Consider the following 144,179-nt stretch of genomic DNA (forward strand, 5'->3'; position numbering starts at 1 on the left):
ACGCTTGCTTAGAGAGCGCCGAGAGAAGGATGTAACGAATAATAGTCGCAGTCGGAAACCCACGGGTATCATCCAGCAGACGCCACCGGGTCCAGTACTTGCAAAGGGCAGACCGGACTCCAACCCGGCACCACAATGGACACAAACTGCTTGCAACTTCAATAGCAGAGGACTCTACTGTCCATCTTGCCGAAGTAGCTGTTAACGAGCCATGTTCACGGCTGCGACCTACACTCGATCCCGCCAAACTCGCAGTGAGCAAAAGCACCACTCTTACCAGCGGGCCACTGCAGACGCTTGGCCACGACAACGCGCCGCCTCACTTGCACTCCTCGTCGCCCGTGTCACACCCCAGATCACGTGATCTGGGGTCACACTCTCCTCTTCTCCCGATCGCTGCAGCCCTTAACTACCTTCTCCTCCGACCTCCCCCCTACCGGCGACAGTAACGCTCCATGCGCTCTTGTGGCCAGAGGGATTCCAAATCGGCGGGAATTACACGAAATTAAACGCAGGCACACGGCACAAATATACTCTTCCACCTGTCCGTTCTCTTCCGTGCAACAGTGGAATTCTCATTGCACTGTTATTATTACTACCTTTACTTTTAATTCTACCAAAGGTTATTCTTATATTTCTGTGTGCTGAGTCAGTCCTTCCGACCATCAGTTTTTTTCGATTTGTTCAAATTTTTCGTGTGGCCACTTTTCCTTAGCTCCCCCGCACTTCTTATTTATTTCATCCGGGAGTTACTTGTATTTCTGCATTCCTGAATTTCCCTGAACGTTTATGTACTTCCTTCTGTCGTCTATCAGCTGAAGTATTTTTTCTGTGACGCATGATTTCTTGGCATTTGCCTTCCTGGTACCTATGTTTTTCTTTCCAGCATCTATGATTGTCTTTTTTTTACAGATGTCCGCTCCTTCTCAACTGATCTGCCTACTGGGCTACTCATTATCGCAGTTGCTATAGTCTCAGAGGACGACAAGCCTTTCACTTCATTCCTTCCCAATTCTTGCGCATTGGTTCTTCCTGTCTAGTCTCTTAAAATTCAGCCTACTCTTCATCATTACTAAATTGCGATCTGAGTCTATATCTGCTCCTATGTATCCCTTACAATCCAATATCCGATTTCGTAATCTCTGCCTCAACACGATTTAATAGAACTAAAATCTTCGTATATCTCCCGGCATTTTCTGAGCATTCATTCTCCTCTTGCGATTTTTGAACTGAGTATTTGATATTCCTCGCTGAAGTTTCTTGCACAACTCAGTTAAATTTTCTCCTCTCTCATTCCTAGTACCAAGCCCATATTATCCTGTAACCTTACCTTCTACTCCTTCCTCTATAACTACATTAAAATCACTCATGACTCTCCTTCTACATACTGAAGTACCCGTTCAGTGTCCTCATATACTTTCTCTATCTCTTCATCTTCTGCAAAAAAAAAAAAAAAAAGTTCAAATGTATGTGAAATCTAATGGGACTTAACTGCTAAGCTCATCAGTCTCTAAGCTTACACACTACTTAACCTAAATTATCCTAACGACAAACACACACACCCATGCCCGATGGAGGACTCGAACCTCCGCCGGGACCAGCCGGGCAGTCCATGACTGCAGCGCCACAGACCGCTCGGCTAATCCCACGCGGCTCATCTTCTGCTTGCTTCATTTGCACGTATACCTGAACTACTGTTGTCAGTGTTGGTTTACTGTCGATTCTGAGGAGAACAACCGTAGCACTGAACTATTCTCAGTAACTCACTCTTTGTCTTGATTTTCTATTCACAATGAAGCCTGCTCCCGTCACACCATTTTATGCTGCTGCTGATATTACCCTATACTCGTCCGACTAGAAATTCCTTGTCTTCTTTTCATTTCACTTTACTGACCTCCACCATATCTAGACTGAGCCTTTGCATTTCCTTTTCAGATTTTCTAGCTTCCCTAAGACGTTAAAGCTTCTGACATTTTGAGTAGATATCATCTTTCAGACGTAGAAAAACTAAGTTTCTTCTACGTTGCACAAATCCTTACTGTTGTTGCGATTTTTTTCCGTCAGTGTGTAATGAAGTAATTTTAATCAGCCTGTCCTACAGAGATGGAAATACTGAAGAACCATGTATGAAGCTTTTGATCAAAGTGTTTATGGTGTAACAGTGCCAACATCCCGCACTGAAAGAATATTATTTCTGGATCGACTATGCGACAGCAGTGGGTTTGGGCTAGACAACGTCTATTTGGCAAGGTCTTAACAAGCGAAGGGGAGGAACACGCACCGTTTGCTAACATCATAGACGGAAATCATACTGGTACAATACAAATTCAGAATCCGTGTAATGCCAAGTCGGTGCTGGCGAGTTACCAATACAGCTAGGGAGTAATACAACAGGAAATCTCCATGGCTGAGTTGATCGCAAAAGCAGACGGTGGTAGAGTCAGTCAGGTGGAACCAACAACATCTTCCGGAGGCCAGCGCCGTCGCCACGCTGAAAATGGTGCACAAGCGTGTATGTGTGTGTGTGTGTGTGTGTGTGTGTGTGTGGTAAGGTCTTATGGGACCAAACTGCGGAGGTCATCGGTCCCTAAGCCTACACGACACTTAATCTATTAAACTAACTTACGCTAAGAACAATACACACACCCATGCCCGAGGGAGGACTCGAACCTCCGACGGAGGCAGCCGCACGGACCGTGACAAGACGCCCCAGACCGCGCGGCTATCCCGCGCGGCGGAGCAGAAGCCTACGTTACGTCGCTAGGGGCCAGACTGCTGCGGCCAAGGTGTCCGTAACAGCAGGCTGATCATGCAGGTGTTGGGAGAGTAGTCAGTCGCAGCACGGAGACGAATAAACGTGTTCTGGGAAGAGCCAAGAGCGAGACCCTCGAGAAGCTGCTGCATTACGAACGGTCAGATGAACAATATCCCTACAGTCAGCACGGGGCTTGACCACTATGTGGACACAATAGCCTGGTACAGCGGCAGGTGTACTTCTACCACCGGACGGACAGCAGTTGCAATGGATGTGGATACAGAGGCTTCTGTAGATCAAGAGGTGCGCTACCTGAGTGCTTTATCAGCTGACGGCTGTACCCTGGTGGCTTCACGGTACATACAGTGTACTGTGTTGTGTACGAGAGGTGCACTGATGTATTCATTAGTAGCAACATTCTGCGTGAAAGTCCGTGGTTGTCGTGTGAAAAATTGAGGTTGTTCCTTGATGGCCTACGGCCCGTGTAAGTGAGTGTGCTGTGAGCGAGAGCAGTGAAATTTGATGAACTATAAGAATGACTGAGAGTGATTTTGTTTGAAATACGCTGTGAGTATAGCTCAATTGTTGACACAGTTTGTAGTAGTAATTCAGTTTGTTATTTTTTCCACGTAAATGATAAATTGTATATGTCATTGAATGGAAAGTTATTAATAATTTATTAAGATACATTTATCAACCAGAACATTATGACTGCCGATCTACTATCGATATAAACCCGTCCAGGCAATAGCAATCCAGGCAACAGCAGCGTCACATGTCGAGGAATCACTGCTCTTCAGACACACGCACGGTGCATATAGTACCAGTGAGAGCGCTGTCCGAGTGTGGAATGGGGAAGACGCGCGATCCACGTGAGTTTGACCGAGGGAAGACTGTGATGGCCCGAAGCCTCGGAAGGTGCATTTTGGAAACTGCACGACTTGTCGGTTGTGCGACTAGTGCTGTGGTGAGTGTCTTCAACATGTGACGAAACCAAGGTGAAACCATGTCCCTACGTCGTGGGATTAGGCGGCCACCGCTCATTACAAATGTTGGACGTTATAGGCTAAGCAGACTAGTAAAACTGGGCAGACGGCGAACTGTGGTGGAACTAACATCAGACTTTAATTCTGGGCAGAGTACAAGTGTGTCTGAACACACAGTGCACCGAACACTCCCAGCTGGCGACCCAGTCATGTGTCAATGTTAACGCGATGACATTGGCAACTACTCCTGAAATGGGCACCTGACCATCTGCACTGGGCGCTGGTGCAATGGCGGAGCATTGCATGATCCGATGGATACCGATACCTTCTTCATCACACCGACGGGGGGATGCGAATTCGTTGCTTTCTAGGGGAACAGCTCCTTCACACCTATACTGCAGGACGGAGACAAGCTGGCGACTACTTCATTGTACTCTGGGAAACATTCACGTGGGCACCCATGAGTCCAGTGGATCTCGGGAAGGGCACCATCATGATGATCGAGGAGTATTGTACACTGGTTGCAGACGACGTGTACCCTTCATGACGATCATGTTTCCCGACGCCTGTGGCATTTTTCACCAAGATAATGCGCCATGTCACGAGGTGGGAAGTGTGATGCAGTGGTTCGAAGAACACAGTGGCGAGTTCCAATTGATGTCCTGGATCCCCAACTCTCCAGAACTGAACCCGATCGAACACGTCTGAGATGGTGCTGAACGTGGCGTCAGAGCTCACTGCCGCCTCTCAGGAGCTTACGGAAATTAGGTAACATATATGTGCAGACGTGGTGCAAAGTTCCTCCAGCGACGTACGAAGGCCTCATTGCTTCCATGCCGCGACGTATCGCCGCTGTTATCCGTACCACAGGTGGACATGCCGGATGTTAGGTATAATTAGGTAGATATTGTTCTGGCTGATCAGTGTTTATGCGTAGGTAGTTTATTACAGTGTTGTGGGTAGCATGTTGTACTAGCCGGCTGGTGACAGTAGTAGTAGTAGACCTATGTATAGCTATGTTTTATGTAACTGATCCTAGACAATTCTAAGAGTTGTTTTGGCTTCTTGTTTTTGAATGCTGAAGATTACAGCGTACGGCTATTCATTGTAAATTATTAATGTTGTACCCGGGTTATGTATCTTGGAGCAAAGATTGAATTTCAATTCTATTTACTACGCGGAAGAAATTTTGTTGTGCTGATTGTCTTGAGCTTATCCAAAGTATTTTTATGCTTCATAAATTAATATTTAAATTGAGCAACACGTCTGCACAGCCTCCAGCCTGAACCCCACTCCATTTAAATCCTACTCAAGATTTGGTAGAAGAGCGCCGTTGTGTGTTGTGCCATTTGAGATGTAGCCTGCCACTGTTAGAACATAGAGAAAAGGTTGTATCTTTCTTTCCTGTGTGGTATTTCAGTCATGTCTGTGAAGGACATGGCGGGCCTGGCGTGGTTTAGGAAAGAAGAGCTCGCTTATGAGGTGACAGTGCAGGGCCAGGGTCCTGTGAGTATGGATGCAGAGCTATCTCAGCAGCTTCGGCAGGTCAGAAGTGAACCATTGCGGCTGACGGAGGTGCAGTGCAAGAATGTGAGTAAGGCTGTCTGTGTCATTAGTTCACCACTCGCAGAGTTGGAAATAGTGGTTCAATTCTTTCTACGTGAGTCACTTTCACAGGGATAGGTGCGTAAGCGTGAACTATGCATTAAAAGAAAAGAACTGGTGAACTGTAACGAATACTTGGGGAAGAGAATAGTTTCATATTAGATATGTTGTACGAAAGGTCGTCAAGGGCAGGTGTAATTATACCTGAATTTTTAATAGGGTTTCAGTCAAGATAGCCAGACTAACTTGAACATAGTGTGGAACATGAGGTTACACAACATGAAGTGATTAAGTTACCGACAAACATGATAGTGTTAAGCTACCGATAAGGAAAGACAAAGTGCAGGAGATGCAGTTTTCTAGGGTTTCCCACCTGTTAGCCGTAACGTTCAATAATAAAGAATTCTCTGTTGATTCCGTAACTGATACTGTGAAGGGCTTGAATAAGATGGTTTCATTGACAGACCACAAGGACGTATTTGGTCTACAGGACGTGGACGTTTTGCAGCTAACGAATCCATATTCTAGGCGTTGTTTGGCAAGTAGGATAGGGGATACTATCCTTCAACAAAGACTATGTAAGAAAGCAGTTCCTGCGTGGGCAATGTGGACGTTAACTGAGTTAAATCACAGATGGGAAAAGGCTATAAATCAGTAGTTGATAGAGAAAATTAAGGGGATTTGCACAGCCGTGCGCATATTTCGTATTCTAGCCATAGAGACGGAGGTGGCGGCTAACACAGAGACAATATTAGAACAACAGACTGGTCCTGGGTGTCGTTCGCCCAGTCCCTTTGTTCATTCACTGGTTTAGAAGATCTAGAGTATCAGATTGAATAGTTTAGGTATGAGGATCAAGGTAGAGAGTGTGAACCTCAAATGAGCGCCCAGAAAAATATTTTGGCTGCCCATGAACAAGGGGCTCAAATTCACAATAAGTTAAGATATCCAAATCCATTGAGGGTAGTGGATCAGGTACACCTTAGAAATTTCGACAACTTGAGCAGGGGTCAGGTTGACAGAAAAGCTCCTGACACACTTTAGCGCCCTTTCGAGATTATTATATTGTGACTCTATTCTCTGTATTAATTAAAGATGTGTCGACAGCTAAGGAATCCAGAACGCGCGTTTCCCATCTCAAATAATGACCAGTGAGTTGTTATTGTGTATTTGTGGCCTTGGTTATCGCTGCCGTGGAAGAAGGCAAGAGATTCGAGAAGGAGGATTGTGCCGTTTCGAGTTTTGTTTTCATCGTCACAAGAGGAGAATCAGCAACATCATCCAGAAGCCAGCGCCATCACTGAGGTGGACGAGCCTGCAGCACGTCACCAGGAGGGCCAGATTGTCGCAACTGGGCAAGTGTTCGTGGGGCCTGAAGGTGTTGGAATAGTCAGCAGCTGTAGGAGACGAACAACCGAGTTCTGAGTGGAGCTAAAAGCGAGGCCCTCGAGAAGCTGGAGCATTATAGATGGCCAGCCAGACGTTACTACAGCCAGCTCGGAGGAGCAGTTTGTGCCCTTTCCTGGCCGGATGGATAGCAGACCCAGTGGTGTTGGAGAGAGTGGCTTCTGCTTGCTAAGACGTGCACTACCAGACGGGTTTCCAGGCTGACCATTGCAGCCTAGTGGTTTTGTGGTTGTTACAGTGCACAGGTTATCCAACCCTGGTCTACGGGTAGCGTCTTTGATCAGTAATCAAAACGTCCTAGGTACCAGGTTCGAACCTGAGTCCTGGAATCATGATGTTAGAAACTATTAGATATTACTGATTTGGTGATTGTTGAACGTAGGATCAATGCCCGCCAGTGTGTGACGACAATGGTAAATCGTCTTGACATACCCTTCCTGAAAGAGCACGAAATGCTATATTTCATCAGAATAACGCGAGCTGCCACTCTGTACTTCATATCTCAAACGCTTTGAGGAATGTACGGATTCACCACTGACCTTTGCGGTCCCTGATTTATCACTCATAAAGCATATCGAGTATGTAATGTAAAGACGTACAAAGTCATACCAGCCTGCAGCCTTAAGTCTTAATTAACTTAACATGACATTTTAAAGCCGTTTAACTCCATTCCACAACGAATAAAAATGTATTTGTGCCTATAGGAGTCACATCTCATACCGCTCTGATGGCGGACCTGTTGCAAATGGATGAAAGTTAAATCAATCTATACATGCTATGTGATGAATATTTTCAAAAGGGTTGATAAATATCGGACTGGTGTTTCATGGTGTAACGCTTTCCATTTATGTCGGCGTATTTTTATGAAGTCGCAGATACGAGGGAGGCTTTGCAGGTTGGCGTTTGCAGGCTTGCAATGCCGCTCCAGGTTCTACCGGTACGGCGCTATCTCCGTGGCGAGCACGGGTTCCGGACAGTAGCGTGTCGCTCGTCCTTCCCCCCAGGCCTCCCACGGTGACTTGCTACAGATCCCTTTAAGTGGCTGGGCAAACAACGGCCATTCTCGCGTGTGTTTGCAGGACAATTTGTCCGCCGCCGGTTCCCCGCCTCTGCCCACGAGGATAGGGGGACGGCACCCCACCCTACGTGCTCGTGTGCGCGTGTGCTGCTCTCCCATTCACGCAGGCCATGCATACGAGACCCCACATTAGCGGAGAAAGCGCACCGCTGCCCCCCCTCCACTCCCCCTGAGGTTCTCTCCAGACCTACAATCTTGGCAGCAACGTCTCGAATCCATCTCACGCAGGCTCCGAGTGGCCACTCGTATCTTTCTGCAATGGCAGGAGAAAGTCATGTAATGTGCTGTACGGTACGGTACGGTATCGTAGTACAGGGTGTTCAAAAAGCGAGTTGCAGCCAAAAGTGGTCGACCTAAATCGCTTACACTAGACAAGTTTATAGCCATACAAGCATCGTTTCATTGAATGCCACGAAGCCTGTGCGACGTCTGTATAACCAGTCTAGTCTCTCTCTTGGTTCTGAATTTAGTAAAGTCCGAAGCGACTGGAAGAAACACAGGTGACTCTTGTATATAAGAAGGGTAAAAGAACTGACCTGCGAAATCATAGACCTATATTCTTGCATAGGTTTTCTGCAGAATTCTTGAATGTATTCGCAGTTCAAATGGAATAAATTTCCGTGATGTCGGAAAGCTTCTGTTCACAAATCAGCATAGATTTAACGAGCATCGCTTGTGCGAAACTCAGCTTGCGCTTTTCTAATATACTGCGAACTGTGGATGAAGGGTAACAGACAAATTCCATATTGCCAGATTTCCGGAAAACTTTTGACACAGTGCCCCACTGGAGACTGTTAACGAATGTGAGGGCATACGGAATTCATTTCAGATATGTGAGTTGCTTAAAGACTTCTTAACTTACAGAAACCATTATGTTGTTCTCGACAGCGAATGTTCATCAGAGACAAGGGTATCATCAGGAGAGCCCCAGGGAAGTGTCATAGGACCGCTCTTAGTCTCTATATACCTTAATGATCTGACGGACAGGGTGAGCAGCAGTCTGTGACTGTCAGCTGACGACGCTGTGATGTACGGGAAAGTGTCGTCATTGAGCGACTATAGGAGGATACAGGATGATTTAGACAAAATTTCTAGTTGGTGTGAATGGTAGCTTGCTCTAAATCTAGAAAAATGTGAATGAATACAGCTGAGTAGGAGAAACAATCCCGTGATGTTCGAATACAGCGTTAGTAGTGCGCTGCTTGGCACAGATACGTCGATTAAATATATAGGCATAACGTTTCAAAGCAATGTGAAATGGGACGAGCACGTAAGGACTGTAGTGGGAAGGGCGAGTGGTCGACTTTGGTTTACTGAGAGACTTTTGAAAAAGTGTGGTTCATCTGTAAAGAAGAGCGCTTATAGAACACTAGTGCTGCTCATTCTTGAGTACTGCTCGATTTTCGGATTAAAGGAAGACATAGGTCATAGAATCAATTCAGAGGTGGGCTACTAAATTTGTTATAGGTAGGTTCGATCAACAAGCAAGTATTACAGCGATGTTTCGTAAAGTCCAATGGAAACCCCTGAAGGGAATACGACGTTATTTCGCGAAACAGTGTTAAGAAGCTGTCTACAGAACAATTCTACTGCCCCCCCCCCCCCCCCAAGCGTACTTTACGACTAAGGAATACGAAGATAAGAGAAATTAGGGTTCCTACCGAGGCATATAAACAGTCGTTTTTCCCTCGCGCTATTTGCGACTGGAACAGGAAAGGAAATGCCTATTAATGGTCCTAGATACCCCCCGCCATGCGCCATACCGTTGCCTGCTGAGTATCGAGGTAGATCTAATGAGGCATCCAAGCGACATTAGTGAGTAGTTATCTGAAGACAGTGGACTTTTTTCAGTAGTCCATGTCATCTTTAGTGCCAAATAGTGAAAAACTCTATAATTAGTTTTATTCTTGTGAGTCACGATTACAACTTGATGGATATGTAAATAACAAAATTCATGCACTTGAGATATGGAAAATTGACTGCTCGACATCAGCTGCACTGTCCTTCGTGGTGTAGGGTGTCGAGATGGCAACTGTTTACAAGAATGCAGCAGTCTGAGGCTCTTCTTTGAGCGAAAAATGCCGGTGTGGCAGCTGGCGCTGCGTGGGGTGTATCTGGCCAGAGAGAGCAGGCGGATTTCAACAAAGACGAGGTGCGTTATTTACTCGATGGATCCGCTACATAATGGGAGTACCTCACCTCCATCCTCCCCCTCCCTCTCTTTGTGTTCAAGAGTGAAGTGGAAATTTTGAATCAACAGAGAAACTGTGGAAAGACACTATGACACGAAACAGCGAATCTTAAATTATCAATTATTTTCGCAGTTAGCGATGTGAAGTAAAAAGAAGTTTCAAAAATAAAAAGACTCCTACTAAAGGGAGTTTCGTACACAATGTAATCGGTATAAGTATAGATATTTTTATTGATGACTGAGGACGATACACTGAACATTACTTCAGTATTTACTTAATTTGCAGACTAATAATTGCAGATATTAGAAGCAGCATCTTTCTAGGTTGGTTAGTACCTCCAAGCACCTGTGGGAAGAATAAGCCATGAATGCTTATATTCCCCTCGGCAGCAGGTTTGGTATTGGAGTGTGCACGTATTGCTGCAAAACGGTTAGTCTATACTGACAGGCGTAGTCCACTTAGGGCGCAGTTCGGACTGTGCAGGAAACATCAGGTCATTATTTGTGGGACGTGTTAGCGGGAAGATTGTTAGATACAGAGAGAAAACAACTAACATGCTGAAGTGGGTGCTTATTAATGTACCAAAGACCACAGTATCTGCACTTATTCTGATAACACCCTGTATTTTACGAATATTGTGCAGTAAGTCGGCTGTGGTGGCCTGCCATGTAGAGAGACTCCAGGTCTGGGAACCCCGTTTGGTCTCGTAAAGGAGTAAGGAATTTTCCTCTTTTCACGGTTTAAGTGTCATAGCCTATATTTTACATAACAAGTCAGTATTTGCAACAAGGGTAGGTGGATTTCCTTGTGGTACGGAATCTGGTGAACGCCAACTGGATCACTACAAAATGGTACACTTAAGTGTGATGATGACCCCAGCCCGACCTCATTCTCGGCTGCGATCTGACAGCAGGAATACGTGCTCCGGGTGCTACATGAGGTTGTCTTAGTACAGCCGAGGCTGAGTAAAAATTACTTAGAACTGTGACAGCACACAAAGGTAAGAATCTAGGATTTGTGGTGTAACAGTCTGCTGCTGTTTATTTACTAGTTTCGTTATATCTAAGATGTTTTGTGTTGTAGTAAATTTATTTATATCGGCGCTAATAATAAAAATGTAAAACCGTCGCATCTGTTTGTCTGTTTGAACGTGATAATCTCCAAATCTGCTGGACAAATTTTCATGGGATTTTCACAGGCGGTTTGAACGTAGCTTGGGACGACGTACGGGCTTTGTTTCATCAAAACGAGATCACCAAAAGGAAAAAGATATTGTGATTTAAAGTTTTACATAAATCCATCGCGTCTGTCTGTTTGAACGCAATAATTTCCAAACCCGCTAAACAAATTTTCGTAGGGTTTCCACAGGTAACTTGAGCGTAGCTTGGGGAAACATGTACGCTTTATTTCATCAAAACCAGACCACGAAAAAAAAGGTATCGTAATTGAGCCCAAGAACATTAAAGGGGGGGGGCATGTTACATTGTTACTAAACCATCATAAATTTGACTTCTCTATATTTTACTCAAAGAAAGTCATAATTTAAAGTTTATGCAGGAGTTAATTACAAAGCATAAGGTCTGCAGTGGTATGTCACATACAAAATAAGTTCAAAATGTTTGTTTTACGCCCTGTACTGACAATACCAGATTGGAGAGAATTGCGAATTGGTACCAACTCGAATCGTAAATTTTACGAGGGTCTAGTGATTTAGGATTAAATTTTAGGAGTCTGCTTAGCTTAGTAGTTCGGATGTTTACCTTAGTGACGGCGTAGTACACCAAAGAATCAATTGATGGCGCTGTTAGTTTCGTAGTACAACAAAAATGGTTCAAATGGCTCTGAGCACTATGCGACTTAACTTCTGAGGTCATCAGTCGCCTAGAACTTAGAACTAATTAAACCTAATTAACCTAAGGACATCACACACATCCGTGCCCGAGGCAGGATTCGAATCTGCGACCGTAGCGGTCGCTCGGTTCCAGACTGTAGCGCCTAGAACCGCACGACCATTCCGGCCGGCCGTAGTACAACAAAGACCCGATTATGGCGCTGTTAGCTTTAATGTGTTTACCTTACAACGTGTTACGATACAACATGTGCTGCAGACCATGTAACACCGTATTCAATTACGTGAATTGCATATGGAGGCAGCTTTGACCGATTTTTGTACCATAGTCAATATCTCATAACGTTGCGTTAGCGTCTGATCATCCCGTGCCAAGTATCTGAATGGCTCTTGTAGAGCGACAGAGAACTGTTTTCAGATTTTATTGAATCAATTACACATGCAGACCAGCATCGCTTGAGTCATAGACAGTCTGAATGTTACTTCATAGATGAATGGAACGGAAAATTGATTGCAGATTAGGTGAGGACGAGGGGAACTCTAGGAATAGTTTTCGAACTTTATTTAACAATAGATGTCATATTAAGGAGACACAGGGAATCATACAACTCATTGATAGTTTTAGAGAAGGATTTTGATAATTTGGAAGGGAATAAAATGTTTTTCATTCTTAGACAGTGTGGTACCTATTACAGGAGCAGAATGGTAATTCCTTCTATTTGTGCGAAGTAGGCAGAACAAGAAAGAATGTAAGGCAGGGTAGTTCATTGTCACCACTGATAATTAGTATACTATGGTGGCAATGAGTAAAGCATAGGACTATAACGACATCGGAGTTGTTTGTCACGGGCAGAAGATCATCGTTATATAGTTTACTGACGAAGTGAACAGTAACTGACTCGGATGCAAAACGAAATGAATCAAATGTTGTCTCACGGCTTAAATGAGCAAATAAATAAAAAGGAAAATGGAAGTAATGGTGCGCGCAGTAAATAAATGGCTGGATGGCTATATCTGAACAATTCACTCAGGATGAGAATTTTGCACTGTATGACATGACATTCCCAGGCTCAAGACGCTGCCCCAATTTGTGCCTTCCAGGAACCTCCAGCAACAGACTGCTCTGTAACAAACAGCACTGGGGGTGCCGTACTTTCACTGTTCGGACAGCACACTCTTCTTGTCGGCTATCGACTGTACCACAGCTGCCAAAGCGTCTGGCCAAATCCGACCTATTCGGCTATTCGGTGGTACTCCATGGTTGCCTCTCATGTTACTCGCTAGGTTGTACTCCCATTTCTGCCCGATGTAGCCGTCTGGTCTTGCACATCGACTCGTGCCTGTGTTGGCGTCGCGGTGCCTTCGCTGACAGCAATCTAATGCAGTCGCCCTTTAGCAGACCACAACTCTTTTTGCATGGCTTTTCAAACTGCTGCTGCTGAGTGACGTCTTGTGAGGCATAATTGTCACTGACGTTTTTGAGGCAACTGGGTGACTTATGTCTCTGCGTGATCAATTTGGACTCCAGGCGCCCGTTATAAACAACGGTACAAACCGTGTAGCAGCTTGGTTCACGGCGAATGCAATTAATGGCAGGCGTGAAATGGAGCGAGGATCTGTGGCGTACTTTTCTTTTATTGAAGAGTTAAGCGTTTGTCTGATCGTCGTAGAAGAGCGTGGAAGTTGCCAGGGGAAATGACAAAGGCATGGTGTCCCACAGGTTCAACAGTGATGTGGTTTCGTCATGTTTTGGGCCACTACCATGTGTGGACAACGGACGCCTTTCATCACTATCGAGGGTAATTTACGGATAGGATCCTTCAGTCAATTGACCTGCCCTATGGTCAATCTACCTGCCATTGGTTCATTTTTCAATACGATAATGCACGAGCTCACTTTGTCCATCTCGTGAACACCGTCCTTCAAGAGGCAGGAAACAACCATATGAAATGTTCTGCAGTATGTACTGATAAGAACCAGTTGAAACTTGCAATATATCTGTGTACCTCACTGGACAACCTTGAAATGTTGGAACAGGGCTTGAGCAACAAGGTCTCGACCGCATCATGGACATCATGTCCAGGAGCATCGAATATTTTACACAACATGGGTTGGTGCAACACGGTACTAAATGTCATGCAGCAGTAAATTATTATTTAAAAAATGTGACACTTTCGGAGTGGCTGCGTCTGTTTTGGTTTATTTTATGTTCACTCCACAGCAAAGTATCCTTTCAGTTGCAAAAGACTTATTCTTTCATTTCTTACACCCTTTGAATTTCATCCCATTCACACACATGCAAATGGCGCAAAACATTTTTTGATCAGTTTACAATTGTAAATTAATGAATTGTAAGCTAATGAAAACTTCCCGAAGCGACGTATAAACCCAATCCTATTCGTTGAAATAGACAAGGAAAGTTAGAGTAGTACTGGACACTGGATTGTATCGTGCAACAGTTGTTTCTAAGCTCAAGCGACAGTGGGAGCACTTGTTACGCTATTTGTTCATGAACTATGAAGGAACAAAGGCAATTATGAATCAAAATAATGTTGCATTTTGGAGTGGTAACAATTTACCTGTTCCTAGTGAGTTTTTCGATGCACAAACTTAAATTTGGAGTGTTGTGTTGTGTGCTATTTATATTGGATGTGACAATGTCCAGCCAAAAAAATAACAATGGTGTGCCATAAGTTTTTTGGAAATTTCCATTTCTCCTCCTACATACTTAGCACTCTGCCAATCAAACACAAATCTCTGCTTTTCGTTGGGAAGGGTGCCCGGCGCTTCCCGTTATGAAATTCCTCAGAGGTCAGCTCGTTTGTGACCCCGTGCATTTCTTCACAAATAAAGAGATGTCTTTTCGCCTTGTTCCGTCCCCCAATGCTCTTTCTCGAGGTACGCTATCCCAAAATTTGTTTGTCTCACCAGAATTCAAACTCTCATCCACACTGTTTGTACTACGGGGTTTCCGCAGCCTCCACTGTTGTAACCGCAGCTTCCTCAGTCTGCTCTCTCTCAGGGCAGTAAATTTCATCCCTGTATAACAATTCTCTTCCCACTCTCTCTTTACCCGATAGTAGCTTCTGAGGAATGCATAGCACGCATCACCATTTCAGTCAGTGCTCAGTTCTAATTAACTCGCATACATGTAGTACTACTGACATTGTTAGTACGTGGTGCCAGCCAGCATCAGCCACTGATTAACAATCCAAGTGTGCATTGTAAACATTGAAATATATACAACATATGTGGATATATATAAATCGAAAAGAATTTATGGAATATTAAATATCTATGGCAAAATCTTGCCGCTTTACAATGAACTGAATGCAGCCAGTTGCTGGATGGCCAGGAACGAAGAAGTGGCTGCAGAGCCAGGTACAGGAAACCTCTACAAGCTGGTAAGCTGCGTAGCTGTGGATGGGACACCACAAACAGTCAGGGTTGAGTGTGGCCGCCGTGTGGACACAACCGCCTGGTGGAATGGATGGTGTATTTTCCCTGGGGAGTGGACAGTGATTCCAGTCGAGGTGCAGAAAGGGGCACTACCCACATGCTTTGGTAGCTGACAGTTGCACCCTACTGTTAAGCCTTATCAAACAGCGCTCCATGAGCGTGAGCGCTCGACATGCGCTGATGCCTAGCACTCCAAGTGCAGCGTCAAGTGGGGCCGAGGGTCAAGGAGGGAGAGGAAAATAAAGGCTGCTGTCGGACACCATTAGACAAAAGCATTCGCCATGTCAGCAGTTTGCTAACCAACCTGCATTAAATTAGATTTAATTTCTGCATTAGTAGTTCTATGCACTTGTCCAAAAAAGAAAAAAATAGAGAAGCCACTCCTTCAATGCCAGATGGGAGCAACCTTACTTTTCGTGTCGTTTAAGGGCCAAGAAAGAGGTTTAATATGCCACCGCACTATTGTGAGCTGGAAAAACATATATTGGCAAGTCACTGCAACACGTCACAAATATGATACGATCCACTTTTTTTCTGATTAACAATGGTGAATGCTGGTCAATTGAAGGTGGCCATGAGTGAATAAAACTGAGTTCAGCTTAAGTAGATTGGTGACAAAATCTTTTATTCTCAACATCACATGTTATTTGATTTCTTTAAGTGTTTTAATGAAAGGGAAGAATGATTTGTTAACAGATGTGGTGGACTAGGCTGATGCTATCAAACAAAACTTAATCCTATGGAAAAAAATCAGCTTCACGTTCATGACATGAAACATTTCCGATAACTCAAGGCAGTCATTTGTGAACTACACATGACTGAGTACATTTAAGTAACAGAAACATTCCATAAAGAGTTCTCAGTGAAATTGCATGACATTGCATGACTGAAGATTAATTTCGATTTGTCAGACGATTTTCGTTTTTCACTGCTAATGTACCACATTATTCCGACTTGAGGTGATAAATTTACAGTGGAGCACCCAGCTCAACGACCTGTTTGTCCATTCCAGGAATTCACAAGGAATTCACCAAGCGCAATAACCTCGATTGCACAGACAAAATTTTTGTTCTCTTATGAAACTTGAAAGGTCGAAAGCCACTCTCTCACTTTAACTACTCTGTCTGTCAGATTAATATTTATTTTAGGTCATAATCTCTGTGTTCCCCAATATTACATTTGGTGTGTATGGCTTATGACTTTGTTACATGAGAAGATTGTGAGCAGAATGTTCTTATAACTGCACGTATAGCCTGTAGGGAACTTGTACCTGAGGGGCCATAGTGATGTGGGCCATTAATGTTGTGTCCAGCCTGTGCGCGTGATTCGGGGAAGCAGCGCTCTGTGAATTGTACCTGGAGAGGGACCTAGGGCTGTGGCACCTCACTCTTCCCGCTTAGGGTCAGAGCAGGAGGCTGCCGGCTCGGGAAGCGCTTTGCCTGGGCCAGGCGACAAGTGGCATAAATTGGGTGGAGGAAGCCATATAAGAGAGAATGCTGCAGTCGGAGCCTTTGTGCAAGCAGTGGGACGGTCATAAAACTATAAGCATTCTCATGTTAGAATCTGGGACGATACAATCAGAGCGGCTGATGCACGTGTTTAGTGGAGGCAGGACTGTAATTCCCCTGACGTCAGGAATTCGCCTATCTATCTATATATATATATATATATATATATATATATATATATATATATATATATATATATATATATATGTATGTATGTATTCAAAGGCATGACTGTCTGGGCAGCGTAATGGCCTTCTTTCATAAATTGGAAATAGTTGGCCCGGAAAGATTAAATCTCTTCGTAAATGAAGGACTGTGGTCTCGTTTTTTGCTGAAACATGGCCATGCTTACCGCGAGAATGACGCCACCCTAGTCTAAAACTTTCTTCTTTCACAAGCTGTGACATGGTCTCGAATTGATGAGTGACCCAAATATAGAATAAATTTCCTTTACTTCACGACTATGGTCACAAATTTTTTGTGATCGAACTACTGGTTTAGATCTATAATGACCATTCTCAGATCTGTTTTATAAAAACATGTCCTAGTATACTGGATCCATAGAATTTGACAATGCCTCTATGGCTCCAGTATATCAAGATAACTTTTATAAAACAGATCATTATAGACGGAAACCGGTAGTCTAATGACAAAAAATGTCTGATCATAGACGTGAAGTGAAGGAAATTTACTTCTTTTTTCGGACAAGAGAGATTTTGAGTCGCTGATGGGCTCCCCTCAACATGTGCAATGCAGAGGATTACTTCCCCAGTGTGGGAACCCCGGTGCTGTGTCTGGATTGACTACCACGCCAGCAGAACAGTCAAGAGGGGAGATTCAATGAGGGGAGGATAGTTCGATTGCTTTGTACAGCTTGGAGGCGGTTTTTTTCCACCATTTGGCTCCTGTGAGAGGCTTGGTGGAAACTGATTGTGATTCTTTGCTTCTTCAGCTTCTGGTCCTCCCCGAGTGGAGAACCACAGGTCACCCTAGTGTGTGACACTTGTGGTATGCAACTTGTGGTGGACTAAGAGCCAGTGGCAATTTCCAGATGCACCGACAATGGAACTGCAAATCATCTCTGACGTATCGTGTGTCACAAGGGTGAACTTAATCGTCCTGAGTTGGTCGTCTGACGTTTGACAATTCCAGCATGCGCCATCGTACCTGTTAATCATACTGGTTGGCCAGACCAACAAATGGGTGCACCTCACACTGAAATCTGCCGGGATTTCAGGGCTCTGAGAGGGAAGTTCCCCGCGTTCTAATAACGAGAACATCTGTCCGCGTAGTCTGCAAGTTTTCGTGGACGCGCCAGAACACCACAGCTGCTGCCGCGCTCCGACCCTCGCCCACAGCGTGCCTTTTCCTGCTGCCTCTAGAGTCAAACTGAAAGGGTGAAGTATTGCTGCACCGGTGTAGGGTTGTTCAGTGATGTTCACAGCTTCCTGTTCTCTGTGAATCATGGTTTGTGGTGTGACTGATCGTAGTTGATTCCATTTGAATAGAATTTGGCCTCACAGGGATTCATGTAAACAAAGTCTGATTGCGTCGCAGAGGTGATTAATTCAGGGGAGAACTTGTATACCCAATGAATGATTTGCCGATCAAGCACCGTTCCTTTCCTGATTTATGTTTGTCATTTTTTTGTAAGATTTATAAGCTCAAATTAGAATTATATATTAATATCTTCAGCTGCTGACGGGCATCGATATACATCAACGGGGATAGGGGAAAATGTGTGCTCCGACCGGGACTCGAACCCGGGATCTCCTGCTTACATGGCAGACGCTCTATCCATCTGAGCCACCGAGGGCAAGAGGATAGCGCGACTGCAGGGACTATCTCGCGCACGCCTCCCGCGAGACCCACATTCTCACCTACTATGTCCACACACTACGTTCGTAGTGTCCCACCCCAACACATTCATTACTCGTGGAAGATATCCTTACCAAGTCCCATAAGAGTTCGGGGAATATGTGTGCATCCGCACAGAAGAAGGTCATGGCCGGTATTGCCAGAACTATATACTTATATGGGTAGGATGAACAAAAACTTCTCATTATTTTTGCAAACTTAAATATACCACTGTTCTCATTCATACTACCCCATACATTCACTGTTTTTATTTTATTGCGGTGATTAATGGATACACCAGCAATTCAGAATGCAGTCGTACTAAATTAGTTAATCTGATGATTAATTTGAGTTCTGAAAGTGATCGCAGACTAAGGCAACAAAAGTGCCATGAGTAAGTTCACTAATTTCATATATAAAAATTAAGGGTGTAGCCCACGATTTGAAGATTGTAAAGAAGACAATACTGTTCTATATGTAAAGATAATAACATTTAGCATCAATTGGTCATATATTAATGATAAATCAAGTGATCTCTTCCAAACTGACGAAGTTCCGCCAGGTTTCAATTTTAACAAATTGTAATGCGTGTAACTCCATATGTTTGCCGGCCGGTGTGGCCGAGTGGTTCTAGGCGCTTCAGTCTGGAACCGCGCGACCGCTACGGTCGTTGGTTCGAATCCTGCCTCGGGCATGGATGTGTGTGATGTCCTTAGGTTAGTTAGGTTTAAGTAGTTCTAATTTCTAGGGGACTGATGACCTCAGATGTTAAGTCCCATAGTGCTCAGAGCCATTTGAACCAACTCCATATGTTTGACTGTCTCATGAAGCACAGTTCCAAAATTATTACATATTCTAACATCGACATATGTATCAGTTTATAAACATCAGAATGTAATGTGAGATGCCTGTATATAATATTTTTTGCAGTTCTGTTCACCATATTAGCACCATATAATGTACTTATTTAATAAAATAATGGAAGTTAAAATAAATCCACGTGAGAAACATCTGCTCATAAAGGTAAGTTGCAATATTCTTCTCTTAGAAGTAGGTGCACTGTGTTGCCAACATGTATTCCTAATCTTCCCACGTGTGCAGCCTTTGGCATACAGGCGTCTCACTCAGACACCTGCTTGTATTAGGGCAGTGGAGTGTTGAGCAGACTCGACTGCACTCTCAGAGCGTGAACGCGCTCCAGCGACGCAAATGTTGGCCAAGTCTGTGTTAAGCGATTCACTAGAGTATGCAGCGTTGACTACAAGCAGTCCGTTGAATGTACTGGTTAGCAAGCAAGGAATAACGCACATGGAGGTCCAAGGCTATTCTATGACAAGTACTGCTTGTTGATGGCGCAATGTGCATGCAAGTGTGTGTGTTCCGAATTTTGATTTTGCTAACAAACACACTGTGAGCATGATTATTGTATTATACAGGAAGTGGTGATGTTTGATTTAAGCTGTGAGTGAGCCTGAGTTGTTAAGTCACCTTGTTATTTTCTGCATACCAATGTTCAATTTCAATGTTTTAGTGTACAGGAGTTTATTGAGGTATATGCGTAGGTAATTTTGTAAAGAGTTGGTTATGGGTTGTCATAGTAGCTAGTTGGTGATGGTAGTAATAGAAGACCAATATTTAGTTACGTGCTATCTTAATTAGGCGTAAGAGTTGTTTTAGTGCCTTATGGTTAAATGCAGGAGTTACATGCATTGTATTTCCCATCTGTGACCAAACGGCCTTATGTAGTAATTGTTACTGTTGTTGCCTGATTCGGTGTGCTGTGACAATAGTTTGACTTTAAGTATCTTTATTTGTATTCTTTGTTTGAGCCTTGCTTTCAGAAACTATAATAAGAATATTATGTTCAATAAATTAATTGTTAAACTGTGTTCACACATACGCAACCCCCCAGCCTAAATCCGATTCCACTGAAATCCTGCCTTACAATAGGAAGGTTAAAGTATCACAGTGGTACGTTCTGTTTATGTCGGACCTAGAATTCAGGTTGTACCGGACAAAATAAATACTATGATAACATAAATTTTTACTATTCATTTTCTTTAACAGAAGAGGGTGCAGAAGTCAGGACACAAATGGGATGAAAATAACACGAAGGAAGCTGTAGGAAAGTGCAGACGCTTTGATATAACAAACAGAGAAGGGGTGAGAAATATTTAGTTCCAAGAAGTAAATTAGTTCATAGAGATACGGAAAAACAATGAGGTGTATTTGAAAGCGTGATTAGAAAATAATGTTATTCTCAGAAAATACGGTGCTATACCAGAAACAGTACTGTACGATCACACAGAAACTTGAGTTAGCCAGCTTACACATATTAGTTCTTAAATTTTGTGTATTAAATGTACAGAGAAACAGAAAATAAAATTGGGCAGGTATGAGTGGGACTCGCGCACTGAAGGTTCCGTACAAATTTAATTATGTATGTAGACGGTTCATCCATTCCAGAAATCGAGAATCTCGGCGATTTTTGCTGTTATCGACATTGATACTGGCAAGATATTTGTTCCAGGGATTCCAAGACTTTCGAGAATGTTTTAATTTGAAGTTCTACGTCAAGGGGAAGTACCCTATAGGTTTTAACGAGTGAGTTTGCGAGTATAAAAATATGTGACATAAATGACCATCTGTTTTGACTGAATTGACTTAGAAGCTTCATATTTTTACATCTCCAAGGGACCGTAGACCTTAATACGTGACATAAATTTCAACTTCGTGCGTTTACTGGTTCCTGAGAAACAGGGTTCTCAACAGTCGGACACTCAGACAGACTGTCAGACAGAGGGATAACATACTGATCCTATAAGGGTTCCGTTTTCAAGGATTGAGGTACGCAACCGTAAAAACTAAAGCGTGAAAAGAGTGCCACACTGGTTTTATGAAAATATGTAAGGCTTAAGGCTGAGGGCAATTGAATCCACGAGTTTGCAGCAAGCAGCATGTTTCAGGAAGGAACAGTTTGACATAATATTTAACAAATTAAGCGAACCGATGAACAAGTTCAAGTTTATGACCGTTTACGTTCTAATTAAAACTTTTTTGTAACAAAAGTGATTTTTTTGCTCATTACACATTCACATGCTGTGAATTTCAACGACCAAATTGCAAATGGTGAAAAAATATTTAAAAGATTTATGTGTGGCTAGTTCTGGTCCGCGCCATAGATTTTTCGCGAAAACTTCGAATTAAAATCGTACGAAGTGTTTCGTACTAAAATTTAATTTAATTATCTATCTTTATAATAAAATAGTGACACAGAGTAGTAAAATTATTAAAGAATACATAAACCATAAGTTTGGTGTACGCCCGATTTGCCAGCTACGTAATCTCTTTTCGCAATTTTTTCGTTTCTTTTCCGACACTGCCATAGCTCTATAATTCGCTCGGCACTGTCCTTCTAAGGCTTTCTGGTTTCATTTCGACGCGAGCCTTCTTGTGACCTGTTTTATGTATTTGTCATTTGAGACAACATCTATTATTATGTTGAAATTTTTAGTTCAAAATGGTTCAAATGGCTCTGAGCGCTATGGGACTTAACATCTACTGCACTCGCATTCGGAAGGATGACGGTTCAATCCCGCGTCCGGCCATCCTGATTTAGGTTTTCCGTGATTTCCCTAAATCGCTCCAGGCAGATGCCGGAATGGTTCCTTTGAAAGGCCACGGGCGACTTCCATCCCCGTCCTTACAAATCCGATGAGATCGATGACCTCGCTGTTTGGTCTCTTCCCCCAACCAACCAACCAACCAACGTAACGTCTGAGGTCATCTGTCGCCTAGAATTAGAACTACTTAAACCTAACTAACCTAAGGACGGCACACACATCCATGCCCGAGGGAGGATTCGAACCGGCGACCGTAGCAGCAGCGCGGTTCCGGATTGAAGCGCCTAGAACTGCTCGGCCACAGCGGCCGGCCAACTTATTGGTTAAAATATCGTTTTTCATTTATATTCCAACGAATACATTTAGTGTCTCACTTTGGGACCTAGTATTACTCCGCAAGCTCTTTACAGCAGATGATGACGATGATGTTTGGTTTGTGCGGCGCTCAATTGCGAGGTCATCAGCACCCGTACAAAGTCCCAGTTGTTGTCCAATTTTTACACAATCCAATCTAGCCACTGTCACGAATGATGATGATGATGATGAAATGATGAGGACAACACAAACACCCAGTCCCCGGGCAGAGAAAATTCCCCACCCGTCCAGGAATGGAACCCAGGAAATCGTGATCCAGAGGCAGCAACACTAGCCACTAGCTAAAAACGTTTCCACGGTACACCAATTTATTATAACGTTTTACAAAGATAATTCGTAACAATGATGTCGCAGGCACAATAAAAACTGCTCGCCAAACACGTACACACTGGAGCCATATGTTATGGGCTCAACCTTTGTTTACGTAGGCCTATTATTATTCCAGTATATATTACCAGTTCAGGACTGACTCTATTTTATCAACAAAGAAAGTTTGTTCGACGAACGAAAAGCCGTTTTCACGTCAGAATCGACGAACTTATATTCTTATGACATGGAGCTTTATAATTCTGTTAAGTAATGTTACATGATATTTTTAGTGCAAGTATAACCTTCATAAAATATTACATTTTCGTAAAAGCTTAAGTGTTCGATACTATCCGAAATTTCCCTAGCTGAAGAATCGCATGCGACAAGAGACGGGAGTTGGATGTGCTTATGAGAAGCAGCATGGCTTTAGGAGCTACAAACAGGTCGCGAAAGCGAGTAGATTAATAAGTAAATTAATACGCGGCTGCATTATCTGAGCTCCGCGTGGCGGAAGCCCATGCTTGGGAGGCTGCAGGGTGGCAGTTAGCGGGACCGCAGCCATTCAGTCGCCCTCTTTCTCAGGCTCCCCCCTCCCTCTCTAACCCCCCCCCTCCCCCCCCCCCCCCCCCCCCCGGCCTGCCAGCCTCTTTCCAGACCTGCAATTACACGCAGTGCGCACGCGACGCCGCCTCAATGCCGGAGACGTATCGTATCTTCTTCCCATTGAGGGCCATCGCTGCGGGCACGCGACCCGCCGCATCCTCCAATCGGCTGCCTCACACTCGACCGCAGCTCTAACGAGCCTCGCCTCCCTGGCTCATACCCGTGATTCCTTACATTTCGCCTATGAAATTATGTGCTGTCACCTTACACCTGAGTCGCTACGAAAACTCCAGTGGCATACTGAGAATGTAGCTTCACCCCACACGTCTAATTGGTGGCTGATGCTAAAAGTAAAAAACATTTTGATCTAACAGTTCTCCTCCCCCCCCCCCCTCCCCCCCGCTCCACATCCCCCCACCCTCCCTGCCATCAGGACGCCGAATAGACTAATCGTTGGCGCCAATATTGATGAAGAACGCTCGTTTGCTGTTTACGAGGTGCATTCCAATTGTCAGGTGGGTACGCAAGTTCGTAGTGTTTTTTCCATAATTTTAATGAAGACAACACATACACAAAACAGAGACATTAGTCATCAAAGATATCCTTTACTACACTACTGGCCATTAAAATTGCTGCACGAAGAGGAAAATGGTTCAAATGGCTCTGAGCACTATGGGACTTAACTTCTGAGGTAATAAGTCGCCTAGAACTTAGAACTACTTAAACCTAACTAACCTAAGGACATCACACACATCAATGCCGGAGGCAGGATTCGAACCTGCGACCGTAGCGATCGCGCGGTTCCAGACTGTAGCGCCTAGAACCGCTCGGCCACTCAGGCCGGCACACCAAGAAGAAATGCAAATGATAAACGGGTATTCATTGTACATATATATTATACTAGAACTGACATGTGGTTACATTTTCACTCAATTTGGGTGCATAGATCCTGAGAAAGCAGTACCCACAACAACCACCTCTGGCCGTAATAGCGGCCTTGAAACGCCTGGGCATTGAGTCAAACAGAGCTTGGATAGAGTGTACCGGTACAACTGCCCATGCAGCTTCAACACGATACCACAGTTCACCAAGAGTAGTGACTGGCATATTGTGACGAGCCAGTTGCTCGGCTACCATTGACCAGACGTTTTCAATTGGTGGGAGATCTGGAGAATGTGCTGGCCAGGGCAGCAGTCGAACATTTTCTGTATCCAGAAAGGCCCGTGCAGGACCTGCATTATGCGGTCGTTCATTATCCTGCTGAAATGTAGGGTTTCGCAGGGATCGAATGAAGGGTAGAGCCACGGGTCGTAACACATCTGAAATGTAACGTCCACTGTTCAAAGTGCCGTCAATGCGAACAAGAGGCGACCGAGACGTGTAACCAGTGGCACCCCATACCATCACGCTGGGTAATATGCCAGTATGGCGATGACGAATACACGCTTCCAATGTGCGTTCACCGCGATGTCGCCAAACACGGATGCGACCATCATGATGCTGTAAATAGAACCTGGATTCATACGAAAAAACGACGTTTTGTCATTTGTGCACCCAGGTTCGTCATTGAGCATACCATCGCAGGCGCTCCTGTCTGTGATGCAGCGTCAAGGGTAACCGCAGCCATGGTCTCCGAGCTGATAGTCCATGCTGCTGCAAACGTCGTCGAACTGTTCGTTCAGACGGTTGTTGTCTTGCAAACGTCCCCATCTGTTGACTCAGGAATCGAGACGTGGCTGCACGATCCGTTACAGCCATGTGGATAAGATGCCTGACATCTCGACTGCTAGTGATACGAGGCCGTTGGGATCCAGCACAGCGTTCCGTATTACCCTCCTGAACCCACCGATTCCATATTCTGCTGACAGTCATTGGATCTCGAACAACGCGAGCAGCAATGTCACGATACGATAAAGCGCAATCGCGATAGGCTACAATCCGACCTTTATCAAAGTCGGAAACGTGATGGTACGCATTTCTACTCCTTACACGAGGCAGCACAACAACGTTTCACCAGGCAACGCCGGTCAACTGCTATTTGTGTATGAGAAATCGGTTGGAAATTTTCTTTCCTCATGTCAGCACGTTGTAGGTGTCACCACCGGCGCCAACCTTGTATGAATGCTCTGAATGCTAATCATTTGAATATCACAGCATCTTCTTCCCGTCGGTTAAATTTCGCGTGTGTAGCACGTTATCTACGTGGTGTAGCAATTTTAATGGCCAGTAATGTATTTACAGCAGTCTGCCAACACTGGGATAATTTTTCGATTCCGCGACGGCAGAAATCACTTGGTTTTGAGGCAAAGAACTCGCCGAGCCACGTTCAGAGCGGAATTTCTTCCGGGAAGGAAGTTCCTTGAAGACTGTATGACAAAGAGAGGGAAAGGTGAAAATCTGAGGGCGCGAGAACAGGTTAATAAGATAGCTGCGGAGTGACTTACCAACCCAATTCGTGTACAGTGTTTTTTGTCACTCTAGCAGAAGGCGGGCGGGTGTGCGTCATCGTGGAGTAGCATCACTTTACATTGTCTTCCTGGTCACTGTTCTTCGACTGCGGCTGTAAGACGTTTCAGATGTTCACAGTAAACGTCAGAAGCGATGGTTACACCTCGGGGAGCTATTCGTAGTACACCACACTGTCGCTGTTCCACAAGATGCATTACATTATCATTTGTGGATGCGCGTAAGGTTTTGTACGGAGATTTGGAGACTCAACTACTCCTTTCTTTTCCTTGTGTTAGCATAAAAACGCAATTTCTCGTTACCAGTAACGATACAGGATAGGAATGGTCGGTGTTGCTCACGAGCAAGCAGAGATGCAGATGTGATCACCCACTGATTTCTGTGATTTTGGCTTAGATCATGCAGTACCCATACACCGGATTTTTGAACCTTCCCCATTGGTTACAAACGTCGCTCGACGGCGGAATAACCACAGTTCGTCACAACTATCAGTTCTCGAGCACACAGCTGTGGATCATTGTGGATTAATGCGTTTTAACGATCTTCGTCAAATCCCGAAGGTCTTCCTGAACGAGGAGAGTCACTAACCTAAAAAAAAGAATCCTCCTTAAAAGGTGAAAATATTTCCTTGCCATGCTTTATCCAATGGCATTATCTCCATATATGGCGCAAATGTTTCTGGGTGCCTCCGCTGCTGTCACCCCTCTACTGAACTCAAACAGAAGAACATGTCGGAAATGTTCCGATTTATTCACTTGGCTCTCCGTTGCCTAGCGTTGACAGTTCCACTCACTATCTCCAAATGGCAAAATGACAGTATTTAAAGTCTAACAGTGAACTACAAATAAAAAATGTTAATCGATAAACAAAGCCTTATCAACCAGAATAGCAACATGCAAAACAGAAACGCTACGAACTTATGAACCAACCTAATATAACACCCCCAACTATTTCATCAGGACTGACAACAAAGCAAGACAGTCTCATCGTCGCACCAACCGGTCTGATGACATTATCGAGCGAGTAGAGAAAGTGGTTTTGGAGGATCACCGAATAAGTGTGGAACACATCGCGTAGAGAATTGGCATTTCCCTCTCTTTACATCGATTGTGACAATGAGTGAGACACGGATGCCAGTTTTCAATCCTGAAACGAAGTGCCAGTGAGCGCAATGGAAGCACAAACACCGCCAGAAAAATTTTTCAGTTAGCTGCCAGCGCTGAAAAAATAACGGTTTCCAAGAGGCGCTAAGGTGACCGGTGCAGCTACCAATACGTTTCAAAGAACAAACTTCCTTCAGTGTTGCGTGAAAAACGGCCGGAAAAGGCTGCACATGTGCTCTTTCATCAATGCAACGCACCATTGCACCCGGCGTACGCGAAGCTGCAGTTACTTCGTGACAACTGTGAGGTGATTTATCATGTTCCCTAATCTCATCACCTGACTCTTACCAACTTTTTGCTGTCTCCAACGAAGAAAGACACTCTCCGTGGTCGCACATTCACTAGCTGTGCCGCTGTTGTATCAGCGATTTTTCGGTGGTCAAACCAGACTCCTAAAGGAGCGTTAGCAGTAACGTTGTGAAAAATGTGTACGGTTGCAGAGCGTGAGACAGGAGAAGAGACACAAGTTTCACAGTTTTCGTGTCATTAGTTTGTTACAAAAAGCCTCGGCGTTATTATAACTTGAATGCACCTCACATTTATGCGAATGTAAACCGTGTGACAAAATTAACGAGCCCATCAAATGTGAGGATCGTGACCTAAAACGGTTTATGACAGCAAAAAGAGATCCGTTCTGTCGAAATTTGCAAACGGATAACCGAAGTTTATAGAACTGTAGCGACTGAAGCTTCAGTTTGAAAATGGAAAATTCGGAGTTCGATATAAGATAGGTCAGTAATGTGGACTAAAATTACAGCCCACAATGGAAAGTTCACAGTTCGACCAACAATTGTCATCGAAAACAAGGTACTTGAGCAAGTCTCTAGTTTCACTTATTTAGGCAGTGACGTAAGTCTGAACATATACAAAAATGCAGAAAAAACAAATCAATTCGACTGATATCTGGAGTTTTAAACAGTAATTTAAAAAATAAAATAATAAATGTCACAAAATCGAAACTATATAAAAGGAAACCAGTGCCTGCACTACTTTACGACACCCAATCCTGGACTAAGAAAAAAAAAAGAGGTAAATATAACATATAGTAAGCAGAAATGAGATTTTTAAGAACCGCGAAAGGTTTCTCATAGGGACCACGTAAAAAATGAGAACACTCGGGCAGAATTGGGAATTTATAATTTAAATGTGAAAGTTGGAGAATACAGGGAAGGGACAACATATGACCCGGAGGGACGATTTGAGAATTTTAGTCGCTGTTCATTGTAAACAAGTATACGCCCTCAGGAAGAAGAGATATAGCAAAAGAAAGAGATGGCGCTCATTATGTGAAGTCGGAACGGGAGTGTTGCCTAAGACTTGAAGAGTGGAAGAAGATGCAACGTTTTTCGACGTATTTCATTAAAGAAATATGATTCAAGCAAATACAAGAATAAAAAGAGAAGCAATCATGCGAAATCTTTGCGAGTGGATGTTGTTTCATGTACACAGTCTCTAACTACGACACGTTTATTTGCTCTATGTGACCACCTGTCAGAAACCGGAATAATTTCTTTATACGGTGTGGACCGGTGCGAGACGTGCAGGAAGAGTGTCATTAGGGTTCTGAAAGGTACCGACAGGGCTGTGGAGCCATGCCGACTCCAGTGCTGAGGCCAGCTACATTGGGTTTCTCGGTTGAAGACGCATGGCACGGACAGACCGATCGAAGTAGTCTCACAGAGTCTTGATTGGGCTTAACTCCGGGGAGTTTGATGGCCAGGGGAGTACGGTAAACTCATTCTGGTGCTCTTCGAACTACGCATGTACACTGCAGGCTTGTGACAGATTGACTTTCCCTGTTGGTAGATGCCGTTGTGCTGAGGAAAGACAAAATGTATGTAGGGGTGCACATGGTCCTCAAGGATAAATGCATACTTGTGTTTGTACAGTCTCCCCTACATAATGAGAGATTCACCCAGACCACAACGCTCCGTCCTCGGACCTGGAACCTTCCGATGATTATTGCAGGGTGTTTGCTTTCAGTCCGATGAGGCATAAAACGTGATTCCACTGAAAAGGTCACCTTTCGCCTTTCAGTGTGTTTCCAGTTGCAGTATTGGCGTGTAAATTCCATCTTTCGTCGCTGATGTACAGCAGTCAGCATGAGTGCGTGAAGAAGGCGCCTGCTGCGGAGGCTCATACGCAGCAACTTTCGTTGAACGCTCGTTGAGGATACATTGTTGGTTGCCCCTTGGTTCGTAAGGGGCACTCAGCTGCTTAATACTTGCAATTCTGTGCGTCAGTACATATCTCCGCAGTCGTCGTTAACCCCTCCAAGCCTCGCGGCGTGGCCGTGCAGTTAGAGGTGCCATGTCACGGACTGCGCGGCCCCTCCCGCCGGAGGTTCGAGCCCTCCCTCGGGCATAGCTGTGTGTATTGTTGTTAGCATACGTTAGTTTAATTTAGTTAACGTAGTGTGTAAGTCTAGGGACTGATGAATTCAGCAGTTTGGTCCCTTAGGAATTCACATTTGAACACTTTTTGATCCCTTGTATGGTCCTTGGTGCACGATAGTTGCCCCTGGTCCGGTTTTGGGTAGCGCCTTTTTGCCATGGACACTATACTTTACCACGACGGCATTGCACGCGAACAGTTGACAAACTCTTGCCGTTTCGGAAACGTGTCCACTCTTGGTCCGAAAGCCAATGATCATGCCCTTTTAGACACCAGACAAATCGCTTCATTCCGGCATTACGACAACGCCTGCACCGTTTACCGGGTCCCCCGTCATGTTTTATGTACCCTCCACTGCTAGTGGTGCCACCTGCCTTCTGTGAGTGGTTATTGCACATTGACACCGACCATGGGCCGTGGTCACATTAATGTGACTAGTCCGTGTATAGCGGACAAATCACCTAAAACTTGCAACGCAGATATTGTGGAAATGGGAAGTGGAACTGATATGCAATTTTCACAGAATGGGTTGGTAGTCAGGCGCTCGCATTTTTAACCTTTGAACAGAGTCTAATATTACTTAGAAGTGTATTTTTTGTGCAAAGCATACATTAAAGAACAACACAAGTGCATAAACTAGTTATTTCGATTCTGACAAGTAATGAAACTATTGACCATCATAGGTTGTGTTCCAGATTACCACCGGCAGCGGCAATACATGCTTTGGGCCTAATATGGAACGACTGTCGCACAGCTGCTAGGATCTCAGATGAGATGTCCGAGCAGACTGCAGTAATACGTCATTGCATTTCATCGGTTGTAGTTGGTACGTCCTCGTAGACAGCGCTTTCAGTATTCCCTACAGAAAATTCATGAGCAGTCAAATTCGGGAACGGGCCGGCCAAGGTACAGGTTCTCTGTTCCAATCCAACGATATGGAACCAATTCGTGAAGACCTCCTCTAGACTTCGTGCACTATTGGCTGGACAGCCGTCATGTTGGTACTAAGGTAACTCCCAGTTTCCAGAGAAACGTCTTCTAGCATCCGTCGAAGATGATCTGTTAGGACAATGCGATACTTGTGTGCTCTCAGTGTTCCCTCTATGAAAAACCGGCCTATGAGCCGATGGTTCATTACCCCACACCATACATTTACGCTACATCGACGCTGACGCTCCATCTGACAAGCCAACAGGGATTGTCATGAGACAAATAGTGCATGTTTTGGCGGTTTACCTGGCCTTGATTGGTAAACGGAATAGCGTATGAGTGGTTTAAGTCATACCTACAGAACTGGAAACAAAAAGTTTCTTTATATGGGTCAAGTGATTTAAATAAGTTTTCCACTTCATCTAACTGCGGTGTAATTACATTACGTGTTCCACAGGGTTCAATCATGCGTCCACATCTGATCTTGATATATGTGAACGACCTCCCTTCTTATCTGAAACAAGAAGCTGAACTGACACTGTTTGCTTATGATACGGGCATCATTATTAATCCAGTAAAAGAAACTCCAATTGAAAAATGATACAAATAAGGTCTTTGGAAAAGTCGTTAATTGGTTATCTGCAAATGGGCTTGCTCTAAACTTTGAAAAAACACTGTACATCCAATTTTCTGCAGCAAAAAGTACAGTTCCTTCAATAAATATAACACATCAACAGAAGCCAGTAGACAGGGTAGAGCATACTAAGTTTTTGGGTGTACATATAGATGAGAATCTTAACTGGAAAATTCATATTTTGGATCTTCTAAAGCGACTAGGCTCAAAAATGGCTTTGAGCACTAGGAGACTTAACTTCTGAGGTCATCAGTCCCCTAGAACTTGGAACTACTTAAACCTAACTAACCTAAGGACATCGCACACATCCGTCGCGCGGTGCCAGACTGTAACGCCTAGAACCGCTCGGCCACTAAAGCGACTAGGTTCAGCAACTTTTGCAATCAGAATAATTGCCAATTTTGAGGATATGGAAATTAGTAAGCTAACATACTTTGCATACTTTCACTCTCTGTTGGCATACGGAATAATATTTTGTGGTAACTCGACACTTAGACAAAAGTATTCACTGCTTAAAAGAAAGTGATTAGAATCATGTGTGGGGTTCATAGTCGCACGTCTTGTAGGCATCTTTTTAAAAGTTTGGGAATTCCTAAAACAGCCTCACAGTAAATTTACTCAATAATGAAATTTGTTCTGAACAACATGGACCAGTTTAAAAACAACAGTGACATTCATGACTATAATACCAGAATAAAGACAGACTTACACTATCCTTTACTCAGCCTATCGTTGGCACAGAAAGGGGTAAAATATGCTGCTATAAAAACTTTTGACGAATTACCAGATGAAATAAAATGTCTGACAGACTGCAGTCATAGTTTCAAAAATAAATTGAAATCATATCCTCTTGATAACTCCTTCTATACCATAGATGAATTCTTGAATAGCAATAAATAAATCTATTAATATAGTATATGCATGTTGTGCCATTTAAGGGAATGGTATAAATAACAGAAATATTAATTTTTAACACTGCACTGTGATATATATATAAATCTTGTATCATATGTGCATTTCTTGTGCACTTGACACATCATAACGGCTTCCGTACCTTGCGACTGATCAATGGAACATGCAACCAACCAACCAACAAACTAAATGTAGCTTCATCACTAAACAAGATACATGATACATCTGGGGTATCCTGTCTCAACCAATATGTACAAAAGTTAAGATGATTTTCATAATCATTTCAATTCAGCTCTTCATGGAGAGAGATGTGATAGGAATGTGGAACCTATAGAGATGGGAATGCTTAGCACCTTTTCTTGACTCACTGCAATTCCTCGTGCGATTGCGCAGGAGTTAACTTTCGGATCAACTGCAACAGCAGCAAGAACAGTAATTTCCCTCTCTTCTGTCGTCCCTTATTTCCTTCCGTTAAGGTGTCCAGGTGTTACACTACCACTTTCACATAACTGGTTGAAGAGGTGGATAACGAACTGCCCAGATGGTTGACGTCTATTGGGACATCTTGTCGCATACACCCTGCAAGAACGACCTGCATTCTTCCTAAACTCTCCATACACCATGAGCACGTCGACTTTATTCTGCATGGTAATCTCATCGTCCACTCACGACCTACTGCTTAGACTGTCACACACTAACTTACTAGCAAGTCGCAGTGCACTCAATGGACACACACGCACACTGTAAGCAAACATAACATCTTATCTAGCAACAACGCAGGTTGAATGGCACAAACAAATGTCGGTATGCAAACTCCTCGAAGTACGATATATAGTAAACGACATGCATTATAGTCTTGCAATACACACCACTAAAATTCTAATTCATCCTAGTTTTAGTTTGTTAAATTCAGTCGGAATGGTTCCATTTAAAAAGCGTATGTTTGCACAAAAATATACTTTCTAAGTATTATTGCAATTTGTTTATTGTTTAACAGTACGACCATCTAACTACCAACCCACTCTATGAAAACCCTACATAAATGGCACTTTCCATTTCCGTAATATTTTCGGTGCAGGTTTTATGTGATTCGCTCTGTGTACAGGATGAGTCACTAACTATTGTCACCAAGAGTAACATCGAAAGTATGACAGGAGCTACAAGTTTGTGTGACAGAAGTTGCATGGGACAACGGGGGCGTAATATGACGTTGGTCTATTCGGCATGTTGTTGGGACCATCTGCACCGCGCTGCATGGTGTCGTGGTTGCAAAGGCAGACCTCGCCAAGGACGTCAGGAGTGAAGTTGGGCATCATGCAGCCTATTGCGCTCAGTTTGAGTAGTAACACGACGTCCTGTGGCTGCACGAAAAGCATTATTCAACATGGTGGCGTTGCTGTCAGGGTTCCTCCGAGCCATAATCCATAGGTAGCGGTCATTCACTGCAGTAGTAGCCCTTGGGCGGCCTGAGCGAGGCTTGTCATCGACAGTTCCTGTGTCTCTGTATCTCCTCCATGGCCGAACAACATCGCTTTGGTTCACTCCGAGACGCCTGGACACTTCCCATGTTGAGAACCCTTCCTGACACAAAGTAACAATGCGGACGCGATTGAACCACGGTATTGACCGTGTAGGCGTGGTTGAACTACAGACAATATGAGCCGCGTTCCTCCTTCCTGGTGGAATGACTGGAACTGATCGGCATTCGGACCCCCTCAGACTAATAAGCGCTTCTCATGCACGGTTGTTTACATCTTTGGGCGAGTTTAGTGACGTCTCTGAATAGTCAAAGGGACTGTGTCTGAGATACAAAATCCACAGTCAACATCTGTCTTCAGGAGTTCTGGGAACCGGGGTGATGCAAAACTTTCTTTGATTTGTCAATTAATGAAGTATATGACATAAAATTGTTATAACTTCTGAACAGTTTGCGTTAGGACGTTCAAACTATACTGTTGGCCATGGGGAATGATGGGAATGAGTAATTAGTATGCGCATGCATGGTTTGGTTTAGCGACGAAGCCCACTTTTGTTTGGACACGTTTGTCAATAAGAAAAATTGGCGCATTTGGGGGACTGAGAACCCACATTTCGCGATCGAGAAGTCTCTTCACACTCACTGGTTGACTGTGTAGTGTGCAGTGTCCAGTCACGGAATAATCGGTGTGATATTCCTTGATGGCATGGTGACTATCAGACGGTACGTGAAGGTTTTGGAAGCTTGTTTCATCCCCATTACCCTGATTTCGACAAGATGTGGCTCATGCAAGACGGAGCTCGACGCCATCGAAGCAGGAGAGTGTTTGATGTTGTGGAGGAGCACTTCGGGGACTGCATTCTCGCTCTGGGGTATCCAGAGGCCACTGGCATGAGCCTCGATTGGCCGCCATATTTTTCGGATCTGAAAAATGTAAATGTCGTGTGACTAACACCTCCCGTCGGGCAGACTGTTCGCCGGGTGCAAGTCTTTCAATTTGACACCATTTCGGCGACTTGCGAATCGATGGGGATGAAATGATGGTAATTAGGACAACACAACACCCAGTCACTGAGAGGAGAAAATCTCCGACCCAGCCGTGAATCAAACCCGGGCTCTTAGGATTGACATTCTGTCTTGCTGACCACTCAGCTGGGGGCGGACTCTTCGGATCTAAACACATGCGACTCCTTCCTGTGGGGCTGTATTAAAGAAAAGGTGTACAGCAATAACACCAAAACTATTGCTGAGCTGAAAACAGCCATTTAGGAGCTCTTCGACAGCATCGATGTTCCGACACTTCAGCGGGTCATGCAGAGTTTCACTATTCGTCTGCGCCACGTGATGGCGAATGATGGCAGACATATCGAACATATGATAACCTAAATCCGAATATCTGTAGTGACGTGTACAAGTTGAACAAAGGGGGGTGCATGTAGTAGTTTGTAACTAATTTTTTTCATATAGTTCAATGACTGTCACACTGTATATGTTTCTCTCTCTCTCTCTCTCTCTCTCTCTCTCTCTCTCTCTGTGTGTGTGTGTGTGTGTGTGTGTGTGTGTGTGTGTGTGTGTTTTAGAAAGACGGATTATGATATTGGAATAACAAACTGCTGCCCCTGAACATTGTAATATATAGATATACATAAATGATATGACACATAGGGTGAGCAGTACGTTAAAAAAGCTTAATCGCGTACAGCACATGACCGGAACCGCCATCGTAGGGCAGAGGAATCGACGCAATTTCGACCCAAGAATGTCACAACCACACAGGTCTATGTTGTGTTCACAACCATACTCTGCAAACCACTGTGCAGTGCTCGGCTGTGGTTGCTAGATTGTATCTGTTATTAGGCCTTTTCCCCGTTCCATACACGTAGGGGCCGCGGGAAGAATGAGTGCTTAAACGCCTCTGTGCACGCTGCAATTACGAGGGTTATTCCAAAAGTAAGGTCCGATTGATTGCCAAATTGAAACCACAGTGAACATCAGAAATGTTTTACTTGTAACAATTAGCTACACCTTTCAGCTACTTCTCTACGTAGTCGCCGTTCTGACTTAGACTTTTGTCATAGCGTTGTACCAACTTTTCAATAGCCTCATCATAGAAGGCAGCCGCCAGTGCTTTCCGCCAATTCTCCACGCTGGCCTACACCTCGTTGTCTGTGTCAAAATGTTGTCTTCAAAGACAGCGGTTCATGTGACCAGAGATGAAACTCAGGGGGAGACAATTGCGGACTGTATTGTGGGTAATCTAACATTTCCATTTGAAAACGATGCAGGAGCATCTTCATTGCCCCTGCAGAATGCGGCTGAGAATTGTCGTGAAGACGAAACAGCACGACAGTTATGTAATGTTGGCTGCATAGCTTCAGGCGAAATTTCTCACCAGGCCCTCGTACTTGGCGGCAGACACTATTTTCTAGACATCTTTACGCACTCACTGCGAGCTCAGAAATGAGAAGAGCGACGTGATGCTAACTGGGGTTATACTAGAGACACTACCCAACACATCTGTGCAAAGCTTTATCGGATTTTCATAGTCGTTTCCATTTCTCGACCGATCGGACCTTACTTTTGGAATAACCCTCGTATCTAATCTTGTCGTCCAGATCCCTGTGAGAGCGATACGTAGGGGGTTGTAGTGTATTCCTGGACTCTTCACTTAAAGACGGTTCTTGAAACATTGTAAGTGCGCTTTCTCGGGACAATTTGCGTCTATCTTTAAGCGCCCGCCAACTGAGTTTTTTCGTCATCTCCGAGATACTCTCACATGGGTCAAACAAAGCAGTGACAATACGTGCTGTCTTCCTCTGTATATCTTCAATATCCCCTTTAGTCCTATTTCGTGTGGGTCCCACAAATATGAGTAATGTTCTAGGACGCGACGCACCATTGTTTTGTAAGCAATATCGTTTGTAGACTGATTGCGTGATCCTAGTACTCTAGCAATGATTCGAAATCTGTGTTTTCTAGAATTGAGATTATGTAATCGTCAATTTCGTATCCCTACAAATTTTTACGCCTAGGTGTTTGTATCAGTTGGCGGATTCCAGTTGTGACTCGTTGATAATATACTCATAGGACACTATAGGGTGTTTCAAAAAGAAAGAACAGATTTCAGATTTTATTACAGACAACGTATGAAAGATAGAATTAGGTTGAAAGTTTTGTCTTCACATAGACGGTATACCATACATTCCACATGAGCATCATGCGTTGCGCGAGAAACATCGAAATGGCAATCCATTTCATTCCACAAACGAATCAGCGGGTCCCTGCTTACTGAATCGACAGCTTCAACAATTCGATTTCTAAGCTCTTGAAGAGTAGCTCCATAGGTGAATGACCTGGGAGGCCAAAAGCAATGGACAAGATCTTGTCGTCCACTTCTTCAACGTTGTGGAATGGTGTTGTTAAGATAACACCGCACCTGAAGGTGAAAGTGAGCGGGGTGCGGGGTGCCGTCGTGCATAGAGATGAAATCAGTTGGAATCTTCGTGAAGTTGATGGAACAACCATGTCCAAGTATGACATTCCTGTCACAGTTCGCTCCGCAGAAAAGAAAGGTGAACAGAAATGGCACAAAATAGAGTCAGTTTCAACGACGACGACGCCAGTTTTATGACCCCAAACTCTCACCTTATGGCGGTTTATTTCACCCAATAGACGAAACGTCGTTTCGTCCGAAAAAGTGAGTCGTTCGGAAAAAGTGTTCTCTGCCGTATCCTGGCGAACTGAACTGCAAAATTCGTACCTTTCGCTATGGTCAAATGGTTCAAATGGCTCTGAGCACTATGGGACTTAACATCAATGGTCATCAGTCCCCTAGAACTTAGAACTACTTAAACCTAACTAACCTATGGACAGTACACAACACCCAGTCATCACGAGGCAGAGAAAATCCCTGACCCCGCCGGGAAGCGAACGCTATGGTCACCGGGACCCAATTGCTGCAGTAGCTGCAACTAGTAAGGCTTCATGTTCAAGCGTAGTTTCGGAACACGCCACACCGTTGTTTTAGGAAGCTGTAGTTCCTGGCCTGCCCGCCTTGTAAACTTACGAGGACTTCGTGTGAACGCACCTCGAATACGCTCGACGTTTACATCAGACTTGCGTGACCGACCAATAGTCTTCCCTTTGCGTATGCAACCAGTTTCCAAGAATTCTGTATGCCAATCACAGATCTTCTTGTGCAATGGCGGCTTCTTGCTTGATCAACGGGGAGTGCATGTTGTACTTGAATAGTGGATTAATTTCACGCAAATTCCAACACATTATAGGCCCTTTGCTGTTCTTTATCTATATACACGATTTGTGAGACAACCTGAGTAGCTTAGGTTGTTTGCAGATGACGCTATCGTTTATCGAATAGTAAAGTCATCAGAAGATCGAAATAAATAGGAAAACGATTTAGAATAGATATATATGTGGTGCGAAAATTTTCAATTGACCCAAAATAACGAAAAGTGTGAGGTCATCCACATGAGTGCTGAAAGGATTCCGTTAAACTTCGGTTACACGATAAATCAGTCAAATCTAAAGGCCGTAAATTCAACTAAAACCTAGGAAGTACAATTACGAACAACTTAAATTAGAAGGAACACAAAGAAAATATTGTGGGGAAGGCCAACCAAAGGCTGCGTTTTAGTGGCAGGACGCTTAGGAAATGTAACAGATTTGCTAAGGAGACTGCCTACACTACGCTTGTCCATCCTCTTTTAGAATAATGCTGTGCGGTATGGGATCCTTACCAGTTAGGATTGATGGACTACGTCTAAAAAGTTCAAAGAAGGGCAGCACGTTCTGTATTATCGCGAAATAGGGGTGGGAGTGTCACTGAAATGCTACAGGATTGAGGATGGACAATATTAAAACAAAGGCGTTTTTCGGTGCGGAGGAATCTTCTCACGAAATTCCAATCATCAACTTTCTTCTCTGAATGCGAAAATATTTTTTTGACGCCTACCTACATAGGGAGAAACGATCGCCTTAATAAAATAAGGGAAATAAAAGCTCGCACCGAGAGATATAGGTGTTCGTTTTTTCTGTGCGCTGTACGAGATTGGAATAACAGAGAATTTTTGTGAAGGTGATTCGATTAACTCTCTGCCAGGCACTTAAATGTGATTTGCAGAGTATCCATGTAGATGTAGACACAAAGTGATTAGTCTTGTGATGTTGTCGCCACGTTGCTACAAAGAAACGTAGCCCAGCTGTGTCAAAATCTGGAACCTTCCTCTATCCAGCGACTTGCCCAATGGGTTTCTATATTTTATAGTTTTAACATTTAAATCTGTTATTTCTTGTTGTATCACTTTTCGTTTTATCAGGGGCGTATTTTACATTTATGAACATTTAAAGCAAATTACCAATCTTTGCACAGTTGTAAATCTTCTCAGGACCTGAATGAATACTTTTGCAGCTTCTTTCAGGTAATACTTCATTATCGATAACCGCATTATCTGCAGATAGTTTGAGGTTGCTATTACATTGCTTGAAAATTCATTAACATACAGGATCCCAACACACTTCCCTGGGCTCAAATGTAGCAATATGCACCTCTGTCGATGACGCTTCATCCAAGATAAGGTGCTGCGTCCTCCCTACGAAGATATCGTCGACCCAATCGCAAACATTGCTTGATACTCCATGCGGTCATGGTTTTGATAATAAGCGTAGGTGTGATCTCGAGTCAAATGCTTCTCGGAAATCGGGAAATACTGCGTCTGCCTAATGGCCTTGATCTATGGTTTTTGGGATGTGTTGTGAGAACAGTATAAATTTGGTTTCACATGATAGATGTTTACGGAATCGTTGGCGTGGAGAAGTCATTCTGTTCGAGATACCTCGTTACATTCGAGTTCAAAATATGTTCAGAGATTCTACAACAAATGGATAGCAAAGATGTTAGACAGGTGTTTTGTTAATCACATGTGCTACTCTTCTTCTAGACGGGTGTCACTTGTTTTTTTCCAACTACTGAGCACCGTTTTTGTACGAGGTATCTACGGTTTATTGTAGTTGAAAGAGAGTCTAGCTCAGCCACAAATTCAGTATAGAATCTGATAGAGATTCAGTCGCGGACTGATGCTTTGCTCAGTTTTCCCCGTAGCAACAATGCTAAATTTTCCGTTCGTGTGTAACAGGAGACAATAATTACTAGAAATAGGTAATCAATGAAATAGATTCCAGAGCGTTGTATTTAACGTCGATTGTTCATCGGAAACAAAGATATCGTCTGGAGTGCTTCGGGGAAGTGTAAGATACCTAAAAGATATGGCGAATGCGGTGAGCAGCAGTCTTCTCCTGTTTGGTGATGATGTTAGAGTGTGCGGCACAGCACTGTCATTGAGTGACTGAAGGAGGACACGGGACGACTTCGACAGAATTGCTATTTGGTCTGATGAATATCGTCGACGATGAGGTCCCATACTCCGGGGAGCATAGGGGACGATGCGGGAGACCTGCACCGCCGTACTAGGCAAGGTCCTAGTGGAGGTGGTTTACCATTGCCTTCCCCCGAGCGTAATGGGGTGAATGATGATAATGCAAACGACACAACAACACCCAGTTATCTCGAGGCAGGAATAATCCCTGACCCCGCCGGGAATCGAACCTGGGACCCTATGCCCAGGAAGCGAGAAAGCTAGCGCAAGACCACGAGCTACGGACTGATGAATATCAGGTTGATCTAAATGTATGAAAACATAAGCTAATGCAGATGAGTAGGAAAATAATCTTGTAATATAGGAATACAATATCAGTGGTGTTCTGATTGACACACTCACGATGATTAAATGTCGAGGCGAAACATTGCAAAGCGTATGTAATGGAACGAGCGCATGAGGTCGGTTGTAGGAAAGGCGAATGGTCAGTTTAGTGGATGAATTTTAGGAAAGTTTAGCTCATCTATAAAGGAGACTTCGGGAGGAAAATGGTTCAAATGGCTCTGAGCACTATGGGACTCAACTGCTATGGTCATAAGTCCCCTAGAACTTAGAACTACTTAAACCTAACTAACCTAAGGACGTCACACACATCCATGCCCGTGGCAGGATTCGAACCTGCGACCGTAGCGGTCGTGCAGTTCCAGACTGTAGCGCCTTTAACTGCTCGGCCACTCCGGCCGGCGCTTCGGGAGGACGACGATTCAAATCCCCGTTCAGCCATCGATACTATAGTTTTCCGTTATTTCCTTAAACTGCTCCAGAGAATTGCCGCGATGGTTCCTTTGAAAATGTCATTGCCGATTTCCTTTCCCATCCTTCCATATTCCTACTCGTGCTTTCTCTCTGTGACATTAAACGCTGATCTTCCTTCCTCCTTTTTTTTAACACGTTTTTATTAGGTCTTTTCTTGTCTGTTCGGCATAAATTTTGCAATTGATTTTAAACTAACTTTACGATGAACTAGAGACATAAGGCTTTCAGAATAGCTCATAACTAGATGACTATGGAATATTAATTCGCTTCTTTGTCTGTATTTTGTATCTCACTTCCATTTCTACCTTTTACTGGGAGAGTCGTGAATGTTTCGCGGTAGAAACTATTGGTGGTAAGACCAGTGTAAGCTCGATTCTCTCTAACTTTTATCTTCGCATCCTTTTCGCGAAATACACATAGAAATGAGGAAGCCATTGGTTGAGTGAGTGATACAGAAACTGAAATGAACCTGAAATTTACTGCTTGTGTCTGTTGTAATTTCATCAAAATGTCTGAAATCAATTGAAATATTTGACACACTGAGGACTGAAAATCAAAAATTAATTGTTAAAAAGAAATTTTTTAGTATAACCCTTTTCTAAAAGGGACTAAAGGGTATAAGATAATTTCTCCGACCCCATACAGATTTCTAAAACCACACAGAGACTCCTGAAAATCTGTGCTTGTAAATTTTTAATAGCTGTGACAATACTTACAAAATTTGAAATGAAAAACGTGTGACAAGTACGACAGATAACAGCAAGGAACGCGGAGAATAGCTGTCACTGACAAAAATCACTTAACAGTTCATATCAATTGCAGTGCAATAAAACTGTTAACGACTTAGGAGAACATTTCGTGCAACAATGATCTATTGTAAGCGCCCCAAGTTTTTCCTTTTAAATTTTACATGTACTCATGGCTATTAAAAATGACATGGACAAATTTTCCAGACTGTCTGTATGGTGTTTTAGGAATCTGTATGTGGCTATGAGAAAATATTAGATACCTTTTAGCATGTTTAAAAAATGCTATATTAAAAAGTGTTTTATTTATATAATTTTTTTATAAAAGAGACCGTGTATAGGACATTTGTGTGACCCAACCTGGAGTGCGGCTCGAGTGCTTGGCATACGCTAAAGTCGGATTAAAGGAAGACGTCGAAGTAAATCAGAGGCGTGGTGCTGGATTTCTTACCGGTAGGTTCGATAAATACCCAAGTATTACGGAAATGCTCCGCGGACTGAAATGTGAGTCGTCGTTCTTTTCGCTAAACGCCTTTGAGAAAATAAAAAAAAAAAAAAATGTGTGTGAAGCCCTAAGGGACCAAACTTCTGAGGTAATCGGTGCCTAGACTTACGCACTACTTAAACTAACTTAACGCTAAGGACAACAGTCACACCCATGCCCGAGAGAGGACTCGAACCTCTGGCGGGAGGGGCCGCACGATTAGTGACATGGCGCCTCTAACCGCTCGGCGAGATAATTTAGTGAAACGACATTCGCAACAGATTTCTGAACAACCCTAGTGCCATCAACATACATCGAAGGTAAAGTAAATCAGGTACAGAAGCATATAGACAGCCGTTTACGCCTCGCTAGCAGTGGCACAATGTACAGTCCACCTTGCACCGTATCGTGATTTTCGGAGTATACATGCAGTTGTAGATCGACAGACAGATCGTGAGGCGGAGCACCTGGAGCCACAACTAACATTTCACTTTAGATTCGCATAACCGAGCGCACATCATCGCCGAAGCCGCCAAGGGAAACATAATTTCCCGTCAAGAATGTGACAACCGAACAAACGTAAGTTGCGTAGGGATCGTGGAGCCACAGTTTTTTTTTTCGTTAACAGTGCCAAATATTAAACCTCTGCACAACAGTTTCTTGGAGAGGACAAGTGCCTTCTTTTGTTCCTTCCTTCCTCTTCTGCCCCTCACCCCATTCCGGATGGTTATGGACCCCCTTGCGGACGCCTATGAACCCCCTCGATCCCTAGATCTCGGAGACACGCAGTATATACTTTTTGAACCGTTTACGACGCAGTGAATGTCATAGACAACGGCGGGAGGAATAAAGAAGACGAACGGCTGTGTGTTCTCACAGACGTGGAGAGCGCACAGCCCTCGAGGTCACAATAGGCCTCTCCCAAAGCTTCCGCACGGGTCGCGGTGCGGAACCAGCTCTCGGGCTTAGCCGGCGGCGGTGCCGGAAAAAGAAATGTTAGGCAACAGCACGACTCCGGTGACTGCAAAGGGTTAAGCCCTTCTCGAGGAAGCCCTGCAGTGCTCGGCGGGAATAAAGACTGCACGCGCTTTCGCCGGTCGCGCGGCCGGCCCGCCAGTCAACCGAACCAGGGCGTTATTCATGAGGGCTCCCGCCGCCGGCTTAGCAGCCGTATGTTTATGCCTGCATACAGAATCGAGCTGTAAGCTCTCGAATGCGAGCGGCAGCGCCACCCTATTTGCATTGAGCACCCAGACGCTCCTTTCTGCAGGGACGCCACAGCTTCTACTCTCTAAACGTAATATTCGAGATGTGCAGACAATAAACGCGTGATCTGTTCATCACTTTCTGACTGTGGCTCACGGATATTTTATCTACATCTACATTTAACTCCACAAACAACCTTGCGGTGTGTGGCAGAGTGTGCCTCTTTACCACTATCTCTTCTCCCCTTGTCTTATTCTATAAGGAATATCAGACCAGCTGTGCAGCTGGACTGAAGAGGGAACGAACGAACAGTTTGTGCAACTAACAATTAAATCGTCCTTCTGTTTAACACCGCAGTGTCTGGACAGTTAACTATTTCATCTCTGCACCCGCCCACCCACTGCAAAAGATCTCTAAAGAAGCGGCACAGCCAGCCGGCGTGGCAGAGCGGTTCTAGGCGCTTCAGTCCGGTACCGCGCTGCTGCTACGGTCGCAGGTTTGAATCCTGCATCGGGCATGGATGTGTGTCATGTCCTTAGGCTAGTTAGGTTTAAGTAGTTCTAAGTCTAGGGGACTGATGACCTCAGATGTTAAGTCCCTATTGCTTACAGCCATTTTTGAAGCGGTACATTTAATCTTAAATGGGGGCAGCAAAAGGAAAGTGAAATAAGGAGAGCTCGCTTTGAGAAGAATACAAGGCAGATCCTTTACAGGTAGCCTACGCCAGTAGACGGCAAATTCGTTAATCAATAAAGCTAAATATCAACAGTACAACGACTGAAATTTCTTTTGAGAGACAAATTTTTAAAACTATGTAGGTGGGTACATTGTTATTTGCTTAATTAGGATACTCCCAAGCTGCTGTTTGTTAAAAACGTCCTCAGTCTGATTGAGGTACGTTACCTGAGGTCCACCCCAGTCTAACTTTGCCAGCCTTGCTCATCTTGTATCGCTGTTTCGTATGTCCCCTTTCGTTCGTCTTCTATATGTCCAAACCACCTCAGCACACTTTTCTAAATATTCATAATTTCGTCATCTTCACAAAACTCTCTAAATTAAATTTTATTTATTGATAAAATTAAATTGTAACGTATCCATAAAATTAAGTCATGACAATGATTGAAAACACTAATACGAGCAATGACCTTGGAGATTTTTCGAAAGTTTGGGTAAGTCAGGTCTGTATGTTTTTTTCAAGTTTAGGCACGGCCGTCTTCTCAACTGAATGGTCAGTGCGTCAGATGCCATGCGAGGGGCACTGTTCGATTCTCGCTCGGGTCGGAGACTTTCTCCACTCGGGAACTGAGTTGTGTTGTCCTCCTCATCGACACGCAAGTCGCCGAAGTGACGTCGACTAGAAACACTTGCACCAGACTTCCGGTATACCTGACGGGAGTCCCTAGCCTCACGCACATTTCATTTCAACTTCCAGGTTCTCATCAATAAGACGACTTCTCAATTTGCTCTTAATAAGATTTGTACTTGAAAACAATTTCTTTTGCGTGAATAAGTAGACAAAAATAAGGCAAGGCAGCAAATACTAGTTTAATCAGTTGGCTACATGAGTCAGGAATCCTATTCCAGATTTAAAAATGTTGCCTCTGTAGATCTTTCAAAGCAGACCACTTGCTCTTTGACCTAAGTTCACATTGTTTCTCTAATATTTACGTATTAGCACAAAGACGTTCAAATTTATTTGTTTTTTAAAACCAACAACTCTGTTTGAAGTTGCCAATGTTATTAATAAAGACAGAAATATTTAATTGTGTTACAGCAGCACGAGGAGGTTCCTAGCGCCCGCAGGTGGTATTTCGTGGAAGATCCACACGTGAAATGAAAACGAGACAGATGGCGAAAAGTAAATAAACTGTTCACTACTTCAAAAGTAAGCCATATAATAAGTTAATAAATGTATCTCACTGCGAGACAAGACCGCGAATGCCTTCAAACAAAAAGTCTGCCTTGGTTAAACAACCATGACTGTATCCAGGCGTGAGTCTCTTTGTGCGGACCCACAAGTTGCCAAGGTTGTTTAAAAAAATGATTCAAATGGCTCTGAGCACTATGGGACTTAACATCTGAGGTCATCAGTCCCTTAGAACTTAGAACTACTTAAACCTAACTAACCTAAGGACATCACACACAGCCATGCTTGAGGCAGGATTCGAACCCTCGACCGTAGTAGTCGCTCGGTTCCAGATTGTAGCGCCTAGAACCGCTCGGTCACACCGGCCGGCGGTTGTTTCAAGTACGCTACAAAAGCTTCCCTGTAAAGCCCTTACACATCATCCATAGAGTTCTGAACTCTCCCCATAGGATTTCCATATTTTTGGAGACCTGAAGGAAGACATTCGTGGCCGTAGGTTTGCTTTCGACGAAGAGGTCCACGTCTAGTTACAATCATGGTCCGTAGGCATCTGGAAACGTATGTTCCTTTCTTCCAGGAGTGCTAGTTCTGCAAGCTTCGCAGAAGAGCTTCTGTGAAGTTTTGAACGGAGGAGACGAGGTACTGGCAGAATTGAAACTATCTTGTCTCACAGTACGATAAATGTACCAACAGTTACGGATATCACTTTTGAAATAATAAACACTTTAATTACTTTTTGCCATCTGTCTCGTTTTCATCTGACTGCCTCTGCTTATGGTAAGTCTCTAGCGAAGCGATATAGTGGCATTAGGAGCACTGTAGAACATTGCTGTCATTGTCTATAAAGAGCCCCAACGTCTACATTGTGACTCTGATTCATAGTTACACTGATGTGCCATGACACTACTGCCACCTGCCTAATAATACACTCTGAGAAAAAAAAAAAGAAGACGCACTACGAAGTAGTTATCTGGGTTGTGGCGGGGGAGAGGGTGGGGGGCGGAATCGGTAGATCTGATGTACACGTACAGACAAAAAAGGGTTACAATTGCAGAAAAACTGGATGATTTATTCAAGAGAAAGAGCTTCACCAACTCAGCAAATCAATGACGAGTTGATCCATCTCTGGCCCATATTGTTGTTGTTGTTGTTGTTGTTGTGGTCTTCAGTCCTGAGACTGGTTTGATGCAGCTCTCCAGGCTACTCTATCCTGTGCAAGCTTCTTCATCTCCCAGTACCTACTGCAACCTACATCCTTCTGAATCTGCTTGGTGTATTCATCTCTTGCTCTCCCTCTACGATTTTTATCCTCCACGCTGCCCTCCAATGCTAAATTTGTGATCCCTTGATGCCTCAAAACATGTCCTACCAACCGATCCCTTCTTCTAGTCAAGTTGTGCCACAAACTTCTCTTCTCCCCAATCCTATTCAATACCTCCTCATTAGTTACGTGATCTACCCACCTTATCTTCAGCATTCCTCTGTAGCACCACATTTCGAAAGCTTCTATTCTCTTCTTGTCCAAACTGGTTATCGTCCATGTTTCACTTCCATACATGGCTACACTCCATACAAATACTTTCAGAAACGACTTCCGGACACTTAAATCTATACTCGATGTTAACAAATTTCTCTTCTTCAGAAACGATTTCCTTGCCATTGCCAGTCTACATTTTATATCCTCTCTACTTCGACCATCATCAGTTATTTTACTCCCTAAATAGCAAAACTCCTTTACTACTTCAAGTGTCTCATTTCCTAATCTAATCCCCTCAGCATCACCCGATTTAATTTGACTACATTCCATTATCCTCGTTTTGCTTTTGTTGATGTTCATCTTATATCCTCCTTTCAAGACACTGTCCATTCCGTTCAACTGCTCTTCCAAGTCCTTTGCTGTCTCTGACAGAATTACAATGTCATCGGCGAACCTCAAAGTTTTTACTTCTTCTCCATGAATTTTAATACCTACTCCGAATTTTTCCTTTGTTTCTTTTACTGTTTGCTCAATATACAGATTGAATAACATCGGGGAGAGGCTACAAGCCTGTCTCACTCCTTTCCCAACCACTGCTTCCCTTTCATGCCCCTCGACTCTTATAACTGCCATCTGGTTTCTGTACAAATTGTAAATAGCCTTTCGCTCCCTGTATTTTACCCCTGCCACCTTCAGAATTTGAAAGAGAGTATTCCAGTTAACATTGTCAAAAGCTTTTTCTAAGTCTACAAATGCTAGAAACGCATGTTTGCCTTTTCTTAATCTTTCTTCTAAGATAAGTCGTAAGGTTAGTATTGCCTCACGTGTTCCAACATTTCTACGGAATCAAAATTGATCTTCCCCGAGGTCCGCTTCTACCAGTTTTCCCATTCGTCTGTAAAGAATTCGCGTTAGTATTTTGCAGCTGTGACTTATTAAACTGATTGTTCGGTAATTTTCACATCTGTCAACACCTGCTTTCTTTGGGATTGGAATTATTATATTCTTCTTGACGTCTGTGGGTATTTAGCCTGTCTCATACATCTTGCTCACCAGATGGTAGAGTTTTGTCATGACTGGCTCTCCCAAGGCCATCAGTAGTTCTGATGGAATGTTGTCTACTCCCGGGGCCTTGTTTCGACTCAGGTCTTTCAGTGTTCTGTCAAACTCTTCACGCAGTATCTTATCTCCCATTTCATCTTCATCTACATCCTCTTCCATTTCCATAATATTGTTCTCAAGGACATCGCCCTTGTATAAACCCTCTATATACTCCTTCCACCTTTCTGCCTTCCCTTCTTTGCTTAGGACTGGGTTGCCATCTGAGCTCTTGATATTCATACAAGTGGTTCTCTTCTCTCCAAAACTCTCTCTAATTTTCCTGTAGGCAGTATCTATCTTACCACTAGTGAGACAAGCCTCTACATCCTTACATTTGTCCTCTAGCCATCCATGCTTAGCCATTTTGCACTTCCTGTCGATCTCATTTTTGAGACGTTTGTATTCCATTTTGCCTGCTTCATTTACTGCATTTTTATATTTTCTCCTTTCATCAATTAAATTCAATATTTCTTCTGTTACCCAAGGATTTCTATTAGCCCTCGTCTTTTTACCTAATTGATCCTCTGCTGCCTTCACTACTTCATCCCTCAGAGCTACCCATTCTTCTTCTACTGTATTTCTTTCCCCCATTCCTGTCAATTGTTCCCTTATGCTCTCCCTGAAACTCTGAACAACCTCTGGTTCTTTCAGTTTATCCAGGTCCCATCTCCTTAAATTCCCGCCTGTTTCCAGTTTCTTCAGTTTCAATCTGCAGTTCATAACCAATAGATTGTGGTCAGAATCCACATCTGCCCCTGGAAATGTCTTACAATTTAAAACCTGGTTCCTAAATCTCTGTCTTACCGTTATGTAATCTATCTGATACATTTTAGCCCATACGCAAGCAGTAATTCGCCTTGGCATTGATTGACCCTCCTCCCGAGGGTACCCGCAGCACATTCTGTCCAATTGTCGCGTTAGACCGTCAAAATCCCGAGTTAGGACCTGCCCATCATACTCCAAACGTTCTCAACTGGGGAGAGATCCGACGACGTCGCTGGCCGAGGTAGGGTATGACAAGCAAGAGAGCAAGCAATAGAAAGTATAGCCGTATAAGAGCGGGCATTATATTGCTGACATGTAAGCCCAGGGTCGCTTACCATGAAGGGTAAGAAAACCAGGCATAGAATATCGTCGACGTACTACTGTGCTAACATGCTATCGCTATGATTGACATCTTTATGGGTAATTTAGAAACGATATGTTGACACTCTGCACTCTGTCGTCGCTCTTTCCTGCTAGCGCTACGAAGTGATATAAAATGTGTAAAAACCATTGAGATCAATTTATAACTCATTTATAATCTCAAAAGACTAATTTCAGCAGCCTTTGTACAATTTTGAGATCAAAATTGTACAATAGATGCTGAAATTAGTCTTTTTAGATTAGAAATAAATGGTTGAAAATAAATATAACTGGTTGTAAGAGGTCTGTATGGGTCAACGCGTGTGAATCACATCTTTATAAATAGCAATGACAACGTTATTAAATTATGAAACGCAACTTCAACCATAATGGCAGCCTGTAATACCAGCGGATATTAAGCCTTTTCTCCTAACAAGAACGTCTGAGATTTAAATTAGCACATTGTAGCCTGTTGTCAATGCAGCTGTCTTCTGAACTGCGTTGGTGGACAAAAGAACTGCAGCGCCATGAAATATACATCATAAAAGCATAAAACGTATGCCATATGCTGTTAATAGTGCTAAAAAATAAAAATAGTAGCAGTTTTATACTAATTCAAGGTGTGCAGGCTTCCGGTGCCAAAGTGAGTTAACATAAAATTTTGCTGGTTATGGAAACGAGATCCCATACCGAGTAAACTTTTATATTAGCTTTTATGTCTCCGTATTAGTAATTTAGGGCAGTGTGCATCAGCAAATTCAACTTCGTGCTATCTTCGATACAAACTATACCCTCACATGTACGGTTGATGCATCATACTCAGATACTCCAATTACGTGTTATTATAATGTCTGGGACACCACCAGAGGTGACATAACGTTCCTAATCCTTTTATTATTTATTAGTTATTTGAGTCAACAGACATCTGACTGGTTAAATAGCCTGCCACGAATTCCTCTATTGCGCCAACCTCTTCATCTCAGAGCAGCACTTTCGACCCGATGTCTTTAATTGTTTGTTGGGTCTACGAATATTTCAATAACTATCATCGAGGGAAATGACTCAGTGGTTAGCCCGTAGGACTCGCATTCATGAGAATGATGGTTCAAATCCCCGTCCAGCCATCTAAATTTAGGTTTTCCACGATTTCCCTAAATTGCTCCAGGTAAACTCTGGGACGGTTCCTTTGTAAAGAGCGCCGCCCATCTCCTTACCATCCTTGCGAGTTTGTGCTCTGTCTCTAATGACCGCTCTGTCAACCGGCCGTTAAACTCCAGTCTTCCTTCCTTCAAGACCTGTCTTCCCCTGCTATTTTTACTTTTCACAGCTCCCTGTAGTAGCATGGAAGTTGTTCCCTGATGTCTTAATGCATGTTCTGTCACCACGTCATTTCTCTTGGCGTTGTTTTACGTATGTTTCTTTCTTACAGGAATGCTGGTTCTGCAAGGTTCGCAGAAGAGCTTCTCTGAAGTTTGGAACGTAGGAGACGAGGTACTGGCAGAATTGAAGCTGTGAGGATGGGCAATGAGTCGTACTTGGGTGGCTCTGTTCGTAGAGCACTTGCCTGCGAAAGGCATAGGGCACGAGTTCGAGTCTCGGTCCGGCACACAGTTTTAACCTTCCAGGAAGTTTCGTATCAGTGCACACTCCGCTGCAGAGTGAAAATCACTTTCTGGTATGTTCCTTTCTTCGCTAATTCTGCAGAGAACCTCTGCATTCCTTATCTGTCCACCTCATTTTCAAGATCTTTTTATAGCATCACATGCGAAACACTTCGATTCTCCTTTTGCCAGTTTTCACATAGCCCATTATTCTCTTCCATGCAACACTGCGCTTCAAATTCTCAGAAATTTCTTCCTCAAGGCCAGTGTTTGATACCAGCAGACTTCTTTGGGACAGTAATCTCCTACTTTCCTGTGATAGTCTGCCGTTTGTGTCCATGTTTCGTCTGTCACTTGCTGTTTTTCTTCAAGGTAGCAGAATTTCTTTATTTAACCTACTTCGTGGTCACCAGTTTTGATATTACTTTTATCGATAATCTTATTTCTGCTACTCCTCATTACTTTGGTTCGTTTCTTTGATTTACTCTGAATTTATAGCGTGTTCTCATTAGCTGTTAATTCCATTGAGCGGGTCCTGGAATTGTTTCTCACTTTCGTTGATGAGAGCAATGACACCAGATGAATTTGTCACTAATATGCTTGTAGCTTCAATTTTAAACCTCCTCCTGAACCCATATTTTATTTTCGTCACTGCTTCTTCGAGGTACAGATTGAAGGGGGGGGGGGGGGGGGGGGACAAAAGTCTGCTCTCTGGCTTAAACCTTGTTTAAGCGGAGGTTCAAGTTAGATATGGTGGAAATTAGTGAAGTTCGGTGGCAGGATGAACAAGACTTCTGGTCAGGTGAATACAGGGTCATAAATACAAAATCAAATAGGGGTAATGCAGGAGTGGGTTCAATAATGAATAAAAAAGTAGGAATGCGGGTAAGCTACTACAAACAGCATAGTGAACGCATTATTGTGGCCAAGATAGATACGAAGCCCATGCCTACCACAGTAGTACAAGTTTATATGCCAACTAGGTCCGCAGATGACGAAGAGATTGATAAAATGTATGATGAGATAAAAGAAATTATTCAGATAGTGAAGGGAGACGAAAATTTAATAGTCATTGGCGACTGGAATTCGATAGTAGGAAAAGGAAGCGAAGAAAACGTAGTAGGTGAATATGGCATGGGGTTAAGGAATGAAAGAGGAAGCCACCTGGTAGAATTTTGCGCAGAGTATAACTTAATCATAGCTAACACTTGGTTCAAGAATCATAAAAGAAGGCTGTATACATGGAAGAAGCCTGGAGATACCCGAAGGTGTCAGATAAATTATATACAGACATTTCCAGAGGCAGATGTGGACTCTGAGCACAATATATTGGTTATGCACTGTAGATTAAAACTGAAGAAACTGCAAAAAGATGGGTATTTAAGGAGCTGGGACCTGGATGAACTGAAAGAACCAGAGGATGTAGAGAGTTTCAGGGAGAGCATTAGGGAACGATTCACAAGAATGGGGAAAGAAATACAGTTGAAGAAGAATGGGTAGCATTGAGAGATGAAATAGTGAAAGCAGCAGAGGATCAAGTAGGTAAAAAGACGTGGGCAAATAGAAATCCTGGGGTAACAGAAGAGATATTGAATTTAATTGATGAAAGTAGAAAATATAAAGTGCAGTAAATGAAGCAAGCAAAAAGGAATACAGCCGTCTCAAAAATGAGATCGACAGGAAGTGCAAAATGGCTAAGCAGGATTGGCTAGAGGACAAATGTAAGGATGTAGAAGCATGTATCACTAGGGGTAAGATAGATACTGCCTACAGGAAAAATAAAGAGACCTTTGGAGAAAAAAGAACCACTTGCATGAATATCAAGAGCTCAGATGGAAACCCAGTTCTAAGCAAAGAAGGGAAAGCATAAAGGTGGAAGGAGTATATAGAGGGTCTATACAAGAGTGATGTTGTTGAGGACAATACTATGGAAATTGAAGAGGAGGTAGTGTGGTGTCACCGCCAGACACCACACTTGCTAGGTGGTAGCCTTTAAATCGGCCGCGGTCCGATAGTGTACGTCATACCTGCGTGTCGCCACTATCAGTGATGGCAGACCGAGCGCCGCCCGACGGCAGGTCTAGTCTAGAGAGACTCCCTCGCACTCGCCCCAGTTGTACAGCCGACTTTGCTAGCGATGGTTCACTGACTACATACGTTCTCATTTGCCGAAACGACAGTTTAGCATAGCCTTCAGCTACGTCATTTGCTACGACCTAGCAAGGAGCCATATTTAGTTACTATGTCTTCTGAACAGATAATATTGTGACTCATGTACCGTCAAGAGCGACGTTCATCATTAATGGATTAAAGTTAAATATCAAACTAATTACGTCCGCTTTCTGAATTCTGTTTCCTTGTCATGTTCCAGACGTCACGTCAGTATAGTCCTTCCGTCCTCACGCCAGCCTGCGTGAGGTAAAACGCGTGCATTTCGACCTCCAATAGTAACACGGTGTTGGCTCTTCTGCCAACACAACAGGTAGAAGAAGATGAAATGGAAGATATGATACTGCCTGAAGAGTTTGACAGAGCACTGAAAGACCTAAGTGGAAACAAGGCCCCGGGAGTAGACAACATTCCATTACTACTGATAGCCTTGGGAGAGCCAGTCCTGACAAAACTCTACCATCTGGTGAGCAAGATGTATGAGACAGGCGAAACACCCTCAGACTTCAAGATGAATATAATAATTCCAATCCCAAAGAAAGCAGGGGTTGACAGATGTGAAAATTACCGAACTATCGGTTTAATAAGCCACGGCTGCAAAATACTAAAACGAATTCTTTGCAGACGAATGGAAAAACTGGTAGAAGCCGACCTCGCGGAAGATCAGTTTGGATTCCGTAGAAATGTTGGAACACGTGAGGCAATACTAACCTTACGACTTATCTTTGAGACTAGATTAAGGAAAGGAAAGCCTACGTTTCCAGCATTTGTAGACTTAGAGAAAGCTTTTGACAACGTTGATTGGAATACTCTCTTTCATATTCTGAAGGTGGAAGGGGTTAAATACAGGGAGCGAAAGGCTATACAAATTGCACAGAAACCAGATGGCAGTTACAAGAGTCGATGGACATGAAAGGGAAGCAGTGGTTGGGAAGGGAGTGAGACAGGGTTGTAGCCTATCCTCGATGTTATTCAATCTGTATATTGAGTAAGCAGTAAAGGAAACAGAAGAAAAATTCGGAGTAGGAATTAAAGTCCGTGGAGAAGAAATTAAAACTTTGAGGTTCGCCGATGACATTGTAATTCTGTCAGAGACAGCAAAGGACCCGGAAGAGCAGCTGAAAGGAATGTACAGTGTCTTGAAAGGAGGATATAAGATGAACGTCAACAAAAGCAAAACGATGATAATGGAATGTAGTCGAATTAACTCAGATGATGCTGCGGGAATTAGATTAGGAAACGAGACGCTTAAAGTAGTAAATGAGTTTCGCTATTTGGGGAGCAAAATAACTGATGATGGTCGAAGTAGAGAAGATATAAAATGTCGACTGGCAATGGCAAGGAAAGCGTTTCTGAAGAAGGTAAATTTGTTAACATCGAGTATAGATTTAAATGTCAGATTAAAGTCGTTTCTGAAAGTATTTATGTGGAGCGTAGCCATGTTTGAAAATGAAACATGGACGATAAATAGTTTGGACAAGAAGAGAGTAGAAGCTTTGGAAATGTGGTACAACAGAAAAATGCTGAAGATTGGAAGAGAAATTTGTGGCACAACTTGACTAGAAGAAGGGACCAGTTGGTAGGACATGTTCTGAGGCATCAAGGGATCACAAATTTAGCATTGGATGGCAGCGTGGAGGGTAAAAATCGTAGCGGGAGACCAAGTGATGAATACACTAAGCAGATTCAGAAGGATGCAGGTTGTAGTAGGTACTGGGAGATGAAAAAGCTTGCACAGGATAGAGTAGCATGGAGAGCTGCATCAAACCAGTCTCTGGACTGAAGACCACAACAACAACAACAACAAGCGGAGCGCGTCATTACTGACCTCCCATTGTTATAGGTTCCTCTTTGTTCTTTTGCCATTTTACATTCTCGAGCGCTTTTTGTAGCCCGACAAATCATGTGAACGTGTTTTGACTTTTCTTCGGTCTTTCTTTCATTATCAAGCGCAACATTAGAACTAGCCTTCTCAGGCCCTTGACTTTCCTGATGCCAATATGATTGTCATGTGACAGAAACTCAATTTTGTTTCCATTCTTCTGATTATTATCGTTGTCAGCAACTTGGATGCAAGACGTATTAAGCAGATGGTGCTGTACTTCTCACACGTACCTGCACTTCCTTTGTTCGGGATTGTGTGAACGATATTTTTCGGAAATAGTATATCTCCAGAATCATGGAGCGTACATACCAACATGAATAATCAAACTGGTTGCCACTTTCCCCATGATTCTCCCAATGAGTTTAGAAATTACGAAAGAATGTTATCTGTCCCTTCGAGAGTGTTCCCTAAACGCCTATACTTTTAATTTCGCCGATAGCTGACTTTTCTATATGGTGAAATAGTCGTTCCGATGGTCATATACTTTTCGATTTCTTCATATTTTTCATACAGTCATTCGCTATAGTTTTTTCATTTTTGATTTATAGTGATGTATTCCTGTTTTTCCGCACACCGATACGTCAGCAACATGGTATGATATTCATATTTGTCTTTTAAGTGTATCACTCCTTTCTATGAAATATTTATCGCCTTTGCCAACGCGACATTAACATTACCCGCCGCCGCATACGTCAAAGACATGGCGTATAAGTGCAGCGTGTTCTGTTTTGGTAAATATGGTAAAGAGGTGCGATAGATATCAGAAATTCGGCAGAACTTCCCTGCTAAAGACTAATACGAGGCGGTGCGTCCTCGCATTTTCCGTGTGTCTTCCATACAGCGATACGTCAGCAACGAGATATGTTATTCATATTTGTCTTCTAAGTGCATCACAACTTCCTATGAAATATTTATCACCTTTGCCAACGCGACATTAACATTACCCGCCACCGCATACATCGAAGACATGGCGTATAAGTGCAGCGTGTTCTGTTTTGGTAAATATGGTAAAGAGGCGCGATAGATATCAGAAATTCAGGAGAACCTCCCTAGTAGAGACTCATAAATTAGGAGGCGAATGTTCTGGAAGGCCGCGGTGCTAGATTATCGTATCCGGTTTCGAGGAGGCTCCACGGGCTTTTTGTTGCTCCTCTGCCACGCTACCGATACGGGCGGAGCCGACTGCTGTGAATTAAAAGCCTCTCTTGAATCGAGAGCGCCTATCTGCTGGCCGCGGACCTCGGCTCACCTCACATCTCCTCTACGAGTGCGCCTCCTGAAACCGGTCCCGTATCAAACCCTGGGGCGTGTGCCGACCCGACAACACGCCCCACGCGTATGCAGAGTCCGATAGAGTCACAATATTCCGGCTCATTTTTGTTATACGATGCGACATCGGCGCCCTAAGCGGACAGAAAGCTACACTTCTGAACACATCTGATCAGTGTGAATAAAACCACTTATACTGATTTGTACAATAGTTTTTACAATAGGGAGCATATCTAGTGCCATGAAAGTCGGAGATAACTAAATTGTGACAGCATTATCTTCTGAGGTGACAAATGTCATGGGGCAGCGATATGCACCACGTACACAAGGTACACTACTGGCCATTGAAATTGCTACACCAGGAAGATGACGTGCTACAGACGCGAAATTTAACCGACAGGAAGAAGATGCTGTGATATGCAAATGATTAGCTTTTCAGACCACTCACATAAGGCTGGCTCTTGGTGGCGACACCTACCACGTGTTGACATTAGGAAAGTTTCCAACCGATTTCTCATACACAAACAGCAGTTGACCGGCGTTACCTGGTGAAACGTTGTTGTGATGCCCCGTGTAAGGAGGAGAAATGCGTACCATCACGTTTCTGACTTTGATAAAGGTCGGATCGTAGCCTATCGCGATTGCGGTTTATCGTATCGCGACTTTGCTGCTCGCGTTGGTCGAGATCCAATGACTGTTAGCAGAATATGGAATCGGTGGATTCAGGAGGGTAATACGGAACGCCGTGCTGGATCCCAACTGCCTTGTATCACTACCAGTCGAGATGACAGGCATCTTATCCGCATGGGTGTAACGGATCGTGCAGCCACGTCTCGATCCATGAGTTAACAGATGAGGACGTTTGAAAGACAACAACCATCTGCACGAACAGTTCGACGACGTTTGCAGCAGCATGGACCATCAGCTCGGAGACCATGGCTGCGGTTTCCCTTGACGCTGCATCACAGACAGGAGCGGCTGCGATGGTGTACTCGACGACGAACCTGGCTGCACGAATGGCAAAACGTCATTTTTCCGATCCAGGTTCTGTTTACAGCATCGTGATGGTCGCATCCACGTTTGGCGACATCGCGGTGAACGCACATTGGAAGCGTGTGTTCGTCATCACCATACTGACGTATCACCCGGCTATGGTGGTGGTATGGGGTGCCATTGGTTACACGTCTCGGTCACCTCTTGTTCGCATTGACGGCACTTTGAACAGTGGTCGTTACATTTCAGATGTGTTACGACCCGTGGCTCTACCTTTATTCGATCCCTGCGAAACCCTACATTTCAACAGGATAAAGCACGACAGCATGTTGCAGGTCCTGTAAGGGCCTTTCTGGATACAGAAAATGTTCGACGGCTGCCCTGGCCAGCACATTCTCCAGATCTCTCACCAATTGAAAACGTCTTGTCAATGGTGGCCGAGCAACTGGCTCGTCACAATACGCCAGTCACTACTCTTGATGAACTGTGGTTCATGAACTGTGGTATCGTGTTGAAGCTGCATGGGCAGCTGTACCTGTACACGCCATCCACGCTCTGATTGACTCAATGCCCAGGCGTATCAAGGCCTTTATTACGGGCAGAGGTGGTTGTTCTGGGTACTGATTTCTCTGGATCTACGCACCCATATTGCGTGAAAATGTAATCACAAAATGGTTCAAATGGCTCTGAACACTATGGGACTTAACTGCTGAGGTCATCAGTCCCCAAGAACTTAGAACTACTTAAACCTAACTAACCTAAGGACATCACACACATCCATGCCGGAGGCAGGATTCGAACCTGCGACCGCAGTGGTCACGCGTTTCCACACTGTAGCGCTTAGAACCGCTCGGCCACTCCGGCCGGCTGTAATCACATGTCAATTCTAGTATAATATATTTGTCCAATGGATACCCGTTTATCATCTGCATTTCTTCTTGGTGTAGCAATTTTAATGGCCAGTAGCGTATATAAAAGGGCGTTTCATTGGTGGAGCTGACGTTTGTGCTCAAGGTGGTACATGGAAGGGATGTCCAACGTTGCTGTGGTCACATGACACTGAATGCGGAACGATGGGTGGAGTTAGACACGTGGGACATTCTATTTCGGAAATCGTCAGGAAATTCAGTATTTTCAGACCTACAGTGACAAGAGTGTGCCGAGAATAGCAAATTTCAGGCGTTACTACGGACAACTCAGTGGCCGACGGACTTTAGCGACCAAGAGCAGCGGCATTCGCACAGAGATGTCAGTGGTGACTGGCAAGCAACATTGCGTGAAATAACCGCAGAAATCAAAGTGGCACGTACTACGAACTTATCTGTAAGACAGAGCGCCGAAATGAGCAATGGCAGCAGACGACCGACGCGGATGCCTTTGCTAGCAGCATGACATCGCCTCAGCGCCTCTCCTGGGCTCGTGACCGTATCGGTTGGACCCTAGACTATGGAAAACCGTGGCCTGGTTAGACGAATCCCAGTTTCAGCCGATAACAGCGCAAGAAAGCGTTCCAGTGTGGCGCAGACCCCACGAAGATATGCGCCCAAGTTGTCCACGAAGAACTGTGCAGGCTAGTGGTGGCTCCATATGGTGTGGGCTGTGTTTACAGGGAATGGAATGGGTCCTCTGGTCCAGTTGAACCGGTCACTAACTCTAAATGGTTATATTTCGCTACTTGGAGATCATCTGCAGCCATTAATTGACTTCATTTTTCCAAACATGCCAAAAGGCCACAATTGCTCACGACTGGTTTGAAGGAAGTTCTGGATAATTCGAGCGAATAATTTGGCCAGCCACATCGCCCGACACGAATAGCATCGAATATTTATGGGACACAATCGAGAGGCCAGCTTGTGTACAAAATCCTGCACCAGCAGCACTTTCACAATAATGGACGGTTATAGAAGACGCATGGCTCAGTATTTCTGCAGGGAACTTCCAACGATTTGTTGAGTCCATGCCACGTCGAACTGTTGCACTACATCAGAAAAAGGAAGGTGCGACTCGATTTGTTCCCTCAGTGTTTATTACGTTGAAATCGATGCGTTGCACAGCGCTGAAAGAAGATTTACGCTCGCGTATTATTATCTTCCTAGACGTTACACGACATGTTTTTTACAGTTCTCTTGTAGAGACAGATGTTTACTGAAGAATGTCGTTTTCTTTTAAGAACAAAAAAACTTCTAGTAAACAACGGAAGACCTGATCGTTCGCAGAAAGACGTAGCATATCCACTCAGTAACGTTAAGCTTTTTCAGTACACTTTCTGTCAAATCAATGAATGTGGAAGTAGGAAACTTGTGTGGAATGCAATACCTACATTATTTAAGGTGCCAAATAAGCCACCACAACTGTAGCCGAAAGGAAAACCACAGACTTGATAATAAAACGTAAAAAGCAATGAAACCTGTTTCCCAACACAGAAGCAAGCAATTCCACAATGGTTGCTACATCTCAGCCACAACATCTCTTCAACAGACCCCACTTTTCAAGCAAAAAATAATTACATTTACAAAAGTCGAAATTCGAGTGAAGAGTAAGAATGTGCGAATCATTAGACTCCATAGAAAATTGTTAGCTGTCAAGGCAAGTGACCATCATAATAACAGCAGACAGCAACAGAAATACGTGCTTCTCATGCATGAATATGTAAAAACGAGGACTGTCCAGAAAGTAAGTTCCGATTGATCGCGAAATGGAAACCACAGTGAAAATCAGAAATGTTTTATCTATAACAGTTAACTACACCTTCCAGCTGCTTCTCTATGTAGTCCCCGTTCTGACTTAGACATTTGTCGTAGCGTTGTACCAACTTTCCAATACCCTCATCATAGAAGGCAGCCGCCAGTGCTTTCTGCCAATTCTCTACGCTGGCCTATAGCTCGTTGTCTGTGCGAAAATGTTGTATTCATAGTCAGCGGTTCATGTGAGCAGAGATGAAACTCAGAGGGAGACAATTACGGGCTATCTTGTGGGTAATCAAACATTTCCAATTGAAAACGATGCAGGAGCATCTTCATTGCCCCTGCAGAATGCCACTGAAAATTCTCTTGAAGAAGAAACCGCACGACAGTTATGTAATGTTCGCTGCGTAGCTTCAGGCGGAATTTCTGACTAGTAACTCGTACTTGGCGGGAGACACTATTTTTTAGACATCTTTAGGCACTCATTGTGAGCTCAGAAATGAGAAGAGCGACGTAATGCTGTCTAGGGTCATACTAGAGACACTGCCTGACACATCTGTGCAAAGTTTATCGGATTTTCATAGTTGTTTCCATTTCGCGACCGATCGGAACTTACTTTCTTCACACCCCTCGTATATTCTCTTGCTTTCAGCGGAGTAAGCTGCAGTTATACCCATATTCGAAAGTATTTATTCACGAATAAGTTGTGTCATTTCAATCAATCAGTGAGTTTCGGCTGTTTTAACATATATTTCGCGATTATTCGTATGATTTTATATTATTTTGACGCTTGGAACGTAGCAATACGTTAACTATTCTGCTAATTAACTTAAAATATAATTAAAAAGAAATATTAATCTTACGGGTGACATTCTCGCCTCTAATGGCGTTAGTTTCGGGAGAACATAGTTACCTCATCACTGGTCTACCACTTCCAATCCAACAATTGCGGGAAAGCACTGTCTAACTTTTCTGTGGTATCAAATGCAACGTATGGTGGGGCATCGTCTTGCTGAACCGTAATTGTTGCCTAACTTTAAAGGTAGACGTCCTCAAATATTCCCAATACTATTTCTCCGAGAAAAATTTGTAATTTTATCCAGCGAACGTGTTAGGCAAAAGATACGGCCTATTGAAATGGATATTAACAATACCAGCCCACATATTTATGACAAATGTCTGTAGATGGTGAAACACATTTGAGAGCGAGGGATGTTTACAATTTGTTGCAGATACCATTCGCAGAATTCCACACGCTGGGGAAAGTTTTTTTTTTTTTCATCAGTCTACTGACTGGTTTGATGCGGCCCGCCACTAATTCCTTTCCTGTGCTAACCTCTTCATCTCAGAGTAGCACTTGCAACCTACGTCCTCAATTATTTGCTTGACGTATTCCAATCTCTGTCTTCCTCTACAGTTTTTGCCCTCTACAGCTCCCTCTAGTACCATGGAAGTCATTCCCTCATGTCTTAGCAGATGTCCTATCATCCTGTCCCTTCTCCTTATCAGTGTTTTCCACATATTCCTTTCCTCTCCGATTCTACGTAGAACCTCCTCATTCCTTACCTTATCAGTCCACCTAATTTTCAACATTCGTCTATAGCACCACATCTCAAATGATTCGATTCTCTTCTGTTCCGGTTTTCCCACAGTCCATGTTTCACTACCATACAATGCTGTACTCCAGACGTACATCCTCAGAAATTTCTTCCTCAAATTAAGGCCAGTATTTGATATTAGTAGACTTCTCTTGGCCAGAAATGCCTGTTTTGCCATAGCGAGTCTGGTTTTGATGTCCTCCTTGTTCCGTCCGTCATTGGTTGTTTTACTGCCTAGGTAGCAGAATTCCTTAACTTCATTGACTTCGTGACCATCAATCCTGATGTTAAGTTTCTCGCTGTTCTCATTTCTACTACTTGTCATTACCTTCGTCTTTCTCCGATTTACTCTCAAACCATACTGTGTACTGATTAGACTGTTCATTCCGTTCAGCAGTTCATTTAATTCTTCTTCACTTTCACTCAGGATAGCAATGTCATCAGCGAATCGTATCATTGATATCCTTTCAGCTTGTATTTTAATTGCACTCCTGAACCTTTCTTTTATTTCCATAATCGCTTCCTCGATGTACAGATTGAAGAGTAGGGGCGAAAGGCTACAGCCTTGTCTTACTCCCTTCTTAATACGAACACTTCGTTCTTGATCGTCCACTCTTATCATTCCCTCTTGGTTGTTGTACATATTGTATATGACCCGTCTCTCCCTATAGCTTACCCCTAATTTTTTCAGAACCTCGAATAGCTTGCACCATTTTATATTGTCGAACGCTTTTTCCAGATCGACAAATCCTATGAAACTGCCTTGATTTTTCTTTAGCCTTGCTTCCATAATTAGCCGTAACGTCAGAATTGCCTCTCTCGTCCCTTTACTTTTCCTAAAGCCAAACTGATCGTCACCTAGCGCATTATCAATTTTCTTTTCCATTCTTCTGTATATTATTCTTGTAAGCAGCTTCGATGTATGAGCTGTTAAGCTGATTGTGCGATAATTCTCGCACTTGTCAGCTCTTGCCGCCTTCGGAATTGTGTGGATGATGCTTTTCCGAAAGTCAGATGGTATATCGCCAGACTCATATATTCTACACACCAAGGTGAATAGTCGTTTTGTTGCCACTTCCCCCAATGATTTTAGAAATTCTGATGGAATGTTATCTATCCCTTCTGCCTTATTTGACCGTAAGTCCTCCAAAGCTCTTTTAAGTTACGATTCTAATACTGGATCCCCTATCTCTTCTAAATCGACTCCTGTTTCTTCTTCTATCACATCAGACAAATCTTCACCCTCATAGAGGCTTTCAATGTATTCTTTCCACCTATCTGCTCTCTCCTCTGCACTTAACAGTGGAATTCCCGTTGCACTCTTAATGTTACCACTGTTGCTTTTAATGTCACCAAAGGTTGTTTTGACTTTCCTGTATGCTGAGTCTGTCTTTCCGACAATCATATCTTTTTCGATGTCTTCACATTTTTCCTGCAGCCATTTCGTCTTAGCTTCCCTGCAATTCCTATTTATTTCATTCCTCAGCGACTTGTATTTCTGTATTCCTGATTTTCTCGGAACATGTTTGTACTTCCTCCTTTCATCAATCAACTGAAGTATTTCTTCCGTTACCCATGGTTTCTTCGCAGCTACCTTCTTTGTACCTATGTTTTCCATCTCAACTTCTGTGATGGCCCTTTTTAGAGATGTCCATTCCTCTTCAACTGTACTGCCTATTGCGCTATTCCTTATTGCTGTATCTATAGCGTTAGAGAACTTCAAACGTATCTCGTCATTCCTTAGTACTTCCGTATCCCACTTCTTTGCGTATTGATTCTTCCTGACTAATGTCTTGAACTTCAGCCTACTCTTCATCACTACTATATTGTGATCTGAGTCTATATCTGCTCCTGGGTACGCCTTACAATCCAGTATCTGATTTCGGAATCTCTGTCTGACCATGATGTAATCTAATTGAAATCTTCCCGTATCTCCCGGCCTTTTCCAAGTATACCTCCTCCTCTTGTGATTCTTGAATGTGGTATTCGCTATTACTAGCTGATACTTGTTACAGAACTCAATTAGTCTTTTTCCTCTTTCATTCATTGTCCCAAGCCCATATTCTCCTGTAACCTTTTCTTCTACTCCTTCCCCTACGACTGCATTGCAGTCGCCCATGACTATTAGATTTTCGTACCCCTTTACATACTGCATTACCCTTTCAATATCCTCATAAACTTTCTCTATCTGTTCATCTTCAGCTTGCGACGTCGGCATGTATACCTGAACTATCGTTGTCGGTGTTGGTCTGCTGACGATTCAGATTAGAACCACCCGGTCACTGAACTGTTCACAGTAACACACCCTCTGCCCTACCTTCCTATTCATAACGAATCCTACACCTGTTATACCATTTTCTGCTGCTGTTGATATTACCCGATACTCAGCTAACCAGAAATCCTTGTATTCCTTCCACTTCACTTCACTGACCCCTACTATATCTAGATTGAGCCTTTGCATTTCCCTTTTCAGATTTTCTAGTTTCCCTACCACGTTCAAGCTTCTGACATTCCACACCCCGACTCGTAGAACGTTATCCTTTCGTTGATTATTCAATCTTTTTCTCATTGTAACCTCCCCCTTGGCAGTCCCATCCCGGAGATCCGAATGGGGGACTATTCCGGAATCTTTTGCCAATGGAGAGATCATCATGACACTTCTTCAGTTACAGGCCACATGTCCTGTGGATACACGTTACGTGTCTTTAATGCAGTGGTTTCCATTGCCTTCTGCATCCTCATGTCGTTGATCATTGCTGATTCTTCCGCCTTTAGGGCAATTTCCCACCCCTAGGACAAGTGAGTGCCCTGAACCTCTATCCGCTCCTCCGCCCTTTTGACAAGGCCGTTGGCAGAATGAGGCTGACTTCTTATGCCGGAAGTCTTCGGCCGCCAATGCTGATTATTTATCAAAATTTAGGCAGTGGCGCGAATTGAACCCGGGACCGAAGACGTTTTGATTATGAATCATAGACGCTACCCCTAGACCACGGGAAAGTTATCAGATGGTAAATCTTGTACTTCCTGAAACATGGCTGGATGTATTCCTGTCTCGTGCAGGAGGTTCCACAAATTGTCGTTGGAGGTATTTAGTTCATTGGCTAAGAATCGTGTGCTGATGACGGGGTTGCCCTCAATTCGCTATAACGCAACTTCCTCAAACGGAGCCATTCGCACAGTGCAGGGTTTACCCGTTTCCCATCGGTCTGGTCTAAGGGATTTTATTTCACGGATACGGCCATTAAGTCTTTGAAATGTGACTTGATTTGCTAACCTCTTTCCTGAGAATCGTTCTGCTTACAGGCACCTTGATGAGGAGCCGGCCAGGGTGGCCGAGCGGTTCTGGGCGCTTCAGTCTGGAACCACGCGACCGCTACGGTGTGCGATGTCCTTAGGTTAGTTAGATTTAAGTATTTCTAAGTTCTAGAGGACTGATGACCTCAGATGTTGAGTCCCATAGTGCTCAGAGCCATCTGAATTTTGAACCCTAAATGAGATGTGTGTCGGGAGATTAATTAGCCATCGAGAACATTTGAGCATCAAAATAAACTTTTACGTAAATGCAGCGCAAAATAAACAATAATAATATGTTCACAACGTATTGCATACGAAGCAGTCAAAAGAACTGTAAAAGTTTATCTAAGGGAAATCCAGTAGCAAACCCTTCAAGGACGTTTGTATGACATATAAAAATTGTTTCTTTTTATTTGCTCTAATAAATCTACTAATTTGTATTCGTAGTTCCTTTACACCCTGTGTAGTTCTGATAGGATGAACCATTACTTTAAGGGGCTCAGACTAAGAATCCCCCGTTAGTGTCCGGCAATTGCATGAAGCGCCTCACTCAACAGCTGAACTGAAAACTGGAATTCCGTAGGATAAGCTACTGTTCTAGCTTGTAGGTGACTATCATGAGTCTTCATTTTAAAACTGCAAATGCACGTGTTGAAAGCACCCATTTCACTTCGGTTCTCTCGTACTCCTTAAAATACAAAATCAATATGGAGATAAACGTACTAATTCATCCTTTATTACAAATACAAGCACTACGCCTCGTTGTCTTGCCTAACCTTCAGAATATGAAGCAGTAATTCAAAAAAGTTCTAGCTCGGTGCAGCCAAGAACGTTATTCCAGCTCGAATACAAAAATTTCAAATGTGTGTGAAATCTTATGGGACTTAACTGCTAAGGTCATCAGTCCCTACGTTTACACAGTACTTAACTTAAATTATCCTAAGGACAGACACCCACCCATGCCCGAGGGAGGGGCAGCTGCACAGTCCATGACTGCAGCGCCTAGACCGCTCGGTTAATCCCGCGCGGCGAATATAAATCGAGGACTGGCTTTATTACAGTGTGAAGTTAATTTTAATTCTTTAAAAACATTTTGTGACTATGGAGGTTGCCTCATCGTGCTCTGTGCCCAGTCTTCTTGGCTTCTGTCGCTTCCATATCAGTTTTGCGAATACTCCGGATGATGGCTCAGATGGACTTCACTACCCAATAATACGAACATAACGTAACTCCTCCACAGGCCTTGGCGGGCCCATCGCTACAGACAGACTGCCGTGTCGTCCTCCGCCAACGGCATCATTGGGTGCGGTATAGAGGAGCGTGGGGTCACCACACCACTCACCTGGTCGTTGTGTGTTTCGTGACCTGCAGTCGCTACTACTCGGTCAAGTAGCTCCTAAATGTCCGCCTCGTTAACTGCGGAATCAGTGTGAGTGGATGTCGACCGGAGGGGCTCTGGTTCGATTCTCGTCTGGGTCGGGGTGTTGTGTTGTCCTCATCATCATTTCATCATCACCAACGTGCAAGCCGCGTAAATGGTGTCAACTGAAAAGGCTTACACCCAGCGGCGAATCGCCGCGCGACAGAGAGAGATAGCTCATGGGTTGGCATCGCGGGGTTGAGTGCTCCCCGTTCCAGTTTTCCCATTAAGGAAAAATTCCTTGTAGTACCGGGGATCGAACCCGTGACCCTGCATGACAGTCAGCCAGTCTGACCACTCAGCTCCAGAGGCGGACTCAATAACATAAACATACTTTAATTTGAAACATAAAAGGAATTTCTCCATTTGATCCCCTTTTCCTATTACCCAACAACAGATCCTGCGTTTTACACCATATTTATTCAAAAATTTATATTTTAGGACGTATAAAAGAAGCAGTTATAACTGCACCGTTTCAACGTGTAAGGCGACATACTTTCTGCATATCTTCGGAGCATCAGGGGTCTTTTTAAGCCGTCGAGAGCTTCACGGAAAACTGGAAACTTACAGTGTGTTTCAGACTGAACAATAAATATTTTTTTGGTGGTGACAGTATAGATTAATTCCAATAAAATACTCCATATAACATTCGTTCAATTTTTATTGGTTACAGAGATGCACCATTGGTCATCAGGGCTCAGTTCACTCAGTTGGCTCAGTTCGAAGTGAGACTCATCACTGAAGATATTTCTGCTCCAATGAGATTTCAGTCCGAAGAAGTGTCTAGAGACGCTTTGGACAGCAGCGGAATACCAACCTGTCACCCGCCATACACCAGGAGTGACGGCCTGGGGTGCCATTTCATTTATTTGTGGGACCCTTTGGTTGTCATCCGCACACCCTTACATCTCAGCGGTACGTCGATGATAATCTCCGTCTCATTATCTTGCCCTTCATGGCAAGCCATCTTGGGCTTATATTTAAACAAGATAATGCCCAATAGCGGACACCGAGACATCCTGAAGAAGATCCCAGCAAAGGGGCCGAAACGTCAAATATTTTAGAAGGAAATATAACGCGGTCTAGCAATGCAGAAGATTTTACCTTACAATAATGCCCCCCCCCCCCCTGCACACGTCGAGAGTTTCTAGAGCTTGTCTACGTGCCTGCCAATCCCTACCTTCGCCAGCAATGTCACCGGATGTATCCCAGTTGAGAACGTTTGCAGCATAATGAGTAGGACCCTCCAACCATCTTGGGAGTCTGACGATCTAATGCGCCACTTGATCAGAATTTGGTACCATATCCCGCAGGAGGACATCCAACAACTCTCTTAATCAATACCAAGCCGAATAACTGCTTGCGTAAGGGGCAGAGGTGGAACAAGGCGTTACTGAGTTGCTCAATTTGTAAAGTTCTTTCTCTTGAATAAATCATCCAACGTTTTTGATATTGTAATCATTTGTTTTTCTCTGCATTTATATCGGATCTATCAATTTCCGCCCCATTTGGGTAATTTCTTTATGGTGCGTCGCTTTTTTGTCTTAGTGTGTAAAAGCAACACTCTTAAACGGTCGGAGAGAAGTAGCCACCGAATCATAGTCACAGTCACAGTTAATAATTAAGTCATGAATCTGCCTGTTGACCTGCATCCGTAGTTCGTAGAATTTCATGTTTGGGAAAGGCGATCTGTGTGTGTCGGAAGATCAAAGATTTCTAAATTCACAGTGATTTGTTGATAGAAACATTAATATGAGCTTAGAATGCGCTCAAGAATCGAGCAATTCTATGGTTAGCCGCAGAAAACCGTAATGACGATAGCCTCGATATTCGAAGAGTTTGTTGTCATGGCCGGTTCACCCCGCTACGGGAGAGGAGTCGTTTCACCTCGAAGCAGCCTGATTTAATCGAGTTGTTGGGGTCGAAATGACGTGGCATTTGTGAAGAAACGCATTATTGTCCTCAGCGCTGGACGAGACAACCTTTCGTTGGCGGCGCTTGACGGCGCACTTGGATCGTTCATATTTCTGTAGAGCATAGCATGGTACCGCAGTCTTCATGTACCGTAGGTTAAGATAAATGTTCCGCATAATCAGGTGTTCATGATGGTATGGAATGCCATAAAATTTTTGTCGAAAGAGGTAAACGAGGAAGCAAACATCTCATGAAAACTGTAGTTGGTTGCAGGAACCACTAGCCATTTGAGGACTTCAATAGAGAGAGTGGAAAATCAGTGGGAAAACGTAGACACATGCAATTTTGAAGGCTTTACTACTTCCGAATAAATGGAGAATAAGGATAAGAAAATATTATTTTCAGATAATATATCTGAATATCTTGTCAGGGGACTGACATATAATTTACAGGTGACACCTATCCTTATTTTGCACTGTCAGTCTCCTAGTAAGTGATATTGTCTGCTGTTGATGTGGCAACAGTAGCACAACTTTTTTGAAGTCATAAATGGAACAACAGCCATCTTGTAATATAACAAAAAACAATGCCTAGGTTGCAAATGTTTTTATTTTTCTGATAACCGGCTTGAGTCTTAGATAGACCATCCTCAGTCCAGTTTGTATCTCCATTAGTGATGCACTGAGTCTATGCACGGAGCTGTTGTATGTGATAAGAGGCATCTGAAAATGACGCAGTTGTGTAAAAGTGGAGTACATCGGTAGATATTCTTTACAAAACGCTGGTAGACTGCAGATCAGTGCCTGGTGCAAAAACTGGAAGCCGACTTTAAATATAAATAAATGTATTGCGATGTATCTAGAGAAACGTTCTGCATCATGAAGAGATCTATTGTCTTCGTAGGTCCCATCTGAAGGTGTGCCCACAAGAAATATTTTGCCTGGTAATGAACGGTAATTGTCTCCAACCCCAGATCATCACTGAGTTTCAGTACGTAGGGAAAATACCTAGATTACGTTGTAAATAATAATTCAGTTACTTGTTTATGTTTGATAAGTTGTGCGTAACCTGTTTAATTTATTATTATATGCAATATAGTTTTCTATATTCACCCACATTACTGCATAAAATAAGCACCAACCGTGTTCATCATCTCAGACTCTTCCTGTGTCTTAATTGTTAAAAGGAGTTGGCGTTCTTATTGTTATAAAATTAGTTACAGTATGTCTGTACATAATGTAATATCTGTTACACTCTTCGTATTACTGCATAGGCTTTCACGTACACGATTTATTAGTAGAAACATATCTTTGACTTTTCCACTATATGAGACAAAACGTTATGACCACTAGCGACCACTAGACGGAATGCCACCTGGTGTAAGCAGAACAGAGCAGAACGGAGGCAATAATTCTAGCTACAATAAGGGCCAGAAATTGGGAAATCCACTGACATAAGCGACTTCGACAAGGGGAAGATTGTTATGACCTGGTGCCTGGGGACGGGCGTTACCGTAAGGGAAAACTTCGGTCCTGAGCATTTATGGAAATGTTTGAAGGACTTTGACACCGCACTTAGGGGATAAAATGTTGGACGTGCGTACTTGACACTTGGTCAGAGTCAAGCTACAGCGGTTCAAGGAGCGTGACAGTGACCTCACGTTGCTCTCTTGGCCACAAAATTCGTCTGACCTGAACCCAGTGGAGCACATCTGGTACGCTATTGGGCGGCAGCTCACCCCCACAAACTGTCGGCCCGCAATTTACCTGAACTGTGTGATTCGTGCGTGGACATCCGCTGAAACATACCTTCAGGAAACTACCAAGGACTTTTAAAGTACATGCCACTCAGAAACGCTGCTGTATTAAGATCCAAGGATGGCTCAACACGTTACTAAACAGTGGTCATAACGTTCTGCTCCATCGATGTATGTATCAATTCGCTACAGTTAAATTATTTGGTGACAAAAGTATAAACCGTACACAGATGGAGACCTTCTGTCAGTTGGAGTGTTCAGCACACACTAGTGGAATAGGAGGGGCTGTTGCATTTTTGAGGATAAAATGTATAAAGAGAGCGAGCAAGAAGAGTTTGGAAAATCAGATTACACAGCAGATGGGTATGAATTACAGAAGCTACTTTCAAAACGGAATGATGATACAGGTACGGTTTTTGAATATAACAGAGGCATGAAAGTAGTAGGCTTACACGGTAAGATTGTAGGTGCTGCACAGTACGTTCAGAGATGACTGTCAAGGCGTATCAGCGAATATATATTTGATGATAAGGCGGTCGCTTTTTAGATAATAAACAGCTTTTTTCTCACCTGCCACGTTTTAGTTTGACGTCCCTTCGAACATCCCAGATGTGCCCACATATAAAACAAAAATACTCGCAAAATACTCTCCTGTTGGTACGACACGCCACTGGAGCAAGGTGCCGTGTACTCTACGCACAATTAAACACACAATTACCTGAAGACGAATCTGAAATACTACCATCTGTCATACTCATAACGTTTACCCCAAAATTAATGTATAGTCTAATTTTCTCCGTGTGCAACAGTGAGGTAAATGCTCCTATGTTTTCCCAGTTACACTTTCCTCTCTTTTCATTTCTATCTGACGTCACTTTCTTCTTCATCACCTGTGTTTTTTTAAGTTCCTCTTCCTTTCCTTCTCCTAATCCTCAAGTTCATTCCTGCCAGAGCTCATAGTTTGCCTATATTTCTGCAATTTGAACTTATTGTTGTACTTCTCATAAACGAATTTGAACTGTGTATTCATCTTGTGATGATTATCTGTGACAAGGAGCACTGAATTCCGAGATCAGGCGTCTGAGATACGTGTTCCGGAATAACGGCTATGGTGAACGAGATATTAAGTTAGCCGTCTCTAAGAAAGAAAAACACAGAGATCATATCAAACGATGTTCAGCCTGTAGCATTCCTTCATTTCTTAGGAACTATAACAAATAAAATAGGCAATTTTGGGCAGACACTGTATTAAGTTCATTTTGACAAAAAAATTAAACAAATGGAGTGCACAGTAAAAGATATCCTTAGTTTCAGTGCTTCTGGAATTTCTAAAAATTCGTTTCGAATATGGTAGCAGTAGCATTGGTCAGTCAGTACGAACGATTTCAGAACCCTGCACAGTGCACATACACCTCATTAAATATCGTCATTTCGACAACTCTGCTGTTGGTCAACACAGCCTCATCAACAAGCACACGCCGTGAGTCCAGAAAGTTCTTGGACTGATTTCATTCCTGGCGTACAAGTGACGTCGCGTACAAGGGACGTCAGCGCAGCTTGAAACAGCAGCTGTAAACAACGGATACGAATTCGACCAGACAGTTGTGAACAAATAGTGTTAAGTACTGGACGTGCGGCTGTTGAAAGTCGCCGTTTTTGTGTTAAGAATTTCAATGGAGCTATATCTCTAAATGAAGTGTTGAAGATATGCTCCAGAATGTTCTGAAGGAGAGAAAATTATGTATTAAGTTTATCCCGAACACATTCACTACCGAAAAAGAACAACGACACTAGGACGCCTGCCGCATCTTGATTGGCATGCAAAATGTGGACAGTTCTTTTATGGAAAAAATAGTGATGGGTGACGAGGATTCCTGTTATCAATACGAAATTACCACAAAATGAGAAAGTGTAGCAATTCACATGAAAGGACAATGCTTTGACGATGTAACTGACATTCAACGAATGTGACATGCGAGTTGAACAACATCCAAAGAAGGACTTTTCTGACAGTTTCACACGGTTGTATAAACGTTCTGTGCGTTGTACACAAGTATAGAAAGACTATGTGTAACACCTGAAGCATTAAGAGCACCATCTTAACTGTTATTTATTTCTTTAAATTAATTTACTCTTGGAACTTTCTGAACTGACGGGATATAATTTCGTTTGATTATGGTTCAAATGGCTCTAAGAACTATGGGACTTAACATATGTCATCAGTCCCGTAGACTTAAGAACTACGTAAACCTCACTAACCTAAGGACATCACACACAGCCATGCAAGAGGCAGGATTCGAACCTGCGACCGTAGAAGCGCCTAGAACCGCTGGGACACAGCGACCGGCTTCGGTTAGTTAAATGTAAATATTATCCCATGTACCCACCTACAGGGATTCTGTCATCAAAGAAGCCGTCCAACAACAACACTAAGCAGAAGAATGGCTATACTCTTAACGGAGCTTTGAAACGGGTGCTTGACGCTGAAAGCTTACACAGAAATAAGCGAAATCAACATTGTTGCCAATATTCTTCCGTCATAGTTACCGATAAGGAAAGGGCACAGGTCATCCCCGTTTTCAAGAAGGGACGTCGAACAGATGTGTGGAACTATAGACCTGTATCTCTAACGTCGATCAGTTGTAGAATTTTGGAACACGTATTATGTTCGAGTATGATGACTTTTCTGGAGACTAGAAATCTACTCTGTAGGAATCAGCATGGGTTTCGAAAAAGACGATCGTGTGAAACCAAGCTCGCGCTATTCGTCCACGAGACTCAGAGGCCCATAGACACGGGTTCCCAGGTAGATGTCGTGTTTCTTGAATGGCGCAAGGCGTTTGATACAGTTCCCCACAGTCGTTTAATGAACAAAGTAAGAGCATATGTACTATCAGAACAATTCTGTGATTGGATTGAAGAGTTCCTAGATAACAGAAGGCAGCATGTCATTCTCAATGGAGAGAACCGAAGTAAGAGTGGTTTAAGGTGTGCCGCAGGGGAGTGTCGTAGGACCGTTGCTATTCACAATATATATAAATGACCTTGTGGATAACATCAGAAGTTCACTGCGGCTTTTTGACGATGATGCTGTAGTATATCGAGAGGTTTTAACAATGGAAAATTGTACTGAAATGCACGAGGATCTGCAACGAATTGACACATGCTGCATGGAATGGCAATTGAATCTCAATGTAGACAAGTTAATGTGCTGTGAATACATAGAAAGAATGATCCTTTATCATTTTGCTACAATGTAGCAGGTCAGCAACTGGAAGCAGTTAATTCCATAAATTATCTGCGAGTAGGCATTAGGAGTGATTTAAAATGGAATGACCATATAAAATTAATCGTCGGTAAAGCAGATGCCAGATTGAGATTCATTGGAAGAATCCTAAGGAAATGCAGTCCGAAAACAAAGGAAGTAGGTTACAGTACACTTGTTCGCCCACTGCTTGAATACAGCTCACCGGTGTCGGATTCGTACCAAATAGGGTTGAAAGAGGACGTAGAGAAGATCCAACGGAGAGCAGCGCGCTTCGTTACAGGATCATTTAGTAATTGCGAAAGCGTTACGGAGATGATAGATAAACTCCAGTGGAAGACTCTGCAAAAGAGATGCTCAGTAGCTCGGTACTGGCTTTTGTTGAAGTTTCGAGAACATACCTTCACCGAGGATTCAAGCAGTATGTTGCTCCCTCCTACGTATATCTCTCGAAGAGACCATGAGGATAAAATCAGAGAGATCAGAGCCCACACAGAGGCATACCGACCTTTCTTTCCACGAACAATACGAGACTGGAATAGAAGGGAGAACCAATAGAGGTACCCAAAGTACCCTCCGCCACACACCGTCAGGTGGCTTGCGGAGTATCGATGTAGATGTAGATGTATTCTCTCTGGTAGTATATAGACACGACTTCTTGACGTTTGCATCACATAGTCAGCTATTTAAATAAAGTTCACCGTGTCTTACAAATAACTCCCTACGATGACGACGGAGGAAGTCGTCGAAAATTTAAGAATGCACAGAAATCCGACACGGAAATAGCTCCGTGTGTCGTTTATTTGTGCTTATGTCCCTCGGCGACTTTTTACAGCTGTAGTCATTTGGTAGCGGAGGGCAGACGGAGCGAGCGAGCAGCTGCGAGCGGAGGCGGCGGCACAGGAAGCGGCCAGCGGAAGGTTTCATTCCGCGGAGGCGTGAGCGGAGATAGCGCTGCCCCTGCCGCCGCCGCCGCCGCTGCCACTGTGCGCGTGCGCGTGTGCGCGGCCTTGGGGCCACGACCCGCAGCACCGCGCCGGGCCAAGCCGCGCCGAGCCGCGCCGTTCCGCTTCCACTGCTCTGCGTCGCGGGCGGCCTACTCGCCGCTCTGCAGGCGCTCCCCACCTCACTCCACGCACACTCATTCTATGACATTACATTTATCCGTGTTACGTGGATATGACCGTTTACGAATTTTATGAACAACGCACTACTCTGCAAAACACAACTTTTTTATTTACATTTGCGATCGCAAATGACGCAATTTTACTGATTGTGTGTATACAGCTGACAGAGAAAAGAAGGAAATTTGCCTACCTATGTGGCGTTTGTAGATTCAGAGAATGCCTTCGATAAGATAGGCAGGCATGAACTATGGGATGTAATGGCTAAACAAATATAAAAATTACACATAATAATTTGCATAAAAATAAGTTGCTACAGACACAATTTATGTAATTACAGTGCGGGAAATATTGTTGTCAATCAGACAAGGGCACCTATTATTGCCATGCTTTTTGAAATTTATACATACGATATCCTACACAGATGGATGAATCAGACACCACTTGGAATTAACTTAGGAAGCACCACTTTAAATGTGCTAGCATATGCTGTTTACTTGGTTATGCAAAGCACTGAAGATACCCATCAAAGAGCTATTTATTTACTACATAAGGTTTCTAAAGAATATAAATTTCTACTTCGGAATGAGTAACTGTAACATTACAGGGCAAACACCCAATGAGAGCGAAGACTGTTTTGGATGACACAATTTTAGAACAGGTTTAACATTTTAAATATTTGGGCCGTAATATCTCCTGTGATTCGGTGGAGATATAAATAATAAATTAGGAAGATACCAGGCAATAAGCAGCACTATTCTAAGAACACTGAAAACAGCGCGGACCAAAACCTAGCTGAAGCCGTGTAAGATAGTGGCAATGCCAATTATTCTGTAGGGAAGTGAACCGTGGACATTAAGACAGGAAGACCACAGCCACATTTAAACCGCAGAAGTGAAATTCATTTCTGCACTACTGGGACACCCACTTGATAAAGTAAGAAACCAGGGTAAACCGAAACAGTTATGAATACGAAGGTGTGCTGAAAAGTAATGCCTCTGAAATTGCCTGTGAAAATTTTTAAGGCTTTTTAAATAAAACAAACCTTATTAACATTTTATATCTTTATTATTCATGTCCACATATTTGTTTCCCAACATAGTCACCTCGGCGACGAACACATTTCTCATCTACATCTACATATCTACATATATACTCCGCTAGTCACCAAGCGGTGTGTGGCGGAGGGCAACTATTCGTGCCAAAGTCATATTTCCACCTCTCTCTGTTCCAGTCGTGGATCGCGTGAGGGAAAAACGACTGTCTGAACGCCTCAGTACGAGCTCTTATTTCCCCATCTTTGAATGGTGGTCATTGCGCGATTTGAATGTTGGTGGTAATAATATATGCTCTACATCCTCGGCGAAGGTCGGATTTTGGATTTAGTGAGAAGCCCCTTCCGTTTAGTGAGTCCTCTATCTGCAAGTGTGTCCCACTTCAAACTTTCTATGAGATTTGTAACGCTCTCGCGATGGCTAAATGTACCAGTCACGATCTTGCCGCTCTTCTATGGACCTTCTCAACCTGTTGAATCAGACCCAACTGGTAAGGGTCCCACACGGAAGAACAATACTCCAAGACTGGTATCTAGAGCCTGTTGTACATCATGCACAAAGAGGGCCAACTGTGTTTCGCATGACCACGAGGTACCAGTTTGTTGATCCCGTCACTGTAGATTGTTTGACTTCGTTGACGGAGGCACAACCTCACCTCTGCTTGCACCACTTCATCATTATCCTCGGAGGTATTCTTTAAGTACTGGAAACATATGAAAATCGGATGGGGCCAGGTCGGGACTGTATGTAGGACGATCGGTGACAGTGAACCAGAGGCGTCGGTTTTGTCGCAGGGCTCGTGTGTAGTCTAGTATTCTCATGCTGCAGGAGGGGATTCTCCATGTGTAAACGAACTCTGAATTCATTATTTTAGTCTTCTGAGGGTTTTCTCCGCACCGAAACAGTTACGTTTCACACTGCCACATTACGCGCTCAATTCGCAGTCCTCTAACGGCAGAGGATTACAACTTGCGTCAACAAAGCGAGAAAGATGACCAAGTAATGTGCATGCATGCAATACCTCAGTCGGTACAGGGAACAGAATAAAAATTCGGAGTCATTGCGTTTCATCAGGCCATCGTCTTTGCAAAATGAAATAACGTGCACAAATGTAAAATTAAGTGGAAGAGCTTTTAGAAAGAACGGACAATACAAGCGTTTCGAAAATGACGCTGCGCTACAGGAATATTGGCCTAAGAGACCCAGGAACACCGAGGCAAAGATGGATTGATGTCAGAATAGGCAGAAGGCCCTAATCCCTGAAAGGCTGATGATGATGATGATGGTGATGACGTATGTATGCATACTGTAGAGAGAGAAGAATGCATGATTACATTAGTAGGTAAAACTTGCGAGTTTAGTATACAGAGTTTCCACCGTTGGCAGTAATAGAGGCTCCAACATTGATGTAAATGGAGATGGCTGTAAATCGAGACGAACTCGGCTGTCGTTTCAAGTCAGTTCTGCAGAGATCAGAAATCTTAACGACGAATGGTGGTGTGCCAGTCTCTCACGGAATACATTCTCAGGTATTTTAAATGGCTGAGAGATCTGGAGAGCACAATGGCCAGTGATACAGTCGAACACACCCACTTTACAGAGGCAGTTGTGTTATCTTCCTGAAAGACAGTGTCGTGAAGATTTTTCTCTCCTTTTCTTCCTGGATCATCACTCTTATGACTGGTTTGATGAGGCCTGCCAACCAACCTCTTCATCTGAGAGCAGCACTTGCCACCAATGTCCTCAATTGTCTGTTGGGTGTATTGCAGTCTGCCTACCCTCTCAGCTATCTCCAGTACCTTGTAAGTTATCTCCTAAAGTCTTCACATGTTCTGTCACCTGACCCTTCTTCCTGACTACGTTTTCCATATATTCCTCTCCCTGTCGATTCTGAGGGGAACCTTCTTATTTCTTATCAATCTGCCGAATTTCCAACATCCTCGCACAGCACCACATCTGAAATATTTTGATTCTTTTCTGTTCTGGTTTTCCCAAGCAATGCTGTGCTCCAAACGTACATTCTCAGAATTTTCTATCTCAGATGTCTGAAATGGATTCCACTACTGATTCCATTATCAAGTGCAACGTGAGAACTACATCTGTTCTGCCTTTGACTTTCCTAAGGCCAAACCGTTCGTTATTGAACTGGTCTTATTTCCCATTATTCTCCATCTTAATCTTGTTATTAACTTGGATGTGTGAACTGTTAACCTGATAGTTCTCTCACCTATTAGCCGTTGCTTTCCTCAAGTTCTTTCGATTACATTTTTTCTGAAGTCTGATGGTAAGTCCCCGGACTCACACATTCTTCAAACCAGCTTGAATAGTCGGTAGGGTGCTACTTCCATAATTTATTTCGGAATGTCCGAAAAAATGTAACGTCTATCGTCGGAAGTACCGGCTATGCGAGCTAGAAGTGATCCTGTTGTGTGTCCGGTGATTCTCCATGCTATATAGTCAAGTGGTGGACCTTATGACGATGACGAATACAGTCTGATTTCATTCGTCCTCCGCTATGCCTCCACACAGGGATACACCCATCGTAATACTGCACGCAGAACCAGGTGTCTCGACAGATGACAACTCCTGTGTCCAGTCGTTTCGTTGTGCGCACCACTGTCATTACGCCTCTCTCTGTTGCCTCGCCAAAGAAAATCGCGAGAATAATATCTGTGTTGGTAGTCCTTAGTGCTCCAGACGCCGCTGCACTGTTCGGGTGAATACTTGTAGCAGACGTACCCATTTCTTGAATCAAGGTATGTGACCCACTGTACGCAATCGCGTATGTGCTCTCGGGCGCTAGCTGTGTGAGGTCATTGAGATGGCCCTCTTGAACCCATAGCTTCAGTATTCGTATGACAGTCGTGGGATCCCGACCAACGTGAGCAGCAATATGCCGGAATGATAAACTGCAGCCTCAATAGGTCACGATGTTGTCATTATCTAATTCTGACAATTGTTGATTGACGCTTGTCCTTCCTACACTAGGCGTAACACACTCACAAATAACGAACTATCAAATGAATTTCTGCATAAGAAACCCACTGCGTAATTTTTTCTTTTATGAATAATGTAAACGGCGTTGCTCCTTCCAACTTTTTTGGTTGCGCTGAAATGCTAATCATTTACCTTTAAAAGCATTTAAAACACAATATAACAATTTAACTTTTTGGTATTTCCACTTACACAGTTTTAACCACCGTACATGTTGGCTACACACAGACACCATTTAGTGACTAACACATCACGTAATTTATCTAATTACATTTGTCAAATAGGATATATTTTTTACTGTTACGCCCAACAATGACAAAAGAATTACACTGACGGGAAAATTATTCTCACAAAATAATATGCAATTAGTAGACGACGGTAGCATACAGACGAAGAGCACTCTGTCAAACTAAATATTGCTGTTGAAGTGAGACTGAAGCAGAACAGTGTCTTGTTCATGCAGTCTGTGACAACATTGCAGCCACAGAGATACGCACGTTCTGTAGTTCTGATGACTGAGGAAACGTTAATGGCTGTGTCCTCTACACGGCCACGATATTTCATGTAATTGAAAACTGTCCACTGTGTCCTTTTTTGTTACAAGCCTTTTACCTGTGGCTTCATCCGCGTGCACTTAAGGAACATATACTGCTCCCACCTATACCTTTCCCGTCCCTGCTCAGCTCCTTCTCCCCATTTCTCTATCTGTCTTTTCCCCACCTCTCTCAGTCCATGTAATCATCCCATCATATCTCTGTTCATCTTCTCCTCACACCTCTCTGTTGGTCTATCTCATCCTCTGCCTTTCTCTGTCCACCTCATCCTCTCACTATTACTATCCTTCTCACCTCTCTCTGTGCTTAGCCATGGCCATCTGCTCTTATAGCCCCTGGAACACATTCCAATATTACTGCCCAGCACTCCTATTGTTCAGGGTAGCCTAGATGTTAGAGGATACCAATGCTCCTCAACCTTCCCCTACCCTCGCCTATGGGAGCTAGGAGATTCTTAATCCCACAGTATGTCTTCTCACACAATGAGTAGTATGTGCTTCAAATTTGGTTGAAATCGATCCAGTGATTTAGGAGGAGATCTGGAACACACACATACATACATATGTACATCTATACATACATAGATTTTTATGTAAGTGTCTGGTGACACCCATTATCCACTACTAATGGATGTAATAATGAATTAGAAGTGTATAATGGGTATAACAGAAGACTACATAGTACTATGGTTAATTTACAGGACGTGAAGGAAATTGTAAAATGGAGCAATGAATACGAATTATTATCCTAGAGTCAGGCTTGATGGTCTAGTGGCAAAGCATGTGCCAGGAAACCAGAAGGCCATGGGATTGAATCCTGTTCGATCATGGAATGTCTCAGCCTGCCTTCAACCTAAACTCCCAATGATGTAAAGATTCGCCGGTAACTACACGTGGTTCGTATTTCTCGTGGTATTGTTGATCCATTTACCCCTCTAGTATTACTGGGTTAATACGATATTGCAGTGCCTGTGTTATTCTGTTTACGATGCAAAGTTTCTTTGTACGTGCATGCCTGTCCAAAGGAACAGGCACTGCAGGAACTACAGCCGTTATGAAATACAGTAAATGTATCCGCAGTTTCGAATAATGACAAGCATCAACTGTAGAATGGAATGACCGTGCCGGACAGGGACTCGAATCCTGTATTCCCGCTTATCGCTAACGGTCGCCTTACCATTTGGCTATCTGAGCACGACTCACGGCCAGGCCCAAACTTCCTTATGTCGTCAATCATGCGTCTACATGTATGCGTGTCCAAAGGAACTTTGCATCGTAATCAGAATATCACAGGCACTGCAATATCGTATTTCTCTGGCGATACCAGGCAAGCGACTCTCAATGTACAACTTCTGACCTGTAGCGCAATATACATAGTGGATGTTCGAGTCCAGGCTGTAGAAGCATGGTTTACGACGTATGAAATTTTGTGGCTAGCCGTGAGTTGTGCACGGATAGCCAAATGGTAAGGCGACCGGTCGTGATAAGTGGGAAATCCGGGATCGAGTCCCGGTGCGGCGCAGATTTTCACTGCCGTCATTCCATTCGACGGCTGATGGTTCGTCATTATTCGCAATTACGAATATATTTAATGTATTACTGGGTTAGGTTAAGGATGTACCAGTCAGCGAAGTGGCGCCCAATTGAAACTTGCACCGGGACGTTGAGCCATATGGAAATGTTAGATCGGATAAACACCGGAGATCCAGAGGAATGTAAAGAATATTCACTGTGCAATGTTGTGGTTGTGGTAGTTTTTGTTTCGTTTCGTCTATGCGAGAGTGCCACATACGTTATGGGAGATGCAACAAAAAAGGAAACTCTTTAACAAAATTCTCAGATTGTAATTTGCGTTCTCCTGCGGCATTTCGACATTTCGTCCATTGTTGTTGGCAAAAATATGAATGACTTGCCACTCAGACCTAGTAAAGAAATGATTCTTCCCTTAACTGTAGACAGCTGACGTCAGTTTGTTGCTAGTATGCATGCCACTGTATTTCTTGGTATTTTTTTTTTTTTGCTAGTTACAGCTTCTTTCCGCACGAAACTGCACTTTAGGCTTTGTAAAACCAATTGAAGCTTCTGGATAAGTTGCATAATTAATGAAAACGATGTTGCACCTGACAGAACATATTTTTAATACTCTGAGAATCAACAGCTCTATTCAAATCCCTCTTATGTGATTAATTTCAAGAACCAGATAATGATGTACTGCTACATTTTAACAAAAGCGATTTTACATACAATCATAGCCACAGATACACCGTTCACGAGGCAAAATATCTCACCCAAAGCGAAAAACTGATTTGAAATGAGTTATTAAAATTTAAATAACACTGAAAACTTGAGATGTTTCTTGTCCAGTGAAAAAAAAGTAACGGCGCTGAAACAAAGAAAAATAAGCATGAAAATATTGTAGGAAGGAACACAACGCATCAGAGTGACCAGTTTTGATGTGTTTCATTCTCAGATGGATCACACACATTGATCACGACGGAGAAATTCTAGAATAAGCGCAAGACTGAGGCAATTCGTTCTGACCTTTTGACAGACGTCATCGTCACCTTTGACTGTTAAAAAGCATTTGTTTATAAATTGCTGTTTTGTCCTTCAGCACGTATCAAACATTTAAAGATCTTAGACGTGCGTGTCTCATCATACATGACTCACACTCAGTTTATGAATGTGATGATTACATATACACATATGCGACACTTTTAAACTTTTAGCATGTCCTGAAGCAGAAAACATATTCCGTATTCCACTTGAAAATGGCTGAATGGGTTAAACTGCAGTACCGAATAATGTAAATAAATAAGTTTTAACAGCCAAGACAATGGTGACGTCTCTCAAAAAGTTTTATGACTGTGAACCCCAGCCACTATGCTATCCACGAACGAATTAGTAACAGAGGCTATGAATAAGGAAGATAATACAAGTTCAGTAAGCCCCTCCTTCGTTCAGGGCATGGTGACATGCCGATGTAGGTGTACATGTTGATAAAGGATTGTGAAGAAAAGTTGAAATGACCCATTGACGTCATGCAGTCAAAGAGGGTATTCCTCGCTGAAACGAGTCTACTAGTCTCGAACATCAGCTGAGTGTAATATAATGTAATGAGATACAAACGTCTGAAATTTTAAAAGTTTTGTATGTGCTGAAAGATAAAATTTTCACAGCACTCCACTTCAAAAATTTGAGCATAAATTGCAGAGAATGTACATTTGGAGCACAGCATTGCATGGGAAAACCCGAAAAGAAGAGAATCGAAGCGTTCCACATGTGGTCCTATACAAAGATGTTGAAAATTAGGAAATTAGGTGGTCATAAAAAATGGTGACGTTGTTCATAGGAAACCAATGACAAGAAGAAGGGACAGGGTGGGAGGACACTTTTTAAGACATCAGGGAATAACTTCTTTTCTACTTGAAGGAACTGTAGGAGTCGAAAATGTGTTAGAAGACAGAGGTTGGCATATATCAAAGAGCTAATCGAGGACGTTGGGTGTAAGTCCTACTGTGAGAACAAGAGGTTGCAAAGGTGAGGACGCCGATGTGGACCACATCAAACATGTCAGAAGACGACAAAAATCAACCAATATTCGCAGAAAAATATCAATTTCTTCTGAGTGCCTGCGTCACTGGCTCTGTCTGGTGCGGCTGTAGAGGAGATGGCCAACGGTGGAGGCAGCGGGGGGCGGGGGTGCTGGGCGTGGGCGTGTCTTGTTAGGAGAGGTCTTTCGTCAGGGATGGTTTGTGGAGCCCACTTTATAATGAGTTGCTTGAATGCCCAAGCAAGGCGAATGGGCGGTCGCGTCTAAATAAATGCTCTGAATGGAGGGCGTTGCGGCTCTGCCCAGGAAGGAATTACTTATTAATGCGACAAATAATTTAAATGCCCCACCGCGCTGTCGCGGCCGGAGAGGCAGAAAACCTCCCATTGTCGGCGGGCATGCCCTGCCCTGCCCTGCCAGCCGCATTCGTGACGCCGCGGCAGGTGAGTCTGTGAATGAGGCGTGAGTCACCAGGGAGGATCAAATCGTTCGCACACTTGTATAGGATAGACTGTACGATTACGGGCTTAATTCGTATCTGATACACTCAACGTAGCATTACATGACACTGCGTTACGCTGGTCGCATTTCGTGGATCCCAGGTAGAGTGATCTCTGGGATGTGGCAAGAATTAAGTGCAGTACACAAAAATGACATAAAATGACCGAAGACTCCTATATCAGAGTGATAATTCTAACTATAAAACAACCTGTAATATTGAATTTTAGATAAGATATTGCAGTGCCTATGTTATTCCGAATTACGATGCGATGCTCCTCTGGACATGCATGCACGTAATTATCCACCAACGATGGGCAAGCGACTTTCAAGTAAACTGTCTCGCCTGTACGGGAATATACCTAGGGGCCTAATGGCTGTACGAACACGGGTTGTGGCCACAAGGATGACGACATATCGAAGTTTGGGTCTGGCCCTGGGTCGGTGAGTCGTGTTCGGATAGTCTAAGGCCGTGTTCTACGCGAGCGACAGAAACGACCGACAGCGAGCGACTTCTGGATATGCGACACTCCAGCGACGAGCAGCAGCATCGGGCGAAGTGCTCGGGTGTCCTGCGTGCGAGCAACCATGTCGCGCTACAAGACGGCTGCTAAGAGCCAAACAGCTGTTGCTATAAAACGGCGCCCCTAAACTATAGAATACTGTAGCTGGAGAGTAAGGCTACAAAATTAGGTTTACTTAAAAAAAATAAAGCGACAAGGAATGCTGTGCACGAAGTTTACAAAGGGAGGAATCTCCATGGAGAATTTCATAAATATCATCAAATACGAAAATCACCAGACAAATTCTTCGAATGCACGTGAATGAGCAGAGGAGTGTCCGACTATCTCATCAAAAAAATAAATGCGAATGTTTTTATATGATCAAGAACTTTTAACAGCCAATAAATGCGGAAGAATGACTGTTTGCATGACTAACTACCCTAAATACACTTATAAACACAACAATTGAGAGTTGGCAGTAAGAGATGGCTATGGTGTAGCGGTAGCGTAACAGTGCATGAAAACGGCTTTCGAAAACGTCCTCGGTTCGATTCAAAGTTCTTCGTACATTTTAACTGACTCACTTACAATTCTGTATACTAAGTTTTATGTATACTGTTTACACTGCATAGCTAAGTATATTTTTAACGTCTTGCCAAAGAACTTGATCTTTAAGTGTATACACACGTACCCAGTATATCACACACATTAAATTACTAATAAATTACAATGAACCATGAAATTTTACAGATATTTGATGTTGCAGTCAGTGTTAAGGCCAAGCGTTTCAATTAATCTAACCAGTCTGTAACAGTAAAAGCATTCAAAATTTTTGAAAAGGAAGTCAACCGTTTTGTGTAATGATTTGTCTAAAAGTATGAAATAAAAAATATTAGGGAAACGTTTGGTGTACCTCATTTTCTGTTCATGATTTCCAGTATCATTCAAAGGACGTAGAACGTTTCTCTGATCCACTTATTTCTTTTACACAAATCATTTCATAAAATATTTGATTGCTTTCTTTCATTTTTTATTTTCAAGTTTTGTTCAGAAAGCATGATCTTGCTGACTCCTCGTTTGCCATCCTAACGTACTTGATTCAAAGGAAACCTTTTTGACATTTAAATACCGCACCAATGTATCTTTTTATGTGCAGATCTTTAGGCCTTGAACAGGTGAAATTTTTGACATTTCATTTACATAGCATGGCAGCAGCTATTAGTGAAATATTTCAATTTCTCCCCAAATCATTAATTAAGTTATCGTTAATTACCCTGATTACTTTCAAGCAGTTAAATATTTTCATGGAAAACCAGGCCTCACGCTGGTCACTTTGACAACCCGTTTACCTGTTTCTCTCCCTTCGTTTGGCTATGAAAATTCGGACAAAACCTCATCCTGTAGTTTATAGAGAGTGTTGTTTTCGCTCTGCTCACGCGTTTACAACAACGTATCGAGTATTAATCATACGATAAAATAATCCTTTCCGCGTGCTGTCATAGCCAAAAGTCGATATCTTGAACCGTTTATGAGATATGACGATTTTTACGACCACTTGATTCTCGAGACACAGGAAAGGTTCGGACGCACCGCAAGCGACCCGTCCGCGGTCATCACAACAAATATCTCAAGAATGAAGAGAGATATCATTCCGGTCTCAACTATAAATACAATTTATATATACTGGCTACATTTCATACACAATGATGTATGGCCTTAAATGCACCATACGGAAAGTCTACGCAATGTGATTTTACCTCTGCAAATTCTTAAAAATTTCGTGCACCCATGAACCTAATTTCGTGACGAATAACGAAAATAAATTCAGACCTTTGTCGCTTAAAGATGTCAAGCTATAAAATGTGGAAGAATCAAATTTTTTCACCTAATAGTTTTCTTAAAGTCGGATGATAAGTATTTCATAGCTGCCGTCGTGTCTGCTCCACTGCTTTGCCGCAAAGACGCATGGCTGTCGCTCTCTGTCGCGCGTGCTGCAGCGACAAGATTCAAATACGTTTGAATCCAAACGTCGCCAGTTGCAGTGGGAGACAAGCAGTGACACAGATGTCGCTCACGTAGGACGCTTCCTTAACTATACCTGCGGTAAGCTGTCGCGCGCTGTCGCTCGCTTCTGTCGCTCACGCAGGACACGGCCTAAGGGCTGGGCGACCGCTCGCGATAAGCGGGAAATTCGAGTTCGAGACCAGATGCAGCACAAATTTTCATTGTCGTCATTCCATTATACAGCTAATGGTTGTCCGTAGTGTAATTACGAATACATTTCATGTATTAAATTTTAGAGTTTATCTGAAAACTAGTCATTAGCAGAAACATATTTGCAAGAAAATTTTCTAAAATGTATTTAATTGTGGGTGATGTCAGAGTTGTTAGTTCCAGCAACAGAGGAGCTGGTGAATGTCTTTGTTTTATGCGTGGACACAGCTAGAATAATAGATAAGTGTGACTGAACGTCTGTAATGTGAGGTAACGTGGTGCCTATAAACTGAGGCGTAATGAAGTAGACATAGTGTATGGTAGTCACACGACTTGTCTGGCCGCTATCATCAGCACCGGCAATGTGAAATACTGACATGGTAGCGTAGACGAATGCCTTCCACTCCTATGTCTGATTCACGCTTATGTCCCATCTCTCATACATTGTAAAATTTTAACAAAAGTATTCCGACGGGATCGTTTGTAAATTCTCTGGTTGAAGTTCACCAGAGTACGAGAACTGGGTGGAAGTTTTTCCTGAAATGTTGCTCACCTCAATTCTCGATATTATGATTGCTCGCTATCGTTTCAAAGATCATAGAAAGTCTCATGCACTTTGTGTGGTGTCACCGCCAGACACCACACTTGCTAGGTGGTAGCCTTTAAATCGACCGCGGTCCGGTAGTATAAGTCGGACCCGCGTGTCGCCACTATCAGTGATTGCAGACCGAGCGCCGCCACACGGCAGGTCTAGAGAGACTTCCTAGCACTCGCCCCAGTTGTACAGCCGACTTTGCTAGCGATGGTTCACTGCCTACTTACGTTCTCATTTGCCGAGACGATAGTTTAGCATAGCCTTCAGCTACGTCAATTGCTACGACCTAGCAAGGCGCCATATTCAATTACTATTGACATTGTGAATCACGTACCGTCAAGAGCGACGTTCATCATTAATGGATTAAAGTTAAGTATTCCAGCAGCTACGTCCGTTTTTCTAAATTCTAATTTCCTTGTGCTGTTCCAGACGTCACGCCAGCCTGCGTGAGCTATAACGCGTGCATTTCGGCCTCCTCTAGTAACACGGTGTTGGCTCTCCTGCCAACCACAACACTTTGAATCGCGATTACTACCTAAAAAATGTTTATGGAGACTAATACGAGGGCTATTCGGAGATAAACGTTTGATCGGTCGTGAAATGGAAACCAGAGTGAAAATCAAAAATGCCTTATTGGAACAGTTACAGATGACTCTGAGCACTATGGGACTTAACATCTGAGGTCATCAGCCCCTAGCCTTAGAACTACATAAACATAACTAACCTAAGGACATCACACACGTCAATGCCCGAGGCAGAATTCGAACCAGCGACCATAGCAGCAGCGCCTAGGACCACTCGGCCACATCGGCCGGCTGGAACAGTTTGCTACACCCTCCAGCTACCTCTCTACATAGTCGCCACTCCGACGTAGTCATATGTCGTAGTAGGCAGCGGCCTGTGCTTTCCGCCACGCTGGTCTGTATTTCGTTTTCTGTGCAGGAATGTTGTCTGCATATCCAGCGGTTCATGTGAGCAGAGATGAACACCAGTGGGAGCCAAGGCCAGGCTGTACGGTAGGTGATTAAACACCTCCCGTCGAAAGCTCTGCATAGGCGGCCTCATTGCCCCTGCAGTGTGCAACCGAGAATTATCATTAAGAAGGAAACGCATGACAGGTGCGTTATGTGAGGCTGCATGGAATTCGGCGCAACCTTGCAGAGGGGACACATATTTGGCGGGAGACGCTGTTATTCTAGGCATCTTTACGTGTTCACTGTGTGCTCAGCACTGAGCAAAGCAGCATGACGCGATCAACAGGTATACTAGAGACGTTACCCAACACATCTGTGCAGCACGTCATCGGATTTTCACTCTCGCTTCGCTCTCCGAATAGTCCTCGTCATTAACAGTCTCTAGTTAAGAAAGACTGTGCGTGGGTTTTGGACTAGTAAAATGCAAATCTATTGAAATCAAATACTGCAAATTAATCAATACCAAATGATTATTCAGATTAAAAATCAAGTAAAATAATTCAATGTCAAAAGCTATCCCTTGAAAATTAATGTATGCAACAAAGGCATTCATTTGTATTTCCGCACCAATTGTTACAGCAATGAAAACTTACAGTTATTTCTGTTTACAGTACACAAATATTACCTATTATACATTTCCCTATACCTGTTTTTAAATCTGTGAAATTGAACCATTTCTTAAATTGTTTTTGACTATGAAATGTAATGTTAATACACTACTGGCCATTAAAATTGCTACACCACGAAGATGACGTGCTACAGACGCGCAATTTAACCGACAGGAAGAAGATGCTGTGATATGCAAGTGATTAGTTTTTCAGAGCGTTCACACAAGGTCGGCGCCGGTGGCGACACCAAAAACGAGCTGACATGAGGAAAGTTTCCAACCGATTTCTCATACACAAACATCAGTTGACCGGCGTTGCCTGGTGAAACGTTGTTTTGATTCCCCGTGTAAGGAGGAGAAATGCGTACCATCACGTTTCTTGCTTTGATAAAGGTCGGATTGTAGCCTATCGCGATTGCGGTTTATCGTATCGCGACATTGATGCTCGCGTTGGTGGATATCCAATGACTGTTAGCAGTGTATGGAATGGATGGGTTCAGGAGGGTAATACGGAACGCCGTGCTGGATCCCAACGGCCTCGTATCACTAGCAGTCGAGAACAGGCAACTGATCCGCATGGCTGTAACGGACCGTGCAGACACGTCTCGATCCCTGAGTCAACAGATGGGGACTTTTGCAAGACAACAACCATCTGCACGAACAGTTCGACGACGTTTGCAGCAGCATGGACTATCAGCTCGGAGACCATGGCTGCGGTTACCCTTGACACTGCATCACAGACAGGAGCGCCTGCGATGGTGTGCTCAACGACGAACCTGGGTGCACAAATGGCAAAACGTCCTTTTTTCGGATGAATCCAGGTTCTATTTACAGCATCATGATGGTCTCATCCGTATTCGGCTACATCGCGTTGAACGCACATTGGAAGCGTGTATTCGTCATCGCCAATCTGGCGTATCACCCAGCGTAATGGTTTGGAGTGGCACTGGTTACACGTCTGGGTCACCTCTTGTTCGCATTGACGGCACTTTGAACAGTGGACGTTACATTTAAGATGTGTTACGACACGTGGCACTACCCTTCATACGATCCCTGCGAAACCGTACATTTCAGCAGGATAATGCACGACAGCATGTTGCAAGTCCTGTACAGGCCTTTCTGGATACAGAAAATGTTCGACTGCTGCCCTGGCCAGCACATTCTCCAGATCTATCACCAATTGAAAACGTCTGGTCAATGGTAGCCGAGCAACTGGCTCCTCAGAATACGCTAGTCACTATTCTTGATGAACTGTGGTATGGTGTTGAAGCTGCATGGGCAGCTGTACCTGTACACGCCATCCAAGCTCTGTTTGACTCAATGCCCAGGCGTATCAAAGCCATTATTACGGCCAGAGGTGGTTGCTCTGGGTACTAATTTCTCAGGATCTATGCACCCAAATTGCGTGAAAATGTAATCACATGTCAGTTCTAGTATAATATATTAGTCCAATTAATATCCGTTTATCATCTACATTTCTTCTTGGTGTAGGAACTTTAATGGCCAGTAGTGTATTTACCAAATGATCTTTTAAGTTTCTTAACAACCGCATAGGCACGAAATTTTATACTTCTAAATGACCATAAATGACCACGACAATCGTGGTGATTGAAATTTAAGTTATGGTCGAGAATAAATATTTTACTTCACGTCTGTTGGCATTTTATTTTCAATTACATGAATAGTTTACTTCGATAAAGACCCATACTTCAAGAACTATAAGACCGGACGGGATTTCTTCCAAGCTACTGTCGCCACTAAAAATGCAGCCGCAATCACAATCGAATAAATGCTCGATAGTATTCAAGTTATTGCAAAGACATTAGTACGGTATTCGAAGCCAAAGGTAACAGTGATGCACAGAAGGAAACTGAATAACCTGAGTTTCTCCAACTTTGGTCTCCAGTCTTGGACATGGATGTTAACAGTAACTGATAAAATAAACAACCAATCAGTTGTCAGAAGTTTATTTATTTAAATGTGACGTAGTACTCAATATTACTATGAGTATCTTCCTCTGAAGTACGTGCTGTTATATTGGTTACATTAAAACATGTTATACAATAGCGAGCTAACTAGCTCAAGTCACATGTAAGAACTATAATTAAAATGTACAGTAAAGCCGTAAAAGTGAGATAAGCATGGCTGTTGAACACAGGCAAACCTGGCTCTGTTTAACAGTCTCACTTCTAAAACTTCACGTCGGTTTCTGTTCTAAGATTATATATGCACATTAGTACGAAAGGACAGAGTGGATAAAACGTTTTTGTATTATTGATTGATATTACTTGATTACTATTTCGACAAATTAGTCGTGGACATGTCCATCTGCTTAGATGTGTGGTAACGTGCTTGCCTACCATGAACAGGACTGGGTTCGATTCCTGGCCGGATTGGAGATTCTTTCCGCGCGTGGACTGAGTGTTGTGTTGTCCTCATCATCACCTCATCATCACCCAAGCGCAAGTCGCCCATTGTGGTGTCACTTGAAATAAGGCTTGCACCCGGCGGCCGAACTTCCCCAAACGGGCCACCCGCCCTTCAATGCCACACAATCATCTAAATAGTGGATATTTTGATTATAGTTACTGCATGCGACTGGACCTAGTTGGCTCGTGATTCTGTAACATGTTTCAAAGTAATGTAACAGCACGTACTTCTGAAGAACACATTCAAAATGGTATCTAAACCTCGGCCAAGTTTATTTACACTTTAAGAGAAAAAAAAGAAAGAAAGCAAGGAAAAAGTAATATGAAGGAATTATCCAAATGGTACGGAAATTGGTAGGTGTGATGTTCATGTGCAGCCAAACAAGTGAATACAATGTCAGAAAACTTGGAAGATGTATTCAAGAGACAGAGCTTCACAAATAACGCGTTGATACACCTCTGGCCCCCATGCAAGCAGTTACTCTGCTTGGCACTGACAGGGTTGTTCGATATCCTCCTGTGGTATACTGTGCCAAATTCTATCTAATTGGTGCGTTAGACCATCAAAATCCCGAGCTGATTGCAGGGCCATGCTTATAATACTCCAGACGATCTCAATTGGAGAGAGATCTGGCGACCTTGCTGGCCAAGATGGCTTGTGGAAATCACGAAAACAAGCAGCAGAAACCCTCACTGGGTGAAAGCGGCCATTATCTTGCTGAAATGTAAACCCAGGATGGCTTGCCATGAAGGTTGGCATCTCAACCTGTCCTCGGCTTCTCCGGAAATGTCTTTTCTGGTCACTGGGGCTCAGTTGGAAGCGGGGCTCTCCAGTCAACGATATTCCAGTCTGAAGGCTGTCTGGAGACTCTCTGGACAGCTGTAGAATACCAACGTGACTGTCGTCCACCTATGGCCCGACAACCAGGGACCCCTTTGGTTGTCCGCGGTACACTTACAGCACAGCGATACCTCGACGATGTTCTACGCCCCTTTTTGTTACCCTTTACGGCAAGCCATCGTGGGCATTATCAGTAAGATAATGCCCGCCCGCATAAGGTGAGAATTTCCACTGCTTGTCTTCATGCTTGCCAAAACCTACTTTGGCCAGCAAGGTCACCGGATCTCTCCCTAATTGAGACAGTTTGGAGCACTGAGGACAGGGCGATCCAACCACGATTTTGACGATCTGAAACGGTAATTGGACAGAATCTGGCACGGTATCACTAAGGAGGACATCGGACAATTCTATCAATCAATGCGAAGACGAATAACTGCTTGTATAAGGGCCAGGGGCAATACTGACCCTACGACTTATCTTAGAAGATAGCTTAAGGAAAGGCAAACCTACGTTTCTAGCATTTGTAGACTTAGAGAAAGCTTTTGACAATGTTGACTGGAACACTATCTTTCAAATTCTGAAGGTGGCACCTGTAAAATATAAAGAGCAAAAGGCTACTTACAATTTGTACAGAAACCAGATGGCAGTTATAAGACTCGAGGGGCATAAAAAGGAAGCAGTGGTTGGGAAGGGAGTGAGACAGGGTTGTGGCCTATCCCCGATGTTATTCAAACTGTATATCGAGCAAACAGTAAACGAAACAAAAGAAAAATTCGGAGTGGGAATTAAAATCCATCGAGAAGAAATAAAAACTTCGAGGTTCGCCGATGACATTGTAATTCTGACAGAGACAGCAAAAGGCCTTGAATAGCAGTTAAATGGAATGGACAGTGTCTTGAAAGGAGGATATTAGATTAATATCAACAAAAGCAAACGGAGGATAATGGAATGTAGTCGAATTAAATCGGGTGATGCTGAGGGAATTAGATTAGGAGGAGGAGGAGGAGGAGATGACTGTTTAACATCCCGTCGACATCGAGGTCATTAGAGACGGAGCACAAGCCCGGATTACGGAAGGATGGGGAAGGAAATCGGCCGTGCCCTTTCTAAGAAACTATCCTGGCATTTTCCTGAAGCGATTTAGGGAAATTACGGAAAACCTAAATCAGGATGGCCGGACGCGGGATTGAACCGTCGTCCTCCCGAATGCGAGTCCAGTGTTAGATTAGGAAATGAGACGCTTAAAGTAGTATATGAGTTTTGCTATTTGGGGAGCAAAATAACTGACGATGGTCGAAGTAGAGAGGATATAAAATGTAGACTGGCAATGGCAAGGAAAGCGTTTCTGAAGAAGAGAAATTTGTTAACAACGAGTATACATTTAAGCGTCAGGGTGTTGTTCCTGAAAGTATTTGTATGGAGTGTAGCCATGTTTGGACGTTAAACGTGGAGGATAAATGGTTTAGACAAGAAGAGAATAGAAGCTTTCGAATTGTGCTACAGAAGATTAGATGGGTAGATCACATAACTAATGAGGAGGTATTGAAAAGAACTGCGGAAAAGAGAAATTTGTGGCACAACTTGACTAGAAGAAGGGATCGGTTGGTAGGACGTGTTCTGAGACATCAAGGGATCACCAATTTAGTATTTGGAGGGCAGCGTGGAGGATAAAAATCGTAGAGGGAGACCAAGAAATGAATATACTAAGCAGATTGAGTAGGATGTAGGTTGCAGTAGGTATTGGGAGATGAAGAAGCTTGGACAGGGTAGAGTAGCGTGGAGAGCTGCATCAAACCAGTCTCTGGACTGAAGACGACAACAACAACAAGGGCCGGAGATGGAGAATCGTGTTATTGAGTTGTTCAGTTTGTGAACTTGTATAATCATTTGTTTGCGTGTACATGTACATCACATCTTTTGATTTCTGTCTGATACGGATAATTCCTTCTTGGTGCATCGTTGTTTTATGTCTTATAGTGTATTTAAACTTCTGGCAACTGACTGACTGCATATTTTATCAACTGATTTCAATTTACATTATATCAGATACAACCGACTGGTTCAGTAGGAGAGTTCAATGACTTCGAACATGAATTGGTCTTTGGAAGCCACCTAAGCAGAAAATTCATCAGGGACATTTCAACCTTTCTAAAGCTATCCAAATCGACTGTTGATGATGTGACTGAAGCGGAAACGCGATGGAAAACCACTGCTGGATTAATCTCGAGGCACCATTTATTCACTGATAGGGACCGAGCACTGCCGAGAGTGATTGTAAATAACCGCTTGAAATCAATGGAAGGAATCACTTGTGATCTCAGAAAATTCATCAGGGACATTTCAACCTTTCTAAAGCTATCCAAATCAACTGTTGATGATGTGACTGAAGCGGAAAAGCGATGGAAAACCACTGCTGGATTAATCTCGAGGCACCATTTATTCACTGATAGAAACCGAGCACTGCCGAGAGTGATTGTAAATAACCACTTGAAATCAATGGAAGGAATCACTTGTGATCTCCAAAGTGCTACCAGCAGTCCAACTAGCACAATTATTATGCGTAGGGAGTTAAAAATACTGGTGGCGCACTGGTAGAGCAGCTCTTCATAAGCCACAATTTCTGCAGTCTGTGCTAAGCCGCTCTTGAGCTGATGATGCCGCGCGAGGTAGCCGCGCGGTCTTGGGCGCCTTGTCACGGTTCGTACGGATTCCCCCGTCGGAGGTTCGAGTCCTCCCTCGGGCATGGGTGTGTGTGTTGTCCACAGCGTAAGTTAGTTAGAATAAGTAGTGTGTAGGCTTAGGGACCGATGACCTCAGCAGTTTGGTCCCATAAGACCTTACCACAAATTTCCAAACTTGAGCTGATGTAAGGAGCGACGTCACTGGACATGGGTGACTAGAAACGAGTGATTTGGAGTGATAAATCACGCTACACTCCGATGGAGGCGTTAGGGTTTGGGGAACTCCAGGACGACGTTACCTGCCGTCGTGGAGGTGTCAACAGTGAAGTGAAATGGACCGGCCTGACCAGAGTCCCGACCTGAAACCAATGGTGCAGCTTTGGGATGAGATAAAACGTCGACTCTGCTGCAGACCTCAAACTCACTGCCTTCTTTCCTTTTGGTTCCTTTAAGAAAAATGGGCTGCTATATCTCCACAGACATTGAACGTTTTCCCAAGCAGTAACAAAGGCACATTAATGTCGACAGGTGTCCACATACTGCTGGCCAGATAGTATACGTTGCATAACTTTAAAGACGAATCTTTCACTCTGCGGCGATGGGTGCACTGTTTTGAAGTTTCCTGACAAATTAAAAGCGTGTCACGGCAGAATTGAAATTATGAGGACGAATTAAGTGTCGCGCCTGGATACCTTAGTCTTGTCTGAGATGTTTATTAACCAAATATGGGCTAGTCCAGTTGCTCTTTTTACATTGTTTCATAACAGTACAATTTTCAGATTCACTTCATAATGGCCTGGACGTGAAGGCCGAACCGCTCTGAAAACTGGGGCTGTGTTTGTGTTTTTTTTCCTTTCTTTTTAATCGGGCTACTACTTTTCAAATAAAATTTTCTCTGTGAAATGGTAAGAGTTGTCCGGAAGAAATGATTTTAGGTTAGATTTAAAACTTGCGTTACTACCTGTCAGCCATTTTATGTTATGGGGCAAATGAGCAGAATGTTTTGTTAATGAATACTGATATCCTTTCTGATCCACTGGTAGCTTTAATTAAATGTAATAAAGGTCATTTATCCTAGTGTTGTAAGTAAGGACATCGCTGTCTTAAATTTTGACAGATTATTTATGGCGAGTTCCTATAGCGATTACTACATTCTGAAGGCGCAGATAAAGTAGCCAACTACTTGCAAGAGGTACCTGAAAACTGCTGCTGGTGAACAACATCTATATTGCTCATAAAAAAGGCAAAATAATGTAAACGGTGGTAGTAGTGGGATGGTTGTGTTTGACGGTCAACAATGCAGGTAAGGCATGTGTTGTGCTAGGCATCAGTGTAGGTTGTTTACGAGTAGTACACACTGCGTATTGGCATGCAGAGGCCGAGGTCGACGTTCAGTGGAAGGTCTAACAGAGTTCCAAGGAGGGCAGATTATGGGGGCCCGATTAGCTGGAGCATCAGTAGCCAAGACAGTCAACTTATTGAACGTTTCAAGAGCAACTGTTTCAAGTCGTGACAACCTACACAGAAAATGGAAAGACATCGTCGTGAAACCGTTATAAGGGGCGCAAATCAATTCTAAGTGACAGACATCGTCGTACGCTAATTATAATTGTGTCAAAACATCGCAAAACTACGGCGGCTAAACTAAAGTGACTGCAGAGCTCAATAGACATCTTAGAGACCCCGTATCTATCGACACTGTCCACAGAGAACTCCCTAAAGCGGATATTCACGGACGAGTTGCTGTACGGAAACCATAAATCCGGGACGGCTGATCAGTAGAAACACGTCATATGGTCCGCTGAGTCAACGTTTTCGTTTTTTCCAACATCGAGTCAGGTTTACTTCTGCAGTGCGCCAAAAGAAGTCTACAGTCCTGACGGCTTGATTCCATCGGTTAATGGAGCTGTAAATGTGATGGTGTGGGCAGCCATATCATGGTATTCTGCTGGTCCCATCGTTACACTCAAAGACCGTGTTACAGTCAACGAAGATGAGAGCAGGCATACTCGTCGTGAAGGTTCCGATCGGCCAAGTCTGATCACCACAAGGAAGGATCACTATACTGTGAACCACTTCATCCAGGTGGAGGCCTGCAATCCGAGAAGATTCTCTGTTATCCGATGCAGTTGATCTTAAACTAGCAACAGGTATATAAGGACATTAGAATCTCATGCGTAGGCTGCCGTTAACACCACAGCACAGTCGGCTGCGTTTGGAGTGATGGTGCGACTGGAAAGAAAGGAATATTGATGAATAAGATCACATTGTTTTCAGTCAAGAATTTCGGTTGCGTACTACCCCGGATGACCATGGTCCAACCTTTTTGATGGGCACAGCGTTATTACTTACGGCGTCATGGTGTGGGCAGCCATCTATTATGACCCCAGGTCATGGTTAGTTGTGACTGAGGGAATTCTGACTGCACAGTGGTACGTCAAGTGAGGCGTCAGAAGCTTTCAACACCACGTCAGTGGATTCACTGTGCGTGGTGCTTGGAACCTTTCCAACGAACATAATCATTTAGTATCAGGCTTCAATTTAGTGGCTGAGGAGGGGTAGATAGGACAAGGTAATTGATTGAGTAATCACTGAAATAACGTCACATACCCTCATAATTCGCAAAGTTCATTTAGTTTTCCTTCTGGTGCTTTACTTTTTAGTCAGTGTATGTTAGGAAGTTGATTCGCTACTTTACTAGCCTAGAAATTACACGAACAGGCTGAACGTCGCTGCGACTTGGTATTATTCACAATACGAGACATTGCAAAAGTGAAACAATCGAAAAGTGTGAGTCGTAGGACCGAGATGGGATTCAACCTCGGAGCTCTGAATTAGTGGTCTGCTACTCACGTACTTCGCCACCGAGCCGGACTACTATGTCCACAAGTTGTTACTGGTAAGGAACAACACTCCAAGGTCATCCAGGGTCGTGCCCTGAAAATGCACGTAATTCCACAGCGTCTGGCAAGTTAACCGATCCCCACAGTGGCTTCCTGCGAAAAGCGACCTATCGCCAGGGCGGCCCGGGCCGTGACGTGGCAACATGGCCGCGGACGTGTCGTGTCGCTTAGCTATTTTCGAGTCTCCCCGCGCTTCTCCTTCTCTCCTCTTCCTCCTCCTCCTCCTCCTCCTTCCAGTTCGACGTGCGCTGCGCACTGCGCGTTGTTTCTTCCGGAGCGCTGTACGCTGTAGCTTTCGGCGCGCCGGCCACGGCGGGGTTTATTTTATTTTTGTTGGCGTGCGCCTCGCCCGGGCTGCCCGCGCCGGCGGTGGTGGCTGTGGTGGGGGGTGGGGGGTGGGGGGCGGCCGAGAGTTTGATCCTAACCACAGGCGAGGCCTGTTTGACGAGGTCGTTGCCCTCGGAGCACGCCACGCAACGCAACGCTGCGCGTCTTGCGTAGCCGCGGCGTGCCCTTCCTCTCCGTCGAGAGGACACGCCACGGCAAGCTTCCTCCGCCCATCCGCCGCCTCCGCCGCCCCCCGCCAAGTCCGCCGCCTCCCGGGCGAGATGCCATCGCCTTCCGTGCTCTCCGGGGCTGCCTAGCTCCCAGGCGGAAGCGGCGGCGCGCCCAATGATCGCCGATTACTCGTCACCTAGATTAGGCGGCTGCAGTAAACTAGCTACTGCTGCTGCGATTCTGTCTATAGAAGGAACAGAGTTTATATCGGTACGCTGCTAGTCATTAAAACTGCAACTCGATTCAAGCTTATCTGTTGCGAAACCATCGTCCAACTGTGTCACGAATCAGTACGGAAATCATTACACACCAGCTGGCGAAAAATGTGTGATTTATTTGACACACCTTGTTTCCGAACTGCATTATCTCATCGTCAAGTTCTAGAAAATAAAGAAACACAACTCATTACTACACTTTGCTATGTATACAAACACAGCCGCGCGGGGTAGCCGTGCGGTCGGGGGCACCTTGTCGCAGTTCGCGCGGCTCCCCCCGTCGGAGGTTCGAGTCCTCCCTCGGCTATGCGTGCGTGTGTTGTCCATAGCGTAAGTTAGTTTAAGTTAGATTAAGTAGTGAGTAAGCCTAGGGACCGATGACCACAGCAGTCCTTACCACAAATTTACAATTTACAAATACACATTTAGTTCAAAAATGGTTCAAATGGCTCTGAGCACTATGGGACTTAACTACTGAGGTCATCAGTCCCCTAGAACTTAGAACTACTTAAACCTAACTAACCTAAGGACATCACACACATCCATGCCCGAGGCAGGATTCGAACCTGCGACCGTAGCGGTCACGCGGTTCCAAACTGACGCGCTTAGAACCGCACGGCCACACCGGCCGGCTACACATTTAGTGTAAATCGTCTATATTGCTCTTCAATATTGTTAATATGCCATTAGGCACATAACCAAGCAGCAAACATTCACTGTGAAGCACATAAGACTTTACCTCGGACATCTCATGATGGTGCATGGCGTTCTCAAAAAACTCAGTTTATTAACTAAAGTCAACAGCCCATGTGATGGAATAGATCCGTATTTCACCAATCTGTATCACTTCGAAACTGAAAATCTACTTAAGTATGGAATCGTGTTCGACCAATGACGTACACGACATCACATTTTAGATGACATTAACAAAAGCATTTTATGTCCTCAGGAGTTCAATTAGACTGCTTGACAGTTGCTAAGGAACAGAGACATTGTTAACAGGGATAATCATAGGCAATTATGGATGACATAACAGAGGGGTGGTGTGGTATATTTGTAACGAAAAACGCTTGGAAAAGCAGTGTAACAGACATAAATACGTTCATGTTTGATTCAGGTCAGACTTTCAATATAAAATCTCTGTTGGTCCACCATGGCCAGGGAACATCGGCTGGTTAATTAATTTTCAATGTCAATAAAATTCACCAACAGCCGTGTACTTTAAGATATTATTTCATTTTATTGTGAAGGCAACCAGTTTGGGCATTCATTATGTCATCTTCAGGCCCCAGACGCATCCATCCAAATAAACGAACTTGTCGTATAGCGCCATAAGCGGTGGACAGCTTATATTTCAACTATTAATCTTATACAAGAACTGATGTATATGGATAAACGAAACGTATGGGTACCCATGGTGTAATGGTGATATTGGTTGTAAGATTTTCTGCCATCCTAATAAGTAGTGATTAAGCATGTCATTGAATGCAACTACCCTAGTCATCCTTTGATTAAATTACATTTACAATACGAGTGTTATACGCTGTATACTTAACTGTATGTCTTCGTTCTGGTGTTTATTAGAGGAACAGCAAATATGTTACAGGTGTGACGAATTTTTTCGACTGTCAGTACCTAGTTACTTCTTTTGGAGTATTGCTATGAACTTGATCGTTCTATTGACCATGTAAGCATACTAGAATTACACTACTTGTGATCAAGGTTACTGCTGTAGATGAGACAAAGACGTTGAAAAAAGATTTTTCAGCGGCATGTTAACTTACATTTTTATTCGAATGAGTAGGTTTTAGATGGATTAGTATGTATTTTACACCACAGACTACCTTTCATTAACTAGGTTCCATACTCGTTTTCCGTTTTCTTATTATTCGTTTTGCGACGTTATGATTGACGTGGCTTCAGTAACTTGCTTCACTGTCACTTTAGTATAATGCAGTGTTATGCAAACATAACTCTATTTCTACCTTTCCTGCCCTTTACTATTCTTTAATAATGGATGTTACCCTATATATGTCAGATTAGCTCTGCATTTCTTCTTAGCACTGTTTATTATCCGTAAGCGTAACGGCTTGTCACCCAGATTTTTTATGTGTACTCCCATTACATTTAATGCTTGACATTGATCTGTAATAAAACGATCATGTATACATAATTGCATTTGTACTTATTGGTACTATGTAAATTGTTAATTTCCAGAATGACTGCATTTAATGAAAACGGCCAAATTGTAATTAAATTTATTGAATTCGTCCATTATGTAATATGTCTATAATATATTTGTTTACATAATAACTCATAGATTAGTGATGTCACATTAGTTGTTGTATGTATGGTATATTTTATAGGGCCTGAAGATGACGTTGTTACAACCTTAACACTAGTTGCCAAAATAAAATCGACACCTTAAATACAGCTGGAGGAATTTCTTCATTTTTAATATAAATCTCTGGATATCCTGAATTCAAACGTTACATTCGAAGACGTGATGATCAGCACAAAATCGCATGTTGCCCTTGCTGATGTACCTCGGTACAGAGGGTGTTCTACTTTTGCACTGGACACAGAAGACTTCTGATCATACACTACGTCGTCAAAAGAATCCGGACACCTGGCCGAAAATGACGTACATGTTCGTGGCGCCCTCCATCGGTAATGTTGGAATTCAGTATGGTGTTGGCCCACCGTTAGTGTTGATGACAGCTTCCACTCTCGCACGCATACTTTGAATCAGGTGCTGGAAGGATTCTTGGGGAATGGCTACCCATTCTTCACGGAGTGCTGCACGGAGGAGAGGTATCGATGTCGGTCGCTGAGGCCTGGCACGAAGTCAGCGTTCCAAAACGTCCCAAATGTGTTCTACAGGATTCAGGTCAGGACTCTGTGCAGGCCAGTACAATACAGGGATGTTATTGTCGTGTAACCAATCCGCCACAGGCCGTGCATTAGGAACAGGTGCTCGATCATGTTGAAAGATGAAGTCGCCATCCCCGAATTGCTCTTCAACAGTGGGAAGCAGGGAGGTGCTTAAAGCATCAATGTAGGCCTCAGCTGTGATGGTGCCACGCTAAACACGAAAAACACGACCACACTGTAATACCACCGCCTCCGAATTTCACTTTTGGCACTACACACACTGGCAGATGACGTTCACCGGGCATTCGCGACACCCACACCCCGCTATCTGATCGCCAAATTGTGTACCGTGATTCGTCACTCCACACAACAGTGTTCAGTTGTACACTGTTTACGCTCCTTACACCATGCGAGGTATCCTTTGGAATTTACCGGCGTGATGTGGGGCTTATGAGCAGCCGCTCGACCATGAAATCCAGGTTTTCTTACCTCCCGTCTAACAGTCATAGTACTTGCAGTGGATCGTGATGCAGTTTGAAACTCCTGTGTGATGGTCTAGATAGGTGTCTGCCTATTACTCATTACGACACTCTTCAACTGTCGGCGGTCTCTGTCAGTCAACAGACGAGGTCGGCCTGTACGCTTTTGTGCTGTACGTGTCCCTTCACGTTTCCACTTCACTTCGGAAACAGTGGACCTAGGGATTTTTAGGAGTGTGAAAATCTCGCGTACAGACGTATGACAGAAGTGACACCCAATCACTTGACCACGTTCGAAGTCCGTGAGTTCCGCGGAGCACCCCATTCTGCTCTCTCACGATGTCTAATGACTATTGGAGTACATGGAAGTAGGTAGCAGCACAATGGACCTAATATGAAAAAAACTGTGTTTTTGAGGGTGTTCAGATACTTTTGATCATATACTGTAGTTTGCCGGAGACAGTCACTCCCCGACTAGCTATCCACTGCGAGTGATAAATTCTGGCAACATGAACCACATTTGTCATCCAAGATCAGTGCCACTCCATACCCTGCGAGGTTAGAGCCATTCTTGTTGCCATAGTTGGAAGTTATGTGTACTGAGCATTCTTACTACTATACTGCACATGCACAATGAGTAAAATTTCTTTATTTGCTATCCTTCTAGTTGCTGCAATTGTAGCGTCCAGAAGCGTATTCGTTGGTAAGTTCCAGATTCTTTCTTTTTCCACTGAACTTTATTGATCATGGTGAACCAGACAATACGTACACACACACACACACACACACACACACACACACACACACACACACACACACAGGCAGAGCATTATACATCAAGAGTAGTACGATTTTAGAAGACAAAGGGGAATAAGAGATGGAAGAACGGTACGATGTAGGTACGTGGAGAAGACAGAAGTTTGTGCTGTATGCCTCAAATTGGAAAAATCGTTTGATAGAATACAATGAGACAATATACCACACATTTTGAGAGAAAAGGAAGAAGATTAGAAGGAAAAGAGGCTAATTAATAACATATTCGTGGCGTAGAAATACGAAGATTCAGATTGGAGAAGAGGTTGTTACACGAAGAAAGACCCAGCTGATTGGAATACTTAATTGATGCCAAGGAATGTAATAAACGGCGGTACTAGTAACTGACTAACGTAACCTTACTTTTAATTTTTTCTTTATTCAGATTTGATGCCTTGTAGAAGCGAGAAAATGTTGAAAGCATTGTGGACAGCGCAGGGACAGCAATAGTCGACCGCAAACCCTACAGCCATTTCACAGAAGGTCTTCCAAGGGAGAGGTGAAGGTCAGTAGGCCATGGTCAGCTGTGAGACATCTAGTCTCGTGGATAAATAGAAATAATATCTCTTACGTTGCAAGCCCTTGGGGAAAACATTTTACAACCTGCGAGTGGAGTGAGTGGGAACACTTTTTAGCATAAGGCACTATTGTGCTCAAAGAAAACTGACTTGATCTCCAGACAATACCGGATGCCACAGATAAAGAACAGCTTTGAACCTTTGAAAATGTGAGACACCGCTCGACATACTGACTTCAGAAAAACAAATGTCTTCACGACGTAAGAAACACAGCGGTTGGCAAACATAAGTAAGCTACAGGTTAGACAAAGAAGTTCAGTCGTGCCGACAAAGAGCGCTTTATTGGTCGCAGAGAGGGACACAGAGAGAGTGAGCGATTTTTTGCTGTGTAAGATGGCAGCGTGAACGTTATTAGTTAACCAAATAGAGGAGAGCCAAGGAAGGGGACTAGCGTGTGCTAAGGGGCAGTTGTATCAGTCGGCGCTTGGAAGATCTGGAGCCCAGCCAATCTAAATTCAGTAAGAAATGCAAAATGCATCAATGCAAGATTTCCTTGTAGAAAACCTTCCATCCAGAATAGCTTCATCTGGATTTTCAGGTGTCTTCATTGCTACAACACGCCTCCGACGGCCTGCTGTCGCTAGAGCTGATGTATCGAGGGACATAGAGAAATTTCAGGCTGATTTGCACTTTGCCCCTGGATTGGTTCCACCAACAGCCGATTTTGCAGTCACTTCAACCTTGCATTATTATTAGCATCTTTCTCCTTGACCCCATGTCAACTATCCCAAGGCCATATTATATTAACGTTGCCACTGTCGTCTGTCGATAATTTTACGAGACTAAATCGAAGTAATTGTGGTTCATTTCTCATCTCTTATTCTGGAAGGCACCCTGATATATTTGCGATGCCTGCCAGTCTTACAATCTGTTGAATCCAAGGACCCTTGCTAGACCACATATGAAAGCCTAGTAGGCAGAGGGTTCGGATGAGGATGCTGTCTCTCCCCACCTTGTTCAATGGACAGGGAGTTTCAGAATGATTCATCCGATTTCACAAATCTTGTGAATGAATGAGGATAGAAACTTGGGGTCTGTTCTAATTTACACATCAGTTGATGAGTCATGCGATCGCTGGTCTCCCTGGCGCAACTAGCTCTCTCACTCGCTCGTTACTTAATGTATGCTGATTCAATACGGTGACAAAACAGCAACAAAAAGCGTTTGGCCTTTTCTGTTTCAACAGGTGCAATAGAGAGTGTATCGCTACACCTCCTACGACTATGAAGTGTGTACAGATCTTGCGTACCATTGGTCTCCAAGGTAACCTGAACATGTGGTACTTGATTTTTTTTATGTAGGCTTTTGTGAAAGACTCCGAGTAGGTGCTTCCCATTCCAACAAGCTCAACTGAGCTACAACACCGCATAGCAGCAACAGTTAATGCGCAAACTCCATTGACGCACACAAAATCATAGGATGAGTTTCACTACCGTACCTACAGCCACATAAACACATTGAAGATTTATTAAAGGTATATGCAAACTTTAATCCTAAACCTAATTGTAATAATTTACCGCAGAGGTTGTATGTGCATTCATGTAAAATAAACACCTTTATAAAATGGAATGGTTCTTTTTAAAATAAAAAGTTTACATTCTGTGTGAGCCGTGCATGGCTCGCCGTCCCACCCTGTTTTAACGTATTTCCATCTCACCACGTTGATTTAAATTACTGGCGTTACTAAGCTGCTGTTTTGCCTGACCGTCATCGGCGCTAGTAGCGCGTATCGATATATCCCCTCTGATAGGATCTTTGCTCGGCTGCTATTACTTACCGGTTGTCATCTGTCGAAGAGTCAGTCGGAACGTGCGAGGAGGAGAGTTCACGGTGGCAGTTCGGGTCGTTAGTTGGGCCCTGGCAGTCCGTTGCAACGCGTCTGGGGCGCAGCCCGGGCCAGCCAGTCACCGGCTTGCAGCAGCAGTGAGCCCTGCGTGGACATCGCCCGCCCGACCGCTGCCGCCACGCTTCACTTAAGTCGGACCTGACTTTTGGTGGATTGTTGGTCGGTCGGTTCGTCCGAGGACCTCTCCGTGCGGGGTAGTCGACTGCGCCGCGGGCGGTCTCTGTGCAGTGTCGGGGTCTGTCTGGAGCTGTCCGATCGGTACGAGCATAGTCGCTCACCGACACAGGACGTGAAGGTTAAGTGGTTTTGAGCATTATTTTGTTGGTTCCGGTGTTGCTGTTGTGGAGGTTTTTCTGTGAGCAACAACGAGTGAAGTGTTCGAAATAGGCGCCGTCAGGTGGAATTGATTAAGTTAATTTTTCCATAGTTCAGTGCACCAGCGGAATTTTCTGCCTTGTGGCCGTTAGCGTTCTGGTTACCTGCCCTGGCCGCTAACGTAATTTTTAGGCAGTGTCTTTTCCTCGCCGGTTGTTGCTGCCCGACATGGTGTGTAGTTTTGGCAGCTCTGTTCACATACGCGTTTGTTAGGGGATAGTGATACTTGTACTTTTTTGGGGTCTTGAATTCTCGTGTACTCCGTCGTGGCAAGCAAGTGGTTGATCGGTCGGTCCGTGACTGTCCCTTGGTTGGGTTCGGATGAATCGAGGTAGATGGGCTCACCGCCTGTCTCGCCTAAATGAAGGAGGGCACACCGATTCTCTGGACGCTCCTGAGTGCTGTTCCCTTAATTATTCATTGGCAGTGTTAATGTTGTTGTAATTTATTTTAAAAGGTTTTTTGAGGCTTACTGTATTTTATATTTTCAATTGGGCAAAGTTAATTGAGGGCCTACAGCCCTGGAAACAGGTTCTCAGAGTTTCCCTCAAGTCCAAACATTATTGCCTTCTGCTCTTGAAAGGTTATTGTAATTTCCTAAGATTTTACAAGTTATTGTGGGCCTTCCGCCGTTGGTGTTACAAAAGGAAATTTGTAAACTTAATGAATTGTTTTACCAACTATTGCAATATACATGGTGAAAAGTATTTAAACCGACAAAATCTGGGAGGTTGTAGGGGACATCAAAACAAATATTTTTGCCTAATGTCATTTTTTCCTATGAGGAATATTTAAACCGGTGGAGGCCGTATTACGCTCTTCAGTTGTTAGAGGCCCTATTACGATCTTCAGTTGTAGGCAACTGCTTTCCACCAGTGTAGTAGTGCATTGTCTCTGTTTACTAATGGAGCGATACACCTGGAGTGAGTACACTGATATGGTTAGTGCGTACTACGTCGCGCACCACAACGGACGAGCTGCACAGCGGGTTTATCAACAACAACATCCTAATCGCCGTATCACGCATCATACGACCTTTGCTGCTCTGTACCAACGTCTGCGTGAGACCGGGTCATTTAGCAAATTACCTGGACAGGGACGCCGTCGCACGGTAAGAACGTTGCAATTTGAGGAAGCTGTCTTGCACCATGTGGAGCGGGATCCTTCAATCAGCACTTGTGCAATTGCTCGTAACATGAGGACGAATCAGACGAATGTAAGAACAGTCCTTCGAGAGCAATTGTTACGTCCATTTCACTTACAGCGTGTCCACAACCTGGAATCAGTTGTTTATCCACCCAGAGCACAGTTTACGCAGTGGTACCTGGAACAGTGTGAAATGCATCCTACATTTACATCCTCTGTTGTTTACCGATGAAGCAACGTTCGGGCGTGATGGAGTCTTCAACATGCACAATTCGCATGTTTGGAGTGATGGTAACTCACATGCCACAGTTACTAGCGCTCATCAAATGCCGTTCTTCGTTAATGTGTGGGTCGGTGTTGTTGGGGACTGTTTAATTGGGCCGTATCTGCTACCTAGGCCATTAAATGGTAGGCACTATTACAATTTTCTCGACAGAGCATTGCCAGAATTGCTGGAAGACGTCCCGCTCCCTACAAGACAACGCATGTGGTCCAACATGAAGGGGTGCTGGCACATTTCAGTCGTTGTTTGCGTCGATTCCTGGACCGACGGTTCCCAGAAACGTGGATTGGCAGAGGTGGTCCTGTACCATGGCCGGCTCGATCCACAGATATGTCGCATCAGGACTTTTTTGTGTGGGGAGAGATGGGCAACCTTGTTTACGAAACACCTCTTGAATCAGAAGAGGATCTGGTTGCCCGGATAGTAGCAGCAGCAGGAACAATTCAGGATACTCCTGGTGTTTTTGTCCGTGTAAGAGAGAACATGATCCGACGGTGTAACCTTTGTTTACGTGTCAATGGAGAATTTTTGAAAATCTACTGTAATTGAAATTGGATTATGTTAATGTGTTGTCTCTTGGTCATAAAAAATGGAAAAGTGTTTGTTGGTTTAGTTAATTTGGTGCCTTAGAAATCTTCCTCTACCGGTTTAAATACTCCTCATAGGAAAAAATGACATTAGGGAAAAATATTTGTTTTGATGTCCCCTATAATCTCCCAGTTTGTCGGTTTAAATACTTTTCATCCTGTATATATATCTCCTTAATTTTCAGAATTTAACCTTGCGGCGTTCAGCCATCTTACTGCGTTTGTTTATATCTTTCTGTGCACCTTGCGGGCCATCAGCCCTTTTAGCATCTTTAAACATTGTGACCTTCTGCCTTCAGTAATCATGAAGTATATTTGGAATTTTGAAGATTTTGTCCGGCGGCCTTCAGCCGCTCTGCACGCAGATCTCATATATGTATACGATTCATCTTATTCGTAAATTTAACTGTGTGTCATGTCTTTTCAAAATTGAACTTATTCTAAAGCATTTGCTTGGAGGCCTTCAGCCGCGAAGCAAATTTAATTCTTTTAAAAGTGTATAACTGATAATAAATTACAATTGTGGAATGAATCCGACCGCAACTCCCTTGGCCATTTCCACACCCATAAATACCTGTTAGCACTGCGTGATTTAGCGGGCGTTTCACTGTGTCTAAGTTTCTGTCTTACTTTTTAAATACCCAATACATTCGGAGAAAATTCTAAGTAAACATTTTGATCTGAGTATGGGTTTATCAGTCTGTGGGAAAAGGATATAATGTCTAAAATTCGCTGAAGATCTGCTGCATTTGCTAAAGGCGGACTGCCATGGCTGTTGAATTACGTTAATGTAAGAAGTGGCATTTCTGCAAGGAAAGGAGTGAAACTTGACAATCCGCTGAAGAAGCGGTGGTGTTATAATGGCTAGGCAAGGGCAACATCGTCGGGCACCAAGGCAACTAGTAGACGCTGGCATAGGGACAGAATGTTCGAGAACTTTCCGGAACGTCGTGGGAGAGTCTTTAGGAATATCTTCGGAAGAGTCAGGAAAAACATCTCTATGGGAGAAGCTCGCACAGAAGTCCCTGAAAAGCAAGTATATAAACGGCCTGTACAGGGGGCCAAGGCAGTGGTTACGGGAAGGAACTAGGAGCAGCGCAACAGCCACATCATCGGGAGCAGTCACTATAGAGCGACACTTGATGCTGACGCAATAAAAACTGCGAGTAGGGTTATTGTGCGGTTCGACCCCCGGTGGACCCCCCCAGGGAACGTCTCACACCAGACGTGTGTAACCACTGTTTGTGTGGTAGAGTAATGGTGGTGCGCAGCAATCTCAGACATAGTGTAACTGAGGCGGAATAAGGCGAACCAGCCCGCATTCACCGAGGCAGATGGAAAACCGCCTAAAAACCATCCACAGAGTGGCCGGTTCACCGGACCTCGAGCCAAGTCCGCCGGGCGGATTCGTGCCGGGGACCAGGCGCTCCTTCCCGCCCGGAAAGCCGTGCGTTAGACCGCACGGCCAACCGGGCGGGTAACAGCCAAGTACGCACAGTTCATCTTCCCGCCAGCTTCATTGTATTCCTCTTTAAACTTCCTTATCATATGACTCAGATCATATTCATCTTCTGCTAGTACAGTCTGGTCATCTGCAAAATACAGGCTAAATATCTTACTGTCGTCTACTGTCACTACCACAACCTGGCATTTTCTACGCCAAGTCTGCAGGATTACTCAGCAGCTTGAAGAGGGTCGTTGAGAGCCCATATCCCTGCGGCAGACCCTTATTCACTTTGGATTCTTCTTTCCAGTTATTCTCAATGCCTACTCTCGCTGGCCGGCCGAAGTGGCCGTGCGGTTAAAGGCGCTGCAGTCTGGAACCGCAAGACCGCTACGGTCGCAGGTTCGAATCCTGCCTCGGGCATGGATGTTTGTGTTGTCCTTAGGTTAGTTAGGTTTAACTAGTTCTAAGTTCTAGGGGACTAATGACCTCAGCAGTTGAGTCCCATAGTGCTCAGAGCCATTTGAACCTACTCTCGCTGAGTTATCTTCATATAATTTCATGACAGCTTTAGAAATCTTTGATCTAACTCCACCTCTTTCATCTTTTCCCATAGTTTGTTGGTGGGTACATCATCATATGCTTTCTCTAGGTCAGTCAATGCAATATGCGTCTACAGTTCAACCTTTGTGCGCTTTTAAAATACATGTTAGTTTCATTATGAAATCTGATCTTACGGTTATTCCTTCATTTCCGTAATCAGTACTGTAACTGGTTTCACGCCGCCCACCAAGAATTCCTCTCCTTTGCCGATCCCTTCATGATAGCATAGCTTTTGCACCCTACTTCCACGTTACAGGGGTTGGACAAAAACATGGAAACGCCGCGAGACATGCATACTTGAACATGACTGCCGATGCTGGCCAAGCCTGCAGGTTGCGCTGTGGTATATGACCACGAACGACACCTGTGTAGTGTCCTTAACACGTTGCAAGTCTCGATCGTGGTCAGAACTGTGTTCTGTGTAGTTGTGAGTGTGTTATGTAGGAGCTAAGGGAACTGGAAAGTGGGTAAGTTCAAGCGACACCATACAACCTATAGGTAAAGCGGAAAAACATCATCCGCTAAGTCACAGCGCACACGAAGTTCTGTGTTGTGTGATCGTGACACGCGATCATTGAGGAGGACAACAGCTGCAAAAGTCACTGCAGAACTGAATGTCGCACTTGCGAATCCAAACAGCTAAAAACAACACAAAGGGAGCACCATAAGCAGGAAATTGCGGGGCGTGCTGGAAGCCGAAACCACTCATCAGTGATGCAGATACCCGTAACCTGGACTGTGGGATAATGGAAGAAAGTCATTTGCTCGGATGGGTCTTGTTGCACACTGTTCAACTTCTGGCAGAGTTTGCATCAAAAGAGTGAAACATGGCGGGGGGTTCGGTGATGATTTGAGCAGCCATGTTATGGTACTCCTCTGGCCCCATGGTTACTCGGCAACGCCGCCTTATGCCAAGGACTACACGATCATTTTTTGGCTGAGCGGGTCCATCCCATGAAACAATGTTTGTGCGCCAATCATCTTGCGGTGCTGCAAGACGACAGGGTCCCTGTTCACACAGCTCGCCTTGTCCAGGACTGGTTTTGTGAGCACGAGGATGAATTGTCACATCTTCCGTGGCCACCACAGTCACCAGATCTCAACATTATTGAGACTTCGTGGTCTACTTTGGAGAGAAGGATGCGTGATCGCTATCCATCCAATCACCGTTACCTGAACGTGCCGCTATTTTGAAGGAAGAGTGGTATACGATTCCCTTTAAAATACTGTAGGACTTGTATTTATCCACTCCGTGAGGAGTAGAAGCTGTTTTGAGTGTTAGCGGGTTTACTACACAGTATTATGTCGTGATTTTAGTGTTTCTATAATTCTGTCCACGCCCTGTATGTCTTGGATATATTCCCGTCTCTGTCTTCCCCTACAACTTTTACCCTATAAAGCTCCCTCTAGTAATTTAGAAGTTATTCCATAATGTCTAGACACATGTTTTATTATCTAGTCTTATGTTCGCTTCCCTCGGTGATTCTGCGGAGAACCTCATTTCTTACTACTCCACCAAATTTCCAGCAACTCATCACTTCACCTCATCTCAAACATTCCGATTCGGTTCTTTTCTGGTTTTCCCACAGTTCATCCACAACTTAATTCCAAAAATATTCTCAGAAATTTACTCTTCAAATTACGGCCGACTTTTGATATCAGTAGACTTCTTCTGGCCACTTCGCCTTTGGTAGCCTTCTTTGTTTCGTCCATCGCGGTTTATTTTGCATCCAATTTAACAGAGTGCCTTACCTGTATTTCGTGGTCACCGATTTTGAAGTTACGTCCATCACTGATCTCATTTCTGCCATTCCTCGTTATTTTAATCTTTCTTCTCTTACTCCCACTCCACACCTATAACTTATTAGAACATACATTCCATTCAACAGGTCCTGTAGGATAACAATGTCATCAGAGAACCTTTTCTTTTATATCCTCCCACCCTGAATTTTAATCCCACTCCTGAACTTTCTGACCTGTCTCCGATTTACAGACCGAATAGTAGAGGCGAAAGACTGCATCGATATCTTATTCCCTTGGTCTTCCATTCTTATTTTACGCTTTTGGTTCTTGTACATACTGTGTATAGCCCGTCTTTCCCTGTAGCTTTCACCCATTTTTCTGACTTTCTCGAAAACTATTTTACACTGTTGAAAAATACTACACTTGCTTTCATTGTCAAGTGCAACGCCAGAATTGCGTCTCTGGTTACTTTAACTTAGCTATAGGCAAATTCAACTGACAGGTCCTTAGTTTTCTTTTCAGTTTTTCGGTTAATTATTCTTGTCATCAGTCACCAATTTCGCTGCATTATCTGCATGCTGCCTGTGCGGTAGTTCTGTCCTTCCTGTTTTCAAGATAGAGTGGTTGATATTTTTCCGGATGTCAGATGATATGTCTCCAATCTCACACATTTTACACACCCGCTTGAACAGTCGTTTGGTTGTTTCTTCCTCCAATAATTTTAGAAACTCAGCAGAAACATCACATATGTCTTCCATCCTATTTTATTGCAAGTTTCCAAATCTCTTATAACCCCGACTCTTAGATTCCCAATATCTTCCACATATATTCCTATTTCTCATTTTCTCATAGAGGCTTTTACCGTACTCTTTCCACCTATCCGTTCTCGTCTCCGCGTTAAAAATGGAATTGCTCTTGCGTAGGGTTATCCATTATATCGTCATTCGTCACATTGTGCATCTTTCCCTGGATAATACGCGTTTGATGCCTGGTGACACTTTTTCTTTCTGTTTATTACTTGCTTAGCCATTGCATATCTGATTTTTAGTTCTTCGGCGTGTGTCATATCCTGCTTTATTAAGGTGCCTCGGTATTAGACTTTTTATTTGTTCGGTTCATTCCTGTCCTAATCTTGTGATTGTCACCTTTTTCTTTGTATCACTGACCACACTCTCGAGTGAAGTAGACTGCGGTAGTCGTCGTGGGGTTGTGGACCACTGCGGCTGCGGTGGGGACGGAGCCTCTCCATCGTTTCTAGGTCCCCGGTTAACATACAATACAATACAATACAATGCTTGGCTGTTGGGACAGAAAAAGTACATAATTTGTTAGGTTTGCAAAATGCAAAATATTTCTTGGGGTATTATTTAATAAGCAGAACACAAACAATGATGACATCAGCAGCAGAATTAATAAAGTACGAGCTATAACAAAAGCATGAACAAAAAAATAAGAACAACGAAGAATAGCATGTATAAGACTATAGGCCGGAGTATAGTTTTGTATGGAGCAGAAGAAACTGCTTGCTGTTGAAATGGATTACTTACGACGAAGTTCAAGCTATACTAGGATGGACAGAATAAGAAATGACGTAATCCGATAAAGGATGAAAGTGGATAGGGGTAACTGGGGCGATGTACAACAAAAACAGCTGATGTGTTTTGGCCATGTGAACAGGATGAATGAAGACAGGATACCAAACAGGACACTGTGATGGATACCAACATAACGGAAGAAAAGGGTTTGCCCACGACGCAACTGACAAAATGATGTGGAGGGGGCAATGGATGCAAGGAATGTGAACGTTGAGGAAAGTCAAGAGAGAAGATGATGGCTACTGTGGACGGAGAAGCGGTGCCAGCGTAGATAATCCGCAAGAAGAAGATCAGAGTTAAGAAGAGTCGGCGAGGAAAGTTCCACGAACCATTCCGAAGTTCTGCAGTGCACCATGTTAAGGAAATACTGTGAGTGTATCAGCTGTGGGAAATCCCGGCCGCCAGAGTCGGCGGCTACAGAAAATCAGGTATCGAAAAGAGGGGTCGCCGACGGCTGTCACTGATTGCAGCAGCAAACAGACGTACCACAGTCCAGCAGACAAGCAGTCAGTTTGGTGCGGTTGGATGTGGGCGCCGATAAGAGAAAAACTATCCGCGTCCGCTAGTGCCTTATAAGCGTCCATAGCCGAATCAGCAAGACTGTTATCTACTTCCACCGTATTGCAGTTTTGTAAAACAATTTATTCTTACGTGTGGCAAAGCTCTGAAGACAGGCTGGAATGCGAACTTAATTGTAGTCTCGCGAAGTTGGACCTCGTCATTTAGATTCCATAGGGGCTAATCGTTTCCACATGTAAATACCTCATAATTAAAATTTTCGTTACAGTTGTACAAAATTTTTATTACTGAAGTCTAACACAAACCTGGGTCTCATCCACACCTGTAAATTAAAAATGAAACCATAAGTCTGAACAGTAAGGGCCATGAAAAAGATGCCAGTATTATAAAAGCAAATAAAGTCAAAAAAGATATAGACAACAATGAACATACCTAAAATCAGTAAAAAGTGTACGTGTCCAAGTTAAGTTACAAGGCAATACATCAGCAGCGCATGGCTCATCAGAAGGGGTGTGGAGAAGCGACCACACTAAAACCACTTCCAAGCGTACCTGACGTTATGGTTCAAATGGCTCTGAGTACTATGGAACAACATCTGAGGTCATCAGTCCCATAGACTTAGAACTACTTAAACCTAACTTACCTAAGGACATAACACACATCCATGCCCGAAGCAGGATTCGAACCTGCGACAGTAGCAGCAGCGCGTTTCCGGACTGAAGCGCCTAGAACCACTCGGCCACAACGGCTAGCACCTGACCTTAACTCAGCCGTATGTTGCAAGCGCCGGGGGAGCCTAGAGTAAATAAACCCAATTATAGACGGATTAGAGACTGTACGAAAGGCCAGGAGCTACAAAGTAAGGCTTCAAGTAAGCCGTAAGTAGCTACACTTACGGAAGGCCAACCGGGGCCAAGTTTGCACAGCGCTTTCATTGATAGCACTGAAACCGACATAACTGTAACGAACGAAAACGCTATTCAAGTATCCGTGACTAAAAACGCCTGAAAAACTACGCGGCCACAACGCCTGCCAATACCAACTACTCGTAGGAAGTGTCTACCAGGGGAACGGGGAACGAGTAATGTGGCTATAAGCTGCACTAAAATAAAAATGGCTGAGGAGCGCCACATCGGAGCAAAAAAGAAACTAAGATAAAGTTCAAAGCGACAAACATGGAAATAAGCAGCTGAGGGTAACGCCACATGTACGAGAGATGAACACCCCACGAAAAACATAGTGGAACAAGTCCAAAGTGACTACTGTAGAAAAAGTGTTAAAAAATCAGTAAACACAAAACTTACACAGATCACATCAAACGCCAAACCAGAGCACTATACAAGACGCATATAGAAGTCAAATACATAACTGTTACAGTAACAGCACAGAAGTAATTGTAATAATAACCCTACAGGCCAAAAGCATTCAAAATATAAACTTCGACAGAAGCATATATAATATAATGCTGAATAAACCACTAGGTCAACTGAAACATAATAGAGATTAGTAAGATAGCTGCCAAAACCTTGCCATAAAAAGTACTAATTATGTAGTGTAAAACGACATGGCAGCAGTACAAAAAACTAAAAATTGCGCTGAGTAACCAAACCGGTATGGGCGCAACCAGACATTAAACGGCCAACCAACACAAAAATAGATAAAGACCACTAGTAATTATTTGCATTATACCACTGGTAGCTTTTTTATGGGTCTTACTGGTCACCCATATATGATTTCATTTTACAGTTGCAACAGCCGTGCTGCAGTGGTAACACCGGTTCCCGTAACTCGTATCACCGAAGTTAAGTGCTGTCGGGCTGGGCTAGCACTTGGATGGGTGACCATCCTGTCTGCCGAGCGCTGTTGGCAAGCGGGGTGCAGTCAGCCCTTGTGAGGCAAACTGAGGAGATACTTGATTCAGAAGTAGCGGCTCCGGTCTCGGAAACTGGCATACGGCCGGGAGAACTGTATGTTGACCACATGCCCTTCCATATCCGCATCCGGTGACACCTGTGGGCTGAGGATGACACGGCAGCCGGTCGGTGCCGTTGGGCTTTCATGACCTGTTCGGGTGGAGTTCCTTTTTTTTTTCTTTTTCATTTGCAGCTGAAGATGGAGCTGCGACCCCTAAGCCGGGCTGTGTAGCACTTCAGTAATAAATGTTTCGTATAATTGTAGCCAAAGTTTCAATTATGAACAATTTACATGACAGTTTTTGATATCTCACTAACAGAAATTTACTTGTAAATACACCATAGTCTGCCATAACCTAGTTACGTCCCAAAAGTTACAACTTTATGTGGCAAATACTGAACCCATGTTATGTAATTATTAGCGAAACAATTCAGGAAGTCGAATGAAGTCGTGGTCCACATTATCACATCTTGCATACTGCTAAATGCTACTCATGTACACTAAGGTGACAACAGTTACAGGATAGCGATATGTCCATATACAGACGGCGGTCGTATCGCGTACACAATGCATAAAAGAGCAGTGCATTGACGGAATTATCTCCGCCCCCCCCCCCTTAGGAGTCCTGTGCCTCCTTTGGGTCCCCCCCCTTTCGTTTTTCCTCTCCTCCCTCCTTGTTTTCCCCCTCATCTGTCCCCCCCCCCCCCTCCGCCCCATCTGCCCTTGGCTATGTTGTGTCCTCTTTGGGCCGACATTTTAGTGCTGTCTTTACAGTGAGTGTTCAGTGTTGTGTGTCTTTTCCGAAGTGTTGCGAACGGACATCATAATGTCGCTGGGTGTGATTTTGTATCTCTTGCGAACAGAAACCAGACTGTCACCATGTTTTTTAATTGTCTGTCTACTATGTTACCTGTCTGCTTCCTATGTATTTTATTGGCTTTGCCAACCATTTGCTTTGTGTTTTAACTTTCCACAATTTTCCGCCGTTTTACAATTTAAGTCACCGTTTTATCGCCTGATTTTAATGTTTCTTATCTTCTTCTTACGTTTTGAAAAGTCTGTAGGCCGCAGCGTAATAAGCTGCTGCCAGCCCGCCCCCTTCGTGGGGAATCGAAATTCAATAAAGGAAAAAAAAGCGGAATTGTCATTTGTACTCAGATGTTCATGTGAAAAGGTTTCCTATTTGATTACGGCCGCACGGTCCGCAGCTCGTGGTAGCGTTCTCGTATCCCGCGCACGGGGTCCCGGGTTCGATTCCCGCCGGGGTCAGGGATTTTCTCTGCCTCGAGATAACTGGGTGTTGTGTGTCTTTCATCATCATTTCATCATCATTGAGTCGCAAGTCGCGGAAGTGGCGTCATCTAAAAAGGACTTGCACTTTCGGTGGCCGAACACCCCGCATGGGGTCTCCCGGCCAACAATGCCGTGCGATCATTTTATTTCACGCCCGCACGACTGGAATTAACAGACTTTGAACGCAGAATGGTAGTTTGAGATGAACGCATCGGACATGCCATTTCGTAAATCTTTAGAGAATTCAATATTCCGAGATCCACAGTGACAAAAGTGTGCCGAGAATACCAAATTTCAGCCATCACCTCTCATAGCGAACAACGCAGTGGCCGACGGCCTTCAATTATCGCCCGAGAGCAGCGGCGTTTGCGTAAAAATGTCAGTGCTAACGGACAAGTAACACTGTGTGAAATAACTGCAGAAATGTGTGTGGCACGGACGACAAACGTATCCGTTAGTACAGTGCGGCGAAATTTGGTGTTAATGGGCTAGGGCAACAGACGACCGACGCGAGTGCCTTTGCTAACAAGATAACAGGCCAGCCGCTGTGCCCGAACGGTTCTGGGACCGCGCTACCGCTACGGTCGCAGGTTCGAATCCTGCCTCGGGAATGGATGTGTGTGATTTCCTTAGGTTAGTTAGGTTTAAGTAGCTCTAAGTTCTAGTGGACCGATGACCTCAGATGTTAAGTCCCGTAGTGCTCAGATCCATTTGAACCATTTGAACAACACAACATCACCTGCAGCGCATCTCCACTGTTCGTGGCGATGTCGGTTGGACACTAGACAACTAGACGGCGCAGGCTCCACGAAGCCATAGACCTAGTGTCTCAACAAAGCGTTGTGAAAGCTGGTGGTGGCTCCATAATGGTAAGGGTTGTGTTTACATGGAATGGACTGAGTTCTCTGTCCCTCTGAACCGATCATTAACTGGCTATGTTCTACTATTTAGAGACCATTTACAGCCATTCAAGGGCATCATACTGTATTCCCAAACAACGATGTAGTTTTTATGGATGACAATGCGCCGTATCACCGGGCCACAATTGTTCAGGATTGTTTTGGAGACAATTCTGGACAAACGGAGAGAATGATTTCGCTACCCAGAATGCTCGATATGGGTCTCACCGTCATTTAAAGGATGTAAACGAGATGCCAGTTCGTCCACAATATCCTGCACCGGCAATACTTTGGCAATTACGGACGGCTTTAGAGGTAGCATGGTTCACTATTTCTGCAGGGACTTCCGACGACCTGTTGTGTCCATGCTTCGTTGAGCTGCTGTACTATCCCCGGCAGAAGGATGTCCGACACGATATTAGGAATTGCTCCCCTTCTAACAGCCACGTACCCCAAGTCTCTAGAGGAACGGAAGGTTCAAAATGATTGGAAAAGAGCACAGATAGTTCCAGTTTTCAAGAAGGGTCGTCATGCGGATGCGCAAAACTATAGGCCTATATCTCTGACATCGATCTGTTGTAGAATTTTAGAACATATTTTTTGCTCGCGTGTAATTTCATTTCTGGAAACCCAGAATCTACTCTGTAGGAATCAATATGGATTCCGGAAACAGCGATCGTGTGAGACCCAACTCGCTTTATTTATTCATGAGACCCAGAAAATATTAGATACAGGCTCCCTGGTAGATGCCATTTTCCTTGACTTCCGGAAGGCATTCGATACAGTTCCGCACTGTCTCCTGATAAACAATGTAAGAGCCTACGGAATATCAGACTAGCTGTGTGGCCGGATTGAACAATTTTTAGCAAACAGAACACAGCAAGTTGTTCTCAATGGAGACACGTCTACAGACGTTAAAGTAACCTCTGGCGTACCACAGGGGAGTGTTATGGGACCATTGCTTTTCACAATATATATAAATGACCTAGTAGATAGTGTGGGAAGTTCCATGAGGCTTTTCGCGGATGATGCTGTAGTATACAGAGAAGTTGCAGCATTAGAAAATTGTAGCGAAATGCAGGAAGATCTGCAGCGGATAGATACTTGGTGCAGGGAGTGGCAACTGACCTTCAACATAGACAAATGTAATGTATTGCGAATACATAGAAAGAAGGATCCTTTATTGTATGATTATATGATAGCGGAACAAGCACTGGTAGCAGTTACTTCTGTAAAATATCTGGGAGTATGCGTACGGAACGAAAAAAAAAATAGCTCTGAGCACTATTGGACTTAACTTCTGAGGTCATCAGTCCCCTAGAACTTAGAACTACTTAAACCTAACTAACCTAAGGACATCACACACACCCATGCCCGAGCCAGGATTCGAACCTGCGACCGTATCGGTCGCGTGGTTCCAGACTGTAGCGCCTTGAACCGCTCGGCCACCCCGGCCGGCCGTACGGAACGATTTGAAGTGGAATGATCATACAAAATTAATTATTGGTTAGGCAGGTGCCAGTTTGAGATTCATTGGGAGAGTCCTTAGAAAATGTAGTCTATCAACAAAGGAGGTGGCTTACGATACACTCGTTCGACCTATACTTGAGCATTGCTCATCAGTGTGGGGTCCGCAGCAGGTCGGGTTGACAGAGGAGATAGAGAAGATCCAAAGAAGAGCGGCGCGTTTCGTCACAGGGTTATTTGGTAAGCGTGATAGCATTACGGAGATGTTTAGGAAACTCAAGTGGCAGACTCTGCAAGAGAGGCGCTCTGCATCGCGGTGTAGCTTGCTGTCCAGGTTTCGAGATGGTGCGTTTCTGGATGAGGTATCGAATATATTGCTTCCCCCTACTTATACCTCCCGAGGAGATCACGAATGTAATATTTGAGAGATTCGAGCGCGAACGGAGGCTTTCCGGCAGTCGTTCTTCCCGCGAACCATAGGCACTGGAACAGGAAAGAGAGGTAATGTCAGTGGCACGTAAAGTGCCCTCCACCACACACCGTTGGGTGGCTTGCGGAGTATAAATGTAGATGTAGACGTAGACTTTGTTACCTTAGTGTAATTAGTTAGTGTACAATAATTCATCGCGATGTTAAACAATATAAACGATGTGCAATTCTCAGTGTCATTAAAAAGTCGTCCGGTACCGATGAACTTGTCAATCTGAATGTCTCCTAAGGAGGGTGTAATGAGGTGGGCGTGTAGAGGATACCCTACATTTTTCGTTCTTCTCCAGCAGCGGACGGTAGTGAGCTCAGGAAGAAAATGCTAAGCTAGAGGCGGCGGCAGCAGCAGCTGTCGCGGTTCCAGAAACTAATTTTACCCGCCGGCCGCCAGTTCCAGTCAGCGCCGCTGCCGCAGCCGCGTCCAGAGATCTGGGGCAATGGTCTAATTTAAGGCGTGTTGTTCTCTACCTGCAGGGCGCGTCGCATTGCGCCTTCCCTTTCTCACCCGTTGAAAGCAGCCGCTCGCCACCCTTCTCAGAGTCCCTTTGTAATCTTCGTTACATAGCGAGGAGGCAAACGTTCGGAAGCGAGCCGGACAGAAGATACTTTGTCTGCTTTTTTAGAAAACTGACTGCTGCGACGAATAGGGTTGCGGTTGGTTTCCCCCAAAGGCTACCTCCTTCTCTTTCATTTTTTTCCCTTTTTAGAGGTAGAGGGATTGAATTTCACTGATGATGATGTTACAGCTCAACTGATATAACGAAATTCATTTACAAGGTGAAATGACGTAAAAGTGAAGCAACACACTTTATATTGTGGGCAACTGTAGCTGTACGAGTGCATCCTTGACAAAAAAATCCGTAGCAGCTGTTGAATCATACTTTATTAACACAACCGGTTTCGCAGCCTTAAGTTGCATAATCAGGAACATCTGAGTAGGAAAAACAGAGATCGGATGAAAAATGAAAATTTTTGACAGGAGGCCAAGTGAAAACAATATATAACTTAAATAATCATTAGAAACTAAAACGAAATGAACAACAATCCTCAAGAGAATCGGGTTTACAATGAGCAGAATACTCACATTCAAATGTTTTACTATGAAACATAAAGATTATTGGACGTCCCCCTCATTCTCAATCAATATGTATTTAAACGTCCTTAAAAGGAACAGTAGTCAAAATACGAGTGGCAGAAAGAAGGAGACGGCAGTGGTAAATACCTCAAATTCCAGAAAGAAACATGGAGCGCAATACAGTGAAAGTATATCAGCCGGACCCAGGAATGGACCAAACCTCGTAAAAGTGTTGTATCACGCCCACCCGCAGGAAAATGACTATTATCGTGTAGGGCAATGGAATGTACAGTACTATAAAAGTCCCAAAATCGACTAAACTGTAGTGAAATACATGATACGAAATTATCATTTTATTTTCATAACCTTTCACACAAAAATGCAGTAAATGAAGCAGGCAAAAAGGAATACAAACGTCTCAAAAATAAGATCGACAGGAAGTGCAAAATGGCTAAGTAGGGATGGCTAGAGGACAAATGTAAGGATGTAGAGGCGTATATCACCAGGGGTCAGGTAGATACTGCCTACAGGAAAATTAAAGAGACCTTTGGAGAAAGGAGAACCACTTGTATGAATATCAAGAGCTCAGATGGAAACCCAGTTCTAAGCAGAAAAGGGAAAGCAAAAAATAGGAAGGAGTATATAGAGGGTCTATAAAAGGGTGATGTTCTTGAAGACAATATTATGGAAATGGAAGAGGATGTAGATGTAGATGAAATGGGAGATATGATACTGCGTGAAGAGTTTGACAGGGCACTAAAAGACCTAAGTCGAAACAAGGCCCCGGGAGTAGACAAGATGTCATTAGAACTACTGACAGCCTTGGGAGAGCCAGTCCTGACAAAACTCTACCATCTGATGAGCAAGATGTATGAGACAGGCGAAATTCCCTCAGACTTCAAGAAGAATATAATAATTCCAATCCCAAAGAAAGCAGGTGTTGACAGATGTGAAAATTACCGAACTATCAGTTTAATAAGTCACAGCTGCAAAACACTAACGCGAATTCTTTACAGACGAATGGAAAAACTGGTAGAAGCCGACCTCGGGGAAGATCAGTTTGGATTCCGTAGGAATGTTGGAACACGTGAGGCAATACTGACCCTACGACTTATCTTAGAAGAAAGATTAAGCAAAGGCAAACCTACGTTTCTAGCATTTGTAGACTTGGAGAAAGCTTTGACAATGTTGACTGGAATACTCTGTTTCAAATTCTGAAGGTGGCAGGGGTAAAATACAGGGAGCGAAAGGCTATTTACAATTTGTACAGAAGCCAGATGGCAGTTATAAGAGTCGAGGGACATGAAAGGGACGCAGTGGTTGGGAAGGGAGTGAGACAGGGTTGTAGTCTCTCCCCAATGCTGTTCAATCTGTTTATTGAGCAAGCAGTAAAGGAAATAAAAGAAAATGTCGGAGTAGGATTAAAACCCACGGAGAAAGAACTTTGAGGATCACCGATGACATTGTAATTCTGTCAGAGACAGCAAAGGACTTGGAAGAGCAGTTGAACGGAATGGATAGTGTCTTGAAAGGAGGATATAAGATGAGCATCAACAAAAGCATAATGAGGATAATGGAATGTAGTCGAGTTAACTCAGGTGATGCTGAGGGAATTAGATTAGGAAATGAGACACTTAAAGTAGTAAAGGAGTTTTGCTATTTAGGGAGCAAAATAACTGATGATGGTCGAAGTAGAGAGGATATAAAATGTAGACTGTCAATGGCAAGGAAAGCGTTTCTGAAGAAGAGAAATTTATTAACATCGAGTATTGATTTAAGTGTCAGGAAGTCGTTTCTGAAAGTATTTGTATAGAGTGTAGCCATGTATGGAAATAAAACATGGACGATAAATAGTGTAGATAAGAAGAGAATAGAAGCTGTCGAAATCTAGTGCTACAGAAGAATGCTGAAGGTTAGATGGGTAGATCACATAACTAATGAGGAAGTATTGAACAGAATTGGGGAGAAGAGGAGTTTGTGGCACAACTTGACTAGAAGAAGGGATCGGTTGGTAGGACATGTTCTGAGGCATCAAGGGATCACCAATTTAGTATTGGAGGGCAGCGTGGAGGGTAAAAATCGTAGAGGGAGACCAAGAGATGAATACACTAAGCAGATTCAGAAGGATGTAGGTTGCGGTAGGTACTGGGAGATGAAGAAGCTTGCACAGGAGAGAGTAGCGTGGAGAGCTGCACCAAACCAGTCTCAGGACTGAAGACCACAACAAGAACAACAACCTTTCATTACATTTTTAATATAACGCTAAGGGTGTAAGGACGCGTCCCAGCATTCTTATTTAGTTTTTACACATATAAAAAAAAGTTTTGCATCACCCGGTTTCCAGAAATCCTGAAGATAGACGTTGACTATGGATATTGTGTCACAGACACAGTTCCTTTGACTGTTGAGAGATGTCACTAAATCCACCCAAAGATGTAAACAGCCATGCATGAGCAGCGCCTACTAGAAGGAGCGGGTCCAAATGTTCTAATGTGTGTGAAATCTTATGGGACTTAACTGCTAAGGTCATCGTCCCTAAGCTTACACACTACTTAACCTAAATTATCCTAAGGACAAACACACACACCCATGCCCGAAGGAGGACTCGAACCTCCGCCGGTACCAGCCGCACAGTCTATGACTGCAGCGCCCTAAACTTCTCGGCTAATCCCGCGCGGTGGAGCGGGTCCGACAGCCGATCAGTTCCACTCATTCCACCAGGAAGGAGGTACACGGCTAGTGTTGTCTGTAGTTCATCCATGCCTATATGGTCAATACTGCGGTTCGATCGCGCACACATTGTTACTTTGTGCCAGAAAGGGCTCTCAACAAGGGAAGTGTCCAGGCGTCTCAGAGTGAGACAAAGCTATGTTGTTCGGACATGAAGGAGATACAGAGAGACAGGAACTGTCGATGACATGCCTCGCTCTGGCCGCCCAAGGGCTGCTAGTGCAGTGGTTGACATCTACCTACGGATTATGACTCGGGGGAACCCTGCCAGCAACGCCACCATATTGAATAATGTTTTTCGTGCAGCCACAGGTCGTCGTGTTACGACTCGAACTGTGCATGATGCGCAACTTCACTCCCGACGTCCATGGCGAGGTCCATCTTTGCAACCACGACACCATGCAGCGCGGTACAGATGGGCCCAATAACATGCCGAATGCCCCTCTCAGGACTGGCATCACGGTCTCTTCACCGATGAGTGTGGCATGTGCCTTCGACCACACAATCGTCGGAGACGTGTTTGGAGACAACCCGGTCAGGCCGAACGCCTTAGACACACTGTCCAGCGAGTGCAGCAAGGTGGAGGTTTCCTGTTGTTTTGGGGTGACATTATGTGGGACCGACGTACGCCGCTGGTGGTCATGGAAGGCGCAGTAACGGTTGTACGATACGTGAATACCATCCTCCGACTGAAAGTGCAACCATATCTGCATCATAATGGTGAGGCATTCGTCTTCATGGACACAATTTGCGCCCCCATCATGCACATCTTGTGAATGACTTACTTCAGGATAACGACATCGCTCAACAGGAGTGGCCAGCATGTCTTCCAGACATGAACCGTATCGAACATGCTGATGAAAGATTGGGTAGAGCTGTTTATGGACGATGTAACCCACCAACGACTCTGAGGTTGGTCGAATCACCGTTGAGGAGTGGGACAATCTGTACCAACAGTGCCTTGAGGAGCTTGTGGATAGTATGCTAGGACGAATACAAGCAGGCATCAGTGCAAGAGAACGTGCTAGTGGTCATTAGAGGTACCGCTGTGTACAGCAGTCCGGACCATCACTTCTGAAGGTCTCGCTGTAAGGTGGTAGAACATGCAATGAGTGGTTTTCATGAGCAGTAAAAAGGGCGCAAGTGATGTTTATGTTGATCTCTATTCCAGTTCTCTGTACGGGTTTCGGAACTCTCGGAACCGAGGTGTTGCAAACTTTTTTTGGTGTGGGTATTATTTGTTGCATTTAGCCGCGCCGCTCCGCCCCGCCTATTTTCGGGTCTGCTTCGCGCTTCCCTGTCAACTTGACACTTGACCGTGCACTCAGTATCAAATTCCTATCATCCCCTTGCTTGTTCTCGCGGTGATACGCCGGCTGCGTACGGTAAGGCCCAGGATTTTTTATACTCCTATTTGTTTTGTTTTCCTTTCCACTCTCTTTAGGTTCTGCCGGTCTTATTTATATTGTGGATTCATATCTTTCGGTATAGTTTACATAGTTTAGTACTTTTAGAGTGAACCTGGTATGCTTTTAGCGCCTTGGGGTCTTTGACCAGTCATACACCAAAAGTCGTACAGCACACTGTTGGCCCCGAGTTCGTGGGATGACTCTGAGTTTGGCGGTTCTATGGTTTGGTGATAAAGTTCCATCTATATACAATAGATGGCACCATGTAGTGCCGATTTTCTTGTCAAAAGTTGGTGAACTAATAGCAATTTATAACTGTAAACGTAGAAGTTTGTTAAAATCCGAAAATGCAGAAACCACCGATATCGTTTAACAGCAAAACCATCGATGTTTGAAACTATATCACGTATGTTACTCGATTAATTCTCGAAACAGACCACTGATTAGTTTTTTGATCACATATTACGATTTTTGAGGTTGTTCTTGTTGTTGTGGTCTTCAGTCCAGAGGCTGGTTTGATGCAGCTCTCCATGCTGCTCTATCCTGTGCAAGCTTCTTCATCTCCCAGTACCTACTGCAACCTACATCCTTCTGAATGTATTTAGTGCATTCATCTCTTAGTCTCCCTCTATGATTTTTACCCTCCGCGCTGCCCTCCAATACTAAATTGGTGATCACTTGACGCCCCAGAACACGTCCTACCAACCGACCCCTTCTTCTAATCAAGTTGTACCACAAATTTCTCTTATCCCCAATCCTTTTCAATACCTCGTCATTTGTAATCTACCCATCTAATCTTCAGCATTCTTCTGCAGCACCACATTTCGAAAGCTTCTATTCTCTTTTTGTCCAAACTATGTATCGCCCACGTTTCACTTTCATACATGGCTACACTCCATACAAATACTTTCAGAAACGACTTCCTGACACTTAAATCTATAGTCGATGTCCTTGCCACTGCTAGTCCACATTTTATATCCTCTCTACTTCGACCATCAGCAGTTATTTTTCTCCCCAAATAGCAAAACTCCTTTACTACTTTAAGTGTCTCATTTCCTAATCTAATTCCCTCAGCATCACCCGACTTAATTCGACTACATTCCATTATTCTCGTTTTGCTTTTGTTTATGTTCATCTTATATCCTCCTTTCAAGACACTGTCCATTCCGTTCAGCTGATCTTCCAGGTTCTTTGCTATCTCTGACAGAATTACAGCCGGCCGTTGTGGCCGAGCGGTTCTAGGCGCTTCACTCTGGAAATACGCGACCACTACGATCGCAGGTACGAATCCTGCCTCGGGCATGGATGTGTGTGGCGTCTTTTGGTTAGTTAGGTTTAAGTAGTTCTAAGTTCTAGGAGACTGATGACCTCTGATGTTAAATCCCATAGTGCTCAGATCCATTTAAACCATTTGAACAGAATTACAATGTCATCGGTGAACCTCAAAGTTTTAATTTCTTCTCGATAAATTTTAATTCCTACTCCGAATTTTTCTTTTGCTTCCTTTACTGCTTGCTCAATATACGCACTGAATAGGCTACAACCCTGTCTCACTCCCTTCCCAACCACTGCTTCCCCTTCATGCCCCTCGACTATTATAACTGTAAATAGCCTTTCGCTGCTTGTATTTTACCCCTGCCACCTTCAGAATTTGAAACAGAGTATTCTAGTCAACATTGTCGAAAGCTTTCTCTAAGTCTAGAAATGCTAGAAACATAGGTTTACCTTTCCTTAATCTATTTTCTAAGATAAGTCGTAGGGTCAGTATTGCCTCACGTGTTCCAGCATTTCTACGGAATCCGAACTGATCTTCTCCGACGTCGGATTCTACCAGTTTTTCCATTCGTCTGTAAAGAATTCGCGTTAGTATTTTGCAGCCGTGACTTATTAAACTGATAGTTAGGTAATTTTCACATCTGTCAACACCTGCTTTCTTTGGGATTGGAATTATTATATTCTTCTTGAAGTCTGAGGGAATTTCGCCTGTCTCATACATCTTGCTCACCAGATGGTAGAGTTTTGTCAGAGTTGCCTCTCCCAAGGTTGTCAGTGTCCTAATGGAATGCTGTCTACTGTTTCGACTTAGGTCTTTCAGTGCTCTGTCAAGCTCTTCACGCAGTATCATAACTCCAATTTCATCTACATCTGCATCCTCTTCCATTTCCATATTATTGTCCTCAAGAACATCGCCCTTGTATAGACCCTCTATATACTCCTTCCACTTTTCTGCTTTCCCTTCTCTGCTTAGAACTGGGTTTCCATCTGAGCTCTTGATATTCATACAAGTGGTTCTCCTTTCTCCAAAGGTCTCTTTAATTTTCCTGTAGGCAGTATCTACCTTACCCCTGGTGATATACGCCTCTACAGCCTTACATTTGTCCTCTAGCCATCCCTGCTTAGCCATTTTGCACTTCCTATCGATCTCATTTTTGAGACGGTTGTAATCCTTTATGCCTGCTTCATTTACTGCATTTTTGTATTTTCTCCTTTCATCCATTAAATTCAGTATCTCTTCTGTTACCCAAGGATTTCTACTACCCCTCGTCTTTTAACTACTTGATCCTCTGCTGCCTTCACTTTTTCATCTCTCAAAGCTACCCATTCTCCTTCTACTTTCCCCCAATCCTGTCAATTGTTCCCTTATGCTCTCCCTGAAACCCTGTACAATCTCTGGTTCTTTCAGTTTATCCAGTTCCCATCTCCTTAAATTCCCACCTTTTTGCAGTTTCTTTAATTTTAATGTACAGTTCATAACCTATAGATTGTGGTCAGAGTCCACATATGCCCCTGGAAATGTCTTATAATTTAAAACCTGGTTCCTAAATCTCTGTCTTTACACAATATAATCTATCTGACACCTGTCAGTATCTCCAGGATTCTTCCATGTATACAACCTTTTTTTATGATTCTTGAACCAAGTGTTAGCTATGATTAAGATATGCTCTGTGCAAAATTCTACCAGGCGGCTTCCTCTTTCATTCGTCACCCCCATTGCATTTTCACCTATTACATTTCCTTCTCTTATTTTTCCTACTATCGAATTCCAGTCACCCATGACTATTAAATTTTCGTCTCCCTTAACTAACTGAATAATTTCTTTTATCTCTCATACAATTCATCAATTTCTTCATCATCTACGGAGCTAGTCGGCATATAAACTTGTACTACTGTTGTAGGCGTGGGCTTCGTATCTATCTTGGCCACAATAATGGGTTCACTATGCTGTTTATAGTAGCTTACCCGCATTCCTGTTTTTTTATTCATTATTAAACCTACTCCTGCATTACCCCTATTTGATTTTGTAATTATAATCCTGTAATCACCTGACCAAAAGTCTTGTTCCTCCTGCCACCGAACTTCACTAATTCCCACTATATCTAACTTTAACCTATCCATTTCCCTTTTTAAATTTTCTACCCTACCTGCTCGATTAAGGGATCTGACATTCCACGCTCCGATCCGTAGAACGCCAGTTTTCTTTCTCCTGATAACAACGTCCTCTTGAGTAGTCCCCACCCGGAGATCCGAATGGGGGACTATTTTACCTCCGGAATATTTTACCCAAGAGGACCCCATCATCATTTAATCATACAGTAAAGCTGCATGTCCTCGGGAAAAATTACGGGTGTAGTTTCCCCTTGCTTTCAGCCGTTCGCAGTACCAGCACAGCAAGGCCGTTTTGGGTTAATGTTACAAGGCCAGATCAGTCAATCATCCAGACTGCTGCTCCTGCAACTACTGAAAAGGCTGCTGCCCCTCTTCAGGAACCACACGTTTGTCTGGCCTCTCAACAGATACCCCTCCGTTGTGGTTGCATCTGTATCGTTGAGGCACGCAAGCCTCCCTACCAACGGGGAGGTCCATGGTTCATGGGAGGGGGGGGGGGATTTTTGAGGTAATGTGCATGATTTCTCTGTTTTGGGGTTACTTTCAACGCTGGTCCTTGCTACCCCAGGATTACAGACATGCAATTTATTGAACAATGTTGATGCAAATGAGAGTTTGAAACTAAGGAATACAACCATTAACCACTGGTATATGGACGAAGACTGATTTGGAATTGTTGATGTGGCTACAACTAAGAAACCCACATTTTGATACCCACCTGACTCACCTTGTTTGTTGTTTGAAATAGTACTCTTAATGAAGTTTCTCTCCTTCCCTGCCGGCCGGAGTGGCCTAGCGGCTCTAGGCGCTACAGTCTGGAACCGAGCGACCGCTACGGTCGCAGGTTCGAATCCTGCCTCGGGCATCGATGTGTGTGATGTCCTTAGGTTAGTTAGGTTTAAGTAGTTCTAAGTTCTAAGGGACTGATGACCTCAGAAGTTAAGTCCCATAGTGCTCAGAGCCATTTGAACCATAGTGCTCATCAAACTGGTGGATGTTGTGGTTCAGGGATAGCATATAAAGTCAAATATCTCCCGAAACAAGAAATGAAGTTCGTTTGGCCTTAAGTGCCAGATATTGACTCAATAAATAAAGAACAGGTAACATTATTTCTAAGTGCACAGGATAATTTGAAACTGGGATTTAGATTAAAGGTGGATTAAATTGAAGGTGTTACGTTCAACTAAATTTTGAAGTATGTGTGTGCCACTACATCCTAGGACCGTTTATCAAATTCGTAATGCAGCACGGCGTAGCCGCGCGGTCTTGGGCGTCTGGTCACGGTCCGCGCGGCTCCCCCCGTCAGAGTTTCGAGTCCTCTCTCGGGCAGGGGTGTGTGTATGTTGTCCATAGCATAAGTTAGTTTAAGTTAGATGAAGTAGTACGCTTAGGGACCGATGACCTAAGCAGTTTGGTCCCATAAGATATTACCACAAATTTACAAAATTTACATATTTGTAATTTTGCCGGCTGCTGTGTCCGAACGGTTGTAGGCGCTTCAGTCCGGAACCGCGCTGCTGCTACGGTCGCAGGTTCGAATCCTGCCTCGGGCATGGATGTGTATCATGTGCTTAGGTTAGTTAGGTTTAATTAGTTCTAAGTTCTAAGGGACTGATGACCTCAGAAGTTAAGTCCCATAGTGCACAGAGCCATTTGAACACTTCTGTAATTTTGATTATGTATCACATTGTTTGATTTATGTACAATATGAGGTTTTTTAAAGCACTTAAGAAAACTTTAAATCGATATATTTATTTCTGGGTGGTCAAAGTTTCACTGTGCTTTTGAAAGTGGAAGTAAAGGCCAGTCAATGCATCCCAAAATCAATACTAACTTAGACCGCCTACGGTTTTTACCTTTACGTTCTTCCCATTTTAGAAAATGCATTGTACTAATTAGTATGTATTCCTTTCATATAAGCCCCTATGTTCACAAACATAAATATCATAGAATTAAAAATCAGTCATGATAATGACATAGCCACTTCACGTTACAATTAGGTTCATGGCCCTACACGATAACATGGTTGTTTTGCTCCTGGTGGGCATGAAACAACAGACTTTTACAAGTTTTTATTCATTCCTTGGTCCGGTTGATTGAGATATTTCATGTTTATTTCTAGAACTTGAGGCATCTACCATGGCCATCTCCTTCATTCCAGTAGTCGCATTTTGACTACGGCCCCTTTTAAGGGTGTTTTAATACAACTTGACTGAGAGTGATGGCGTTACCCAATAGTTTCTTCGTTTCACCAGAAATGATTTGAATATGAGTATTCTGCTTACTGAGTACCCGATTCTCTTCATAGTTGTCGTCCATTTTGTGTCTTTAGTATCTGAACATCACTGAAGTTACGTATTGATTTCACTGGATCTCTTGCCAAAAGTTTTAATTTTTGTTCTAATCTCTTTTTTTCTATTCAGATGAACCTGAAGACGCAACTTCATGTAGCAAAACCGGTTTTACTAATAAAGAAATATATAACAGCTGCTGTGGTTTTGTTTAACAAGAATAAAATGTGCAGGACCGCAGTGGTGAAGGGCACTTTTAAGCTAAAAACTGAAACGTCCCTTAGAAAAATTATACAGCACTGTGCTTAAACTGACACACACTATTTTTAGCGCAACTCAATCTGACTTTCAATAATTCATACAAAAGAATGGCCCTGACTAACATTAACCTATACGCTTCACAAATCACTTACCTCACAAAAGTCTTGGTTACCCGAACTACTGCAATACAGCGAGCGCCACTACTGCCAGCTAAATAAAAGATTCAAACTACGGAAGGCACTAACTAGTGATAGGCATAGTTAGCAAATGAAAGATTTTAATAGAGAACAAACAATGTATTTACCTTAATAGTCATCAAAAGTCATAATATATATAGCAGTTCATGACATCCAGTCTTACAAATTTCAAAACTCCGCCATTTCCCTCCCCACATCCACCACTGCTGGCAGCTCACCTCCAACTGCGCCACGCTACGCGCTGTTAACATCCAGCTGCCCAACACTACAATGGCGAGTATTACAACAATACCAACCAGCCACTGACTGCACACAGCACAGCCAGTGATTTTCATCAGAGCGCTACGTGGCGTTACCAATATAAAAAACCTAAACAGCCTACTTACATAGCCCCCATGCTCCCCACAAAAAATTTTACAAATTGTTTTGGGCAGTGGACAATACAGATTTGAAAAAAAATTTTCATAATTACAATAACAAAGAAATTAAATGCACACACTTATTGATACAATGTTGGTCAAAAGCTAAAATTTTCTCACAGTCCATAAAGACAGTCCTGATCGTTCAGCACAGTAAAATAGCAGTGTTTTTCTCAAAGTCTGAGCAGTAAAAGAAAATGCACACGGAAGTAGTGGATTTCCATGCAGTCTTGAAGAAGTAGTGTTGTCCTTACAACGGACAGACAGTGCTGACTCTTGACATGCAGACAGGTAATGGGCCACAACAGAGCAAACCCACAGCAGAGTCAGTCGAAGTTTTGAAGAATATTGGTAGGTAGGACATCACAGAGCAGACCCACTGTAGTCCTGGTAGAGAGTATGGTATTGGTGGGCCACCAGAGGTGCAGACCCACTGCAGTCCTTGTAGAAATAATGGTACTGGTAGGCCATCAAAGATACAGACCCACTGTAGTCCTTGTAGAGACGACCAGCAGCCATATGTTGCGACTGTGCAGGTGCCACAATCACCATCGAAGAGTCTTGTGGACAATATAGCAAGTCCATGAACCACCACTTGCGCACTCACAAAAATTTTTTTGAAATGTCCATGGAACCAGCAATGCTGTTATCCAGTCCCTTGCAGAATTATTAACACACGTGCAAACACTAACAGTCCCTACTTCTCACATATTGTCCATATACTATGACCAACAGAAACGTGTGCAGTGAAATGGAACTTACAAGTTAATAATATGATGAACTGGTGTCAATTACAATTTTATAACATAAGAATACAATTACAAAGGTACAAAATACATCATTAAAGAACATAACAATACAGATAACATTTGTAGTACAGGCTTTACAAAAGAATCGAAATAACATATACATCAGTGTTACAGGCTCAAATGGTTCAAATGGCTCTGAGCACTATGGGACTTAACATCTGTGGTCATCAGTCCCCTAGAACTTAGAACTACTTGAACCTAACTAACCTAAGGACATCACACACATCCATGCCCGAGGCAGGATTTGAACCTGCGACCGTAGCAGTCGCGCGGTTCCGGACTGCGCGCCTAGAACTGCTAGACCACCGCGCCAGCTCAGTGTTACAGGAATTATGACATGAGTACATACATAAAAGATCAGAATAACTTTCGAAACATCAACTTCAGACATGAGCATTAAAACAGAACAGAATGAATGTCTAAACATCTTTACAAAGAAAGTAACATATTATCAGAAAAATTCTACAACCTAATTCTTATTAGCTAAACACATTAAGACAGGAAAAACACAAATTCACATAGTGTAATAACACAAAAATACAGGACAGGGTTTGTTTTCAGTGTGACATTTGGTACTGCAGTCCACCCCAAAACTTCATTCCATATATCTTTCCTCTTATTTCAACATTTGTTTCCACCAAAAAAATTCTATCCAAGCATGCTTTCTGTATTTATGTGTTCACACATTCCTTACCTCATTATTTATTTGCCATTATCTTACCTCATCATTTATTTCCAAGAAAATCCTACCTAAACCTGTTGTCCCTAAACCCTACTTTTTGGTTCATATCCTCTTTCAAAATACTTTTTTGGCCAAACCATTTTCATATAGCTTTTCAATGCATTCCTTCCAATTCATCGCAACTCATTCTCTTATATAGTCTACCCCCTCTTAAGCTAACTTAAATCTACTGAGCTTAGATGCTAAACTAAGGGACGAGGCAATGCAGCAGCACAAAACAATGAACACAAACAGCAATGACAAAAAAATGGAAATTGGCAAAGCAAGCAGCATAAATTAGCAAAGCAAATGCAATATTACAACTAATATAAGGCAATGCGAAGCAAACAAGAAAAGTAAATCCGTAGTAAATCTGGCTTAACAGAGTAATACAAAGCCAAATTCAGTAACATTATGCCTGGCAAACAGCAGCAGCAAATGCAATAACTTATATCAAAACGTGACCAAGCTCAAGCAGAAAAAATATTACAGTAAAAATGGCCATGTTTAATACCTATGTCACATCTTAACACTAGGGTGATGCATCACCTTAACTTACACTACTAAATAAGTTACCCAGTCATTGACAAAAATTATGCACGCAATTCCTGTGAGGGAAAATGTCTTTTTGTGCTCCCTCTTTTGTTTGGAATAGATTATAAAGTTATTATTGACTGGATCTGTAGGCATAAAATAACTATATTAGTACATCTATTAAATTTTATTTTAACCAATGCTGCAGTGCAGCTACAAACTAGATATTAAACAAAATGAGTAGATAAATACATAAAGCAAGCCATATGGCATTTCTCCAAACTAGCAAGACAATAGCTGTGAAATGTTTCTCATTGTTTCATTAGGCATTTTAGTAAATATCATAAATTAACAGCTCCACAGTATAATCATATGTTTTCAAGTTTGAGCGTGTCGTATTTGCGATGCTTTCTACAAAGGAACGTCAATAGCGAGGATAATGGCCTCCTTTTTTTTTTTTTTTTTTCTCCACCTGTGCCTCTGAGAGGCACACACTAATGGCTTTTTTCCAGGTGACTCTCGCGCAGCTGGGTGCCCATGATGCGTTACATGCAGATGGTCACTTAACTTTCTTACCGAAATATTTACGACACCAGTTTGCACTACAGTGACAGTCTCATATAAAAATTTCACTGGTCGAGAATTTGCGTTTCAAATCTGTAGAAACAAAATCTTGTAAATATAACAGTGTCCAATAAATTTTCACCAGCATAGTGATACATTCACGCATATACACACATTTCATAACTCTTAAAGTACGATTCTCGGTTTCCAACATCCTTTTTCACAAACCAGAGTCCCTAGCTTCTATTCATTATTCATATACATATAAACACATAATCACATTTCTCATATAGCATCAGCTTATTGATCATAAACATACCTCAACGGCATAGTACACATTGTCATCGTAATAATAACATCATAAAAACTCAGTCAAATCTTAAAATCGTCGTAGCTTTCTGCAATAATTTCAAACCATAAAAAATATTCTCTGCTCATTTCAATAGTGTCATCTACCTCGAACGTACTTTAAAAATCATGATCTCATACCAAACACATCATTCAAAGCCCTCACACTATCACAATGGTTCTGAAAAAATATGAAGAGTTCACAAAGTACAGACAAAATACAGTTTCATAAGTGTGAAGTTATCCAACTGTGTAATTGCGTAAACATGTCACTGATGTAGTAAAAAAATGTTTGTCTCTCTCAGTTAAATGATCACATAGCTGTGTAATTTATGTGTTAGAGAAATATGGTACCGACGTGTAAAGTTGTATAAGCAAATACCATATTAGCTAGGGCTCCTTGTGTTTGCCACACACATAGCACACGATGTAGGCGTGTACCCCCTGAGGATTAATGTAACTATACCCTGAGGTGTTACAGATTACAGCAATGGAATGAAATGTATCACGGAAAACCTTTGTATCATTGTACTTCAAATATCTTTAAAAATAAATGTTTTAAGTACAAAATTAATCAAACAAATACGTGTACTGTAGCGCTAAACTGTGCGTCTTGTTGTAAGATAATCTTTGTGGTAGTGTCGTAGTTATCGTCCTCCGAAAGCTACGTTTTGCAGAAGTCAATGTACTTACCTCATGATAAACAAAAGTGAAATGCTTTGCGTATAGATATCTTAGTTATTACGCTTATTGCCGTGATGAAGAAAGTACTGTGCTGTAACGTATTGTTGTGGTATGGAAAAGGCTGTCTCATTGTAGCTATACCACAAAAGTTACAACTAAAACATGTTTTGCTTTCCAGAATAATTCAGAAAAACTGTGCAGATGTAAAACAGATACAGCGCAAAAGCAATAATATAAATTGTGTCACTCATTAGTAGCATCGTGATATAATCGTTTAGCTGTCAAACAAATTAACCACTGTGTCATCTGGTATCTCACAGAAAGTATTTTAAATCCAGAATGTACTTTAAATCCAGAATGTATTTTCAAGTAAACCAAAATGTTGCATTAAAATCTCATTAGCAGTACTGGCAAATGTTCTAAGTATGTGAGCCTTATAGTCGTTACGTAATCGTGCAACTAACAAGCAAGAATGTACACACACAATAACACTGTGTCGTCTGTTCACAATAACAATGCATTCGTAATATCGTCTTTACAACGCCCTGCCAAAATAATATTTCTTAAATGTTCAGGCAATTTCATTAAGCAAATGCGGATGAGTTCTGAAGGGCTGTATGGGTTTGAAAGATACTGATTCTTATGGAACATGTCTTCAAAATATTTCACAAGACTGGAAAATTCAGATTGTTCGAAATGTTTCATCATTATGTTGCTATGTTTTACTCGGTCTTGTGTAGCTTGAGACCAATATGCTGAGAGGAAGGCATGGCAAAATTCTCCTTCACTGTGACACTCGTGAATGACCGATCGCATTCTTTCAGCTGGTTCATTCTCTAAGTAGCCACACATAAATTCTAATCTGTGCTCTAACGACCAGTTGGGAGGAAAACAATGAGAGAATTGATGGAGCCACGCTTGTGGATGAATGTCGTTGCTAGAATTCTTAAATGTTTTGAATTTACGTGTAGTAATGAAATGAAATGTAGTGTGACGAGGGCCTCCCGTCGGGTAGTAATGAACAGCTTATAGTCAAAATCATCGTGTCGGCGAGTAGCAGATCGCTCATTGTTACGTCGTTTCCATCTCAAAATTCAATGCGCCTTGCCAATTTCTTTCATAATTTCCGAAGTGTCCTGTGTTATTATTTTGTGGTTGTTCCATATTTCATTGTCCCTCTTCCCGTACTGGAGCGCGAGTGTCCTCTGAAATATGTAATTCTTGTATTACTTGTGCCAACTGATCTTGTACTTCCCGGATTTCTCTTTTGTATTGCGTATTAATTTGATTCTGATTTTGTTTGAATTTCTTAATTTGTTCATACTCTTCAGTGTCAGTGAAGGCTACAAGTGTTGTGTCATTCAGATCATCATCTACCTTTGTCGATAAGTTAGTGAACTGATCTGAAAGTTCGGCTACTTTATCCGATAGTGAAATTATTTCCTCTGTGTGTTTTTCTGAACCAAGTTTCAGAGTGTCCATTTGTGTTGAAATCGTAGCTACTGTGTCCTTTAAGTTTTCCTGAGTTTTTGCAAGTTGCGTAACCGAATCGGTAGATGCAATTGAGTCAATTTTAGCTTGCAAGGTCTCATGATTTTCATGAACAATAGTTTGTAGTTCTTTTATGGCTGCTTCGTGATTCTGTAATGCATTTTCATGACGCGAAAAAATTGGTTGGCAATGCTCACAAATTTGTGCTTTTACGTCATTACAGACTTTTTGGCATTTCGATTCAATGTTATGTAACTTAGTAGTTAAATCTTCACGTGTTTGTTCAAGTGTGGTGTCTAACTTTTGAAGATTTTGCTGTGTTTGTCTCTGATTTTGTTCCATTGTGTCTAACTGTTGCTGTGTTTGTCTCTGGTGTTGTTCCATTGTGTCTAACTTTTGAAAATTTTGTTCCATTGTGTCTAACTTTTGAAGCTTTTGCTGTGTTTGTCTCTGATTTTGTTCCACTGTCTCTAACTTTTGAAGATTTTGTCCCATTTGTTTACGATTTTGTTCAAGCGCTGTGTCTAACTTTTGTAGCCTTTTTCCCATTTGTTGCATTAACTGTAATAACAGTGCAGTGGTGTCTAAAACATGTTCCTCAGTGCTATTCGGCAGTGCATTTGAACCGGCAATATTCGCATTTTGAAAAGCAGAAAATGTGTCTTGATTTATTTGAGAAAACGGTGAGGACAAAAACCTGAATCTACAGTATTTGCAAGATTGTGTCCTGTCATTTCGGAATCCTGAGGCGAGCTGTTACCGACCGATCGATCGATAATGCTTCCCTGTTCACTAATTGTTTCACTGCCTACAACATTATTTGCAGCCCGCTCCATTTCCCTATGCACAATTGCCAAATTACTACTTTGAACATTAGTTAATTCATTACACGGTGGCGCTAACACACTGCTTTCATCTTCACTGTCATTTCTCAGTTTACTTTGGAGCCTAGTATTACGTTTTTCACACGCCATTATTGTCACAATATTTCACAGTACAACACAGAAAAACACAATTTGAAGAGCAAAAATAAGAGAACACATTAACATAGCATTGAAAATAATATCTAGTTAATTGCAAACGCAGCTGCGAAATACTTGGTGCAAATTTACATGCGTGCCACACCTGTTTTACTGTACGACAATGAAATACTGCAACTACAAAGGAAATTGTCTCTACAATTACGCGCTAGCAATAAACAAAATCTACACTAATTACACTAACTACAAGAAAAAATCAGAAGATTCCAGTGAGGTATCCTGGCAGAGTCGACATATGAAACTTAGAAAAATTTATACGTGACTGTGCTTAAACTGACACACAATATTATTAGCGCAACGCAATCTGACTTTCAAAAATCCCTACAAAAGAATGGCCCTGACTAACATTAACCTATACGTTTCACAAATCACTTACCTCACAAAAATCTTGGTTACTCGAACTACTGCAATACAGCGAGCGCCACTACTGCCTGCTAAATAAAAGATTCAAACTACGGAAGGCACTAACTACTGATAGGCATAGTTAGCAAATGAAAGATTTTAATAGAGAACAAACAATGTATTTACCTTAATGGTCATCAAAAGTCATAATATACATAGCAGTTCATGACATCTACTCTTACAAATTTCAAAACTCCGCCATTTCTCTACCCACATCCACCACTGCTGGCGGCTCACCTCCAACTGCGCCACGCTACGCGCTGTTAACATCCAGCTGCCCAACACTACAATGGCGAGTATTACAACAATGCCAACCAGCCACTGACTGCACACAGCACAGCCAGTGATTTTCATCAGAGCGCTACGTGGCGTTACCAATATAAAAAAAACCTAAACAGCCTACTTACAAAACATTCCTGCTATTATCTAAATCAGCATCCTCCAGTAGTCAGTGCTGGTAATGCACGAAAATTTGTGTTACTCGTCACAGAGATTAAGTTAGAATCGATGCTACAGTGGTTAACTTTGTGGGTGCCCCACCTGTATTAGCAGCCATTTTTAACGATTTCTGCGTACTAAATTGCTGTATTTAAGCCAACAATGAGTTGTAAAGAGATTACATGAATGAAACGTGGCTAATATTACCAGAAGCATTTGCCGTTTATATTTCAGATGAAACAAGGTACACTTCAGAGCGCTTGGGCTCGATGAAAAATCCAATTAATTATTCCACGCTGGCCCCCGAATTTAGTTCCTATTTGTTGAGTCAAAGAAAAGAAGAAAGTGAGAGTTTCTCCTTGGTGGTGGTGGAAGGTACCTTACATTGTTCACCTCACTGGGGTTTCCAGGACGTCACATCATGAAGGGCACTGAGGAGAGCTGTCGGTTGGTGAAGATGAACGCAGATGTCTCGGAGGGCTCGACAGATCAGTATAAGCTCCAACAGTCGTTCATCTCCCTTCCATGTCAATTGCCCGTTTCTTTGTGTTTCCATACATATTAAACCTTTTGAACGTAGCCCTCATACAACGGAAAATATACAAAAATTGCATACAAAGAAATTTACATATTTTAGGTAACACGCAAAATACACTTTCTAGTCCCATGAATCTCATGCAACGTGAACAGCTGCGAGACTTGCAGGAAGAGAGTCATTGTGAGTTTCTGGAAGGTACCAGCAGGTACATGGAACCATGACGACTCCAATGCCGTGGCCAACTGCACTAGGTTTCTCGGTTGACGTTCGATGGCACGAACAGTCCCACCGAGGTGATCCCACAGATTCTCGATTGGGTTTAAATCGGGGCAGTTGTTGGCCAGTGGAGTTTGGTAAACTCATCCTGGCACTCTTCGATTACGTACGTTTGCTGCGAGCTGTGTGACACGTTGCATTGTTCTGCTGGTAGATGGTATGGTGCCGAGGGAAAACAAACTGCATGTGCGGGTGGATATCTTCCCGAAGGATTGGTGCACAGTTGTGTTGATCCACTGTACCTTCCAGGATGACGAGACCACCTAGGGAATACCACGAAAACATTCCGCAGACCGTAACGCTCCCTCCTGGTTGCAGGGTGTTTCAAGCTAATAAAACATGATTCATCTTAAAAGGCCACGTAGTGAAACTCAATGGACGTCCAGACACGGTACTGGCGTGCAAGTTGCAGCCTTCGTCACCCATGGACAGCATTCAGCACGGGCGAATGAACCAGGCGCCGTCGTGGAGGCAGCAATGTTCGTTGATCGTTGGGGAGACACTGTTGGTAGCCCTTGGTTCATCTGAGCGGTCAGTTCCTCAACGGTTGCACGTCTATTCGCCCGCACGCATCTCCGCCTCTGTCATCAATGGGTGGTGGTGCATGGCAGTTGCCACGACGCAGATTTAATATAGCGCCATTTTGACAAGCACGGTATACTTTAATCAAGGCGGCAGGCAAATTGTTTAAACACTTAGTCATTCCGGAAACGCACCCACCCCTTGGCCCGAAAGCCAATGATCATGGCCTTTTGCGTGTCAGATAAATCGTTCCGTTTCCACATTACAACTGCTTTGTTTCCCGTCTCTCCCCCGACACGCTTTATATCTCCTCTACTTCTGGAGTGGACGATCAAGAACGAAGTGCTCGTATTAAGAACGGTGTGACAAGGATGTAGCCTTTCGCCCCTACTCTTCAACCTGTACATCGAGGAAGCAATGATGGAAATAAAAGAAAGGTTCAGGAGTGAAATTAAAATACAAAGTGAAAGGATATCAATGATACGATTCGCTGATGGCACTGCTATCCTGAGTGAAAGTGAAGAAGAGTTAAATGATCTGCTGAACGGAATGAACAGTCTAATGAGTACACAGTATGGTTTGAGTGTAAATCGGAGAAAGACGAAGGTAATGACAAGTAGTAGAAATGAGAACAGCGAGAAACTTAACATCAGGATTGATGGTCACGAAGTCAATGAAGTTAAGGAATTGTGCTACCTAGGCAGTAAAATAACCGATGACGGACGGAGCAAGGAGGACATCAAAAGCAGACTCGCTATGGCAAAAAATGCATTTCTGGTCAAGAGAAGTCTACTAATATCAAATACCGGCCTTAATTTGAGGAAGAAATTTCTGAGGATGTACGTCTGGAGTACAGCATTGTATGGCAGTGAAACATGGACTGTGGGAAAACCGGAACAGAAGAGAATCTAAGAATTTGAGATGTGGTGCTATAGACGAATGTTGAAAATTAGGTGGACTGATAAGGTAAGGAATGAGGAGGTTCTACGCAGAATCGGAGAGGAAAGGAATATGTGGAAAACACTGATAAGGAGAAGGGACAGGATGATAGGACATCTGCTAAGACATGAGGGAATGACTTCCATGGTACTGGAGGGAGCTGTAGATGGCAAAAACTGTAGAGGAAGACAGAGATTGGAATACGTCAAGTAAATAATTGAGGACGTAGGTTGCAAGTACTACTCTGAGATGAAGAGGTTAGCACAGGAAAGGAATTCGTGGCGAGCCGCATCAAACCAGTCAGTAGACTGTTGACAAAAAAAAAAAAAAAAGAAAAACTGCTGGTTCTGCCGCTTGACGACTGTGAGTGGTTATTGCTCGTTGACGTCGATCATAGGCGGTGCTCACATTAAGGTCAATGGACCGTGTATTAATTAAAGAAAAAAGGAAAAGACGTAAATAAGAGCGTTATGAAAATTCTGTCGCAACATCTCGAGAGTAGATGTAGGTCCTCTGCTGCGCTTGAAGTAACGGCAGCGAGCAGCCGGCTACCAGGGGATCTATGCTTGCTAATCCAGTCGGCACCACCGTTAGGCGGCCTGCGGTAGCGTCACCGGCCACTCCTTGTCTTCCTGTGACGACGGATTACGTCAGCAGGCGTCTGCACAACGAGTGATGTGCCTTCTGTTGCACGCCGTTCAGGGTTAACTCTACGCAACTACTAATGTACTACATAAACATCTTCAGTCACTTCCACTCCGGTGCAAAACTAACCAAATAAGCAAGTAATTCTTTTTTCCTGATTATTGCATCTTTTCAGGATGTTCCGGCAAGGGTGCAAAATTCCAAGCTGGGGGATCTCGAGGGAATTTACCTCCCTGTTCAAAAAAAAGTCAACAGATACGAATGTGGAAATTATACAGGCATTAGTCTGTTCACTCAACATCTACATAGAAATCTTGAATAGTAGAAGAATAGTTCTAGCTGAGTCGCTTTTCCAAGAAGATCAAAATGGATTTAGAATAGGACGCTCGAGTCTCTACATGGCGTAAAGTCAGCGCCGGCACGCCAGTCGGGAACAACAGAGAAGAGACGGCTTTGAGAAGAGATCAGCCAATCGCACGTTGTCCGACCTCCCTCCAGGACGACAACGCGACAGCAGCGGTGCCTACGTGAAGAGGACATAAGCGCCGCGCCCGACTGCTGGCAGCGCACTTCGATATCAGCTTCAGTGTTAGCCGCATCATTAGCAAACACTCTGTAGCATAGACGATTTTTGTCTATTCTGAAGACGATCATTATTTTGTATGTCGCCCTTTGCTTGCGACACGTCTATCAAAGTTAAGTTCAAATGGCTCTGAGCACTATGGGACTTAACATCTTAGGTCATCAGTCCCCTAGTAATTAGAACTACTTAAACCTAACTAACATAAGGACATCACACACATCCATGCCCGAGGCAGGATTCGAACCTGCGACCGTAGCAGTCCCGCTGCTCCGGACTGCAGCGCCTAGAACCGCACGGCCACCGCGGCCGGCAGATCAAAGTTAAGTATCGTAATTGTTTTGTTCTAATAAAACTCATTAATATGAGTTGTTTGATTGTTTGTCTAGCGAACCGAGTATGTAGGATTCCTAGACATAACATACGCGACTAATACAAAAACGAAAGAATCTAATCTTGAACCCACATCGCCTGTATAGTTTTCGGAAAAATTTTCAATCCATTTAATCGAAATAAATTATGGAGAATATACCGCCAGCGGCCGGAAGGTATCTGATTTCAGCAAAGCAGCTATAAATCCTTCCTCACAAATTGTTTGACAAGGTACCCATAAAATAAACGTCTGCCAACTTTCCTTCCTCAGTAGCTCCCTAATGCCACGATTTTCTAGAATCAAGGAAACTCTCAAACATCTGCCACATCCTTAAAACAGTTTTTAATGTGACTGTATGTGGGGTGTATTTTAAGCGTGAATTGTATATCCCCGGCTTTATCGCTGTCCGAAATGATGTCCGCTGGCCGTTGTGGCCGAGCGGCTCTAGGCGCTTCAGTCTGGAGCCGCGCGACCGCTACGGTCGCAGGTTCGAATCCTGCCTCGAGCATGGATGTGTGTGATGTCCTCAGGTTAGTGAGGTTTAAGTAGTTCTAAGTTCTAGGTGACTGATGACCTCAGATGCTAAGTCCCATAGCGCTCAGAGCCATTTGAACCATTCGAAATTACGTTCGCGTAAACCTTGCACGTTGTACGAGTTGATATGTGACGCACAAGATGCAATGGAAACCGCGTAGTGTGGTTTCCTATATGCTCAGCTGAAATTTAAAGTGCTATGAAGGCAGAAGAGAATCGCTCATAAAAAGGGCCTAGGGGGTTTCACTGCAGCTGCTAACACCATTGGCGGAATACGATATTGCTGCTGAACACTGGGACAAAACACAAGAAAACTCGTCCCAGAAAGTATAGAGGAGAGGAGATCAAACCATTAAAAGCGGCCGCACAGACAAGAAGAAGGTGTAGGGATAGTACTGTTAAAACATTCATTCGACATCGAGATCACTTGAGACGGAGCACAAGTTCAGTTTATTTAAAGGACGGGGAAGGAAATAGGGCACACTCTTTCAAACAAGCGATTCAGGGACATCATAAATCAGGATGGCAGGACGCGGATTTGAACCGTCGTCCTCCCAAAGACGAATCAAGCATGGTAACCACTGCGCCGTCTCGCTCGGTCCAGAAGAGAACAGTCAGTATAGATTATTATCTGTCCTATGGAGCTTATACTGACCTGTCGAGCCCTCCGAGACATCTGCGTTCATCTTCACCAACCGACAGCCCTCCTCAGTGCCCTTCATGATGTGACGTCCTGGAAACCGCAGTGAGGTGAACAATGTAAGGTACCTTCCACCACCACCAAGGAGAAACTCTCACTTTCTTCTTTTCTTTGACTCAACAATTAGGAACTGAATTCGGGGGCCAGCGTGGAATAATTAATTGGATTTTCCATCGAGTCCAAGCGCTCTGAAATGTACCTTGTTTCATCCGAAATATAAACTGCAAATGCTTCTGGTAATATTAGCCACGTTTCATTCATGTAATCTCTTTACAACTCATTGTTGGCTTAAATACAGCAATTTAGTACGCAGAAATCGTTAAAAATGGCTGCTAATACAGGTGGCCACCCACAAAATTAACCACTGTAGCCTCGATTCTTATTCTCTGTGACGAGTAACACAAATTTTCGTGCATTACCAGCACTGACTACTGGAGGATGCTGATTTAAATAATATCAGGAATGTTTTTAGCTTAAAAGTGCCCTTCACCGCTGCGGTCCTGCACATTTTATTCTTGTTAAACAAAACCACAGCAGCTGTTATGTATTTCCTTATTAGTGCAACCGGTTTTGCTACATGAAGTTGCGTCTTTAGGTTCCCGGACGAATGTATGAAAATAAGAATTTGAAAGACTCAAGGACGAACAGTCAGTGGAAAAGGTGTAATAAATAAGTGATTCCAAGTGATTAAAGCTGTATCACGGTATAAGTATATACACTACTAATCATTAAAATTGCTACACCAGGAAGATGACGTAATACAGACGCGAAATTTAACCGGCAGGAAGCAGATACTGTGATATGCAAATGATTAGCTTTCCAGAGCATTCACACAAGGTTGGCGCCGTTGGCGACACCTACAAAGTGCTGAATCGATTTCTCATACACAAACACAGTTGACCGGCGTTGCCAGGCGAAACGTTGTTGTGATGCCTCGTGTAAAGAGGAGAAATGCGTAACATTTTCCGACTTTGATAAAGGTCGGATTGTAGCCTATCGCTATATCGGTTTATCGCATCACGACTTTGCTGCTCGTGTTGGTCGAGATCCAATGATTGTTAGCAGAATATGGAATCAGTGGGTTCAGGAGGGTAATACGGAACGCCGTGCTGGATCCCAACGGTCTCGTTTCACTAGCAGTCGAGATGCCAGGCATCTTATCCGCATGGCTGTAACGGATCGTGCAGCCACGTCTCGATCCCTGAGTCAACAGATGGGGACGTATGCAAGACAACAACCATCTGCACGAACAGTTCGACGACGTTTGCAGCAGCATGGACTATCAGCTCGGAGACCATGGCTGCGGTTACCCTTGACGCTGCATCACAGACAGCAGCGCCTGCGATGGTGTGCTCAATGACGAACCTGGGTGCACAAATGGCAAAACGTCATTTTTTCGGATGAATCCAGGCTCTATTTACTGCATCATGATAGTCGCATCCGTGTTTGGCGACATCGCGGTGAACGCACATTGGAAGCGTGTATTCGTCACCGCCATTCTGGCGTATCACCCGGCGTATGGTATGGGGTGCCATTGGTTACACGTCCGGTCACCTCTTGTTCGCATTGACGGCACTTTGAACGGTGGACGTTACATTTCAGTTGTGTTACAACCCGTGGTACTACCCTTCATTCGATCCCTGCGAAACCGTACATTTCAGCAGGATAATGCAAGACCGCATGTTGCAGGTCCTGTACGGGCCTCTCTGGATACAGAAAATGTTCGACTGCTGCCCTGGCCAGCACATTCTCCAGATCTCTTACCAACTGAAAACGTCTGGTCAATGGCGGCCGAGCAACTGGATCGTCACAATACGTCAGTCACTACTCTTGATGAACTATGGTATCGTGTTGAAGCTCCATGGGCAGCTGTACCTGCACACGCCATCCAAGCTCTGTTTGACTCAATGCCCAGGCGTATGAAGGCCGTTATTACGGCCAGAGGTGGTTGTTCTGGGTACTCATTTCTCAGGATCTATGCACCCAAATTGCGTGAAATTGTAATCACATGTCAGTTCTAGTAGAATATATTTGTCCAATGTATACCCGTTTATCATCTGCAAATTCTTCTTGGTGTAGCAGTTTTAATGGCCAGTAGTGTATGTGTGTGTGCGTGGGCACTTATCACTGGATAATTAGATATTTTTATTTTTATAATTATATATTTTATGATTTTTGTTGGGGTGGCTTGAAATATTGTGGAGTAGCATGAGATTTTTAATTAACTTATACCGCGATAACACTCGTACGGACATCGGCTGCCCCGAAGTACGTACGATATAATATTTTTTAAACACAAAGCGCGACTCACCACCTTCTAATAAATAGTTTGCGTGAGCGCTGCTATTTAGAAAAGAAAATATGTGTATTCATCAGTAAACACTTCC

The 144,179-nt window shown here is 43.4% G+C and overlaps 1 non-coding gene across 1 annotated transcript; it reads right to left on the bottom strand.

Annotated features, from left to right (window-relative positions):
- Positions 1-18,581: 18,581 nt before the first annotated feature.
- Trnat-ugu lies at positions 18,582-18,656 on the bottom strand. The gene has a single exon. It is a non-coding gene; the product is annotated as a tRNA-Thr (tRNA).
- Between the last annotated feature and the right edge of the window lie 125,523 nt (positions 18,657-144,179).

The sequence above is a fragment of the Schistocerca piceifrons genome, chromosome 7 (assembly GCF_021461385.2).
Source record: "Schistocerca piceifrons isolate TAMUIC-IGC-003096 chromosome 7, iqSchPice1.1, whole genome shotgun sequence".
NCBI lineage: Eukaryota > Metazoa > Arthropoda > Insecta > Orthoptera > Acrididae > Schistocerca > Schistocerca piceifrons.